This window comes from Mytilus galloprovincialis, chromosome 5 (genome assembly GCF_965363235.1).
Source record: "Mytilus galloprovincialis chromosome 5, xbMytGall1.hap1.1, whole genome shotgun sequence".
Lineage (NCBI taxonomy): Eukaryota > Metazoa > Mollusca > Bivalvia > Mytilida > Mytilidae > Mytilus > Mytilus galloprovincialis.
Genome location: NC_134842.1, coordinates 87,109,433 through 87,253,611, shown reverse-complemented (window position 1 = coordinate 87,253,611; position 144,179 = coordinate 87,109,433). Strand labels below are relative to the sequence as shown.

Genomic DNA, 144,179 nt, shown 5'->3' with positions numbered 1-144,179 from the left:
ACGATCTAGATCTTTAAACATTAAACACTAAAATACAACGTCCATCCTGACTTTTAAGGAATTTGCAGTTTCTTTTTCTTTTTAATAAACAGTAACACGAATTATTTTACCAATATCGATAAACGCAATAAATTTGATATTCATTTTCCGTTAAAATGACAAATATCATGAACCAAAAGATCGATCAAATATAAAAATGTGTTAACATTATTTGAAAAAACAAAATTCCACATCACATGTTGTAACATAAAATAAGAAATATATGTGTTAGACTCTGATGCTATGGTACTCCAAACTGACATAGTAACACTGGTGTGCGTGCGATTGTTTGACACTGGAGTGCATTTAGATAACGTTGAAGTTCGATTTTGGGTTTGTATGGCTTATAATGCTGATGGCTAAGCTGATGTTCGATGGTGGCTACACTGAAATGTGATGACAAAAACAAAAAGTTCAAAGTTTACATGATCACATGTCAATGTAGAATTAAAAAAGTTCAGTTTTTTTTCTAAATTAGATATTGAGAGCATAATCTGTTTAACCAAAATAAACAGTCATGATAAATAGTCATTACATTTCCAGTCGTAACCGTAACGGTGTAGTGTACTTTGTAAATAGCCTAATACCAATAAGCAGTAATTCATACAATCGTCAAGATATAGACCTTTATAGTCGTTAGATAGAAGATTATCTTCTTTCAAACCAGAGATTATTGCAATGACGTGATAGTTGTTTGTATCCTTAAAGGCCTTTTAGTTCCGACTATTCAGGATGGATTATGTTTATTTTCTAAAGTCCCTGGGGTTGCCTATAATTACTTACATCTGATTCATTTTTTACTCTTTACGCAGTGTTCTTATTGACCTATTCACCGTTTAAGAATCTAAAGGACTATGGGTAATCTCATTGTTCGTAAACCAAAATGAAAATAACGTTACGTCATTGGTTGAATTTTCATTGTTTAGAACGTTTTAAACCAATCACAACGTTTTGGTGTACGCTTTTGGAAATATTACCAAAGCTGCATTTGATTTTAAAACGACGAAAATAACACATCGCAATAACATGTATAATAAATGCATGTAATAATTTCTTAAATTACTTTTAGTATAGTAGTAGTTCATTTTGTATGACATTCTATTTAAGACTTCATTGATTCATAGATAGCCCCGCCCCAGTGCATTTCTCACAATCTCCCGAATTATTTGGCTCGTTCGTTATTCGATTTAACCTTATCGCATATGTGTCTGGCGTAAACAAAACACGCGTATGGTGAAACACACTTCATAGCATGAATATCTGATGAAATAAGACTTGTCTTCTATGCCTCAAAATCATTAAATCATTCCATCATTAGTAAGCTACAATGAAAGACGGAATCATGAAACCTTCAAAGGGAGAACTATTTGTATGAAATCCATTATCATTTGTTTCCCTTAACAATGATCCATTCATTTGCAAATTTTATTTTTTAATTATAGTAGCAGATTAAAAATTATCATTTGGTTATGCTACATAAGTTGCTAATGGCTACCAAAGGAAAATTCCAATTAGAAAAATTGTCAAACGTCAAACTATTTATTTATTTATATTTATTATAAAGAAAAAAGGATATCAAAAAGAACAAAAATGATAATACTTATCTTAAAAACAATTGTTTGTATTATATAGCTCCCAGAAGTATGTGAGTACTAAAAACAAATCAATTATATACATCTCGTAGTAACGTTCTATGCGGACTCCTTTAACAGTTAAACAACATACAACTGTTCCAAGGTTATGCATAAAAATATGAAAAACATGCTTAAAACCGAAACAGTAGAAGAGCTATCAAATAAAAAAACCACATAAAATATTAGTAATTAGTAATAAAGAATTACAAAGATTCTTGTTGCTATTTCATTATTTTTCTTAGTAGGTCTGTGTCTGTTTGTCTTATTCCTTTTTAGCTATGTCGTTGTCAGTTTATTTTCGATTTATGAATTTAACTGTTCCTCTGGTATTTTTCGCACCTCTTTGTGAACCATGATTATTTTTTCGTCGTTTTTCTTGGTTTTTAGGTCACTTGTGATGTCAGTTTCTCTTCGATGTATGAGTTCTGATTGTCTCCTTCCGGTTTTTCACAGATCGGATGTCTATCCTCGCATACAATCTAAGGCCACAGAATCATCTCATTTAATGATCATGTAATGATAGGTTTTCTATTACTTCTCAAAGGGAGGCTGAAGATACCAAATTGATAAAGAAAAACAACAATAAACAAAATATAACATATAAAACTCAATACAGCGCAATACGAGCCACATTCAAGACCAAGGGTCATCATTGGTGATTAAGAATGGTATTAATTTTCAATGTACAGTGAAACAATATTTAGTTAGTTGAGATGTACACGTCCAACTCACAAACGTAGTGGTATACTTAAGGTGGTACCCAACACTTTAACTAGAATTAATTTGGCTTGTTTAATTTTCTTAAAATTTTGACAAAGTATTTACTTTGACCCTTTTACAAAAATATAAAAATTTAAAAAAATTTGAACCAACCGTTTTATCAGAAAAATTACACTGGTTATATAGCAGTTTGACAAACACTTATTTTGATCATTGAGAAGCTTAATATTCCCTTAACAACACAACGTAATTAAAACGTTTAGCTGATTTTACAGAGTTATCTCCCTGTAGTGTTAGGTACCACCTTAAGAAGCCCTGGCTTCTTTCCTTTTACATGTACCACTCATAACTCATATTATTCTGAATGACTTTCGGAGGAAAGTAGATAAATGTGATCATAGTCAAAACATAGTTTCAAACACTGTCTTGCCGTCAGCCTCATATACGAATTTCAAATAAAGGCAACCGTAGTACATCGCAGTTAAATAGTCATAAATTAATTGAGAGAAAACAAGTCCGGGTTACAAACTAAACCCGAGGGAACAAAATCTTTTACCAGAAACGTCATTCTATTCAGGTGTATCCTTATATTTATCAATATCCTACTTTTAAAATCCTCATCAAAGCTTTTTTTTTAATTTCGACAAATTAACTTCACATAGACCAGGTACTTTAAGACAAAGTATGTCCTTTTTGTTAAATAAAATTTTGATTGCTAAAATTTTGTTCCTAGTCGGAAATGATAAAGGCGTGCTGTGATTGATTTTGTACCACAACGTCATGTAACAAATACATGTTAATGAATTAATCAGTGATGTTAAAATTAAGAAAGGAAGCTTTTTAAAACGTAGCTTTTAAATTAAGTTCTTCTCTTAAAACGCATTTCCACTAAAACATTGGATTCAAGTACTTGATGTTATCATCATGTTAAAATCAAGTAAGGTAGTTTTTAAAAATGAAGTTCTTATATGAAGTTCTTCTCTTAAGAGGTATTTCCACTATAATTGTTTTAATAAAAAAAAATTGTTTTAATTAAACATGTTTGCATTTCTATCAGTTTTGTAGGTCTATCTCCAAATCAAAAACTCTATAGTGACTTTTTTTAATCGGTTTCTAACATTCATGCTGAAATTGGTACGCTTTTATTTTTAAATATTTTATCTTATATATATAAAAGAAGATGATGTATGATTGTCAATGAGACCATATGACAGAGAAATTAACAACTTTAGGTCACCGCACGGCCTTCAACAATGAACAAAGGCCATACATCATGATCATCTATAAAAGACGCCGACATGACAAATACAAACAATGCAAACGAGAAAACTAACGGCTTAATTTATGTACAACTTTAACGAAAAACAAATATGTAACACATCAATAAATGACGACCACTGTATTACAGGCTTCTGATTTGGGACAATCACAAACATACAGAATGTGGCGGGGTTTATTAATGAACAGGTTTTGTTCATGGTAGACATATATTGCGCTTATAATATTTAAGGAAGAACAGCGAAAGTTATCAAAGGGATATTCAGACTCCAAAGTAAAAAACAAACTGAGATATCAGGCAAAACACCCATATCGATTTAAAAAAAAAACAGTATACAAAACACAGCATAGAAAACTAAAGACCCAACAAACTCTGACCCTACACAACCAGGGGTGAAATATTGTCGTCGTTAGATGCGCAAAGAGCATGACATGAAAGAATTATTTCGTCAATGTCAACGGAGAGCTGGTATACTGGTAAATTGTTACTTTGCTGTAATGAAAGTGATCCTTGTGTAGCAAACATAGATACATTTCTGTCATCGAATAGATGAACACAATTCCTGCATTTATGGCTTTATAATAACCTCATCATAGACACCGGGACTAAATTTTATATATACGCCAGACGCGCGTTTCGTCTACAAAAGACTCATCAGGAACGCTCGACTCCAAAAAAAATAAAAAAGCCAAATAAAGTACGAAGTTGAAGACCATTGAGGACCAAAATTCATAAAAGTTTTGCTCAATACAGCTTTTAATGTAATCTATGCCTGAGATAGAAAAGTCTTAGTATTTCAAAAATTCTAAATTTTGTAAACAGTTAATTTATAAATATAACCATGTCAATGATAATTCATGTCAGCACAAAAGTATTATTATATTATATTATTGTATAGCTTTGGCTTTATAACGAAGATGTATAAACGTTCTCTTGTTTCAGTACTTTTAACTCAAAAACAAGAAATTTTCGAAATGGAAAATGTTGATAATCATTTAAAAAATCGAAGTTACAAAAATATATTTGGTTTAAGGTTCAATTGTATTCTACGTCTATTATATCTTCCTTCGTTTTTGATTTGTATATGTGTTACAGAAAAAACAACAGAATTGGTGACTTCAAAAACTATTATTTGTCCCCTTCTAATTGAATACTGTATCTATAGGAATTAAATCATTGCAAGCTTGTCTGCTTGACCGCAGTGGTACTTGGAGTTAATCGTGTTTGTGTTCTCCTGTCTAACATGTCGGTATTCGTTGTCCATCTACAGCATGATTTCATGATAACCTTGTATTCATTCTTGAAATTTTCCTAAAAAAATATATATTAGAAAAACTTCTTATTAAGAAATAAAACCGATGATATTTCAGTCTTTCATAATTACATTGTATTCATTCTTGAAACTTTTCTAAATATATATATAAGAAAAACGAATAAAACCGATGATATAACTAAATAAAAGCTACATATTTTTTTAATGATAAATAAGATACCTCCAAGACATACAATTAATTGTGTAGACGAACTCGTATTAACTTTCGAACAATTTTTTACAGCTTACGTTCCTGTCGGCATATTTTCCCGGTTTTCGTCAGAATCATATAAGTTTAGAATAACTACAATGTAGTTTGATCCCCTAGAAAACATTCTGTTTCATTAGGAAATCAATATAACAGTATACGAAACCAAATGTGTCATAATTATTTGAATTTGTTATTACTTTGAGACATTTTGAAATAATTGACAAACTTTATTTAATTTTTGGCCTTGGTAAATAAAGGCAACAGTAGTATACCGCTGTTCAAATTTCATAAATGAATTCAGAAAATCAAATTCGGGTTACAAACTAAAACTGAGAAAAACACATAAGAGGAGAACTACGACACAACAGAAACACAACACTAAAATGTTGCACACACAGAAACTAACTATGATAAAACAATGGCCATTTTCCTGACTTGGAACAGGACATATTAAAACAAAAAGGTGGGTTTAACCTGGTTTTGCGGCCAGCCAAACCTCGCTCTTTTATGGCAATGTTAAAAATAACATTGCAATGACAACATTACATGACAGGACTACAGTAAAAGTACAAGAACATTCAGGACAAAGAAATACATATATAAACATTAGAATAGGACATTTCGACATGCTAATAGTTTTCTAAGGTAACAAGCTTATACTTTTATACACCATATGTGCGTTTCGTCTACATCACCAGTGACGCTCAGATCAAAATAGTTAAGAAAACCAAACAAGTACAAGGTTGAAGATCATTGGTGACCGAAAATTCTAAAAAGTGGTTCCAAATACGGCTAAGGTTATCTATGCCTAAATAATATTGTATAATACTAGAACACACCCGTGATATGTCGCGGGTCCGTGACTGAATTAAAGCATATAACTATGCGTAAGCCTTATTTTAGTATTGGTACTGTCATCTGAGAAAAGTAATGCCGATTATAAGATATACAGTTTACTCTGCTTTAAAACTCTTTCTTTGTGAACCCGTCGACCTGGAACGTATCAATTATTGGTAATATTAATTATTTGGAAAACAAAAGGTCCTGGAATGAAGTATTTTTTAATCAACAGCACTGTCCTTTATTATTTATAATAAAGTTGAATTATTTTATTTGCTGTCTTACGTCATGCCCGCTAACAAATTGAAAACTGTACCTATACGCCTTATTTTAAGTCTAGATTTTTAGTATTCGCATTGTTATCTTAGAAAGTATTACTGATTAAAATGCGACAAGAGGGAACAATTAGACAATGATTGAATTTAGAAGTGTCAACCCTGTGGTTATGACCCGTGTTTATAGCAAAATCATAAATACACCGTTAAACTTTGGTGGTGCGCCTATCAGATGCAGAACGTACAGATCAGATAATAGGTAATAGGTGAATATACTATTGGTATCGGTATCGGATTCGACCCGGAACTTTATTTTTTTATTGGCAATATTAATTATGTGGAAAACGAAAGGGTCTAGAGGGGTGTGATTTTTAATCTGCACCATTGTCCTATATTAGCTATATATAAAGTTGAATTCTTTGATTTGTCGTTTTTACCCGATGACGGCTGACAAATTGTACCTCGTTATTTTAGTATTATAGATAACTAAAGCAATGAATCGAAACACACTTACCGCTGCTAGAAAAAGGAGGTGGTACACCAAAGGGACACGTGCAATTCGTGTTTTGAAGAGAAATTTGACAACGCAAACACGAAACGAAAGATTACGATAAAACAAAAGTTCACAAATCAATATTTAGAAAACGTAGGCAAAAAACTCATCAACCCTAATTCATTCAAAATTTGAGACGATCTGAAATGCTCCGAATCCGTCTATTATAGTTTGCATCATTCAATTTCTATAAAAAACTGTTTTTTTAACCAAACTGCAGCATAAATTCTTTCTATGCATCCGGTCTCACTTTTTCTCTTCTTTTTAAATTTCTTAGATTTATTTTCTACTGATTTGTGTGATATAAATAGATTGATGAAATTTGAAAACTTGTACTGTTGATTTTGAATTAATCAATTTGTATGATCAAAAGCCCTAATTGTTCACATTATTGTCAAATCTGCTAGAAAAAGGGGTGTTGCACCAAGGCGACACTTTACAACTCGTGTTTTGAAAAGAATTTGATAACGCAAGAACGAAACGAAAATCAACGATAAAACAAACCAAAAGACAAGTTTAAAAAACAATATTTGGAAAACCTAGACAGAAAAAACTTAGTACCACAAACTCAATCAAAATCTCGGATTTATTCCAAGTGCTCCGAATCCATAAATGATTGTTTGCATCATTAAATTATTGATCAAAAGCAAATCTTTTTAAAAAAAAAAACTTCAGGAATTCGCCGTTTCAGAATCTAATGCATTATGGGTAATATTTCCTTATGCGTACATTAAAACGTTATGATTGGTTTAAAACGTGATAAACAATGAAAATTCAACCAATGACGTAACGTTATTTTCATTTTGATGTACGAACAATGTGATTGCCCATAGTCCTTTAGATTCTGAAAAGGCAAAATTGCTCTGTCTGTGCATCCGGTCTTGCTTACTCTCTATTAAGGAATATCTAAGATTTGTTTTCCATTGATTTGTGTGATCGAAATAGATTGGTGAAATTTGAAAAATCAACAAAAACGACTTGTACTGTTGATTTTGAATTTATCAAGTTGAATGATTGAAAGCCCTTATTGTTCACATTATAGTCAAATCTATCCACAATTGAACGTCTTTGTATCTTTACGTGCATATCTCTACTTTCTTAGAAAATATCGAACAGACATCCGTGGTTACCTGCTTAAATAAAACGATGAGAAGCTAATTTCATCCTGTGAGGTTCATGCGGCTTGACACACATACTCAAACTCATTAGTAAATCTAAAGTCGTATGTAACAGCTGATTTCCTAATGCTTGTAAAGTTAAACTTTGGGGTTGGCTTGTTTGCTTTGTTTGTATAAACGTTTTCTCAAGCTTTGTTGTTTAGATAAGCTTCTTCAAACAAAATATATAGGCAAAGTTAAACCTGTATACATAATATTTAAAATCGGTTGGACGTTATCTCAATTATAATTGTTCAATAAACAAACTAATCAAGCAAGCTACCAAAGTTCTGCTCTACATGCATAAGGAAATTAGCTGTAACGTGTTGTTGTCTTCTTGGATTATACATTTTTTAGACAGATTTTAAATAGTCTTCGGTAGTTCAAAACATATCTGTACTGGAGTCAACAAAAGCTGCGCATTTTATAAAGATACTTTAATTTTTGTAGACAATGCCTCTAAGATGTATGCTGTTTCAGATGTCAGGATTTTTGATATCTCATTGACCTATATCGCTTTGTTGTCTCATTCACCCTTATATTAGTGACAGAACAAAAGATACAACAGAGAAGGGACACCCTGTAAAATTTCACAATTGGTGACCAAAAACAAAGAATGCATGTGACAAACAGATGCACGGCTATGTCAAACATGCTTTGCAAATAATATGATATTGGATTCATTATTATTCGTCAGATACCAATTTTCGTGGATTTTGTGGTTACCTTGAAACCACAAACTTCAACGTCTAACGAATTACAAATGCTATATATAAATGTAGCAAAACCACGAAATTAAATATCCACGTAAATGAAAATTATATTCAATCCACGAAAATTGTTACCAACGAAAATAATTGTATCCACTATATATAGTATTATGCATGTTTCATGACGTTTCAAAGGACAATATCTACCAGTCTTATTTAATTGAAAATATGCTATGGTGCTCTAAACAAACATTTTAATTTTAAAATCAAATCACGTTATTATCAGCTTTAACAATGGAAAATAAAGGCAGCAGTAGTTTATCGCTGTTTGAAACTCATAAATTGATTGAGAAAAAAAAACCAAATCTGGGTTACAAACTAAAACTGCATCAAATATAAGAGGAGAACAACGACACAACAGAAACACAACATAAAATTTAACACCCATAAAAACAAATTATACTATAACAATTGAAACTTTCCTGACTTGGAACAGGACAATTTTAAGAAAATAATGGTTGGTTGAACCTGGTTTTTTTTTTTTGGCATGCCAAGCCTCCCGCTTTTATGGCAATGTTAAATATAACATTAAAATGACAACATTAGAAACATGTCAGGCACAACAACTTATTTAATATCTAAATACCAAATGCTAAAAACAAAAATCCAAACAGGAAACCTGGCAGCCCAATTTATTAGAAAAACAAGAAATAAATTGGTAAATAATACAAACTAACGGAATTAAAGCTGGTGGGTAGGAATTTATCAAGTCTAAATTATTCAAAGATACCAGGCTATCTCTTTTGTATGCCAGATGCACGTTCCGTCTACTATTTATTCATAAGTGATGCTCGAATAACATGTACTTACATTCAAAAGTCCATATATAAACGGATTATAGCATGCACTGCTCATAGCCAACCAGTAGGAACATAACCAAACGATGTTAATATACTTGAATCTAGAAAAGGAAACGAATAGTTCAATCTTAAGCAATCGAATTTCGTTACTAATACGAAATTAATGATGAGCTTTTAAAAGGCTAAATTAAATAAAGACGAATGTGCATTTAGGAATCCTAAAAAAATTATCAGCAAAATCTCCGACTAAAAATGCTATTATAACCGAAAAAAACCCCATAAATTTGAATTGTTTTTACAAAATAAAAATCGTAGTTCGTTTATAACAGTGATATTATACATTAAAGTGTGTGACAACATTTTGTGAGGTTATTCGATGTTTGCTAAACCACTGTTCATGTCAACGTTATTCATGACAATGCAACTTTATCAATCAGAATGAATTTTTTGGCAGTGTTTTACAAAAAGAAATTTACTTTGAAATCACGTATTATTTGTGAAATATTGAATATTTAAAAAGGTTGAATTTTGAGTATAAAGTCAATAATTATGTAGACTTTTGAAGCCCACACTTTTTATCGCTTAAAATACACAAATTAAAGATCCGAAAACTTTAACAATAGAAATAACATGTTTTTGAAATTATAGCAAAACTTTTGTTCCGTTATTACATAAATATTAGTTTCATTATCTTCCAATTTCTCTCTATCCAGTTTACTCCTGTTACTAATTATGATGTGGACCGAGCATTGTTATTAAATCTTATGCAATTTGATTGGTTTAAGTTTTTTTAGTTTTCCTCTCTCCTGTTTATGATTATCAAACGAGTATATTGATTTAATCAGACCGTGGTCAATGAAGCTAGAGGTATGAAAGGTAAGAATTGCCACTTCTTATATTTTCACAAAATTTTCAACATACACATTAGATAAATTATTTGATAATAGTCTATTCCCCATTTCCATTCTCAATTTTATTTCAAAGAAAAAGTTTACTAATAAGAAGTGTTATTCCATTAAATAAGTAATTTTTCGAAGATAAATGACGAAATACATTTTACGCACGGCTACGCCATTTAAAATTATTGTTTATCTTTACAAAAACCCATGTCAATCTAATTGGAATATTAAAATTAATCAAGTAATCCCAATCTACTGTAGTCAGTAAATAAGTCAAAATATGTCCGATCTGCCTATTTTTGGACAACAAAAGTCGAAAAGATCGTTTTTAGGTCAGTTTAGTCTACCACACACTATCTTGTTAGGTAAATATGTCTTCTTAAATGTTGTTAATTTTATTTGATTACAGTCATGTACGTCTCGATAGTTTACCTGTTACATATGATAATAAAATTGAGAATGGAAATGGGGAATGTACCAAAGAGACAACAACCCGACCATAGAAAAAAACAACAGCAGAAGGTCGCCAACAGGTCTTCAATGTAGCGAGAAATTCCCGCACCCGGAGGCGTCCTTCAACTGGCCCCTAAATTCAGACCAATGAACACATGCATAGTTGAGTCATTTACAATACTATAGTGCCTAACAAGATTTTGTGAGGGGAATTCGATGTTTGCTATACCACTATTTATTTCAACGCACTAAATGACAATACTTCTGTACCAATCGAAATGAAAAATTTTGCAGTGTTTTAAGAAATGATTTTCCTTTGTAGTAACGTATTGTTTTGAAACATTTTATGTTTCAAAAGGACACATTTTCTGTATAAAGTCAATAATTATGTGGACCTTTGAAGCCCAAATTTTGTATGTCCTTAAATACATAAATGAAAGATCCAAAAATGTACCAATACAGAACGACATATTTATGAAATTATAGCAAAACTTTTCGTTGACAAATTTTTATTCGTTATTGCAAAAAAATAAATTTTGGATATCTTACATTTTCTCCCTACCCAGTTTATCCCTATTACTTATTATAATGTGGACCGGTCATTGTTATTGAATATTACGCAATTTGATTGGGTTAAGTTATTATTAGTTTACCTTCAAACTGTTTATATTTTTCATACATGACTATTGATTAAACCAGAACGTGCATGAATGTTAAAGTAACTAAAATGACCTTCAAACTGGACACTGGATGAGTCCATCTTATGTTCTATCAATGAAAGTATAGGTATGAAAGGTAAGAATTGCCAAAGTCTCATAGGAACATATTAATAAGAATTAATCCCAAACTAAGGAAGTCATTAAATAAAGTCAAAATATGTCCGATCTACCTATTTTTTGAGCAAAAAAAGCAATACGATCGTATAAAGGTAAATTTCGTCTACCTCACAAAATCTTGTTAGGCACTATAATACTAAAAGTTTCTTTTTATCAACGATGAGAGAGTTATACAAACTATACATACACAGAGTTAAGCCTTCAAATTGATATTTTATAGTGTGTTTTTTTGTTGTGGTGTTATACTTTTGTTTCAGAAAAAGGAGAAGGTTTGATACAATTAAAACTTTCCATCCCATAGCAAATGTTTGCACCTATCCTAAGTTTTGAATTTGGTGTACAGTAGTTGTCGTCTGTTGGTGTTGTTCATACGTGTTTTTCGTTTCTCGTTATTATATAGATTAGACCGTTGGTTTTCCCGCTTGAATGGTTTAACACTAGTAATTTTTGGGATCCGTTACAGCTTGCTGCTCGGTGTGAGCCAATGCTCCGTGTTTAAGGCCGTACCTTGACCTTTAATGGTTTACTTTTATAAATTGTTATTTGGATGGAGAGTTGTCGCATTGGCATTCATACCACTTCTTCGTATATCTACTTGTAAACTGTATGGTTTTTTTTTCTCAATCGATTTATGAATTTTGAACAGCGGTATACTACGGTTGCCTGCATTTGTGTATTGTATGTATATTAATGCATATAGATATTGATACAATACGTACCGATTCATCGTGTCAGCCCAGAACACGTACAAAATGTTGTAAGTCTGTAAAGGCAACCAACAAAATGAAAACAGACAAACAACGATCATCAACATCTTCACAACCTAAAACAGAAAATCAATTTAACTTTCATTTCAGAAGGAAACTAATTTATATTTTATAAATTATTTTGGATAATAAATAATGCCAGTACTGTACTGGAATACTGACTGAAAGTCCCGAAACACTGACACAAGGTACCGAAACACTGACGGAAAGTACCGAAACACTGACGGAAAGTACAGAAACACTGACTCAAAGTACAGAAACACTGACAGAAAGTACCGAAACTCTGACGGAAAGTACCGAAACACTGACTGATAGTACCGAAACACTGACTTAGAATTCCTATAACACTAATGCTGATTCCCTCGTGGATTAAGTCTACATGTAAACAAATTAAACCGTATAAAGCTATAATATGGTCATAAAGCTATTCTCGTGAGTTTTGTCTTAATCATGTTCCACTTCAAAAGTTTGTTCCATGAGCGTTATCTATGATTATAGATTTACAAAAGCGCTTCAGAAACATATAATTTTTAGTTGGTTTTTTTTTATACAAGGATATAGAAAGGTATGCAAATGGTTTCAATGATATATCCACAATCGCAAAAAGTATAGTAAAAAAGTACTTAAACTCTTACATCATTAAAACTGGAAACAAAACACATTTAGTTATGACAATAAACTACCACAAAAGAGGATCTTTACATTGGAAGGATGAGAGATGCAACCTTTTAGAACTCCTTAGCCAATGCATTTGAGACTACAAAAAGGACATTCATACACATAACTCATAAACATAGATAAAGGAAGATGTTATGAGTGCCAATAAGACAACTCTCCATATAAATAACAATTTACAAAAGTAAATCATTAAACGTCAAGATACGGACTTAAACACGTTGAAGGCCGTACTTTAACCTATAATGGTTTACTTTTTAAATTGTTATTTGTATGGAGAGTTGTCTCATTGGCACTCACACCACATCTTCCTATATCTATTAAACACGGAACATTAGCTCACACCGTACAGCAAGCTATAAAGGGCTCCAAAAATTACAAGTGTAAAACCAATCAAACGGAATAATCTATATAAAAACGAGGAACGAGAAACACGTATGAACTATATAAACATACGACAACCACTGTACATAAGATATATCAGATACATACTATAAGTATTATAAATAGTTCATTGTGAAAAAAAAGAAGAAAACATCATATAACATATAGCGGGTTATTTTCGTTGGGTGCAATATTTCGCTTTTTTTCGCGAATAAATAAAATCACCAAAATAACTTCCGCCAATTTAAAACGGTTCATGCAAAAGTATTGATAAAAGTTTTGAATGCACCAAGATAATAACCGCCAAAATATTTTCAGATACTGTTCCAACATTAATGATTTATGAAAACATTAACATTCGTCCCAAGCATAACTGTTTCAACTAAACAACTGCCGGTTTAACTTTTATCAATATCTATAAAATCGTATATCGGTTCACTTTCGCGATTTCATTGAATAATGTATACGAAATATTTTGGCGGTTTTTATTTTGGCGGATTCAAAACTTTTATCAATACTTTTGCATGTGCCGTTTTAAATTGGTGGAATTTATTTGGCGATTTTGATCTGTCTGCGTAAATAAGCTAAAATTCGCACCCCGCGAAAATAACTCTCTATACGGTAAGCCAAAATAAGAATTAAAAACAACACCTTCACTGCTAACATCATTTAAATGTAATCGTAAAAGGAAGTGCTTCCATCTTTTTATATTCCTGTAGGGTGAATCATATTCATCAACAGACATTTATATTTGGGGCATTAACATATATCTAGAACTGCTGTTAAAGTTCTAAGTAATTATATATTGGAGTAAACGACATATGAAAGGTGCGTTTGTAGCAAAAGTGGAAGATATTCTTCAAACCTACTTATGCAAAAATAAAACCATGTTCCCTTTCTCATTGTTAATTGTCAATTTCTAGATTATGATTTTACATAAGATATTTTTTATGCATTGTTCATTTCTTAGTTGTATCTTTGTAATCGTGTTTGTAGTAGATTCCTATCTTTAAATTCCTACTATAAACACATCTGACATCTATTTAAAAAGTATATAATCAGCTTGTTATCATTTCAATTAAAAACAAGGTGTGAAAATTAGCTTACCTTCTTCATATTTTTGCGCCTTCTGTTATCCCTATGAAGTCCAGATTTAATTCCAGGAAATGTGCTTTGCCATAAGCGCTGTGTTATACGAATGTACGAAAATGATATGACGGATAAAGGGATAACATACTGCATCAAAAGCTGTACAATTGAGTAGGAGATATTGAACTTATGTGTAGGCCAAACTGGCAAGCAAACCTTGCCGTCTGTTAAATCTTCAAGCATAAACCGGTTTTCGATCTCATAATAAATTGCCTCTGGCAACGCAGATCCGATGGAAATTAGCCACACGCCAATTAAAATCAAAATAGCAACTTTTTTCGCAAACCTAGCCTTTAATGGCAACAAAACTGCCACGCACCTGTCAATAGCAATCAGTGTTAATGAACATACACTCACATTTACAGACACACTTTTCACAAATGGCGCCACTTTACACATAAAGTCGGCAACAAACCAACGCTGCAGCAAAGCTGACTGGAAATGAAATGGCGTCGAAAACATTCCTAGAAGTACATCGGAAAAAGCAAGGTTTGCAATAAATATATTTGTGACAGATTGCATTCGTTTCCTCGATTTGACCACAAACAAAACCATCGAATTGCCAACGACGGCAATGATTGAAACAAGTCCATATGCAACGGCGAATAAAGCAATAACTATAACTGGACATTCATAATGTTGATTGTGTTTATAATATTGCTGTATAACTCTTATCTCTGATTTAGTAATGTTATTTAATTGAACAAATGTTTTAAAACTTTCAGCGTCTTGAAAAAATGCCATTATAAAACATTTGCATTATATCTTTATGTTGAACATACTGAAAATCTTTCGATAAATGATTCAAATGCTTGCAACGCGAACTTTATTTCTTAAGAAATTGAAATCAATGCGCAATCATTGCAACGTCATAACATTTCATTATCGATAAATCTTGTTTGTTTTTGTCTTTCATCGCCAACTTTCCTGTTTCTCCTACACTTTTATCTTATTGATGACTTATTTTTCAGGCATAAATGACAATTATATATTATATGATGGTCAAATAGCAAATTAGTACGTGAGTGATATTTAAAGCTGCATACAAAAATGTAACAAATATTATTTTCTATTCGCTACATGTTTCTGTTAAGTCTTCCATTGACAGCATTCCTGTTTCTCCTACACTTTTATTTTTATTGATGACTAAATGTTCAAGCATAAAAAATGCCTTTTAATGACAAATATATATTATATTGATGGTCAAATAGCAAATTATTACTTGTAATATTTAAAGCTGCATATAAAAATGTAACAAATATTATTTTTTATTCGCTACATAAATGTTTTCCTACACCCAGATATACATTTTTATACATTTTTATTAACATGCTATTGTCACATTAGGTTATCCTGGTAGTGGGTGGTCATTAACATTTGTTCTTTATTTTGCCTTTTTAACATATTTTGATTCGAGTGTCACTGATGAATTTTTTTATAGACGAAACACGTGTCTGACGTAAATATAAAATTTCAATCCTTATATCTATGATGAGGTTATATAAAATCTCGTCTACTTGTGTCGTTGTTATAATTACTGGAAAGGATTTCTGACGTGAAAATGTCTATTGATATTTCGTTGACCTGTTCCTTACTGCAACATTGTATTGGTTTAGTTCAGATTGTCATAGCTAAGTCTCGGCAATATGGAAATGCAACATTTTTTGTTTATAATGATTTAAGTTAACGTAGGGTTTTAAAAAAAATATTTCACGAAGAAAGAAACTATTTAGAATTCATTATAGATACCTCGAATAAAAATAAATAAAAAAGAACAAATAAAGTACATCATGTATGCTTTATTTAGAATTTGTTAAAAATTTGGCAAACGAGGTATATTATTGAGAACAATATTTATCAAAACAGAAAATAACAGCCAGACATCAATTTATTTGAAAACAAAGTAGTTTTGAGAAAGACTTTGTGTGACTTTCAATCGAAAATGTTGTATTTTAAGTATGATGTGTATACTAAGAAAACAAATCTAATATACCAGATGAAAATTAAATAAAACGAAAAATTCCCAAAATGCATAGATAAACCCTGAATGATAAAATTAGCGTACCGACCCGGAATAAATGTATTTTATCAGTCCTAGCTTAATATTCTTATTACTAATCTGTCGCCAGTTTTGTGTACTTATATTGGATGTGATCTTTCAATTACGCTCTGTCTGGACTCTATCTGTTCGGATGCTGTTTAAGATTCTTCATTCGAGTAATTTGAATTGGTTATATACAATCAACACGCATGCTAGTTTCGTTAATGAAACAACAATACATTATTTCAATGCATCTAAATTTGCAGATTATGTTTTGTAGCAAGAATAATACCAGGGAAAAGAAAACAAAGGTCTCATCTGCATTGGATAGGGATCAATTGTAAAAAAATATTGAATTTACAGTGTTGTATTAAACTGCTATATTGCTGCATGTATTGCGTTGCAAAACCATTGAATTGTTTTATGTAAACGGAATGATATTTCAGATGCATAGAAAATACCTCATTTCTAAAATTGTATTTGTTGTTCAAAGACAATTCGTTGCAAATGACATTTCCTAATCTTAAGAGTAGTTTGTGTGATAAAATCTTAGTGCTATATGTTAGATGAAATTGCATCTAATAAAGAGTTTAGGGTTAATACTAGTTATCTGCCATAACAAGTAAATAAAGGAATCAGACACACAAGGGAAAACAAAAAAAGTCAAAGAATGACAGACACTATAAATAAGAAGATGTGGTATGAGTGTCAATGAGACGAACCCATTGTCATGATATGAAAGCGAACAAACAAACAAAATAGCAAAGATGAAACTATCATGGGAAACATCAAATGATTGTAGTAGTATGTAACAGATTATGTTAGAGTCCGTAAAATAATTAAAACCTTATTAGTAAGCTGAAACTCTGTATCCTTGATAACAATAATTGAACTTCATGCACTGGATTATCGTTTAAGAAAATAATTAGCCGTACTTATTTAAGATATAAATAGTCATTTCAGCGTTTAATTGTGCAACACAAAGGGAAAAAAAAACAATAAATAAATTTTCCCTCTCAATTATATCATTACTAACTATCCAGGTTTTGCAAAGTTCGGATGGATATCTAGAGTAGATGGGATTGACATTGGTCATATATAACACAGATTATGATTGGATATAGCTTTCCCGCCATTAACACTCAAGAACCTGGGTTGTGGCATGGTTCCTAGAGATCGACTCGATATCCCGAATGTTATGATGTCGATCAAATCAAATTTGAATGTTAACATATTCAGAGTAGGGGCCTTGTAATTCCGGTAATTTAGAGACCTTACTCTTCAAAATTATTTACCGTTCATATGGAACTCTAGTCAGAACTCGAGTTCCATCCGAACTTGGCCATGGGTAAGTATGGTGTTCTATAATTTCTTAAAAAGACGGATACACTTAAACCTGCGTGTAAACAAATTTATATACAAAAGGTTAAGTAAACTTATAAAGTTGAAAACTATTTATACATTATAAATGCAAATGTATTAAAACCCGATGCATTTATTTGTACCTGTCCTAAGTCAGAAACCTGATGTTCATTGGTTGTTGGTGTGGTTTATAAGTTTTTTTCCATTTCTCTTTTTTATATAGATTTGACAGTTGTATTCATGTTTGAAAGGTTTGAAACTAGTCATTTTTTTGGGGCCCTTTATAGCTTGATGTTCGTTGTGGGCCAATGGGACGTACGCGTGTTGAAGACCGTACTTTGACCTATAATGGTTTAGTAACAACATTAACAGTACCAATTTTGCTGCACCAGATGCGCATTTCGACAAATAATGTCTCTTTAGTGATGCTCGTGGCCAAAATATGTAAAATCCAAAGCTTATATAAAGTTTGTAGAGCTATAATCTAATAGTTCCCAAAAGTATAGCCAAATCCGTGAAAGGAATCAGAGCTTTGCATGAGGGAGATACATTCCTTAAGTTATGATAATTTTTAACATTTTGTAACAGCAAATTTAATAACACAAAAAAATCCGTATTTTCATGACAGTACCGGAGTACTGGCTACTGGGCTGGTGATACTCTCGGGGACTAACAGTCCACCAGCAGAGGCATCGACCCAGTGGTAGTAATAACATTAACGGTACCAATTTTGCTGCACCAGATGCGCATTTCGACAAATACTGTCTCTTCAGTGATGCTCGTGGCCAAAATATGTAAAATCCAAAGCTTATATAAATCACTCAGCTTCAGTTTCTTGTTGGTAGCAGAATTTCATACCTGCCGTGGTAATCTTACAGATTTGAGATCGCCAAGCAGAGAGTGCTGTTATTTGTTTGCCTTTTTCATTTTTAGCCATGGCGTTGTCAGTTTGTTTTAGATTGATGAGTTTGACTGTCCCTTTGTTATCTTTCGTCCCTCTTTTACAGAGACCTGTGAGAAAAAAATCTATTTTACATATTATTATTTCAAACATTGAATAAGATAACATTCTCGATAACCGTTATTACGTTTACTTTGCAGCAGAAAAAGGTTAGACGTCAATTTAATTAAAATTTAATAAAAATCGAGACACAAAATTCAGAAAAACTTGGCTATGAAATTAATTAAGTCTTTTCACTTTTTTGTGAAAAGACTTATTGTATTTCTTCTGATTATTATTATTATTATTAATATTTTTTTTTTTTTTTCCGCCAAATTTTGTTCTTGCGATAAATGTTTGTTTCGCAATATGTCGCTTAGATATTTTTCATATGGTATCGTATAGTTTATGCGCTTTTAAATTTCACCCTGCTAAGGCGAACCATTTTCTTTGTAAGAGTTATCTCCCTATTCACTGTTTACCATCAGAGTGCATCTCCTTCGTAACTAAAAAAGATATCGACAAAATTCTTTTAACAAATTGTTCGTTACATCCTCAGGAAATTTTGGCTAATTTGGATCGAAGCGATTGGATAAAATTTTATAGGAGTTATCTACCTTTACGGAATAAATTTGTCGGTATGTTTTTTTAACTCATAAACCGTTAACCGTATAACCCTGGAATGTTTTTATTTGAGTCCCCTGGGTCCAAACTTAGAAAATTAGGTCAAGGTCAAAGGTCAAGGTCAAGTTCTCAATGTTGACTTTTCCTTTTATTTGTATTTTCTCCAACACCTTTAAAGATATGCATAAAAGAAGAAGTGCAAAATGTTTGCTTAATTGTAATGTAGATTTGTTACATTTGGTCTGAAACAATCTAATGGCATCTTATAGGAGTTAGTGCCCCTGAAATGTGTAATTATCATGTTTATTGATGTTTACTTCAACTTGATTCATTATATAGCCATATGACCTATACCAAAATGTTAAGTGACATATGACCTTGAAAAATGTCAACCGGAAGTGACCTGGGAAAAACCGGAAGTAGGCATTTTTGCACATTTTTTATGAAAAAATACTCAAAATCCATATATTTTGTCATATAGATAAATAAACTGATAAATGAAGACTAAAAATGACTTCCAACAAACCGGAAGTTGCCAATCATCTCCAATTCTACATACAAAAGTATATAGAAACTATATCTTTTTGGAATCAGTGTGAAAGAAGCTATCCTATGAGACCGGAAGTGACATTCATTTCACCGGACGTAGCATATTATCTCCCTTATTTAACTCAAAATTATAATTTAACCATTATTTATCGCATCAGTATGAAGAAACTATCTTCTTATCAAAATTTCTTTGATGTGGAAAGACTTTCAATTGTTCTCTGAACAATTGGTTTTTAATTATGATTGAAATTCTTTCAATTTTACATATTTTGATTTAAATTGTAAATGAATAAATAAAATAAAATAAAAGTATGGTTAATATAAGGATATTGTTGCAGGCAAAAATAACGTTACCGATATTCAAATCTCCCAAACCAATTAAGAATACATTTGCAAGATATTGCTTAAACATGCATGCACAATAGTACATCGTAAAAATGTTGAATTTGCTAATGATTGTTTACCAATTTGACTGAGAGCACCAAACTTATCAGAAAAAATAGTAATAGTAACACAGGATGTCATGAGAGTCTTAAAATGTTAATATGTCAGTGTTAATAGTTATCAACAAGGGTACCAGGATTATAACTTAATACGCCAGACGCGCATTTCGTCTACATAAGATTCATTAGTGACGCTCAGATCAAAATAGATATAAAGCCAAACAAATACAAAGTTAAAGAGCATTGAGGACCCGAAATTCCAAAAAAGTTGTGCCAAATACAGCTAAGGTAATTTATTTCTTGGATAAGAAAATCCTTAGTCAAGATTTATAAGTACTTGTTTTGAAATAAGATAGTTTTTGCATTCCAGAAACTAAATATACGCGTAGTAGTTGTAGTTTGTAAGGGTTAATATTCTATTTTATCTAGTATGGAGTGTATTTATTCAATAATTTTTTCTAATGTAATATATCTTAAAACTTATTTTTATTCTAATTCTTATTCTTATTGTGTCAACTGAATACAAAATAGTTATCAAAGGTACCAGGCTTATAATTTAATACGCCAGACGCGCGTTTCGTCAACATAAGATTCTTCAGTGACGCGCAGATCGAAATAGTTATAAAACCAAACAAGTACAAGTTTGAAGAGCATTTAGGAACTAAAATTAAAAACAGTTGTACCAAATACGGCTTAGATAATCTATGCCTGGGATGAGAAAACTTAGTATTTCGAAAAAAACTACTTTTGTAAAGAGGAAATTTATAAAAATGACCATATAATTGATATTCATGTCTAAACCGAAGACGAAACGTGCATCAACAGTGGCATCGACCTAGTGTTTTAAATAGATATCAAGGTTATCAACTAAATACCAAAAATACATATGATCTTTTCTAATTTAGCATAAAAAATCATGAAGGTGATATGATGCAGCTACCGACCAAATTTCAAATATTAAGCGAATTAACGAGAAACGAGAAACACTGATGAACAACATCAACAAACGACAATTACTGTACATCAGATTTCTGATTTAGGACAGATGCAAACAATTGCAGTAAATTTTAACGTTTTCATAGGTACCACCATTCACCCTTCTCTGAAACAGGGATGGGGTCGATTACTTTGAAATGTAATTGATTAAATTACAATTACTTTGCTAATAAAATGTAATCGATTACATTACAATTACACCCTATTTCATAAGTAATCGATTACATTAGATTACTTTTCTTGAAAGTAATCATGATTACTTTAGATTACTTACGATTACATTGTATATTGCAATATCAAAGTCTTTTTTATAACTTTTTATCCTCACAAAAAGCTAATTTTGGTGATCTTTTTAAAAGCCTTAATTTATTTATCTTATTTAAAAGAATTTATAGACAAGTACAGTGTAACATGTGTAACTTCATAAAATAGCTATAGACAAGTGTCCTTTCTCTATGTAAAAAAATAACTTAATTTTTTCTACAAATTTTAACCAACTGCATAATTAACAAAAAAACCTGAACAAATAAGGAAAAATCAGTTAAGTATTGTTTAATTGTCTGTTGGGACATAATTGACACATCCATTAATGTTTTTACAGGTGTTAATCGCTACTTCCATTTTTTTAACAAACAATAGGTGAGCTTGGGTATTAAAATTTTATTGTCTTAATAACAATATCAATAAAGTTAAAAGTGGTTGATTGTCATTATTTGTTTGAAAATTTTTAATACTTGATCTAATTAATAATTAATAGAATAATTGTCAGGTGAAAACACAAAACAGCTTTGTAACTTAGGAAAGTATATACATTTCTTTTTAAATTAAAAAAAAACAGTTTATTGTAATAAAAGATATTTTGTATTGATGATACTTCGGACGTCACCTATTGTTTACTATGCATATTGTTTGTAATATTATGCCATATGTATACACTGTACATGTACTTGTTTATACTAATGAGCCGTAAGGCTCAAAGTTAATAAAGAATAAAAATTAGAATGCACATATTATACACAAATTTATAGACTAAAATTTATTTAATTTGTAAATAAATGAAATCTGGTTTTAACTTCCATTTTGAATTAAGTGGGCTCATATATTTTTGTCGACCGTCAAGGTCAAATTGGAACTAATTGTTTTCTGCATTTGAATTTCAATTTATTTATGTTCAAATATTTGGTAAACTTATATGAAATTAGAGTTAATATCAGAAGTTTTCAATCAAGGAAAAAAATGCTTTCAAGGCATATTCTTGTATCATGAGAGCTCAATCTCACAATGAAATATTGGAGAGTCAATTTCCTTTAGTAAACTGTTAACAAAATAAAACACACGGTTATACAAATTTGTTATGTAGATGATACAATTCATCACATTAAACAAGGTCCCATCAATGTGAATACTAGTTTCATGATTTTTCATTCAAGCTTTACATTTTCTTATTTTCATCTTGTCTCTCAAAAACTATTTATATATATATATATATATATATATAAATTTGTAATCAGCAAGTAATCATATAAATGTAATCTTAAAGTAATCTAAAAGTAATCATGATTACACCTGTTTTTGGCAATGTAATCGATTACATTACGATTACTTGTTATCAGAAATGGCATGATTACTGATTACATTGGATTACTCTGTAAAATGTAATCGATTACAGCTGATTACGATTACTGATTACGATTACCCCATGCCTGCTCTGAAACAATAATGTTACATCACAACATAGAAATACACACTATAAAATATCAATTAAAATGGCTTAAATCAATCAAAAGACATATTCAACCAAGGGAACATACATGTAACAAATAAGTTTGATATGTGAAACAATGTAAATACAGAATTAATAAAATCATGGATGAATAATCAAAGTGACAGCATAATACCGCTGTGAAATGTTAAACAAACCTTGTACAAAAATCAACCATTTACAATAATATTATACACAGGTAAATAAAAATAGTTTTGTTGTTAGGTATACAGTTTGAATGTAGAAAGGAAATATTTTTACAAAACAGATAATAAGAATAAAGAATTAATACGACTTATGCTATGTCATGTAATATAACGTTTAAAAGATTCTTTGAAGCAACAATTTATTCTTCAAATTTCTCAAATTTTTAGAGTAACGAAATATCAATTGTCAGATTTAATCATCGTATGATATTCTGATATATAATATTAATGAAATGAAATTTAGGTTATACCTCTAAACGATGCAAACCAAAAGACAAATATGACAACAGAACATCAAGGATCAGCACACAGTTTTTTTATACATTAGACAAATGTCCTATATTTCGATATATCAAAATCTAAATCGTCCCTTAATAATAATGTTAAAAATGCGGTTATGGTACATTTTTTCCCACACTTTACTTGACAAAGACAAATAAAGCGTATGAAACATAATATATAGATAATATCATTGTACGCCAATTTAATATAAAGATATAATACAATTACAACTGTGTGCCTGGCCGAATTTAAAAAATATATATATATATGTTACATTTAAAGATAATGAAGCCTTACAATTGACTCAATGATTTATATTACTATTAGATGATTAATACTATGCTAGGAAACAGACCCTTTAATTGGATTCAAAAAATATTCGTATCCTTGTTCTTATTGTGTTTGTCAACTACGTTATTGATGAAGCTTGTTATCTTTTCTAATTTAGCAGAAAAAAGTCGTGAAGCTACCCACCAGATTTCAAATAAGTGAATGATTGCAATTAAAGGTATGCGTTTAACCTTTAACAATGAGTTAAAAACCTCATACCTTATACTAGGAGTTTTATTTAACAGACTCAACATGAAAAAGGTAAAACAATTTAAACGAGAGAAATTATGGAGTAATTTATAACAAAACAATGTACAAGGTGCTATAAGAAACAAATAGTGATGCTTGTTTTTGGTAAATACGACATAGACTTCAATTCAATGCTATCACAATCGGTCATTTAAAATATTAGCCTTTTCTTAAATGCCTCCAAGGAAGACATTCAAATGCACCTAATAACAGTTTCATTGAAATAATGCATTTGTTTGCCAATGTAAAACCGTTTAAACAAAAAAAAAAAAAACCAAACGGTATTACCATATAAAAAACGAGAAAAAGAAACACGTATGAACCACACCAACAAACGACACCGACTGAATAACAGGTTCCTGACTTCACCCTTACCTGGAACAGTAATATAACATTACCACATAGAAAGACACACTTTAAAATATCAATTGAAATGGATTAACTCGATCAAAAAGAATTATTAATTAAACGTCGTCATAATTCAAAAATTCACTTAAAACCAGAGGATTTAGATGCGTTTTATGAAGGAATAACAATTTTAACAGATAATTATTATAATTTACATTGAATGAGGACAACTTTAAAGAGGCACTAGCTGTCAAATTCATGTTAACCGATTTTAATCAAATTCTCATATTTGATTTATAACAATGTAAAACTTTTATCCAAACTATTAAAAGTCTAAAATAAACTTTAAACCGGGAACTGACACGTAAATACGTCGCTTTGTTTCGTGTGTATTTTAGTCTAGAAGCCATCTAATTAACAGTCGAATTGACTTCTTACGTCATCCGATGATGACCATATAAGCAATGTAAACATAAATATAGATATAGATAGATTAAGCAAACTCGTGCTCATGGATTTCTATTATCGTTTTTACCTTATAAGAATGATTTTTTTGTGGATCGAATCAGTCAATCAAATGATTTACCTTTTTGTTTCACTTTCAATGTTGACATTCTTTTCCTTTAAATAACTTTACATATACAATTCGCGTGCTATCCATCTACATGAATACGGATTCAATGAGGTCGAATTCATAATAATTCATAATCAATGTTGTTTAGCTTATTTTGACAAATTGAACCATACTGGCTGCTAAAAGCAAATTATTATTTCACTATTTTCATTTCATTAATGATTGAGCAAAAAAAATAGTATTGAGATTTTTTGAAATATCTCGTACCTAGTGCCTCTTTAAAGAAAACAATTGTGTTAGGATACACGAAGTGAAGAAAACCTATAAAGTCGTGTCTAGCGAAAACTATTTTGAAAGTAAATATCCTAGATTCAACGTACGCAATTCTGTCCTGATAAGAGATGTATTCGAAATGAAAATGCGACACTAGTTATAAAAATCTTGTGTTGGAGTGTAAACAAGTCGTATATTATTATATACGATTGATTAACCTCGAGGGCCCCAATTTGCGACGACGTTACTTACTTTGTAGCACGAGACGTATTTTATTAATAGCTCAATTATTTAAGCCAGATGCAACAATATTACATAATAAGAAAAGGACAAGTCAGTCTAATTCCGGTCATTACAAAACTAAAAAATATAAATGACTTAATTTCCTGTTACTAATGAGCACAATTTGATATATTGTTACGACATTTTTCTATGTCAAGGTTAAAAGGGAGAGTTATATAAAAATCATTTCAAAGCAACAACATTTGTGACGTTCATTTTGATTGGATAACGTCACTAATTGGCATGGCATCAATTGACAATTGATGTTATAGAACGTACACGCAAGCGCAGACGATAAATGACAGATTTTAAATGCATGGTTTAACAGTGTTTTCTGTCAGTTTCATAAGAAAAGAGATAACAATATTGTAGTATAAGCTCCAACGGCTAACGCGTCGCCAGTAAACTTATTTTGCGTCATCAAATAACCAATTGATGCCGTCGGAGCTTAAAAGACACTACAGTTATCTCCTAAATATATCGAAATATTTCATGAACGGACATGAAAAATTAAGTCGTTTTAGCTTGATAGAAAGAAGTTCTTTATATATAAATTAATTTACACTGGATATGCACCCGAAACATCTGTAAGAAATGAAAAGCAAAAATTTCAGGTGTCATACGGTCAATTCGGGTAATGACGGTGTCATCCGGTCTTCTATGTACTGTTTTATGACTACTCTTTGATAACGTTTGTGCACTGAAATTGGTATTGTTAAGAATAAATATGACAAATGCTGTCGTATTGGCCAAAGAATTTGGAAATTTCAGTTCTTAATGCTTTTCAACTATATTTGAACTTTTTTTTCTATTCGAGCGTAACTGGTGAGTCTTTTGTAGACGAAACAGGCGTCTGACACCAATACAAAATTTCAATCCATGTATCTAGGTTTTGTTTATTCCAATGGCTGTTTGTACAAATGACATTTTAAACTCGCCAATGGCTAACAAAACTTCAATCCTGGTTTCTATGATGAATTCATTTCTACCATTGGGTCGATGAAACTGCTGGTGGTGTTTGCTTATCCCCGGGTGAAAGTTTCACCACCCTAGCGACCAACACATCTGTGTTTGGGTGTATTCCTCATATTCCCATTTTTAAAAAAATCACTCTTCCTTGTATTCCGACATGCAAATAACAATAGATGTTTTGATAAATAATTCGTTTTTTATAACAGTTAAGATTAATTAAAATTCACCTTTGATTTACCTGTATTTTTGTAAAAGAAAATGTATTGCTTTCACTGTATTTTGATAATAAAAAAATTTATAAACTGTTAATTTGAACTTTTTTTTATCTTCTTCAAAGAATTACCTTAAAATAGAGAATAAATTAGATAGATATAGGAAGATGTGATATGAGAACCAATGAGACAACTCTCAATCCAAGTTACAATTTATGAAAGTAAACCATTAAAGGTCCAGGTACGGCCTTCAACACAGAGCCTTGGCTCACACCGAACTGCAAGATATAAAGGGCACTAACATTACTAGTTTTAAACCATCCAAACGGAAAAACCAATCTATATAAAAACGAAAAACGATAAACACTTATGAACCACATAACAGACGAAAACCACTGAACATCAGATTCCTGACTTAACGTTAAACGTTTTAAGGATGTTTGTTTGTCAGGTTTTGGATTATTTTTGTCAGATTTTCGAAATTCTCTGGTTTTATCCATTTGAATGCCTCAAAATGTTTGCCCATGGACCCCCATTTTTCTTTTCATAAATCTTTTACATGTATATTTATAAGCCATTTGTAAAATTCTTATAAAATCTTATTATTTTTTTAATAGTTTTTTGCGAACTGTAACTAGTCAATGATGAAGCTATGAAAAATTAAGAGAGAATATTTTCCCGCAAAAAAATCCAATGGCTAATATCTCGAAAACAAGCACATTGACACTTTTTTTTTTTTTTTTGCTTTTTTTATTCCTCAAGTTTTCCCCTATCAATATATGCTAGTGTTATGGAAAGCTATTATTTTGAAACTGAGCAGCGAACTTCCTTAATGGTAACCTTCTCCCTTTTCTGAACAGTAGTATAACATCACACAGATTCACAGAGGTAAGATTAAAATCTCATTAAAATTGTAAACTTAAATATATGTCATCCGAACACATAAATTGATGAAAGAATAATATCAAAACAAACTTTGCCAACCAATTTCCATGTACAACAAGCGCTAGAAGATCATATCAGTTATGCCATTAAAAAAGGTTGATGGAACCATCATAGAGTTAAGGCAATTACTACCAAATTATGTTTATGTGTTTCCTTAAGGGCATACGATACAGTTTTGATCCTGTATTTACAAGTTGATGAAAATTTGCATATATGCTATTTTTTACCTGATTAAATCAAATATGTAATAAAAAATATACCTTCATGTGCTACTTTTTTAGTTAAATGAGGTCGAAATTTTGTATTTTTGCTCAAAATTCGGATTTGTGGCCGTATTTTCTCTTTCGAAAGAAAGACATAACTTTTTTGTTTTAAAAGATAAACACAAACTGTTTTTTGTGAAATAATTTGTAATTTCTGTTTTGTATACGTAGTCTAAAAAGTTATGCATTTTTTGTTAAGAAATAACTTATATTTATCAAATGGTCAAGAATTGAGAAAAAAAACGTAATTTTTTGCTGTATATTTTTCAAAATTAAAAAAATTGCCCTATTTACAGTTTTATAAAATTTGATTCACATAATCTCCCTGCAAAATGAAACAAAATGTTGTTTTAAAAAATGGGGGTCCACGCACTCGTTTTCAAATTAAATCAGTTTGAATGATAAAAATCAGTCGAAAAATGCATCTTTTCCCGATATGTCACAGTTTGACGTCGCGAAAATAACATTTTACGTTAGCAACGTCATTACCTCCCCTGTAACTGTATCGTATGCCCTTAAGTTTTAGTTTGTAACCCGGATTTGTTTTCTCTTAATCGATTAATGACTTTCGAACAGTGGTTTACTACTGATGCTTTATTTAGAGATGTATGTTAATCTTCAGAACTCAAAAGAATCACATTAGCTGCAGCATATATCATATACTATTATGGTAAAATAATATTATACTCCTGTTCAAGCCTATTTTTCAAACTTTACCCATTTCGCAATGGTTAACGGTGTAAAGTATCCACTATTATACAGGTCAATCCCAGACAAGAGCGAATTAGTATGCACAATGTTCCTGACTTTACAACAACATGTATGTCACCAACAACAACAACTTCAGATTGTCACTATTTTCCTGGACTGACTATGAAGTCGCCATCCGAAATGCAGCATATTATGTATATATTTATATCAACGCAAACCACTTTTTTTTCAATACACACAATGCATCTGGATAAAAGCACAAGGAACAGGTATTTAGGATCTACACAAGAAAGACGCCAATATTCATCGACTAGTGCACCGTGCTGCTGTCCTTCCACTTGTACCTTCTACTGAGGAAGAAGATATGTGGTTTACTGTACTAACATTAACTACAAGCCTTAACCTACATATATAAGATTGATACTAACATCTACTACAAGCCTTAACCTACATATATTAGATTGATACTCACATCAACTGCCAGCCTAATTCTACATATATTAGATTGATATTAACATCAACTACAAGCCTTACCTACATATATAAACTCATCATAGATACCCAGGACTAAATTTTGTATATACGCCAGACGCGCGTTTCGTTTACAAAAGACTCATCAGTGACGCTCGAATCCAAAAAAGTTAAAAAGGTCAAATAAAGTACGAAGTTGAAGAGCATTGAGGACCAAAATTCCTAAAAGTTTAAGCTAAGGTAATCTATGCCTGAGGTAGAAAAGCCTTGAAGGACGCCTCCGGGTGCGGGAATTTCTCGCTACATTGAAGACCTGTTGGTGACCTTCTGCTGTTGTTTTTTTCTATGGTCGGGTTGTTGTCTCTTTGGCACATTCCCCATTTCCATTCTCAATTTTACTTAGTATTTCAAAAATTCTAGTTTGTGAAAAGTTTATTTATAAATATAACCATATCAATGATAATTCATGTCAGTACAAAAAGTGCTGACTACTGGGCTGGTGATACCCTCGGGGAAATAAATCTCCACCAGCAGTATATTAGATTGACACTAACATCAACTCTAAGCCTAAACCTACATATATTAGATTGATATTAACATCGACTACAAGCCTTACCCACATATATTAGATTGATACTAACGTCAACTCTAAACCTAAACCTACATATATTAGATTGATATTAACATCAACTACAAGCCATTTACAGACTATGTGACAATCTATTGATGGTATTATTACACAACACAGGGACTGAGGACTACACATTATCTAGAGGAGGGACAAAGCAGACTAAAGAAACATGTTCAGCACCCACATCGAAACATCTTTAAACTCATTAAACTACTGAAACACGAGAAAGCTAATCCCTGCACATGATTCGGTATAAGACCGGTGGGAAGAGAATGGCCAAAAAACGAAAGTATGTCGCAATCAATAACAGATAAAAAGAGACCCAACCAGGAAGTTACAATAGTATAGTTTGGTAAAACAGCTTACTTGTGTATATTTTGGAGTTTAGTATGACGTCCATTATCACTAAACTAGCATACATTTTGTTTAAAGTACAGTCGAAGCACGCCTCGAGGTGCGGAAGTTTCTCGCTGCATTGAAGACCCAGTGGTGACCTTCGGCTGTTGTCTGCTCTTTGGTCGAGGTTTTGTCTCTTTGACATATTCCCCATTTCCATTCTCAATTTTCCACCTTCTTCACGTTGAATAATAATGATTAATAAACTTTGATAGACCAATATTCTGTGAAATAATAATGTATGTGCTACAATATGTGCTGTGTGTTACTGTTGCTAACATGTTTTGTTTGTTTAAAATTATAATGATTGCTTGAAGCTAGCTACTGTTGAGTTTGTTTTATAAGAGAAATGTAAAAAATGCAACAGTAGTATACAGCTGTTCGAAATTCATAAATCGATAGAGAAAAAACAAATCCGGGTTACAAACTCAAACTGAGGGAAACATATCAAATATATGAAAACTACGACACAACAGAAACACAACACCAAAATATAACACACACAGAAACGAACTATAATGTAACAATAGCCTTTTTACTCACTTGGTACAGGGCATTTTATGAAAACATGGTGGGTTGAACCTGGTTTTGTGTTTTCCTACCATTTTTACAAAAAGTGGGAATGGAAGGAATGAACCCTGTGTTGATATGAACTACATTGATATGTTCATGACTACAAATTAATTGTTTACAAATCTTTGGATATTTCGTAATACTTGGGATTGTTTACCAAGAGTGTATTTGATAAAACTTTACGAAATGCGAGGGCTTTTTTAACTGTTTTGATTCGATCGTCACTGATGATACTTTTTTAAAGAAAAAAAACATCTCTGGCGAAAAAAAAAAAATCCTGGGAACTTTGATGCGTTCTTTTTTCATTATGTGGTAGAAGCAAGCTGCAAATGAAATTGTTGGTAAAAGGGGAAAATATCAGGTGTATTGTGATGACAAGAAATCAATAGGTATGACCAAGATATGATAGAAATTAGTTTGACATGAAACGCAGTAATAATGGTGGAAAATATATAAATCATTAACTCGTACTCTGAGGGACATTTTGGTATGATGGTTTACAAAACTGTAAAATCACAAACATACCAAAACGCCGAGGAAAATTAAAAACGGAATGTCCCTCATCATTGGTTTGATTGTTCAAAATATTTCGTCATTTTGTCAACGAAAGGTCACCTTTAATAAACTTATCTGATTAATAAACGCAGTATAAAGCTGACCTAGAAATTGTAATATCAAACTCGGTGTGTATTGCATATTGCAGTAATGGTTTACTTTTATAAATTGTGATTTGGATAGAGAGTTGTCTCACTGGCACTTCCATCACATCTTCTTATATCTATTGCATAACATTTTTGTTGCATGCAACTGCTTTACGTTTAATTTCAAAGAATAAATCATTTAACTTTATACGGACGGAACTATAAACAAAAATAAAAACATGACCGACCGACCGACATATATAGTGAATCTGAATCATGAATAAATAAAATTTCCAAGTATTACGTAAATTGTCTTCAATCTAGGTTTAGTATTTCAAATTAATTACTACAATATTAAATTGATGTAAATACAAATTTCATGTAGAAAGGGGAAAACACAATGTGAAATAAATGTCTTCCGTTGGCCTGTAGTTTGAATACGAGTTATGTAATATCTGATAGTCAGCAACACGACAGTATGTTGATTACATTGTGTAGAGAAAGTTCGAATAACAATAATCTACTTAGTAGACAGATTTTGATTAAAAGACTTTTTAAACACCGATAAACTACTGGTGCTTAATTTTTTGAACTAAGGATGTTTCTGTCTTTTGTGTCAGTAGGACAATAATGGAGTGCTTCTAAATATTTTAAGGGCTAGTCCATTAAAATATATGTGAGAGGGGAGGAAGGGAAGTTTAATTATTGTATGTTGGTTATGGGCCTTTTTCAGTATGCGTCTATTACCTTTATTATCTAAAAAAAGGTTCTTGGTTGTAGGGATATTTTGAAGGTCCCTTCCTACCCTCACACGTAAATTTTGATTATATATTCCTAATAGACAACTGTGTGGATAAAATTTATCAAAGGTACCAGGATTATAATTAGTACGCCAGACGCGGGTTTAGTTTACTTAAGACTCATCAGTGACGTTCATATCAAAATATTTATGAAGCCAAACAAGTACAAAATTGAAGAGCATTGAGGATCCAAAATTCCTAAAAGTTGTGCCAAATACGGCTAGGGTAATCTATGCCTGGGATAAGAAAATTCAAAGTTTTATAAACAAGAAATTTATACAAATAACCACATTATTTATATTCATGTCAACACCGAAGTGTTGATTAAAGAGCTGGTGAAACCTTCGGTGACAAAACGTCCATCAGCAGTGGCATCGACCCAGTGGTGTAAATAGTTATCAAGGTACCAGGATTATAATTTAGAACGCCAGACGCGTGTTTTCGTCAACATAGGACTCATCAGTGACGGTCATATCAAAATATTTATAAAGCCAAATAAATATAAAATTGAAGAGCATTGAGGATCCAAAATTCCTAAAAGTTGTGCCAAATACGGCTACGGTAATCTATGCCTGGGATAAGAACATCCTCTATAATAGAAGTGTAAAATGATGGAAACATTGTGTTTTTCTTTTTGTTTAGTAAGTTATATCATATAGTTATATTACGGAAAACATCACTCATGCATATCTTAGTTGCACATCTTCAATTTAATAATGGATGCAGTCCTTGACAGGCAATTGGCTAAGCTAACAAAGAATGGCTTCAATATATGGTAAACTGCCTACTATATGGGCGGCGTGTACCAACTCTGGATACTAAATATTCCAATGATGTGTAAGAGTACATCTAAGTATTTTTCCTCATGTAATATAATCAAAACGTTTGCTTATCTACCCTTTACACAAATATACTCTGATACAAACTAAAAGACAAGTTTGATAGAATGGTCCTGCTTTTTTCATATGAAAGAATACCCAACGTAGAACAAGTGTCCTGTTTTAGCAACGGACAATGGGAACACTTCAAACCATTACTCTGATTCAAACAAGAATTCTCTGACACTGACATTATCAAGATGCCTGATTTCTTGATATACAACATATGTGTTACCTTTGGTGAGTGTTTTTCAACAAACTCTCGCGGGATCGCTTTTCCCATAATAATCAACTGTGATCTTCTTCTTGGCTACTTGCACATTTTACTCATACATGAGCTTCTCAGGAAGAATGACAGGAAGCAAGAATTATCCTTTAACTTCACGTTCCTATGAAGTCATCCAAATAAACATTTGCAAACTCCGGTGACTATTTCTCTCATCGAAATTGAAATCTAAGGATATAACAGATACAGTTAAGTTTTCTTAATATCTTAACTTGCATTTAGAAATTAACAATAAGGTTGATCGAGACAATTAGGGAGACGAAATATAACTAAGTGATATTCAAACTCACTAAAGACTAAGCAACATGAACTCAGGTGCTCGAGAAAGGGGAAAAGATCCTGCTTCAGATGTCATACCCTTCTTGTCTCGTGTAAGTACAAATCCGGTGATTCTGATTCTTTATGTTACATTCAATTAAAGATGACTGGATCATGATTACGATAATTGGAAAATAAAGGCAACAGTAGTATACCGCCGTTCAAAACTCGTAAATCTATGGAAAAAAACAAAATCGGGATAACAAACTAAAACTGAGGGAAACGCATTAAATATAAGAGGAGAACAACGACACAATATTAAAATGTAACACACACAGAAACGGACTAAGCATTAGACAAAATCCGATCAGAATAACAAATATAACATCAAAATCAAATACATGAATTTGGGATAGAAAAGTACCGTGACACGTCTTATAGTAATGTGAATTCACACTGAAATATAAGAGAAAACAAACGACACAACGTAAAAATGTTACACACACAGAAACGAACTATGATATAGCAATGGCCATTTTCCTGACTTGGTACAGGACATTTTTAAAGAAAAAATGGTGAGTTGAACCTGGTTTTGTGGCATGCCAAACCTCGCATTTTAATGGCAATGTTAAATATAACATTAAAATGACAACATAATATTACAGGACTACAATACAAATAAATGGGAGAACGTATTAGGCAAAGAAACACATGAATAATAGATAACAAAAGGCATCAGGTTTAAAATTCAATACGCCAAAAACGCGCCTCATCCACACAAGACTTACCAGTGAGGCTTAGATATATAAGTTCGAAAGTCAAAAAAAGTACAAAGTTGTACAGCACTGAGGATCAAAAGTTGAAAATGGTTGTGCAAAATACGGCTAGGGCTTTCTACTTGTGATAAGAACATCCTTATTATTTAGAACAATTTGGAACAAGTTCGTCATCATTTGATATATATAGATATATATATATTCTACCACTGCATCGAGTGTGATACGATATTTATTCACTCGAGACAGTTAATTTTTCAAATTTAAAACGCGAGGCTCGCCGAAAAGATGTGTTCTTTCTATGTGACGTCATCAAACATGGTCGCCTTTTTTCATGCCGTCACAATAGGAAATTCGGAGGAAAGCAAGAAAATTCGACGTCATAATCGAATTTTAACCAATGAAGAACTGAGATCAAACGAACCACACGTTGATTAAATTTTTTTATACAATGGGTGCAGAAAGGGATAAATTGACGAAGAATTAGAGCAATAGATGATGCATAACGGCCAACCAACTCGTGAGGGCGTCCAAAAAGGTGATTTCTATTTTACCATTTGGAACTAACTCATTTGCAATCTTCTATCAAGGAAATCATTATAGGAAATACAAGGTCTGAAATATCGTATCAACAGAGAAATAAACATGTTCAAAATACAGTCACTGCTGAAATGCTGCTACACAAAAATGGGAAGTTAATCATTGGAAAATTGAGATAATTTTTACACTGGGTCAATACCCCTGTTGGTGGACTTTCAGTTCCCAAGGGCCGTATAATAAGTTTATTTGTCAATACTTCGTTACTGATGGATTTATAATAAACCTTTCTTAAGGTAGCACAATACAAATATTTTTTTACTTCCAATCTTCAACCTTTAAAATGCTGTTACTCTTTTAAAAATGCATATAAATTAATAAAAGAGGTATATATAGATAGATAAAGAATTAATCTTTTAAATGAATGCAATATTTTTGTTATGCAATCATTATGTAATCGATTATTATGCAATTAATGACAAAATCTTGATCAGTCCACTTGAATGAATTTAGCTATTTCATCTCTATAGCTACATGAGAAGTTTTAACTTTATCTTAATCAACACAGCAGGAGATTCAAAAGGGTGTCTCAAATTATCGCTATCGTATTCCATTCTCTCATAAATTAGTAATTAGTGTAAGCATCCTTATCACATGAAAGTAGATAATGTATGATTAGGTATAAACTTTGATCTATACGTTCTATCCAAAATCTGAGACACCCTTTTGTAGATAATAGCTCTAGGAACAACATATCATAAAATCAACCTTCTCGGGGGGTCAACGAAGAAGAAGGTAATTTCAATTGAAAGTGAAAATTTCTTGCAAAATTGTGTAAACACTGTTATCTTTATAATTGACTACACCAGATGCTCCGCAGGGGGCAGCTTTATACGACCGCAGAGGTTGAACCCTGAACGGTTGGGGCAAGTATGGACACAACATTCAAGCTGGATTCAGCTCTAAATTTGGATTGTGATTAAATAGTTGACACAGCATAGGTTTCTGACACATAATGAATGTGGTCTAATGAACCTAAATTTTTTTTTGCCTTTGAGCAATTCACTATGCTGTTGAATATTAATCCTCTCAAAAAAATGTTTGAAGAAATTTTCTTTTTATTTATGAAATCTGAAATGAAAAAAATTGGAACCCCCCCCCCCCCCAATTTTTTTTCACACCCCCCTTTCCCTTATTCCAAAACTGATCTCAATTCAAATTTCTAACGGAGTTTGCAACAATAACTACTCATTTAAATACATATTAAAATGTAAAAAAAGTGCTTGTTATCACTGAATGGTAAAGATTGTTTTAATTTATCAGTTGGTAGTAAAAGTGAATATACATTGTATATTGTATAAAGCAATGATTTAAGTTGATTCAACTACTATTCTGGACAAAGAAAGATAACTCCAATTGAAAATATGAAAATTTCTTGCTATTGCACAATATTGTGTAATTAGATATTTCTTGCTATTGCGCAATATTGTGCATTTGAAAATATTTGCTACTGCACCATACTGTGCAATTGAAGATTTCTTGCTATTGCGCAATACTGTGCAATTGAAAATTTCTTGCTATTGCACAATACTGTGCAATTGAAGATTTCTTGCTATTGCTGAATACTGTCCAATTGAAAATTTCTTGCTATTGCACAATACTTAATATAATAATTTTGGATCCTGATTTGGACCAACTTGAAAACTAGGCCCATAATCAAAAATCTAAGTACATGTTTAGATTCAGCATATCAAAGAAGCCCAAGAATTCAATTTTGTTAAAATCAAACTTAGTTTAATTTTGGACCCTTTGGACTTTAATGTAGACCAATTTGAAAACGGGACCAAAAATTAAGAATCTACATACACAGTTAGATTTGGCATATCAAAGAACCCCAATTATTCAATTTTTGATGAAATCAAACAAAGTTTAATTTTGGACCCCGATTTGGACCAACTTGAAAACTGGGCCAATAATCAAAAATCTAAGTACATTTTTAGATTCAGCATATCAAAGAACCCCAAGGATTCAATTTTTGTTAAAATCAAACTAAGTTTAATTTTGGACCCTTTGGACCATAATGTAGACCAATTTTAAAACGGGACCAAAAATTAAGAATCTACATACACAGTTAGATTGGGCATATCAAGGAACCCCAATTATTCAATTTTTGATGAAATCAAACAAAGTTTAATTTGGACCCTTTGGGCCCCTTATACCTAAACTGTTGGGACCAAAACTCCCAAAATCAATCCCAACCTTCCTTTTATGGTCATAAACCTTGTGTTTAAATTTCATAGATTTCTATTTACTTATACTAAAGTAATGGTGCGAAAACCAAGAAAAATGCTTATTTGGGCCCCTTTTTGGCCCCTAATTCCTAAACTGTTCGGACCTCAACTCCCAAAATCAATCCCAACCTTCCTTTTGTGGTCATAAACCTTGTGTTTAAATTTCATTGATTTCTATTTACTTAAACTAAAGTTATTGTGCGAAAACCAAGAATAATGCTTATTTGGGCCCTTTTTTGGCCCCTAATTCCTAAACTGTTGAAACCAAAACTCCCAAAATCAATTCCAACCTTCCTTTTGTGGTCATGAACCTTGTGTCAAAATTTCATAGATTTCTATTTACTTAAACTAAAGTTATAGTGCGAAAACCAAGAAAATGCTTATTTGGGCCCTTTTTGGCACCTAATTCCTAAAATGTTGGGACCAAAACTTCCAAAATCAATCCCAACCTTCCTTTTGTGGTCATAAACCTTGTGTTAACATTTCATAGATTTCTATTCGTTTCATTTACATTCTTTGCTTTTGAATATCCGTCTTTTGATCGTTCCTGATGAAGGTCAATCTAGAAAATATCATGGGGCCTATGAAAGTTGTAAAGTATTGTGGTTTTAATTTTTACAGCACTGGATCGAAACTACTGCTGGTGGACTATCAGTCTCCAAAGATAGCATCAGCTCAGTAGTTAGTACTTCGATTCTGACGTGAAATTTTGACAAATCTATCTCAAATTGTCCTTTAATAAATTAATAAATTATTTCAGTTTCAACAGAATTTTGAGAAAGTCATCACAAGAATAGAGGATGGATCCCGAAAGGTCAGTACTTTAAACGGATAATTAATCTACAGAATAATAAGTTTCAATTCACAGTCTTACAAATTGTCTTTGAAAAGATTACACATACACTTGCATGCTGAGCGAATGGTTGGCGAATAAAATGATTATCAAATCAAATCAGAATCAATGAAGACGAGATCGACATTCCATCCTTTTCCTTAAAATAATGAAAAAGAAAAAAGCATAGAAAAAAACGTGTTGAAAATTTATTAGTATACCTGTCAAACCAAAGGAGTGAAATCAAATCAATTAAAACAAATATAAGAATGTAATTTCCCGAGATTAATATCCTAACGATGATGTATTTTGTTTAGGTATACAAGAACGTTTAAACTTAAACAGCAGGCTTTTGTTTAATCAGTCTTTTGTCACGATAATACAGTACAAAGAAATAGAAGATATACGAATGTCGTAACGAACAACAAATCATTACATTTTCAAATGATGATTCCAATAAGTACATGGGATTTCTTTCGTCATCAACTTCCTTTGAAACAACAATCCTATAGAAAACAAATGCTCTAGATTATTACTGCTGTAAACAGACGTATATTTACTATATAATATAAGAATATGTGGTATGAGTGCCCGAGAGAAAACTCTGTATCGAAGTCCCAATTTGTAAAAGTAAACCATAATAGGTCAAAATACGGTATTTAAAACGGGTTTTTAGCTCACCCCGGACAGTAAGCTATAAAGGGTCCCAAAAATGACAAGTGTAAAACCATTGAAACGGGAAAACCAACGGTCTAATCTATATAAAAAAACGAGGAACACTTATGAACCACATCAATAAATGACAACTACTGAACATTAGATTCCTGACTTAGGACAGATGCAAACAACAGCGGATTAAAACGTTTTATATGTACCAATATTTACCTTTATCTGTTATGTTCTTGTTCGTCAACTCAAACGAACATAAAATATTTATAAATAAAAAACCAAACACTATTTGGGATATCAGCTCGCCTGGACAGTACAGTTAAGCATATTTATTCATTTGTATTTTACAATATATGAAGCCGCTGCTTCAACATATTATTGTCCAATTATACACAATCTACAAAAAGAAATATCTTTGTTAACAATCTTTACAAGCATGTATAACTTAAAAAAAACATCCACATCAATCATAAGCATGAATACATCAATTTACAATATTGACAAAATAAAAGTGGGTGGGTGGGTGGCATCAAATGACCAGACTGACCTGTCCGAAATGCAAGCGTCGAATGACACATAACTACACATAGATCTACCGTTACAATTCTTCCCGCTTATATTAGCTCGTGAAATACTCATTACTCTAGAGTATACCATAAACCGGTATATCTAGTCATGTGACAAATGTCGCAACAAATACACGTGTTCTTTATAACATTGATAAATACATTTATGTTCTTGTTCGTCAACTCAAACGAACATAAAATATTTATCAATAAAAAACCAAACACTATTTGGGATATCAGCTCGCCTGGACAGTACAGTTAAGCATCGAATGAAAACAAAGAAAGGGAACAGATACTAGTTATATTACAACAATAATTATATCTATAAAATATATATACCCAATTTTTTAGATACTGACAATCTATTATCTATACTTTCTTTTATATAACCATCTTTAGCATTTTCGCTTTTCCATCGTCCATGCTTTTTAAATAGACGATCTTCAACTCCTGCTGCTGCTGCAGCAGTTGCTCCAACTGAACGTAAACTGTGAAGACCAAACTGTTTTTTTTTTATCTAAACCGATGGTTTCTAATGCATTCAACAACACTTCTCTAGCTCTAGTGTATGAAAGTGGTGAATTTTTCCTTAACTTGTAAGTATCACTTTTACTACAATAACTTAAAGACCTGAATACAAATTCGTCAGAATTTTCTGATATTTTAGCTAACTTCATATAATGTTGTAACATAGCCACTGGACAAGTATTATTTCCAGTTTTAGAAATAACTACATCACGACCTTCCCTGTAAACATCAGTTTTGCTCTGTTCTAAAAACAGCTTAATATGAGTAGGAAAAAAAGGTTACATTATATCTTTTCAACTTAGCGAATTCAGAAAATCGTAAAAATCCTGCATAACTTAATAAGCTCATGCATGCAATGCGTACATCTTTAAGATTATTACAATTTTGACCATATAAATGAACAATTTTTGATAAAATGTTAGCTGTAATAAGTTCCTTTTTTTAATTGTGTGCCCAATTTTTCTGTATGACCCTCCACGAACAGAAGTAACCAAGTCAGAATTGCAAGGGTTCGGAAAACCGGCCAGCATGCGTGCCCAAGAAATCGCATATACAGCCTCATCTATTTTACTTGTAGAGTTGAATGTTTCTGATATATGAACTAAGTATAATGCAATATGTACAGTAGAAGCTGGTAATGAAGAAATGCAAAGTAATTTTGACCACTTACACCATGAGTTGAATCCATATGTGTACTACTTTCTAGTGCTGTCTGCCCTCGACGATAGAACATAATCTGGAAGCTTCTGTAAAAGATTATCAGGCATACTAGGATGAATATCGCTGGACAATGATTGCCATATCCCAACGTTGAAAATGTCTGTAAAATGTGTTAACGTTATAAAAATTAATAAGCTCAAAACATAATACATGTATATATTTTTAAATTAGCATGACCATACTTCACATTAAAGTAGAAGTCTTGTCACATACATTTGACCTTGTCAACTATAATTTTTTTATACTTGACCTTGTCACCACCAATATATTATTAGTAAAATCATTAATACATGTGACCATGTCAACTATTTTCTATATGACCGTGTCACCGCTACCCAGTAGCATCTAACATAACCGCCAGAACTTGTGTTATGAATTGTTCTTGAGCAAATATAGAACTTGGGTTCGACCCTCTTATAAACATACCTTCTGTATCTATAAATTCAATTACATCTGTAACATGTACCTGGTATTTTTTATCAAAAAGCTTAGTCCAATAGGCTGCCGATTTCCATTTAGGAACAATCGAGGTTCCTTTAGCCTTACATTAAATCAAGTGTTTGATACACCGAATAACCGAATAAACAGGTGGTACCAACCAATCTTGTGTAAAAGCATCTATAGCTATTGCACACGGATTCCAAAACAGAGAATTGTATCTCCCCACTTTTGCATTCTGAGAATTAGCAAACCTGTCTATTGTGTAAGGACCCCATAAATCATTCATAAATTGAAAAAAAAAAACTCATTTGATACACCCCAGTCCTCGTAATCAACCATTCTACTGATATAATCAGCTTGAGAGTTTTGTGATCTAGGAATCCATTGAATGTCAATGGAAATGCATTTTTGAATACAGACCGAAAATATCGACAAAGCCAAAATTTGTAGTTTCTCATTCATACTACCAGCTTTTACAATTTTAACACAGTTCTGATTATCTGTGCACCATTTAAGCGTTTTGCCTTCTCAAATGCCCGAACTGCTTACAAAAGAAGCACATGTCCCACTGGCACGGTTCACGCCGTGTAGCATAGGTTTCGGCTGGTGGTGGCAATCTGGTTTTGTTGGAATACGGAGCGAGACGCCCTTTTGTCTTGTCTTTCATCGTGCATGCGCATAGTTCGACTCTCCGCTTGGCGAATTTTCTTTTCATCTTTACTGTCAGAAGCAATATCATTGGACTCATACTCACGGACGGTTGACCATCCTGCCGGTTAGGAATCAGCAATCCGTATAAGCTTATTACGGCCTTTAACTGTATCCAGCAAATCCAGAACAACACGAATACTCTGTGCCTCTGTTGACGGTATTGACTTGTAGAGCTTATTGAGATCATTCACAATTTCTTCGTTAAACTTAAATTGAATTCGGTTTCCTTCGTGCTTAAACTTGATAGAGACTTCCTCTTTTATCTTCTTTGACATCGCGTCTTGTTCACGTACCAACTTGGATTCAAGGCTGTCCATTTGACCGTCCATTTACAACTTGAATAGAGAGAACGTGTCATGTAAATCCCTATCAGAAGATTATCTGTTTGCACCATCACTGCTTTTATCAGGTAACGAGTCGTCTTGTAGAAGTAAACTTTCTTCTGTATGTTCGGTCATATTGAAGAGAATGACCAGACTGAACTGTCCGAAATGCAAGCGTCGAATGACACATAACTACCGACAGATTTACCGTTACAATTCTTCCCGCTTATATTAGCTCGTGAAATACACATTACTCTAGAGTATACCATAAACCGGTATATCTAGTCATGTGACAAATGTCACAACAAATACACGTGTTCTTTATAACATTGATAAATACATAAACAATAGTGTAACATCACAACATAGAAAGACATGCATATGCCGGTTCGTACTGCTGTAATGCATTTTTTTTCTTGTATAATAAGGTGTGCCAATTGTCAATGCCTATATAACAAAAGAAAACATAAGTGTAACGAGAACAGAGGTAACACGAAAGCATATATAGGTGTAAGGGAACCACAGGACCCCAAAGTTGATATACGAATGTTTAAGATGACCAAAATTGATATATTCTTTATGGCCAGGGTAGTACTAACCACAGTAAATATATTTGTAAGTTTACCAGAGATGATAAAAGTTAGGTGACTCGCGCATGTCGCGCTCATGTGACTAGAAAAAAGTAAATTCACAAAAAAACTGAACTCTGATGAAAATTCAATAGGAAAGTCCCTAATCACATGGAAAAATCAAATGACAATACACATCACACCAATGGACAACAAATGTCATATTCCTGACCTTGTACCGGCATTTTCAAATGTAGAAAATAGTGGATTGGACCTGGTTTTATAGCGCCACACCTCTCACTTGTACGACCTATAGGGGTAACCGTCGGAATTAAATATCTGTGTTTGGTGAACATATGTAACCATTTTCTATATATATGTGATAACCAGTGGTGGTAACAAAAGTCAATATCATCGTGTTAATGGTGACCGCAGTTAACCAAAGTAAATACCTGTGGAGGATTAACAGAGTTAACTTTTAATAATCTCTGTGTTAGGTTACCACAGAAAACGGTAATATATGTGTTTAATGACCAGAGAATACCAGAAGTTAATATTTATGTAAGGAGACCAGGGATTACCAAAGTAAATGTATGTGTATGTCGACCCTAGGTTACCAAAGTAATTATATTAGTGGGGAAATAGATTATATGATGATTATCAATCCTTGAGGGTATCAGACATGATTTATAATTATATTAGTAATGAAATAGTATATATGATGACTTTATTAGTAAGTGATCAGAGATTAACAAAAAAGATAAATGTGTATAGTGATAAGAAAACATCTTAGTCAATATATGTATATACATAGTAACAACAGAAAACCAAGGTTAATATAAAATATGTGTGTGGTGACCACAGGTAGTCATAGTACATTTTTGACCAGTTGTTACCAAAATAGATAAATGTGTAAGTTGACCATAGGTAACCAAAGTCAATATCCGCATGAACATGGTAACCACATGCAAGTTTAGTGTATATCTGTATAAGGTAATCAGGGGTAACCAAATAAAACATATGTGAAGAGTGACTCGAGTTCCCCAACAATAATATCTGTGAACAACGACCAGATATTTCCAAAGTGACGTTAAACAACCAACAATCAATCAATCAATTCAAAGTGCATATATGTATAAGGTGGGCAGATGTAGCTAAAGTAAATATTTGCATGTGTATGTTGACCATAGTTTACCCAAGTTGATACCCATGTAAGGTGTCTAAAGGTAACCAAAGTCAACATCTGGGTCATTAAGATAACCAACGCTAAATAGAGTCAGTAAAATGTGTCCGGTGACCAATGGTATCCTCAGTAAATATAAAAGTAAGGTGATCATAGATAACAAAAGTCATTGTACCAGTATGGGTATGGTGACCAGAGGTTGTAACCAAAGTCAACATCTGTATTAGGTGACATGAAGTCAATATTGTGTGTTAGCTAAATCGATAATCATATCAGGGTAAGGTGACTAGATGTAACTGAATTTGATATCTATGTATCCGTGTTAGGTGACTAGGGGTAACCAGATTAAATTTGTGGGATTCTTAAACACAATTTTATATCTAGTTTTGTTCTTATGAGTCTATTAAACAACATTTTGTACTTTCGTTGATGTGTTTTGAGCGTTTGATTTTGCAATTTGATGATGGACTTTCCGTTTTGAATTGACCTTTGGAGTTCGGTATGTTTGTTATTTTACATGTTGATATACTTGGCGTTAAAGTATCTAATGCCATGACAAGCATCAACTTCAACTTGCATATGTGTGGGTACTTTCTCGTTTTGATTATAGAAATATATAAAACGACAAATTAATGTCAAACAAACAATTTTGATTCAACAAAGTTGAACGTTTAACCAAAGATACTTTGTCTTTCATTGATGGTTATTCATATCATATTTCTCCCATCACATGAAAGCCATTCAATCATTCCATAGTTAATATTTTAAAATCTACATGTAAACGATCTTGCAACACTTGTTCAAGATGAATTTTTGTTTTGATGATATTGTTCTTAATATATCAAAGGTTTCAAAAACATCATGGAAAGTTTTCTTCCGATAGAGTTGGCTATTAGGTTTATGTTCATATAACTCTTCAATTATTTCGGTCTTTAGACATTATAAGTTTTCAAATCTCGGTATTTTGAGCCTTCCAGAGGGAATTTAATAAAGAAAAGTGCTTTGAACGTATGAAATTTATAAAGCGCTGATTGTATATTTTGTGCAATCCCATCCATCAACTGTCAATAGCAATTTTGTTTGTACAGCTTCATCAATTGTTGATTTTAAGACTTCTAAAGTTAAGTAAATATTTGAAGTCTGTATTTGGTAAATCATCATGTCAGCATATTGATACTCCATTTAGATGCATCCTCATGGCTGCACCAACTTATGCAATTTCTCTTGATTAATGTTTGAATGTCACCAAAAGGCTCAAGTTTATCTACATGTGTTTTTTGTGTGTCAATATGTACTTAGAAACAAATACAATTGCATGAATTGTTATAAGCAGTGTTTACCTTAAATATTTATTTTGTAAATTGCTTTTGTTTAGTTTTGGTTTTGTCATTTCATTTTATCAACAATGTTTTTTTTTCTCTTATTTATCATATGATTTGTAAATTTGCAAGTTTGTATCTTTCAATATGCTATAATCGTTACATTAAACATGTTAGATAAGGAGATGCAGTGTTAAAAAGGAAAAAAAAATGAGAGGATATTTTTATGCAACATTTTCAAAGAGAGCATGTCAATTTCTTGTATGCTTGTCCTTCTGTGCAATTTTCTGTGCAAGGTGTCATCTTAAACAAATGCAAGTACCCAGACGGGTATTTTGTGTACACAGGACTAGCCAGTGGCACTAAACAGTCGTAAAACCAAACGATGGAGGTAACATCTTTGTCAGATTTTAACATGTTATGAACAGTGACTACACCGAAAATGAAGTATTGATGATATTTTACGTCTGTATTTGGATGAAATAAAGAACAACTTAAACAGTTGTTAACCAGCAGGGTCATCGACCCAAGCAGTGGTTGTAAAAACTTGTCAATGGTATAAGGCTTACAAAAGTAAAATAACAATAATACCGAATTCCTATGAAAATACAAAACGGAAAGTTCGTATTCAGATGACAATATCGAAAACCCAAACACATTTTACGTATTATTATTTTAAACTTTTTTTTTAAACAGGTCCTGCATTTCTAATATAGTTTTTTTTTTTGTGGTTTATAGGCAAACACAAATACTTAGCTAGCTAAACAATTTCATTGCAACAAATCGAGACAGAGTCATCTGATTACTTTCATGCAACCAAAAAGAGGAAAATCTTGACTTTCTCCCTTTTTGATCCCTTTTAAAGATATGACAATTATATAAGTTAATTTGACCCATATGTTCTATTCTAAGCCATGGCGGTTATGTTAATTTACTAAATGCAAAACCAAACCAAAAGAATGTGTTAAAGATACCATAAGAATCATTCATCCCAAGTTTGGTAGTTTCAGAGGAGAGGATCTTTGAAGACGTATACGACTGGCATGAAAAATAGTGAAAATATCATCCTTCAACCTCACGTATCGGTCACCTTCGTTTGACGGAAATTTTGAAACAAATAATATCAAATTAATGCAAACACTCAAATGGATTTGACTTGCTATTTAGATTACATTGTATAAAACACATTACGAAATTGTGCCTACAAACAAAATTGAGTCGGATGGTTAGTTAGTTTAAATACAAAAAAATACAATACAAATATTTCCATTTGAGAGTTCTGGTAAATTTAACTATGATTTCAAGTTATTGAAATAGTCAATTGTAAGCTGGAATAAATGGTGATTAGTCACTTTCAATATATTCCCCACAAACAAAATTATGATATTGTATCAGTCATATTAACGCGTACTCTAACTGACAACAAATCATTGTTCCAAAAAACTTCAAATTTAATCCTTCACAATGTATTTTTGGATAGTCAGACGTTTTGTGGCAATTCTACCATTGAAACAACAGCAAAAAGAACATTATTTGACGTGCATGCCGTTCAAACAACAGAATTTCAGACAACAGTAGAGCAGATTTGCATTGAAAGAAAAGATGATTGGGCAACGAAAGTCAAAGGAAGAATAGAGTATGCACGGGATCTACATGCAGTTGATGCACTATACCATAGTTCCTGCAGCACAAACTTCAGAACAGGAAAAAATGTACCACATCTATTTTCACCAAAGACAGACAAGAGCCAAATAAAAAGAGGCAGACCAAATACAACTAACCAACATTTCTTAAAAGTGCTTGAATTTTTGGAAGATAACGACGATGAACAATTAACCGTCAAAAACCTGGTTGATCGAATGAAAGCTTTGTGTGGTGATGAAGCATATAGTCAACCATACATGAAGCAGAAGGTACAGGAACATTATGGGACATCAATTTTAATAACAGAGCTCAATGGAAAAGAAAATGTAGTAACATTCAGACAAACTGCGTCTACAATAATACACAACTTTTATAAAGAATCTCAGCTAAAAATATCAGACGAAGACAGCAAGCTTTTCTTATTAAAAACAGCAGCAGAACTTATTAAATCCGAAATTAGATCTATGCCAGTGGACAAGAATTATTATCCAACCAACAACGATATTTTGTCACATGAAAAACACATTCCCGAAAGTTTGGCCTTATTTTTGAAAGTTTTATTTTCGGAAAAGGACGCCTCATTGAAAATAAGTTCGATAGGACAGGCAATCATGCAAGCAACAAGACCTAGACTTGTAATTGAACCACTGCAGCTTGGACTTGCCATACAAATGCATCATATGTTTGGCTCGAGATTTTTAGTTGATACACTAAGCAACATGGGTTTTTGTTCGTCGTATTCAGAGGTTCAGAAATTCGAAACATCTGCTGTAATTTCGAAACAAGAAAACACATCCAATCATTATGATGAATCACATTGTCTCCAATACGTGGCTGACAACGTAGATCACAACCTTTGTACTGTCGACGGAAACAATACCTTTCATGGCATGGGAATAATTTCATGTATTACACCAGCAATAGAAATTATACCTATTCACATTCCTAGGTTAGATGTTACAACAGAAGAAATACTAGCATGTGGTCAGCATCGAAACGCGTGTGAACGGAACACTGTGTACAAAAAACTGTATATATATTGTGTACATACAACTGTTATTATATTCTTGATGGTGGAGGTGAATTACTACTCCTATGGAGGTTGTCCTGAAGGACGGAAGAAGATTCAGTGGTAAGGTAAGGTCAAATCAACATGTATCACTACAATGCAGATAAACACAAAGGGTTTACATCATTGAAATTTCCAGAACTTCAAAGTTTGAAAGACAGAGTGTTCAACAATTCATGGCAAATCGATGCATTAAGACATGTGACACGGCAATTAAAGTCCCCTATTCCTGAATGGTCAGGAACAATGCAGATGTTTCAGCAAGGTAGCAGTACAGGCGTCTCTGATATTACTTTTTTGCCTATGATTGACCTAAATCCAAGTGATATGAGCTGCATCTACTCGACACTTATGTTTGTATCAAAAGAGGCCTCTCGTCAAGGACGAACTCCAGTAATAACATTTGATCAACCACTTTACTGGAAATCTATTATGATCACAAGTGGGGAAGAATGCAGTAACATTGTACGACTAGGTGGTTTTCATACACAGATGAGTTTTTTGGGCAGTATTGGGCGGATTATGTCAGGCTCAGGACTGAAAGAAGTTCTTGAACTTATTTATGCACCTAATGCAGTGACACATATGTTATATGGAAAAGCCGTATCCCGTGCTGTTCGTGGTTCATGCTCGTTGACACTGCTCTTCACACTTTGATGACAAATGAAATTTTTGGGCATGACGTTTTAGAAGAACATGAAGACGAAATCAATCATTCCCCTACAAGTATTGAACATCCATTGCTAACAGAAGCTTGTGAAATAAACGAACACTTACAGGAAGAGAAAATATCTCTACAAGATGAACTTGAGAGTCAAACTTTACAAGCCATACAAGAACTACTACAAAAGAAACGGAATGAGCTAAAACAATCCAGGACATCTAAACTTTGGCTGTCATTTCTAGACATGGTGGCCATTTTAAAACGTTTCCTAATTGCAGAAAGGACAGGGGATTGGCTGCTACATTTATCAACACTGAAGGAAATACTACCATATTTGGCAGCTTCAGGCCACAATCTATACACTAAATCTGCCTATTTTTACCTCTCTCAGATGCAAAACCTAGAATCGGACCATCCAGATATCCATGCTCATTTTATGAATGGTAAACATGTTGTTCGAAGAAGTGACCGATTTTGGGCTGGCTTGTCAACAGATTTGGTGATAGAACAAGTGCTCATGAGAAGCGTAAAGCCAACCGGAGGATTAACTAGAGGCAGAGGTATGGGAGAAGTCCAAAGATCACTATGGCTCTTGTCTATACCAACTTTAGCCGAATACAATCATGCTATGCAGCAGTTAACTGGCACGGGATATAAAACTAGTGACCAGCACATTGAAAACAGCAAAAGAGCAGCACTTGAGAAGAAGCAAAGGAATACAATCAAACACAATCACATTCACAAGAGACATGCCACTACGAATTAAGAAAGAAACATTTCTCTTAAACCAATCTAACAAACAAAGATTTGTTGAAATGCTGATTAATACATTTTAAGAACATAGCATCGAGGCAATACAAGCCAAGGAAGATACAGATTTACTTATAGTTAGGACAGCTGTAGAAAAATCAAACAGACTAGAAGTTGTGATATACGGAGAAGACACTGACTTGTTGATACTACTTTGTCATCTTGCAGAAAAGAATTCTCATTGCATATTCTTTACCACGGACAAGCAAAGTGCGATGAAAAATTCAAAGGTTTGGAATATACAAAAAGCACAACAAGTTCTTGGTGAAGAGGTATGCCATCAACTTCCGTTTGTTCATGCCATTACTGGTTGTTACACGACAAGCCGATTGCATGGAATAGGTAAACCTGCCGTATTGAAGAAAATAAAATCCGACCGTCATCTTCAGACTCAAGGAGAAGTTTTTTTAATGGAGTTAATGGGAAAAGATGACGTTTGCAAAGCTGGTGAAGAAGCACTAGTAAACTTGTATGGCGGTATGCCCTTGGAAGGACTTGACATAATGCGTTGGAGAAAGTTCACCACCAAAACGATGGCACTAAACAGATCATCTATAGTGCAAGTTCAGACTCTCCCACCTACTTCTGATGCTGCAAAGTTTCATTCGATGCGAGTTTATCTTCAGTGTCAGTACTGGAGAGGAAAAACCGCAGAGGAAATGGACCCCCTGCAATGGGGTTGGACTTTGAAAAATGAAAAACTCTTTCCAATTGAAATGACAAAGCAGCCAGCACCTGAATTCCTTTTGAAGATAATTCACTGTAATTGCAAGACTGATTGTGACAACCGTAGGTGTAGCTGCCGCAAAAATGGCATGCATTGCTCCAGTGGTTGTGGGGAGTGCAGGGAAATAAATTGTTCAAATTCCAAACTCGAACTAGAGGAAATTGATGTTGAAGAAAATGAGGACACTTGACTATATAATTGTCTGTTGTTGCTAAATTTGATAAATAGTTGACTAATAATAAGACAATCACTAAACTATTCTTGGTAAAATTAAAAAACAACAATTTTTCAACAATTTTATGTTCGATTACCAAATTCATCAAATGCATTTTATTGCAGTACACAACAAACATACTTTGATAGTAGATAAAGAGATGTAATTTAATAAGCTAAATACAGTTTTAAAAGTTTAATTATGGTTAAATATGACAAATAGTAGAATTCGGCTTTCAAACAAAAAAAAAAAAAACAATCAAAATCTTAAAACTTTGATTTTTTCCCGGTTTTAGCTGTTTTTTATGATGTTTTTCAGTATAAAAATGATAATATATAAACAAATTGATTGCAGATAAATGTCTTACTATCTTTTAAAATATCATCCATTAAGGTTCTGCATTCTAGAGAAAAAAAATCAGCATCAGTTAAAAAAACACTTAATTTTAGAGTTTTCCCAATTTTCCGCAGTTTTACTTTCAAAATCTCATTTTTTACCCCAAAATTACCCTTTTCCGCAAAATATATTTTTGTATATTTTTACTATGTGATGTATATGTATATAAACTTTGGTTTTTACCATTAAAATCTTTTGTTGCAATTAGTTTGAGGTTGACCCTTATTTAGAACAGATTGACTAGACTAAATGTCTAATTTGGGAATTTCGTTTAAGAATTCGTGTTTTGTTATTTCCTATGAACATCTTAATATACTACGAAGAAAGAAACTTCGACTAAAACATGTACATTTATCAGACTGTTTATGGCATCTGTCAAAGTAACAGGATATGTAATGAATAATATTTTAGTCTGGAAAAAATGAATTATTCGATGCAACGGTCTTTAAATTAGCTTTCAGTAATTGTGATAAATCTGATAATTTACTTGAGTCTGTTTTTTGTTTCGTGTGAATGTTTGAGTCAATAATTTTCTAACATGATGTTTCAATTAGTTCGCTAACATGCCTCTGTAACTGACATGTCATATGAGTTGCATGGCTGTCCAAAGTCAGGTTATTCAGTAATATGTGTTTTTGGTGTCTGCCATGTATATTTTTCGTATATTGGTTTAGCCTTAATCAGGCCGTCAGTTTCCTGATTAAATTGATTTACTTTGTTATGCAGGGTTGAATATCTTAATATGACTCACTAGCAATCATACTACATATTTTCTCATTTCAGCTGACAAGGGATTAGGGTCACATTGACTTAAAAATTGCACTCTGTAATACGGGTTTCATTTACAAAAATCTACAATTGTGATCTTAAACATTCGAATTCAGAAAACTAAATCCCATTTTTTGGATGTTGTTCGTTTTTAACTTTAAATAAATTTGAGAAAGGAAATGGGGAATGTGTCAAAGCGACAACAATCCGACCATAGAGCAGACAACAGCCGAAGGTCACCAATGAGTCTTCAATGTAGCGAGAAACTCTCGCACCCGGAGGCGTCCTTCAGCTGGCCCCTTAAAAAATACGTATACTAGTTCAGTGATAATATCAGATTATTACATGGCATTTTTCATATCGCATGTATTATCAGCACTAGGTTCAATATCAGCCCAAGAGCCGCATGGCTCGAGGGCTGATATTGACCGAGGGCTGATAATACATGCGATATGAAAAATGACATGTTATGATCTTTTTATCATATGCTTCAACAGTAGAGAAAAATAACAGATTCATATATTGATCCTTTTACGTGGTTTCCGAAGTTTAAAGAGTAAAAAAAGTGCACGGCCGTCGGGCCCAAAATTTGATACATTCAATATGAAATCTTTCTATCATATGCCTCAACAGAGAGAGAAAAAAAAAAAACATTTTATTATGGACAAATCGGCAAAAAATAATTCAACAATATACATAATAATCATTGTTTGGAAAAGTCAACTTTTTAAAGAAACTTTCTAAATTATGTTTCAGAAAAACTTAAAAAATGCATTTATTAAATAATTTGTTTGTTTGTTTGTTTTTTATTTTTATTTCTTTATTATTTTAAACAATATACTGTCCAGTATTCAAATAATTGCTTTGTACACTACTTTGTAATGTTTTTCACTGAAAACGTAGCATTGAGGTGTGTTTTCCGGAATTGGCCGAGTATTACCGGAATGCCATGTGCTAACGTTACGGAAAGGCATGCGATAACAATCGAAGCATGTGATAAACTTTTCGTATCAGCCCGCTAAGCACCAATTCGAAAAATATGGAATTTACGTCAATTTAATGCTATTATCATACGGTAAAATTCATATGTTATTTTGTCTAAGTATATGATAATAGACTTTATACTAAACTTCGAATTATACACAAGAAACTAAAATTAACCAGATGCTCCGCAGGGTGCAGCTTTATACGACCGCAGAGGTTGAACCCTGAACGGTTGGGGCAAGTATGGACACCACATTCAAGCTGGATTCAGCTCTAAATTTGGATTGCGATTAAATAGTTGACACAGCATAGGTTTCTGACACAGAATGAATGTGGTCTAATGAACTTAAAATATTTTTTTTGCCTTTGAGCAATTCACTATGCTGTTGAATATTATTCCTCTCAAAAAAATGTTTGAAGAAATTTTCTTTCTATTTATGAAATCTGAAATGAGAAAACTTTAACCCCCACCCCCATTTTTTTCACATCCCCCTTTCCCTTTATCCAAAACTTATCTCAATTCAAATTTCTAATGGAGTTTGCAACAATAACTACTCATTTAAATACATCATAAAATATTAAAATGTAAAATAAAGTGCTTGTTATCACTGAATGGTAAAGATTGTTTTAATTTATCAGTTGGTAGTAAAAGTGAATATACATTGTATATTGTATAAAACAATGATTTAAGTTGATTCAACTACTATTCTGGACAAAAAAAGATATCTCCAATTGAAAATTTCTTGCTATTGCACAATATTGTGCAATTAGATATTTCTTGCTATTGCGCAATACTGTGCAATTGAAAATATTTGCTTTTGCACAATACTGTGCAATTGAAGATTTCTTGCTATTGCGCAATACCGTGAAATTGAAAATTTCTTGCTATTGCACAATACTGTGCAATTGAAGATTTCTTGCTATTGCTGAATACTGTGCAATTGAAAATTTCTTGCTATTGCACAATACTTAATATAATAATTTTGGATCCAGATTTGAACCAACTTGAAAACTGAGCCCATAATCAAAAATCTAAGTACATGCTTAGATTCAGCATATCATAAAAGCCCAAGAATTCAATTTTTGTTAAAATCAAACTTAGTTTAATTTTGGACCCTTTGGACTTTAATGTAGACCAATTTGAAAACGGGACAAAAATTAAGAATCTACATACCCAGTTAGATTTGGCATATCAAAGAACCCCAATTATTCAATTTTTGATGAAATCAAACAAAGTTTAATTTTGGACCCCAATTTGGACCAACTTGAAAACTGTGCCAATAATAAAAAATCTAAGTACATTTTTAGATTCAGCATATCAAAGAACCCCAAGGATTCAATTTTTGTTAAAATCAAACTTAATTTAATTTTGGACCCTTTGGACCTTAATGTAGACCAATTTGAAAACGGGACCAAAAATTAAGAATATACATACACAGTTAGATTCGGCATATCAAAGAACCCCAATTATTCAATTTTTGATGAAATCAAACAAAGTTCAATTTTGGACCCTTTGGGCCCCTTATGCCTAAACTGTTGGGACCAAAACTCCCAAAATCAAACCCAACCTTCCTTTTATGGTCATAAACCTTGTGTTTAAATTTCATAGATTTCTATTTACTTATACTAAAGTTATGGTGCGAAAACCAAGAATAATGCTTATTTGGGCCCCTTTTTGGCCCCTAATTCCTAAACTGTTGGGACCTCAACTCCCAAAATCAATCCCAACCTTCCTTTTGTGGTCATAAACCTTGTGTTTAAATTTCATTGATTTCTATTTACTTATACTAAAGTTATTGTGCGAAAACCAAGAATAATGCTTATTTGGGCCTTTTTTTGGCCCCTAATTCCTAAACTGTTGGGACCAAAACTCCAAAAATCAATCCCAACCTTCCTTTTGTGGTCATAAACCTTGTGTCAAAATTTCATAGATTTCTATTTACTTAAACTAAAGTTATAGTGCGAAAACCAAGAAAATGCTTATTTGGGCCCTTTTTGGCCCCCAATTCCTAAAATGTTGGGACCAAAACTCCCAAAATCAATCCCAACCTTCCTTTTGTGGTCATAAACCTTGTGTTAAAATTTCATAGATTTCTATTCACTTTTACTAAAGTTAGAGTGCGAAAACTAAAAGTATTCGGACGACGACGACGACGAAAATGACAACGACGCAGATGACGACGCCAACGTGATACCAATATACGACCAAAAAATTTTCAATTTTTGCGGTCGTATAAAAATTTTCAATTTTTTGCGGTAGTATAAAAATCACAAGACTAACAAAGGCCAGACAGCTTGAAAGGTATGATATGATATAGTATTTGAGCCAGAATGACAGTTTTTATGCATTTTGAAATATTCCTTTTGAACAAAAACATTGGCAACATCCTTTGGTCAAAATAAATTTGTTACACAAAAATGTCAATGGATCATACACATATCCTAACAAAATATCATGGTGGTCCCTGCTTGTACAATGTTGTTTGAAGCAAATACTATTGAAAAAAGTAAAAGCACAAAACTACCGAACGCAGAAGAAAATTCAAAACGGAAAAATCTGAATTAAATGGTAAAATCAATAGCTCAATCACATCAAACGAATGGTAAACAACTGTCATATTCTTGACTTGCTACAGGCATTTTATTATGAAGAAAATGGTTGATGAAACCTGCTTTTATAGCTAGCTAAACCTTTCACTTGGATGAAATTTAGAAACAACTTAGTCAAAGTTAACATGTTCTTCACAAGAACACACACATATGATGTCATAATAACATAATGATTGTTCTGATGCGTCCCAACTTGTTCATTATTTATTTGTCAGATATGTCTACTATTATTACTAAATTTAATTTCACGGAATTTATTGACTTTAGTGGACCTTCTAGACAGATACTAGTACTAAGGATTTCTAAGACAATTTAGAAGTATAGGACGATTGTGGAACAACGTATTTTAATAAATATAACATTTACAATGCTTTGTGTGCTATTTTTTCTTATTCTGAAAGATCATTTAGAAAGTGATTTTTCTTTACGTGAGAAAACTAAAATAGCCCTTTCACACCAACTGGTTTCATTAAATTTGGGTAGCACGAGTTAGTTAATATTTACTTAGTGGTATGACTTAGAGTAATACATAGAAGTATTTGGGTTTTTTCTAACTGTGTGCCTATATCTATATAACGTAAACTTGCAGATAAACAAGTATCTTGATTGATTGATGAATGTTAACGCTACTTTTTGGCTTTTTCGTGGCGGGCAGTTTTTATAGACGGAGATAATCACAGACCTTCAATAGAAACAGGTATTTTCTTCATGCTAAACAATGAACGTAATCTATTACCTACTATTAAATTATAAGGTCAAGAATTTCGTTACCAAAAATTACCTAAAACGTTAAGTGAATTTTTCGGTAGATACTAAAATATTGTTTGGAAGTTTGGCTGTACCTTAATAACTAATTGCAGGAAAGCACATCCTTATTACCAACCTGGTAATTTAGATATCATCCTGGTAAATGTATTCTAAAAGATTACCAATTAAATACTGTAATACGGTCATTGGATATTGTGTTTATCAGTACCTATATTGATCATGTGATCTGTAAATTAAAGCCAAACAAAATATGATTGTTATTTATAAATCATTCACAGTCCTAAAATCTATTGATAACTATATTTTGGCATTATCTGACTGTTTATGACGTCTTAAGGATACATCCTTTAAATGTTGAAAGTGTTCTGATTGATATCTAAGTCTTGGAGATGTGATTTTTCCATTAATCTTAATAAGGCTTTAATAAGCCCTACTATCTGGTATTTTGTTATTTTTTTTTTTATTTTTTTGGTAATTTTTTTTTTTTTTGTGCTTTGTTTGTTAGGCGTCTCATATCAGCAAACATGTTCAGACCCACCCACATTCTGTAAGTGCCTGTCCCAATTCAGGAGCCTCTAACTCAGTGGTTGTCATTTGTTTCTGTATGTCATATTTGTTTTTCTATTATTGTTTAGTTCACAAATGTGGATGTTACGTTTTTTCGATATTAATTGTTTTAAATCTGTCATTTCGGAACCCTTTATAGCTAACAATGTAGTATGGGATTTGCAGATTGTTTTCAAATGTTGACCTATAATTGTCGAATTCAACTTCATTTTGATCACTTGTGGAGAGTAGTCTCATTGGCATCATACCACATCTTTGCATCTTTATATAAAGATTTTATCATTGCATCAATTCTGATTAAATATATTTCTTCATTAAGAGATGGTAAACATTTTACAAAAAATTGAAACATTTTTTCAAAATATTGAAAATGTCACTATTTAAATGTGATCCCTTTCTATTTCTTAATCTCTGCTTAGCAATCTCAAATCTGTAAGATTACCATGGCAGGTAAATACCAAAACGTTCAAAAAATATCTAGAAATAATTCTTCAATTTTTTTATTGATAAATTTCATTTTTTTTGTACAAAGGACATGAATATTTACCAATTCAATAAGCAACACTAATAGTTGTAGCACTAATACATTTAACTGTACACTAGTATATACAAAACTGTACACTGTACACATAACACTAGTACACTTATAAAACACACTTACAGTGTACTAAACATACCCCCTATGAACACTATATACAAAATGATATGATATGTATATTATACACAGCGAGACATAAACAATGTTTACATAATATACAAATATCAACAAGGTAACTTTTCATAAAAACTTTCAAAACTTGAACATTAACAAAGATGTGTTGTATTACTCCAAACTGAAGATATATAAATGTAAAGATCAATAATTGCTTATAAGGACTATTCCATTATAATGGACGAGGTATGGTAGGAAGAGACTTTCAACATCCCTCCCCCTACAATTTGTTTTCCCCCCATAATTTTGCCTGCATTTAATTATTAACCCAGATCCAAAATAAAATGATTCTTCTTACCATCCCAGATTCAACTAAAAGGAATAGTCTACAATGACTTACAGAAATGAAAATTGTAAAATTTCTTAGAAAAAAACAATAACCCACACCCTAAAATGGGCTATCCCTACCTACTCTCAATGTCAATTTCAATTGAATAGCCCATACCACTTATAATTTGAAGAGGTTCACTTTCATGTTTCTAACTTATTTCTTTACAACCTGAACGATCAGATAAAATCATGAGCAATTTTTTTCTTTAAAAGACTACACATTAATCAAGAACATAGCAAAATTTCGAATACATAACCAGATAAAAATTTCATACATGATTTATATTGAACATGCAGGTTTTACATCAGGAAGTAATTTAGCAATCATATTTCATAACTATACCCATAGGAATATAAATATACATTCTATTTATAACCCTCTTGATTGAAAATAACCATATTACCTTATTGGGTTATAGATGTCCAATAAAATCAGACTGACAGGTCATTTAGTAAATTTCCAATTTAGTAAATATAATATTTCTCTTACAAGGTCGGTTTAATTGATTCACAAATTAGTACTTTTTTTTATTTTTGATTTGGACATAGCATGATTAGACATAAAAATTGAGCAGAGTATAAAAATAAAAGAAACCATTTTGTCTATATAACTATTTTACCTTAAAACAGGTACGACTTCATGATTTTATGTAATAAAAAAATACAAGATCATTTAGGAAATATTTTAATACACTGCTCTAAAAAATGAACATTAGTTACATATGTCAAAATTGTGACAATAAGGACAGAGATTATTTTAAGATTTCATACATATACCTTTGCATACAAAAAACCCACACTTTTTCAAAAAATAATTATGATGGAGAGAACACTTTCCTGTTTTCTGTATTTGTAAAAAGAGGTAACAAATGAAAAGTTTAAGATTTAGAGGAATACATAAATAATATTAACAAATTTGTGGATGTTTTGCCAAGGTAAAGTCTTTTACTAGTAAATTTTATGAAACACTTCATCTTTTAAGAATAAATCTATTTACTGTAAATTCTGAATTGCACATGCATGCATTTATTATTGCGAATTTGTCATTTTAGACTAAAATGAGATTTAATTTTTTCGATATTGAGAAAAATCCTGTTTAATTCATATAAAATATTTCAAAAAAGTTTAAATTATTGTGATTATAATTCTATAGCATTTTTTTGCAATAATAAAAACATCGTAATAAATTCTGAATTTACCTGTTGCATGGTTTTTGACATTGATTTATCATTACAAGAAAATATTGCACAGAAAAATTCATATGAATATTTTGGGAAAAATGAAAATAAAATAAATATATATATATATGTTCTTGTGAAATTGTGATGAGCACCATTTGTGCATCAAACTTTAGTACTTTTTTGTATGATTAGTCAACTGAAAATATGTTCAGATATGTAGAAAGTTTAATAAAAGAAATTGAAGCTCAGACTTAAATTTTAATTTTTTCTAAAAAGTATTTATATTTTTTAAGCGGTATCTAGTTGTTTTTATCCTACTGCACAATCACCACTCCAGGTGTTGGTTCACTTATAGAATTTCAGTCCCATTTCAAAATTCTAGAAAACTGAATCTTATTTCATTTCATACCAGTTTTTGTGTATATATTTTAGTAAATATTGTAAAGCTCCGATGTATGATATGATTCTATAATTTCAAACTAACCTTTTTTTACCATGAATGTAATTTATAACAATATATTGCACAAAGGAAATTTATAAATGTACCACAACATAATGATAATAATAATGAAAAAAATCTTTATTTTGACCTAATTGTATTAAAAGTTGATTAACATGCAAAACAACTAATGTCTTTTATACTCTTCCTAGTACAAAAATGCATTGCCTTTTGGATGGATAAGATCTTGTTTTCAATATCAAAAATGACAACAACAAAAAAGAAGAATAAACAGCAAGTAGGATATGAAATTCTTGGAGTAGAATCAAAACATGTTTAAATTTTCAGAATGCTCGGTTTCCCTTTATTATTTTTTCAGAATGCTTTTAAAAAAGTTAAATCAGCAGATTAAAACACAATTATCTGTTTATAGAGATACCAATAAAACTATTTAATTCTATATTTTGGTAATTGTTTGACTGTAATACCAATGTGAATTTCTGTATACATGTAGTAACATGTTGATCCTTAACAAACAGCATATATATCCATGTGTGGATTTATTAAATTATTATTATTACTAAAAATTTCAATTTCATCTTTTACCATCTTCTTGGACCTGTTTCATATTTATTTCGAAAACAGTGAATCAAAAGATTCAGTTAATAAAATGAGCACTTAAGTACCATAATCTGTATGGATTTCTCAAATAAATACATTTTTCAGTGTATTTTTCTTTTTTGATAAAAAAAAACCATTAGATCAACAATTCATAACTGAACATAAATAACTAATTTTCCTACTAACAAAACAGCAGACTGATAAAAAAATAAATAATATAACTAATTGAGTGTTCCTCGACAAGCTGCATCCCCACAAAGACATGGAATTTTTTCATCCTCCAACGGAAATTTATAATCGTAGGTTATTTCTTCATTAACGTCAATCTCACGTTTGGAATATATCACAATTTTCTTCTGGTTATCTACATTAATAATTTTGGCATAACAGTTTGGCTGAAAGAAAGAAAACATAATAATCATAATTTTGATTTACAGTGACTTTTGTTATTCAAGATGTCTAAATACACAATAAAAGACTAAAGTACTGTGCATACAAAGTACAAAATCCAGATCTGGCAGCATACAAATTTGCAAACCAACATTACAAATTCTTATAACTTGAAACTTTCTCCCCTCTTTTACAATAATTCATAACAAGAGGTCATCCTTCCTACTGATAAAACAGCACAATCACTAAATGGGTTTTATGGTTGTAAATATTTTTTCAGTTTATCCATTGTAATATCACTTAATTGATAGTTGTTATCCTTTCATTTTGATTTGGGATTTTCCGTTTTGAATTTTCCTGGAAGTTTAGTATTTTTGTTATTTCAGTTCAAAGTTATTAGTGATTGCTCCTGAAAATATACCTTGCCTTGCTTGAACTTGGGTTCTCACATATATATATATAAGTTGTGATAAAGACACTGGCAATGTAAAAGAATATACTGAAGCAGGAAATACAATTAATGGTGATATATGGCTACTTGGGAATTTGTTATCTAGAATAGGATTTTGCCTTGATTCTATTGCAAGATTTTGTATTTTGTTGTCCAAATTTTGCATTTAATAGCAATTCATTATAATTATGTTTATTCCAATTTCAGCAATAGATCAAACTAGATATCATTGAGATGGGAGCCATCTCTGTGGGCCCCACTGTGAATAATGTGCATTAAAAAATTGTATCTTTACCATAGGACATGGGTTTGTCAACTGAAATCAAAGTTTTTGACCTTGACCTTTGACCTAGGAAGTTGTAAATAAATTATGACACACCCTTTGGTGTTGGTTTATAAACATGTCAAGTATAAACTTTGAAATGATAACGGTTCTCAAGATATAGAGTGGACACGATCTTTACCATAGGACATGGGGTTGTCAACTGAAACCAAAGTTTTTGACTTTGACCTTTGACCTAGGAAGTTGCACATAAATTATGACATACCCTTTGGTGTTGGTTTATATACATGTCAAGTATAAACTTTGAAATGACAACGGTTCTCAAGATATAGAGCGGACACGATCTTTACCATAGGACATGGGGTTGTCAACTGAAACCAAAGTTTTTGACCTTGACCTTTGACCTAGGAAGTTGTACATAAATTATGACATACCCTCTGATATTGGTTTATATACATTTCAGGTATAAACTTCAAAATGATAACGGTTCTCAAGATATAGAGCGGACACAATCTTTACCATAGGACATGGGGTTGTCAACTGAAACCAAAGTTTTTGACCTTGAACTTTGCCCTAGGCAGTCGTTCATAAATAATGACACACCCTCTGGTGTTGGTTCATATACATGTCAAGTATAAACTTTGAAATCATAACGGTTCTCAAGATATAGAGCGGACACGATCTTCACCACAGGACACAGGGTTGTCAACTGAAACCAAAGTTTTTTGACCTTGACCTTTGACCTAGGAAGTTGCACATACATCATGACATGCCCTCTGGTGGTGGTTAATAAACATGTAAAGTATAAAGTATGAAATCATAATGGTTCTCTAGATATGGAGCGGACACAAAAGTGTTACGGACGGACGGACGGACGGACTGATCACTATAGGGTACCCGCCTAAAGGCGGGGCCCTAATTAAAATATATATATACATAAATAATTATGGTAAGATAAATTTAGTTAAACACTTACATTACAACTATGATTTATAAACCTGGCCAGATTTCCACACTTCGTTGCATCAATAATTGTATCGCTATCTACTCGGAAGAGATAACTACTGCCGATTCCTGATTTCTCATATTTCTTCTCCCGCAGGTCAGCGACAGACTGACGAATACTAGCACCTACATACTCGATGACCATTTCATCTGCTGCTATAGGTTCTAATGCAAACAAGCCCCACGCATGGATACCACTGCGAGCAAATTTCATGTTCTTCTTTCTAAACTGTTGACAGGAAAATTAACTTGGCATTACAAAATATAAATATTAGAAGAATTGAACAAAAAATTGCTTAAGATGAGATAAATACAATGGCAATGTATAGACTATACTCTACTGAAACAGGAAATAAGATTTATAGTGAAATGAAACCAAGGTACTTGTGAATGTGTACTGAAGGAATAAGATATCACCATGATTTATAAAAGTCATTTGCACAGACTAGGAAAATAGCCATTACAGATTATTTAAGATTTTTCAAACTTGAGGAAGTTTTTTCTTTTTTAAATCATGGATAATATATAAACACAATATCCATCACTTACTTTAAGTTGATTGAATTTGAGAAGATCTCCTATATCCAAATCAGCAAACGTGGTCTGTAACCGTCTGTTTTCATGTCGAGCTTCTCTCGAGTTTGAGTATGCTGTAACTTTCTTGTCCTGGAAAAATGAAAATATTAATAGATACAAAAACAAAAACCCTACCATGGCCAGTATAAACAACACAAAAACAAAAGAAAAGAAAACAAGAGGTCTTATTGGGGTCTAAGTGTGACACAGGATTGGCCTATTTTTGTAAGAATGACTTGTGAAAGTAAAATAATAATGCGTGAAAACAGGAAACGAAGTCCATAAAGACACGGGAAATTACATGCTCTATTATGGCAAGGAGAAGCGGGATAAGCGACTCTCACTGAACAATAAGCGGGATCCAGGATCAGACCCCCTTTGAAATTTCAGACCTGGCAAAAAATATGCCATTTTGATGTTTACTTTCACTTTTATTACAATCAGTTATATTTGCTGATTTGTATATCTTACATAGGTAACCATTAATGCTGTTTTCTCTCTACATGCATCTAGATGTATCATACATTGTAGTTTTCAAGACAATTTCACAAAATGCCAAAAAATGTAACATTTATTATTATTAAATAAAAGGCTTAAAAAGTTATAACTCTACAACACTGTGGATATATTCATCTTGTGGGTTCCAATTTTTCGTGGATTGAGAAAATTTGTAATATGTTGAACACTTAAATTCATGGTTACCCTGTACCCAAGAAATCCACGAAAAATTGGTATCCAACGAATTTTAAGGAATCCCCAGTACAAGAAGTCAAATGATGTTTTTGTATTTTGGATCATATTTGGCAGATCATTTTTGCTGTGTACAGTTTCTCTTTATACTATAATATGGGTGATTATAGAAAAAGTATCTATCAACCAACATATATAATAATTACAATTTATTACATCCTAACAAGCTCGACAGAATGTTACGTACTGAAAATTCAGAAGTTTTTGCTATGTTTTTCTATTGTGAAAATTAGAATGAGAGAAAATTTCTAAAAAAATTAAAACTTGTATCTTAAAAATAATCTTGCAATTCTGTCCATTGTTCTACTTTAGAAAATGATTGCCTAATATATAGATATAAGAAGATGTGGTATAAGTGCCAATGAGACATCTCTCCATTCAAGTCACAAATACAGTAAATGTAAATCATTATAGCCATCAACACAGAGCCGTGGCTCACACTGATAGGATTCTTAATGTACAGTATTTAGCATTACAAATATTTGTATACCAACCTGAGTTTTATTTGACTCCTCTAATGCACAAAATGCTGCCTGGTGAACTTTGCCCATCTTATCTTCCCTGGATAATTTGTAGAAGCCCTCTGTCCTCGCACACCCTGTAAACAAAATATAAAATAAGTCCAAGGACCATAACTCCGCTCAAAATCATCTGAGCGGATTAAAGTTTGAACTTGATCTGTAATTTGTCATGATAAAACAATATTCCAAATATTAAATGAATATCTTCAAGCATGAAGATAAAAGTGTGGAAAACTGATTTGCCAGACTGACGAATGGACAGTCAGACAGATGGAGTCTTTAGCTATATACTCTCTTAGCTATATTCATACTGCTATGCAGGCAACAATGTAGAAAAAACAGATTTTTTTTCTTAATATATTGTTAAAAGTCATATAAATTAGAAGGTATGGAATTAATACAACATACATATTTAAAGAAACTTATACTTTCTGTTATGTTTTTTTTTTTAAATACTGTGTGTTTTAATACACACCAAAACCTAACGATGAGCACCAATTAAAACTGCAAATGTTTTAGCATATGATAAGAAGGCCTTTTTTTTTGGTATAAAATTGTCTCTACTGAGCAATATAGTAAGAAATCCCCCCCCCCCCCCACCTTTTCCCCCCTTTTTTAAAATGGCTGGATGCGCCCCTGTTGAGCTTAAAACTCTTTTCGTAAGAAATTTACAGGAAAAATATAAGCCCTTTAAACAGTCCACAGGCACAACTTACATAAGTTTAGTTTTCATCGTATTATTTGAAGTGAAAAGAGTGGTCTTTTACAATACATTTGTAGCAGCATTTTACATCTTTTAACAATTTATAAACATACAAATAAAACTAATACACATTGTTAATGTGAAGCATTAATTAAAGTCATATGAAACCAAAATTAAAAAAAATTGGCCTATGTTTTTTATAACTAAATGGATAGTTTTCATTATAAAACTGATGTACATATACTTTTTTTTGAAGAAAATTCTACAATTTGTTCACATTTAGAAGAAGTTTACTTTTTTTAATTGCTTGCTTCCAGGAAGCAATTCGCCGAAATTTAATCCATATGCAAGTGACCTTAGCGTGACACTTCTCGTAAAAATCCAAAAATCGCAATATGCATGGATCTGTCATTGGAATAAACTATTATCTGATTGTACATGTTATACACATGTTCAATATCCATTTTTCTTTGTTCAATTTTTACCATAAGATGACATTGGTAAACTATGGCTTCAAAACACAGTAATTAATTAGCTGCCATATTTGTTAAATTATAACAGACAGAGAAAAAAAAAATGACAATTATACGATATTTTGGCATATGAAATGATATATTCATGCATTGGTTTAAGAATTGGAAAAACATTATTTTTCACCAGTCACTTGTTTCATATGACTTTAATACAATAGATAAACAATCAATTATAATAAAAAAAATACTAATTTTATTTATATAAAAGATACAATTAAATCTAATTAAAAATAAAATTATGTTATTAACAATATTATGAATATAGCAGGACATACAAACATTCACTCATTGCCAGTTGTTCATAAATAATAAATGCTTGAGGAAAAATTAATATGGTATATATTTAGAAAATTTTACCAGTATATGTTTTGATGAAATTCCAATGGATAAGGCTTCATAAAAATAATAAAATGTTCCAAGGGCACAGCATAATACAGCCACAGAGGTAGAACCATAAACAGTGTAGGTAAGTAGATATTGACAAAACATTCAAGCTTATTGCAGCTCTGAATTTATGATTAAATTTTGGCACAGTATAGGTTTCCTAATAAATGTGGTCTCAGAACTTAAACATTTCAAATTGGAAATAAACTTATATGGGTCTATACCCAAAGAAATGCAAAGATTTCTTTTTTTTTAATATAAAATCATAGTCTTATTTTGGAGCCTTTGGATCACAAAATGGAATAGTTTGATAATGGGGCCAAAGTTAAGAAATCTAAATACAGGGATAGATTCAGCATATCAATGATATTAGACACCCCATAAACTCAATTTTTTTCTATCGATTGTTGAAATCAAACAAAGCTAAATCTGAACCCCAATTTTGACCAACTTGAAAACTGTGCTCAAAATCAATAATCTACCTACATGTTTAGATTTAGCATATCAAAGAACCCAAATAATTCAAGGTTTGATGAAAATCAAACAGAGTTTAATTTAGGACCTCTTTGACCTCAATGTGGACCAATTGAAAAACCGGGTTAAGGAGGTATCCAACACATTCACTGAAATTTTTTTGGCTCGTTTAATTTTCATAAAATTTTGACAAATACTTTATGACAAAAATATAAAAATTTCCAAAAATTTGAACCAACCATTTTATCAGAAAAATTACACTGGTTATATAGCAGTTTGACAAACACTAATTTCATTGAATTTTGATCATTGAGAGGCTTAATATTCCTTTTACAACACAACGTAATTAAAGCGTTTAGCTGATTTCACAGAGTTATCTCCCTGTAGTGTTAGGTACCACCTTAACAATCCAAAATCTAAATACATGGTTAGATTTGGGCAAATTAAAGAACCCCTTTGTAATTTGTCAAGAAATAAGTAATTTACACAAAATTAAAAGTATTACAAAAAATTGTTGGTCCCTTTTTTCCTGTACAGTTCAAGCCACAGAACCCAAAATCAATCTCAACCTAACTTTTTGGTATGGAACCTATGGACCAATTTCATAGTGATCTTTAGACTTATACTAAATTTTTGTCCGGAAACCAGTAATCCTTATTTTTTAGCCCATAATTACTAAGCAGTTAGCACAAGAACCCCCAAAATCAATCCAAAATCTTCCTTTTGAGGTATTGAACCTTGTGGTACAATTTCATAGAGATACATGTACATACTGTTATACACAAGTTATTGTCCTAAAACAAGAAAAAAGAGCTGGGCTGTAAGCACATGATACGCCGGTTGCCCTTTTAGCTTGTCTTTATGCTTTAAATGATTTTTTTTGTACTTTAATTAGGCTGTTAGTTTTCTCATTTGAATTGTTTTACAATTGTCATTTCAGGGTCTTTTATAGCGGACTGTGTGGTATAAGCTTTGCTCATTGTTGAAGGTCATACTGTGACCTATAGTTGTTAATTTTCTTTTAATTTTTGAAAGGTAGCTTAAGTCAACAGATATAAACAATTCACCAAAGTTTCATAAAATATTGTGAAAGTGTTTATGAGTGATTGTCCGAAAACTGGCAAATCCCCCCTTTAAGCATGAAACTTCATAACATGGAAACGAAAAATCTGAAATTTATAAAAATCAAAAGGGAGCTTATGTCAATAGATATAAATAATTTGACAAAGTTTCATTAAAGTTGATGAAAGCATTTTGGAGTTGTTGTCCAAAAACTAGAAAATCACCCTTTTTTTAAGGATAAAACTTCATAACATCATGAGTTTTATTTTTTATAATATGTTGTATGGGAGATAACTCATATTTTATTAAAGCAGATGAAAAGTTCTGCAAAATTAACTGTCATATTCAGGTCCTTCCCATTTTTAAGATGAATGCAAGAATTTGAACATGGTAAAAAATCAGCAAATTGTTATTAAACCAAAGCTCTGACTGTTCTTCTTTTTTCAAGAATTGGTAAAACTAATGTATGTTGTACAACTGATGATTGGGCAAAAAACTACTTCAACAGTCACGACAGTGTCATTAAACTTAATTTTAATTACAAATGTTAAACTGTGGGAAAATGGTTTGTGAAATTGTGTTTCATTAAAAAATTAATTGTCAAATTCATTTTCACCGATTTGATCAAACTTTCCACATTCGATTAATAACTAAAATATGTATCCTTATTACAAACAGTCCAAATAAAACAACATGAACAAAAAATAATGCAAGGACTTGTAACAACACATTGATCAGCTTTTAAACATATTTCATACCAGACAATATTGTATTATACATGTTAAATATCTAGATGACCTTCAAAGACTCTTAATGATCATAGATTATATATGTTAAATAATGCAATATACATGTACATGACATAAACAAATATATAGATATAAATTGACAGAAAAGCATAGGCAATTGTAAATTTTTTTTCAGCTTATTTTGACAAGTTGAACATGTACAGTTGAACCAAATTCACTCCCAATAGCAAAATACTATTCTACTTTTAAAAAGGTTTGAAAAAATTAAATGTATTTTTCCAATGTAGTCGGTATAGTTTCGGTTTGTGCCCTTTGAATTTAAGGACGCTTAACTATGGCAACAGAATACGCATGCTCGAAAATCCTTTCTGTGATCGGACAAAATGCTGTCATGGTGGGTGATTTGGTTGTGTTTGAAAAAACGTCTGGTTAATTATATCGTGATGGAAAGCAAGTGAAAAACTATAAATATTTGAACTAGATCTTACAAAGATTTATATTTTTATTAAAATAATTGTTTCTCCAATAGCTCTTTGCATCTGTGACAGCTGTTTATTCAGGACAATTATATAATTTTTAATGTAAACTTTGTTGTACTAACGTACATGACTTTTAGAACGCACTTACGCATGTGAGATTTCCAAGGGGTTTTGGTGAATGTAAACAGAAAGATATGAGGACCGAGAATACTGAACACAAACAGAGAAAATGTTATTTAAATGGTATCTTTGTGCTTCTGAAGGTTATCGAAATGATAGTTTTAAATATATACTCAAATTTAAATACGTCGGATATCTTTTTTAAAGATAGTTCTTGTTTTAATTTTTGTCTGATTGCTAGCCAATGCCTCTTTCGTGTCTTTTAGTCCTGTAAATATGAAAAACTAATACCATGAATACTATACATATCAAATAGTTCATGAAAATGTCTTTGTGAATGTTGTTTGTCATTCATTTCTCTTTGCTACACATGAAGTCGACATTTTTTTCTCAACTTTTATATTGATCAACTATAAAGTATATATATAGATTAGCATTTATATTATAAGATAATCATGATTATAGAAATTCACAATAATGGTTTGGCTAAATATTAGATGAAACTGTGCAATTATCGTTGATAACTGTCCAAAATGAAATTCAAATTGAAAAGACTGCCGACATAAATTTTCTACCTAAATGGTTTTAGGGTTAATCAATATTTGATGATCATGACGGTGGTACTATACCATGTATACTGTATCATTACTCCCAAAACATCTGAAAAATGTGACATTTAAAGCCTTTTTGTTTGGCAATTTTTACAATTTTCAGTATGAAGGAAAATTAATGTCATGAATTTGTAGTTTTATAGTAATAATTTCAAAACAAGACCATTTTTACCATCTATAGTATATATTCTTTTTTCTTGCAGCTTACTTTGATTGACAGGTCAGGCACTATGCATTTATCATGTTTTGATTTAAAATAAAAGGTAACCAGGTCATTGACAGTATCAGCCTATATACATGTACATGATATAGTAAACTGTGTAATTATAAGTCATAACAATAATTAAACATCTACATCTATTATCACTGTATCATAACATAAAATATATGTACAACAAAAAATTACAATAAATTCTATATAATAAATTCTTTAAAAAATATTAATTTTTACAACATATTTATATATATAAATTTGTATAACAATACCATGCATACAAGCATGAAAAGATGTAAAATGCTGCTAACTTATAATAATATGTAACTATTGTATAACATATATTAGGTGGTTTATTTTTTAAATAATGAAGTATATAACTGTAGCTAGGTATTTATTAAAAAATGAAAATCCTGAAATAAAATATTCAGACTCAAAACCTGCAACATGGTGCAAGAAACAACCAACTCATATATTTCACTTTCCAATTTCAAAACACATAAACACAAGAACCATCTGAATACCAAAAACCATGATAACTGACATATACCTGTTTTGTGCTCATGGTCCTTTTTCCGTCTTTTTGATGGCACTGGGTTGGGAATATTTGTGAATGGATGGTCGACCCATAATATATCATTTATCCAATAACACATAGGTTCTTCCGACTGTAACAAATGGTCGTACGTCCGTTTTAAGTAATTCACATCCTCATTGTCTATGCCCTGATTATAGAGATCAAAGAAAATTTGTCGTTCCTCTTCCAATTTCCTTGGAGTGAATTTTTTCACCTCTTTTGGAGGTGGTAGAAGATTAATTAACTCTCTGCTGCCTTTAGACTTATTCAGTACGTCCGTAATATCCACTAAATGCATGTCTTTTTGTTTTCTTTTGCCTCTTTTTGGAGGCTCTTTTTTCTTTTTGTCCTCGGTTTTTAATAAATTTTCTATATTTTCTAAGTTCACAATTGGTTCTAAAGTCTTTGGTTTTGAAGGTTTTTTCTCCTCCAGAATGTCTTTTATTGAGGGTTTAGGAGGTAAGCAATAATTATGGTCAATAAACACTTCCATAGGAGTTGTATTGCCATCCTCATCCGCAGAATCTGTGCCGTCTGAATCAAGATCAACGTCATCAAGTCTTTCTTTTTCAGGTGGTCTTACCAGAGGAGCTGCAAAATAGTCATGTTCTGCCAAAAAGCTTGGGCGTTCTTCCCTTTCAGGTGCTTTTAATGGAACGTCTTTCACTGGTGTTAAAACTGGCGGTTTTTGCTCACTATCACGTAAACTAAGAATTTCCGAAGCCTCCAGTAAAGTTTGAAATCCTGATTTAACGGAACTGTCTGTAGAAGTAGACTGAATAGCACTTGTTTTTTCTTCAGCCTCACTTTCAGTTTGTTTACTATCAGAATCTTCTGTTACTTCACTTAATTCTCTGACAGGCGATAGCTTTCCTGGTGATTTCTTTCTCCCTTTTTCCTTAGGAGTCTCTTTTCTAAAAAAAATTAAAAAAAAGTTAAAATGCTACGAAATTTAAAAACAAAACAACTATATAAACATGATAAACTTGCTAAATGAGGTTGATTCATTTCATCTTGTGTATAAAATACAACTTTTTCATATACTCGCCAATACGTTTGTAAAAATGGAACCTGTTGGCGACTTTTATAGCTTATCATATGGCATGGGTTCTACTAATATTTTGAAGGCCATACAATGACCAATAGATGCATACATTAACACCATTTGATTTTAGATAGATAGGTGTCTCATTGGAAATCATCACGCATTTACTTATTCTAATATTGTTTTATATTGAATAACAAATTTTGACATCTAAATATCTAGTTTTATTCTGTTGTGTTTTTTGTTTGCTGTCTCTTTATAGTGAGACTCATAATTGTTTTTATTCAATTAGTTGCTTCCTATGAGCTGCTTGTTCTTTCTTTATTCTAGGTGTAATTCTCTAGTTGATGTGATACAGTAATGCCACATAATATTACACCACATGGTTATTGAACCTAGAACTTAGTGTTTTCCTATTTTCACTAAGGTAAGGTGGGTGTTTTAAAAAAATCACTTGCAACCGGGCGTTTTTTTTTAAATGTCCAACCGTTTTTTTTTATATAACTTATATAGTCTGGTATTTTCTTTATCATCATCGTAATCTGCCTTTCTTTTTCCCCCGATTGATAAATGAAAAAATTGAAATTTGACGATTTGACGCCATCTTTGTCAATGAAAACAAATCAGCGAGGCGCGATAACATGGATAAGTATTCAAATCTTAACAGTACGGAACCGAAAAAAAATATGAAATTGGAAGAAAAAAAAGCCGACCACCTCCTAAAATTGAAAGGTGGTCGGCACACCCGGCTTAAATGCCGAATGGAAAACACTGGAACTGTTATTGATTTTATATTTCTATGGTCACTCATCAACCTTTTAGCTTCATCTTTGGCCTCTTCTTCTTGAGCATCTGATGTCATACTTTCATCCTCCCTGAAAATAAATTATCAAATTATGTTTGAACAATTTACAAAGATTTTAAGGCTCTTGTGAGGAGAAAATCGTACAAAAAATAAGACAGCATCCTCTCAACATTCAGAGTGACAAGATTTAACAACTAGCTCAAAAAAATGAACAAAAAAGTTGTTTCAATTATAACAAGACTGTTCATAGATGACCCACTCATACTACCATTTGCCTCAGATAAGATTAAATTGAAGCTTTTCCAATTGGCTTATAAATGTGGTTTATAAAGCAAAATCAAAAGGTAAGTTGATGTAAGGTGGCAATAGATAAACATCTGATGAATGAATGGTTGTCTTATGTCCTGTGGAAAGTCAAATGCATATTCAGAACAGGAACATGATATGAATATTAACCCTCATTTGAAAACTAGACCAACACGCTGTGTTGGATTTTCAATGTGCTAGTTCACAAAGTAACAGTCTGCAGGAAAGACATAATACCTTTCCTGATCACATTTTTTTGCTCTAACATCTAAATGCCACATGCTTCGCAGAGAAGCAGCTATTTTCAAGTAAAAGACAAACATATGAAAGAAACAGCTTTCATACTTTTCATCTTCAGACAAAGCAGATTCAGCAGTATCTTCTGGTTGAGTTTGTAACTTTTCTTCTACTTTAGACACCGCTTTCTCCTTCTCTGTCTCCACCTCTTCCTCTGATGACTCCTCTTCATCATCACTTGACTCCTCATCGTCACTGGAGTCTTCACCCTCTCCTTCATCACTGCTCTCTGCACTTCCTGCTTCCTCATCTAAAGGAGAAAAAAAACAGATATAAAAAGATGTGGTATGAGTGCCAATGAGACAACTCTCCATCCAAATAACAATTTATAAAAGAAAACCATTATAGGTCAAAACATGGTCTTCAACACTAAGCCTTTGCTCACATCAAACAGCAAGCTATTAATGGTCCCAACAATTACTAGTGTAAAACCATTCAAACGGGAGAACCAACTGTCTAATCTATATAAAAACAAGAAACAAGAAACACTAGACTATATACAAATGATATACTATAAAATATATTCATGTTTTTGTAAAGTGGAGAGATTAACATATTTAATATCCTTTGCACTGATTTAGCAAAGACTGAATTTCTGATTCTCAATTAAAGTCTGTGATTTTTAATACACATTGTGACAGGTAATTTAACTGTCACATCCAAAGAGGGCCATATAGAGGGGTATGTGATCAAATGAAAAATTAAAGGACCATTTCATTAATTAACAAAAAGTAAAGATAGCTTACTGTACATTCAGAAATTATTGCGAAAAAAAAGGGTTATAATTTAAACTTGCGTTATGAAAATATTTCATATGAATTGAACAGGATTTTTCTCAAAAATCGCAAAAATTAAAATCACATTTTAGTCTAAAATGCCAAAACCACAATAATAGATGCATGAAATAATTTCTGAATTAATGTTACTTTTAAACAATCTTGCATGAAACACAGTGCACAGTAAGTTTCAAGAACAAATATGTGAAAAAAGAATTGTAAATGAAATTGCCCAAAAATAATCCTGTTCTCCAACTCATCTTACCATCTGACTCATCATCATCATCTCCTTCTTCGTCTTCACTTTCATCATCCCCTTCCTCCTCCTCACTTTCACTGACCACTGGCTTCCTACGAGGTCTCCTTGGGGATTCCTTGTCTACAAAAACATATATAGCATGTTATTTTCTGTATTTCGTTTAATGACTTGGCATAACTTGGAAGATAAAATTAATAGCAAAATTTGCACAAATTACTATGAAACAAGAATGTGTGCATAGTACATGAATACCCCAGTCGCACTATCATTTTCTTTATTCAGTAGACCATGAAATTGAGGTAAAAACTCTAGTTTGACATTAAACGCTGACCAACAACTTTAACTTGAAGCAGGCAAGATCATTTTCTATGTTCAGTGGATCGTGAAATTGGGGTAAAAACTCTAATTTGGTATTTAAATCAGAAAGATCATATCATAAGGAGCATGTGAATTATGTTTAAAAGTTGATTGGACTTTAACTTTATCATAAAACTACCTTAACCAAAAACTTTAACCTGAAGCAGGACAGATGGACAGAATTTGCAGGTAAAAACATTTTCCCCAAAAATCCATTAAAAATTAGCTTTCAAGAAAATAAATGAATCTACAGGATGCGATCAAACTAATTTGTTTAAGTGCAACTTGTCTTCAGTTGATAATGCAATGATCACTTAGGATCTTAAATTCATTATCCTTACCAGAAATTTCCCCTTCTTCATCCTCCTCATTAAGATCTTTAGACTTTGATTTCTCCTCTTGTTGCTGTACGTCAAACTGGGGAGGTGGAGGCTTGTGAAACGTTTTTCGCTGCAAAAATGATGGATATATATATATAGTGAGATTGGGAAAGTTCATACAGCATGAATACTGAAAAGCTTTATGGAATAGCAAGTTTGATTAATAGTTTAAGGTTGTACCCAACACCTTGACTTAAATTTATTTGGCTCGTTTAATTTTCATAAAAATTTGACAAAATATAACAAGAGGCTTCGCTCACCTTAATTTTTTTGGTTAAATCTCTCATCAATAATTATTTTGGCTTTTCAATTTATTTAAATGTTCTTTGAATCGTCCTATTTTCTTCAAAAGCAAAAAAAAAATCATTTTCTCCTTTGTTCTATTTTAGCCATAGAAGCTATGTTTCTTGTCATACAAGGAAATAAAATATAAAATTTATACTAGATACTCTGAAACTCATTTAGCCTAAGTTTGCCTGAAATTGATACAGCAGTTTCAAAGGAATTTTTTTTTTAAAGTAAGTCAACATGATGAACAAATTGTGAAAAGTCTTTAAAGGGCAATAACTCCTTAAGGGGTCAATTGACAATTTTGGTCAAATTGACTTATTTGTAGATCTTACTTTGCTTAACATTTTTGCTATTAACAGTTTATCTGTATCTATAATAATATTCAAGATAATAACCAACTAGAGGGTCCAAGGACCCTGTGTCGCTCACCTGATATTTTTATTTACAATTGTTGCATGATAAATGCAACTGTTGTACTGTTGTTTAGTTTCAGAGATATAATACTAAAAAGTGCATTTGAAACCTATGTTTAATTTCAGCCATGTGGGCAGGCAGGGTCATCATACACAGTGGTCCCTGGATATCCTAGTGGTGATTTAAACCAAGTTTGTTTAAATTCAACAGTTGTTTCAGGGGAGAATTTTTGTAAAATTTATCTAACAAGAAATGCAAAGTAATGAGAAAGTTGTGAAGTAGTTTTGTTGTTGCGCAACCCCCCCCCCCACTTTGCCAAAAAAACCAAAAAGGTAATAAAAAATTATCATATAAGGGCAATCTATCCTATTAATGATTTCTGCAAAATTCAGTTGATTGTGCAAGGGTTGTATAGCCAGCTGAGGTCGTTAAAAACTCTCTTTCTTTTGTTGTTGCAGATAGATCTTGACCTGATAAGCAATTCTACCACATGTCAGATTTGCTCTAAATGCTTTGGTTTTTGAGTGATAAGCCAAAAACTGCATTTTACCCCTATGTTCTATTTTTAGCCATGGCGGCCATCTTGATTGGTTGGCCGGGTCACCAGACACAATTTTTAAACTAGATACCCCAATGATGATTGTGGCCAAGTTTGGTTTAATTTGGTCCAGTAGTTTCAGAGGAGAAGATTTTTGTAAAAGATAACTAAGATTTACGAAAAATGGTTAAAAATTGACTATAAAGGGCAATAACTCCTAAAGGGGTCAACAGACCATTTTGGTCATGTTGACTTATTTGTAGATCTTACTTAGCTGAACATTTTTGCTGTTTACAGTTTATCTCTATCTATAATAATATTCAAGATAATAATCAAAAACAGCAAAATTTCCTTAAAATTACCAATTCAGGGGCAGCAACCTATCAACGAGTTGTCCGATTCATCTCAAAATTTCAGGGCAGATAGATCTTGACCTGATAAACAATTTTACTACACGTCAGATTTGCTCTAAATGCTTCGGTTTTTGAGTGATAAGCCAAAAACTGCATTTTACCCCTATGTTCTATTTTTAGCCATGGCGGCCATCTTGGTTGGTTGGCCGGATCACCGGACACAATTTTTAAACTAGATACCCCAATGATGATTGTGGCCAAGTTTGGTTAAATTTGGTCCAGTAGTTTCAGAGGAGAAGATTTAAGTAAAAGATAATTAAGATTTACGAAAAATGGTTAAAAATTGACTATAAAGGGCAATAACTTCTAAAGGGGTCAACAGTCCATTTTGGTCATGTTGACTTATTTGTAGATCTTACTTTGTTGAACATTTTTGTTGTTCACAGTTTATCTCTATCTATAATAATATTCAAGATAATAACCAAAAACAGCAAAATTTTCTCAAAATTACCAATTCAGGGGCAGCAACCTATCAACGGGTTGTCCGATTCATCTGAAAATTTCAGGGCAGATAGATCTTGACCTGATAAACAATTTTACCCCATGTCAGATTTGCTCTAAATGCTTTGGTTTTTGAGTTATAAGCCAAAAACTGCATTTTACCCCTATGTTCTATTTTTAGCCATGGCGGCCATCTTGGTTGGTTGGGCGGGTCACCGGACACAATTTTTAAACTAGATACCCCAATGATGATTGTGGCCAAGTTTGGTTTAATTTGGTCCAATAGTTTCAGAGGAGAAGATTTTTGTAAAAGTTAACGACGGACGACGACGACGACGACGGACGACGGACGACGGACGACGGACGCCGGACGCCAAGTGATGAGAAAAGCTCACTTGGCCCTTCGGGCCAGGTGAGCTAAAAACTGCAAAATTTCCTTAAAATTCCCAATTAAGTGGCAGCAACCCAATAATGGGTTGTTTGATTCATCTGAAAATTTCAGGGCTGATAGATCTTGACCTAATGAACATTTTTACCCCATGTCAGATTTGCTCTCAATGCTTTCATTTTTGAGATATAAGCCAAAAACTGCATTTGACCACTATGTTCTATTTTTAGCAATGGCAACCATGTTTGTTGATGGATCAAAACTTAGGATACAATTTATAAACTAGAAACCCTAAGGAACATTCAGTTAAAGTTTGGAAGTATTTGGCCTAGTAGTTTCAGAGGAGAAGATTCTTGAAATAGTTTACGACGACAGACGACGACGACAGACCATGGACGACGGATGACGGACGCCAAGTGATAGCATAAGCTCACTTGGCCCAGGTGAGCTAAAAATTTCAAAAAAAATTGAACCAACCAATTTATCAGAAAAATTACACTAGTTATAAAGCAGTTTTACAAACACTCATTTTGATCATTGAGAAGCTTAATATTTCCTTAACAATACAACAAGATTAAAACATTTAGCTGATTTTACAGAGTTATCTCCCTGTAGTGTAGGTACCACCTTAATGTAGCTGGATGATATTACTGTAGATTAACTATCTGTTAGTGTTGTTCAATCTGTAAATAAATGGAGAATGTGTCTATGGGACACGGGTGATGCCCTGCTTGCATGTATAACATATCAAAGAGACAGAACTCAAGAACGGTAAAAGTAATCCAACAAAAATGTGTACTTGATCTGAATTTTGTTGTAATAAGCATTGTATAAAAGTTTCACAACATTTGATTTGAGACAAACTAAAGCTACAGAACACTGCAAAAATTGTTAAAAAACACTATTCTAGAAAGTTACACACCAGAATTCCTTCTTGATCTGTCGTTTGTGGCAATAAGCATTGTGTATATGGACCATAATTTGGTATTCGGCCTTTGGTTTCTTTTTGTATCCTTTTTTATAAGTTCTAAAATTTTAACTTTTATTTTGTGGGTTGTGTTGGTGTTAGAATAGTATGAATGGAACAATTGAGTTTTTCGAGAAAAAATTAATACATTTTGATTCACGGTTTACGTGACATGAAACCAAACAGGAAACCAATCTTCATTTTCTTTATTTTGCACAATATAAATCAAAAGGCATAAATAAACACCATTACTAGTGTTACTTGCTTCATGTTAATATTTAAAATCTATTTTCAATGTTATATTAAAGTTTTTTTTAAACCTGACAGGAAACCATAAGAAACCGAAAGCATTTTTTTAGTTTTATTTTATTGCATAATCTGAACAGTATACTTTTTCTTAAAATCCATCTTAAATGTAACAGTATTATAAAACTCCTAAATATACTTCTCCTTTGACAAGTTTAATGCGTTTATGATAAGTGTTTGCAGAACATGAATAAAAAATATTTAATTAAAAACTGTGACAAAGATTCCAACTTTGTACATTCCAAGTGTAACGGTATATTAACATGTATTTTTTATCAAATTATATTTATTCACCTAAGGCCAGGATTTTTTAATTTGTTGGTTTACGGATCCGCCGACCCGATTTTGCCGATTTCCAGAATAAAAATAAAATTGACTTTTCATGTTTTTTTTATTCCCGTCGACCCTAAGAAATGCATTATCCCTGAAAAATAATTAAAATAATTTTTTTTTATGAAATGAAATGCATTAATCACTAACAAAATTGATAACACTTGCTGTTGTGAAAAAATAAAACTTCCAGTTTACGTTTTTAAATATAGACAAATCAATTATGATAATAACTGACCTTGAAATGTCGTTTGCACAAATAATTTTGAGGAACGAAACTTGTGTTTAAAACCAATTACACAATAAGTTCGTTTCCCTTATTTGTCATCAGTCCGTAAGATGCATCATCTCATAGAAATAGACTTGTCCAAATGTGGATAGGTTGAAGGCATCAAGTTGAAGTATTGAATATTAACAAATCATTTGGAATTTTCTTGTTTCATAGATAATAAAAAAAATTATCGTCCATTTGGATAAAAAACGGGAATGCGAGACAACAGATTGACCCGATAATCTCGTTTTTCCAATGGACGAGTCTATTAGGTTTTTGACATGTGTGTTGAAACTTATTTTCGTACGACGTTTTTACATTTTTTTTCTTTATCAGTTTTCGTGCTTGAAGATCATTATTCACCAAGTTTTCTGGAATTGATTAAGAGCTACGCGAATCTATTTTTCTTGTTTCTGAAATGACGATTTAATTTCATCTTTGTCCGTGCACCCCCCTTTTTTTACTGTAACTTATTAGACAATGTCATGCGATGTTTATAACAGCTGAGCAATAATATTTCATTGAACTAAAATTTAAGAAATGATGATAAAATGGCATAACAAACATATTGTTAGAAAGGTGAAATATATATTGATTTTGCGTATTTTTCTGTCTTCAAAGATGATTTTTTTTCTTTTTTTTCCCGACCGACCGACCCGACTTTTTCATGGGGAAAATCCGTAAACCAACAAATTAAAAAACCGTGGCCTAAAATATCCAGTAATATTTACTGCTGAAGTTAAATCAATCCAACGAACATTGGTACAATGATAAGAGACGTAATTTCGATTGATTTTTCCAAGGACTCTTCACGTCATTATCGAGAAACGAAGTGTGTTCTAACGTCTGTCAAATATGAAATCGATTTTGTCAAGTCATTGGGCATTTATTTTCACACAGGATCGTATGTAACATTATGCACATAGGAAAAATAACAGACCACCAGCGCAATCTCTTTGACAATTGTATTTTCCTCTTTTAAACAAGACGAAACAAGTCTACAGATTATGTTTGCTAACATCCCGTTGGAAACAAAAACAATGTTTAGACCTAGTATTTCGTACATCAGGCCGTAATGGCGTTATCACATGTTAGTCACATGTTTCACGTATGACCGGAAATGATTAGAACTTAAGGACAAAAACAATTTTAATAAATAACTGGACTTCTGTTTCGTGTGAAATGTAACGCATAACGATAACGTAATTTTCTTACTTAATTACTACGAAGATCAAAACAAGAATGTAAATCATCTCAGATTTACCTGTTTGAACATCTCGCGAGAGTTTATATTTGCATATTGTTTTTAAGAATTCTATTACAACAAAGCAGATTACATCATCTAAAAATTGCGTTACGAAATCGGAAACAAAAATCACGCCACTGTTCTTACATCTGCTACATAAATACTTATAGATCTCGGCATTTTCTTCTCACTATTCTTATTGGTCGATGTTCTTTGTTATTTGAAAGCAAAAGTTTACGAATTTGCCGGTGACGATTATCTTTAAATCAGTCAGCGTTATGCTCTTCGGAAGCAAAAAGTAACGCGAGAAACGACACAAAAATACGGTTGTAGAATCTTTGAAATTCGTATATTTTAATTTTTTTTCTAGGGAAGAGTAGCATACACTTGTATGTTTATAAAAATAATGGCATCTTTAGATGTAGTTGCAACTTTTCTTACAGTAATTCACATTTTATCACTTTTCTATAGTTATAGGAAACGGAGCCCAATAGCAAATTATGGTCCATATATGTTTCATAACATTTGGTTGAGGCAAACTAAAGTAAGAGAATGGAAACCAATTTTGGGATGTACAGACAAGGGTAAAACTTAATTTTATTTGAATTTGAAAGTTTATGATACATCATTTTGTACATTATGACATTAACAATTTTCAGAAAATTCATTTTTCCAATCAGGCAATAAATACAGTTTGCTTCTTACTTAATTCCGATAAAAAAAACAAATTAGTTTCAAGAAAAACTTCTAATAACAAGTCTTCAATATAGACTTTTCAATCTATAAATTTGTATAGGCACATATCTGAGTTTAAAAACAAATTGGCCTGTGGGTGATTTTACAGGTCCTACAGAAGTATTACAATCCTCTGCTGGTGGGACTGATTGGGCATGAAGACTGTTTCTACATGACCTTACCTTGAATGATGGCAACCTTGGCATTCCACCACGAATTCCGAGGAATCCACCACCCCCACCAAATCCACCAAGGTTCACCTCTCCTTCCTTGGACCATGGATGTTGTGGTTCAAACAGTGTAGCCAATGTAGACATCACCTCACTCTTACCAACTGTCACTGTAGATGGCTTTTTTGATTCTGCTGGTTTTGTTGGCAATAACCTTTGAGGCATGGACTATGAGAGAAAAAAAACCCAATCACTCATCATGTTCATTCTTATTATATAAAAATGAAGTTTTCCTAAATTATCATACATTTTTCTGGTAATATTTCAATTGCTTTTATTATGTTTGAGTTTTTTCAGTTCAATGTATTCAAGTGTTTTGCTGAGTACACATGTACAAACATTGTACAATGACTTCTAGAAGAAGCCAAAATTATAAAGTTACTTTTGTAATAATTTTTAGGTAAATTGTTTTAATACAATACTTGCATGACTATTACACTAAGTGACTTATAATTACTTATCCATAAAAGTGACTTATAATTACTTATCAGTAAAAGTGACTTATAATTCAGTCAGGGGTACTACTTGTACAAGTGTATTCTATTCTCTTGAAGAAGTGAAAAAAAATATATACATATAAGTAAATAAATAATGTTTGAATAATCTCCCATTAATTTTCTGAAAAAAATACTTGTACAAGTAAATTTTTCTTACAATCCCACAAAAATCCTCATATTTTGAGATCTATGTATAATCATGCCTTTAATTTTTTTTTCCAGGTTTGGTCAATTTTTTTCATTAAAGTTCAATGTTTCATCTCATTAATTTATCAAAGAAACTGATTGAGCAAAGATCTTGTATATTTATGCAAGGCAATCAAAAATTGCTCCTTTGGGGCTTGTTAATGAGCATTGCAGTGTTAAGAAGATAACAATCCTTGTTTTCAAAATTCCAATAGGGAACATATCTTTTATAATTGTATAAATAAACCAATTGTTCAATACTTTTCGGCCATTGGCCTTCTTCAGTTGTTTATTATTCCTCTAAACTACATGGCTGCCATTCTTTTTTAAAACATTGAAAAGCCATGTAGTTTAGAGGAATAATAAACAACTGAAGAAGGCCAATGGCCGAAAAGTATTGAACAATTGGTTTATTTATACAATTATATAAAGAAGATAACAGACAAATGGGGCTTTCATTGTCCATGAACTTACACTTGAATGATTAGTAAAGACATCCACAAAGGGTACACAATTTAAAATTCTATTAGAGCAAAGAAATCTTCAGAATTCAAGAAAAGAAGAAAGGATGATTTTTTCACCTATACAAGTAAAAAAATCTGAATGCGAAAGGGACATAAGTCAGCCAATTTTTTTTTTACCTATACAAGTAAATAAAATTCACTTGTAAAAGTATCCTACAAATTTACTTATGTATGTGTATATTTTTTTTTACTTCTTCAAGTAAATAAAATACACTTGTACAAGTAGTACCCCTGACTGTAATTACTTATCAATAAAAGTACAGTACACATGAATTGAATTGCAATTGATATATTATAATTTCTTTACCTTTTTAAGATAAAAAAATACTTTTTTAGTGCTAGATACTAAATATTTAATTGGTAGTTTCTCACAAGACCCTGAGTAAAACTTAACAACTTTTAATTTGAAATGTTGCTTTAATTGTATACTCAGATATGAATTGAACATTATAAAAAGAACATTATTTACATATATGACCCTTTATACTATATATGCTATAGTATAATCCATACATTGTAGCGCACCGCGCGAAAGAGCACTTCTCTTTCAAATCTCACCACTTCTCCCTATCAGTTTCAAAAAGAGAAGTCACTTCTCCCTATAATTCTGAAGTAGTGTGAGCCCTGGCTTTTTAAACATATTAACAATTTTATTTTGGTGTTGTTGTATACAATGTAGGTTTATATGGCTGCAGTGATTGACTTGTCTTTTCGTCATGGTTCGTTATTTGCCGTCCCATGGCATTGGAAGTTTCTCTCAAAGGTCACAATGGTATCTTCCCATCTCTTTTCATCATGGAAGAGTCGTTAATCAATTGATTGTGGTTTCAGTCTAAATTGTTCATAATCACTGTTTTAGCAGTGAATTACAGTTTTCGCAGTGAATGGTTTATTCCTCTGTTTATAGTAATAGCTGTGTAAAACATTCAAACCCACCAGCAGAACCTCAACATCATCCCAACAGTCTGTGCCAAAAGCGTCTAGCTCTGAGCTGGATGACTAGTACAAATTTGTTTGTGTTACTGTTAGTTATTTCATTCAGACGTTTTTCCATAAAATGAGCTTTTTTTATTGAAGGTATAATCATTTTTGACACAGACTGAGCTAGCTAGATACAACAATGTAAGAAAAAAGTCACTTATAATTATATTCAACATGTTTAAGCTATATAAATGTACATCATGTACATGTACCTACATCATGCTTAGTGTTCTCCCCAGGGCCTTTTAGCATCATGGTAATGTGATGCTTTAATCTTAAAGATTATGTTATGGGTGAAATGCTATGATTTTTAGAAACAAGATGGTATTTCAATTTCTCCTGTTTGCCAGGATGCTAAATGATTAAAATGAAATATCTGGGGAGAACACTGCTATTCATGACGTAAAATATTTTCTGTGTTGTTTATTTGTTGATTAATTAATATTTGCATGAGTAGAAATAGCCACATTGCAAGTTACTGTGTGCTTAAAAACAATCAATGTCACGAAATATAATTCTGTAAACTAATTCTTTAACATGTTTAAAGGCATCTATTTGTGGCTGACATTGTTAAGGTTGACTCATTCTTAGATCATGTAGATTTGAAATTACACTATTTTTTGTATATATTCCTCAGATATCATACCATATTATCGTGTAGTAATGCCCTTTACCGGCAGGCGTTCAACAGTAATTTGTGGCTACCTTTAGCATCAAATTGATTAAAATGTTATCATGATTCATTCATATATGAATGCAGAGCTTAAAAGTGCCATTTATAAGAAAAAAATGTTGTATAATAAATTTCAAAAATTCAGTGGTAGTAAGAACTGGGAGACATATAGGCGGCAACGCAACTATGTTACAAAACTAAAAAATAAATCCATTAACCAATATTTTGTAGAGAGGTGTGCTGGAGGCCCGAAGTCGAAAGATTTCTAGCCAACAGTGAAACCTTTTCTTACAAATAAGGGAAATGTACACCAAAAGGAAACTGTCCTCTCTGAAAATAATGTTTTAATTACAAAACAGGAGGAGGTGTGTGAGATATTTAATGATTATTTTGTAAATGTTGCAAAGAATATAGGAAGCAGTCAAATAAAGGTTAATGATGATCACCCGAGTATTTTGGCCATTAAAGATAATATTCCTGATCTTGATCAAAACAATTTTACCTTTTCCCCTATTGATCAAGACTTTGTTGAGAAACGTATACGTAAAATTAATGTTAAAAAAGCCACTGGTATAGATGGCATCTCACCTAAATTACTGCATTTTGCTAAACCTGCTATTGTAAAACCCCTTACTGATATTGTTAATTTGTCATTATCATCATCGACCTTCCCTGACCGTCTTAAGGAAGCTCAAGATGCACCTATTCACAAAAAGAATAGTGTTTTAGAAAAAGGAAATTATAGACCGGTAAGTGTATTACCGGCTATTTCTAAAATTTTTGAAAATGCCATAGAAGTACAATTAGTACAGTACTTTGATAAAATCTTCAGTCCATTTTTGGCAGCTTTTAGATCTGGTTTTGGATGTCAGTCAACTTTATTAAGAGTGATTGAAGATTGGAAATTAGCCTTAGATCAAAATAAATACCTTGCAGCTATCCTTATGGACTTGTCCAAAGCATTTGACTGTCTACCCCATGACTTTCTGCTACTGAAACTAAAAGCTTATGGTCTATCCAAATCCTCACTTGATATGTTATATAGTTATTTAACAAAAAGAAAACAATGTGTGAAAGTAAACCAAAATTTAAGTGGTATGCTTGACATATTTAAAGGGGTACCACAAGGCTCTATCCTTTGACCCATCCTATTTAATATTTTTATTAACGATTTGTTCTTTTTTGTAAAAAATTGTTCTTTATATAACTATGCTGATGACAATACTTTGTCAAAGTCTGGAAATTCCTTACAAGATGTAATTTCTGCTCTTGAGGAAGACAGCAATCATTTAATACAGTGGTTTTCTACCAATAAAATGCAGGCCAACCCAGAGAAATTTCAAGCTATCTCTCTTGGCAAAAAAACACATGATAAAAAGATTGTGTTTGACTTGAATGGTATTTCTATATCATGTGAGGATGAGGTGAAACTTCTTGGAGTTACAATTGATTTTAAATTAAACTTTAATTTACACATTTCAAATATTTGTAAAAAGGCTGCAAGGCAATTAAATGTTTTGAAAAGAATTGGGAAACATCTAAACAAACTGAGTAAGCTTACAATTTACTTCTCTTTTATTATGTCTAATTTCAGTTACTGCCCTTTGACTTGGCATTTCTGTGGGGAACAAAATACCAGAAAAATAGAAAAAATACAAGAACGAGCGCTTCGATTTATTTATGAAGACCATCTGAGCTCATACGAAACACTCCTACAGATTTCGAACCTTCCATCATTAAAAACTCGTAGAATGCGCTCAATTGCCTTGGAGACCTTTAAAATAATTAATAAAAAATGTCCTTTATTTATTCAAGATTTAGTTGTAATAAAAAACAATTCATATAATTTCAGGTATGTAAACACTGCTGAGGTACCTAGACCTAGAACCTCCAGTTATGGTAAAAGATCTTTTAGATTTGAGGCAGCACAAGTATGGAACTCACTTCCTAATGAGGCTAGACTCATGACTTCTTTTGACCAGTTTAGGAATTACATAAATTCCTGGTGTGGGGGTCAAAAATGCTTCTGCAGTTCATGTCGTTTCCATCCAGTGCTGTCTCAAAGCTGAAATTTCTTTCTTTCTTTTTATAATGGCCTTTTGCTCTGCTTTTTATGCATTTTTTAAATATATATCTGCCATTAAATGCTAGTGCTTATTTTTATTTATTTATTGTTTGTATGCTTTTAGTTTGTTATATTTTATGATCGTCAAGTGATTTGTTGATTCCCCCGCTTCAATGCACATAGAGGCGCTTGCCACATGAGCTTTGAAAGTTTGACTCTGGAGGCTCACAAATCAAATAGAAGTTTGCTTTCATTATATTGCATGTTTTATTTGGTAGTATTTGCATGATGCTGCATGATTTTTATTGTGATAGTCGGTTAAAGAGCTCACCAGAGCTCATGTTTTTTTCTCTGTTATAATGTATATATATGCCGACTCTAAATAAAATTTACTTACTTACTTACTTACTTACATCAAAATATCATTATAGCAATGTATAGTGAATCTTTAGAAGATGCAAATACTTATCTTTACTGTTATTTCTGGAAAAATTAAACGTGATTTGTCAAAATCATTCCATTATTTTGTCTTCTAACATGTCTAACATGTCTAAAAGAAAGTGCACATTTCATAGTCATGATAGTTATGCACCAACAATTACCATTGAGGTCATTTGGCAAGACTTTTGACCATTAGGATTCCTCATGCAGGTGCCCCCCATTACCATGTGCACCTGTATCTGATTATACTATACCTTTGTTCTTGTTTCATTGGTGGTCCACCAGCTGTCGAACGACTTAAATGCAGAGCTCTCCACCATCTTCTTACACATGTCTTTCTGCATAATCTCCTTTAATTCTTTCACAAATTTGTCCAGAACAGAAGAAAAAGTTTTATCTAATTGTTCATCATCTACCTTATTCTGAAGTGAGTTTTGGTCATTCATGATATTTTGATATTGATTGAAATAATTTTGGTTATACATTTCTGCTTGATTTGGATAACCCATATAGTTACTATATTGAGAGTATTCTGCACTGAAATTGGGATTTGTCATAAAATTAGCACTAGACTGTGGATTATTGGCCGCTAACATACTTGGATTTATTTCTATATTCTGGTTACCACTTTCTCCCGATGAAATGCTCATTTTGTCGTCTGCATCTTCGGCCTGATTGGCAACAGGTGTTGACATATAAGGCGTGTCTCCTGGTGTTTGCATGTATGGGGTCTGAACAAAATGATTTTCTCTAAAGTCTATTTCCTTCTGCTTAGGATTCATTTGAGCACTAAAATTGTCTGTAGGTGTGGAATGAAAATTGTTAAATGGAGTTTGGGAAGCACTAATACTGATGTCATTATTTGGAACATTTTCTGGCGGAGAAACTTCCTTTTTACGTGATTCACCTGCTGAATCTGATGAAGGACTTCCAAAATTGTCCACCATACCAGAACTCTGAAGCAAGCTCTGAATTCTAGAATCTAAACTCATCACTCTAGGTTCATCTTCCGACGGTTCAGGATCTGGAGTTCTTGGTTTTTGAGGCGGAGCCTGTTGGGTTGGTGGCTGCTGATTGACAGGGGGTGGGATCATTTGAGAAGGAATTATTGAAGGGGGTGGAGGTTGCATCATCATGTGATCTTGCTGCATTGGAGGGGGTTGACCTTCTTCACCTTGAGAATCGAACCTCTCTCTTGAATCTCTTTCCCAATCCCTCCCTTTGTCTCTGTCTCTATCTCTCTCATAGCTATAGCGATCCCTATCCCTACTTCCATATCTGTCACGGTCCCTATGTGAATAATCTCGATCGTTTCTATCACCTCTGCCACCATCTCTGCGCCAATCACGATTACGATCATTTCTATCACGATCATACCTGTTTCTACCACTCCCATAACCTCGGTCACCATTTCTGTTGTTCCTATCATTTCTACGGACATTACGGTCATCATTTCTGCTAAATCCACGATCATCATTACGACCATAACTTCTGTCATCACCCCTATTGAAATTTCTATCCTCCTCCCTATTAAAAGGTCTATTATCACTTCGGTCATAGTTACGATCGTCACTTCGGTCAAAACTGTTGTTTCTATCCCTGTGATTTCTGCTGTTGCGGTAGTTATTGTCAAACTGAGATCGTGGCGGTTCATTATTTTGTGGTGGCATCAATGGGGGTGGTTTGTCAATGACTGAATTGGACATGTTAGGAGGTGGCTGAGTATGATCAATGAATGGTGGTTCAGGTGGATGAAGTGGTGGCTGATGGGGTGGCTGATGAGGTGGTTGATGGTGTGGCGGTTCCAATATCAAAGGTTTTGGACCATCCATCTTATTAAATGCATGATTATTTCCTCCAAATGATGATGGTGTGCTCATTGAACCGAACGATGATTGTGACATAGGTGTAGACATATTTGGTGTATTTGGGAATGCAAAATTTGTCATATTTCCTTGAGATGAACCGTGAGGAGATGGTGTCAAACCAAACTGATTCGGAAAATTTCCTCCATGTACATTTGGCGTCATTGCTGGCGTCATTCCAGGTGTCATACCAGAATATTGAATATCAAATGCTGAATTTCTAGGATCACTAATATTATTTAAGAAACCTGTATCATTGAAGGTTGGCATAGGTGTTTGAGCTCCAAATGCATCAAAAGTGTTTTCCTCAAAGCTAGAATTTGACTTAAAACTATCGTTAAAACTTGATGATCTATTGCGTCTTGGATCTGATGGTGTTGTTGGTTCTCCTGGAATCTTTTTCGGCTTATCAGATAAAACATCATCAACTAACTTTGTTCTTTCTTTACCTACAAAAGTACATACAAAAGTCAAACACTGAACACAAATAGATACAAATTATAAATTATGCAAAGTAAAAACAAATATACATGATACAATAAAATCAAAATTAAGCATATATGCTGTTAGGTGACCTGCAGTTACTCACTTCTACATCATGTGGTTTTGGTTGGAAGAGTTGTCTCGTTGGAATCATAACACATCTTTTTATTTTCTATATATGACTTACTTTCTAAAATACTGTAACATTTAGGTTGGTAGTTCACCAAAAAGGTATGATAAGAACTGTTTTTTTAACCCTTGCATTCCCAATAAAAAAATATTATAAATCTACCAAATAACAGCCTATCAGATGTTCATAAAAAAATGTATTAGTATTTGTTGTTTTCAATTTCGTCTTACATGCACACATTTGGATTAGGGCCTCAAACTTCAAGAATTTGAATGCAAATCTGCAAAAAAGTACCGATTTATATATTAACCAAAGATAAACCTTTACCCAAATAGATATTTTGCCTCAAAATGAATAAAATTTACCAAAGATGTCAATACGTGTAAAATATATTTTGGATTTTGGACCTTCAATGGCTTGTATATATTTCGTATAAAACAAGAATATGTTCTAACTACACGGATGCCCAATCTGCACTATCATTTTCTATGTTCAGTGGACCATGAAAATGGGATTAAATCTCTAATTTGGAACATGTTTACTAAGTTTGAAGTTGATAAAACTTCAACTACATCAAAAACTACCTCGACATGCAAACATCGTGGTAATGAAACTGATAAAAATCACTTCCTCCCTCCCTCTCACATATTAAGCAATTATCAGGGTTAGTAACATCTCAGGATAAGATCTACTTATTATTGCAGAATATTGAATGAATATATATTCATCGTCTAATTGAATATATCGGGTAATCGGATATTTTTAGCTGACATTTTTGGTTATCCTATTGGCCGAAGTCTACTGTACAAGGTCATCACCTGAAATGACCTGGTCATCCTATCAACACAGATGTTGGTTCTGATAATTTTAGAAACATAATTAATCCCTGGATCATTAGTATTCTATATTTAAAGCTACAATAAAATTAAATCACTTCTTCCTAGTGATTAATTTATGCTACTTAAATAGGTGATTATTTAAGAAAGACAACTCTTACTTTCAACCTTTATGAAAGTAATGTTACTTGAATCAGTGATTTATAAAATCACTCATTTAAGTAACTCCCCTGACTGATGACCAAAAATAGTATGAGTCCATGGACTTGCTTAAACAAATCTTTAGTGACAATCCTGGATAATATATCCAGCTTACCTCCAGGATCAACATAAACTGTCATTATGTTCCCCATCTTAGAAGTCTGATTAAGTTTCTCTGCACATATCTTTGCTGACTTAGATGAAACAAACACAGCCTGAAATAGAATGTACACAATGTTATTTATTTATTCATATTCTAAATTGAGACATCATTTTCAGTCAAAGATCAGTCCAGAAACTGTTGTAGTTGCCAGTTGACTGATATGAAATTCAATTGGCAGAAATCGAATTCTTCATACCGTTCAAATAAATTTTGAAAATAAATCAACATTGTACATTTCTGACTGTACAAGTCTTTTTTTTTAATATGAAGAGTTAAAAGCAAGAAGAAACAGAAATCTCATAAAAATGTTTAGACTCTTGTTCTAACCTATGTTTTTTTCAACATATTTTCTTATTATACTTCATTAGGGAGGACATCAAAAGATCGATGTAGGATAAAAAACTTAAATCAAATAGTTTGGGGGGGGGGGGGGGGGGTTAAAATTCTGCAAGTTTTCTTTAACTAAAATGGATTTTTACATATATCCCTATTAGTAAATCAATTTTTCCCAAATTAAGTTGAGAGAGGGGGTGGGTGGTCCGTGAAAAAACTATGTGAATTAAGTTTTTTATCCTTCATTGAACTTTTGATGTCGTCCCTTAATCTGACCAAAAATATATGTGATCAATAATCTTATTTCGTGTGCATGTTGTGCTATGTGGTGCCATTTTAAAATTTCACATACAATAATTTAATTCTATGTTAAGTGTACTACATGTATCTTCACGATCATTGACAATGATGGATATGTTACATTTTATCTAATGTTATGCTTAATTTGTATACATGTGTGAGAAGACCTACTGAGTTCAAAACTTTGACAATAAAAATCTTTTAATTTTCTGTTTATTTTCTTTCTTTTGATAAGTCTATATTATCATTTAATATTTGAGCAGAATTTTATTATGCAAAAAATAGAAAGGAATTCATGAGTTATCAGGAAGTTGACGAGCGGTGGATGTGAAAAGGCATCACAGTGCATATCTTGCTCACATAAACCTAAATTTTAGGTCTATGAAATACATTTGTTAAACAAATCCTTTCTCCCACCTACCGTCCTTAAGTTCTGATACCAATCAAAGTCTACATAGATTTATATTTTTTCTTTTGCTTAATTTTCATAAACAATTTTTTTTTTATCTCATACCTTCCCAATACCAAGATGTTTTTTATTCTTTGGGTTGTAGAAAATGTTCACTTCTTCCAACATTCCAAATGATTTTAACATGTTCTCTAAAAACTTCTTGTCAATATTGTCATTTAGATTGGTAAATGTCACTTCATTGGTAGGTGGTGGTCCAACATAATAATGGTCATACTAAAAATAGAACAAATGGAAAAATTAACACAATTATAAATTAAATTTCTGGATACGCCTGCAGAGGTCCAACCATGAACATTTGGAACAAAAATGGACACAATATTCGCACTTGAAACAGGTCTGAATTTGGATTGCAATCAAAAATTTGACACATTATATACAAGGTTTCTGACACAGAATAACAGTGTTCTAGGATTTTTTTGGCACCTTGACTTACCACGGGTAAGATCAATAAAAAAATTACTTACCCACATCTAAAAGTTAAATCCGCCAACCAATGCGGACAGCGCAAAAAAACGATTTCTTACTAAATTTGACAAATATGTTATAGTTATTACTATGTCATTTATTAAGAGCTATAATAAATGCAACTGTAAGTTTATTTTCCTCCGATGACAAGAAAAAAAATCGTTTATGTCCCGATTTAAGCACCAGTTATCAATCCGGATTTTCCGATTTTACCGACACCGTGACCGACTTTTAGAATGATAGGAGAAGAATGTGGTCTCTTTTGCACTTGATTACACCTAGTAAACGACTGCTTGAATAAAAGCGCCGATAGACATCGACAAAATCTTCGATCTTTTATCAAAGTTTTTTCTCGTGATTTAATAAAAATAAAAAGCAGATATGGGAAAATTGAAGAGGACCGGGAAATTTCAAGAGTTTTTCGGCTTCCCCGAACTTGATAATTGACTTACCACCGGGTGACAAAGGCTAAAAAATGACTTACCCGTTGTCCTAATCCACTTACCCCGGGTAACGGGTAATGGGAATCCTAGAACACTGAATAACTGTAGTCAAAAAACTTAAAATTGGATATATGGTTCGAATTCATATTCAACATGTTCAATTTTTTGCTTTTGTGCAATACACTATGATGTTGCAAATTTTTTTTTTGAAGGCCCTGAAACTGAACATTGCAGCCTTCAGCCCTGGTGGAGAGTTGCCTCATTGCCATTGGCAATCATACATTGTACCACATCTTCTAATTATATAATTTATATTGGAAAGCAAAAAAGTCCTTTAAGACAAAAAATTTAAATTGGTCGTCTGTACAGATCATATTGAAACAGTTAAACATTTATTACACTTAGTAAAAATTATCATAGTTCGGGTAATGACCCATTTCTAGAGTGAACTTTGAGACACACTACATAGTTTTACCGTAAATCTTGGAACAGGTAAATCTGCAGGAATTCTTCTTGTCCACATTCGAGTTAACCTTGATCTTGGATCTCTAGTGTGGATTTGATGACTGTCCTATAACAAGGAAAGCTTAAATGATATAACTATTCTAATAGTCTTTAATACATATGATATTCAGAATTATCAAAATCTCTCATACACTAAATGTTAATCTGAACAAATCAGGATCTATGTAAATTTTTCTAGGATTATGGTTTTCTACCGATGTCTACAATGTAACATACATCTATCATGCCTATGGCAAGATTTTTTGGTGTTACAGATATGAAACAGTCTATTCAGAATTCTTTGAAATTTAAAATCAGCTACATCATCCATATCGATGTTACACAAATTTACATAATAATATTTCATTTTTAATATGTTTTTACATAAAATGCTATAAGTGCATGTACCAGTAATAGTTGAAGCTACATTTTGTACATGTACAGACAGAAAGTAAAAAAATATAATCATTTAAACATGTTAAACAAGCGGTGGGTTTCAAATTTTACAATTTGCATTTAAAATTAGACCATGTAAGAGTGTATCCAGAAATTGTGATAAAAATACATCATACATTTTGTGCATGTACTAAGACAATGCATATTTGTAAAAATGCATGAAGTAAGTATATTTCCTTTTCAGCTGCATACATGTATACATATGTGCAAGTATGAACATGAAAAGAAAGTTATAATTGACAGTCTTCTCGTTCTTTAAATCATAACATGTTACCGTTGGATCTATCCCATCAAATCTGTAGATTTTCTGGGAGCCTCCTCTTATCATAGGATCTACAAGCAGTTTGTAATTTCTTCTAAGTTTCTTGTCTCCATCCATCCCTGCCTTCATCCCATTTAAGCCTGAAAATAGAAATTAAATACATAAATTTGCCATGAACCAAAAATATATCATGATAATCACAAATTTGAATGACAATAGTATGTATTCATTGAAATTCGATTAAATTTTCAAATGTAAACATTGTATATCCTCACTGGAGCTTTCCATTCTGTCGAAATCCATGTCTTTTCACGTTGATTGACAATTCTGGCTACTCCTATGCTTCTGTACTGATTCTTGGGTTAAATAAGATACATAAAAACACATCTACAAACAAAAGTATTGTTTGTAAACGTATTTAAGTGAAATAATTTGCTCATTCTTAAAACACAAGCATCAAAGATTCCTTTCTATCCCACAATTCAATGCACCGAAAGGCAGAGTTGTAAAATCTGAAAATCGAGATATTTTCGTATAAATATTATGCTTGGAATTTGTATAGAAAAGATATTTTTATTTGTATATCATCCAATTAAACACGAATTTATTAAATATTTTGAAAAGGTTCATGTAGTTCCTTTGATATTTAGGAGAATCCTTCAAAGCTTAAGCGTTTTTATCTGATTGGTATATTTCGGAATACCCCGTTTGTCTTTTGTCCAATCAAAATTCAGATAACATCTTCACTCGGCTTATTAATGTGAAAAGTGCACGTGTATTATTTCTTAGTATACACTCATAATACAGATAAAAATGAACATCAGTAAAAAAGCCACAAAGTTCACAAAACAAACGGCTATTGAGCTGAAAGGTGAAATTATATTTTCAATACATCAAATAATCATTTCATGAACAATCAGATCACATCAAATTTGTAGTCAATTTTACCTCTCAAGGCCAGGGTCTCCAAGTTATCTTTATATAGTATAAATTTGATTTTCTTACTCAGCTCAAATATTGGATATATGTTTGCATGTATTGCCTATTGGATAAGAACCTCAGCAACAACATTATATTTTTATTGTCAAATGTGTGACTAGAAGTAGAGGATAGCTTTAACTTTATTCCCATAATATACCAATTCATACACAAATTGATATAAGAGGGGGGATAGGAGTGGTCCTGATCCCGAAATCCCGGGCTTAAAAATATGAAATCCTGAGGTCCTGAATTTACATAAATTTAAATCCCAACATCGTGAAATTCTATAAAGGAATTCCAGGATCCCGACAGGGTCAATCCTGAAATCCCAAGCTTAAAAACCGGCGTGACTTTTTACCCCAATATACCCCAATATACCCCAACATACCCCAATATACCTCAAAAAACAGTTTCAACATATTATTATTTAATAATAACATTATTTTAGGCATTTCCAAGTTATTTTAACACCAGTAATACTTTTTTTTATAAATATATTTAATTTTAAATCACTTTTTCCTAGTAACTTGGTCAATTCATGTCAGCCGCTTACGATCACAAAATGACTTTTTACCCCAATATACCCAAATATACTCGAATAAACAGTTTAAATACAATTTCAATGATAAGGAATGATATAACATTCAAATATAATAAAATTTAACACGACTGTTTACTTTTGTTGTGCATTTTGAGGCTTTTAAAACGTTATTTATTCATGTTTTGACGAAGGTTTCACTAAACACCAGAACGAACGAACATAAAAATATACCGGTAATTTTTTACAATTTCTTTTTTTCTTCTCCTTTAAAATGTGGAGATTGAAAATGCATTTTATGTTTTGTTTTCTATTTAGAGTAAAATATGATATATATATTTTTTTAAATGAAACTCGAAAATCTTTTTCTCAAATTTTGAAAAAAAATCTCAAATATTTTTTTAAGTTATAATACTTATACATGTTATGTGTTTAACATTTAAAGTTTTCTATGCATTTTGATAAAATATGTATGTATCTTTCGCTCAGTGAGGACATTGGTATTCAATGTTGGTCAGGTTTGTGTGTTCACATTTCTCGGACCAACATATTTTTGTCACGCCAAGAAATCCTTGCTCCAAACTCTGATGGACCTCCTACGGCATCCATTATTAGTCGAAGATTAAATTTTAAAAAAATATAAACCTTTCAGATGTAATGTTTATGAAATAAAAATATTCCAAGTGGGACACCCCAACCCCTCTTTTTTGCGCTCTCCATTTCCAACCCTCAAATTAAGCTTTCCAATTTAACTAAAATTAAAACCTTACTTTCTAACCAATCTTTTCATATACCGGACAGACAACACTCGTTATTTTATAAGAAAAGGCTACTATGCCGTTATACACTGACATGCATGGTATCTACTTGGAGTCTCCGCACAGACACTTGCCTCAGAATAAATTCCAAATATGAAAAGTGGAACTACTATATTCAAAACATAAAGTCCGAAGTCTCATATCTTTTTTTTTCGCAAAGGATGCCGAGGTAATTAATTTTCTGTGTTCAAAATATATACATGAAATTTCATAACCCCAAGAATACGATCTGTTACATGCCAAGAAATTCTTGCTCAAAACTGTAGTGGTCCTCCTATGGCACCCATTAGATTTTGATTTCATTAAAAAAAAATAGTTTGTCCTTCATGTACGTATAGCTTTGAACACGAACATATTACCAAATGGTCAATATGAATCATCCATGAAATTGCTCTATGGCATGTGTTTAGTTATAGCGAATATTACACTATAAAATCTTGAAATTAACAAGGCAAAGGTTTTTTTTTATACGAACATATGTCAAAAGTATTAAGCAGAAAAAATCGGCACTTTACACTCTTTAATTAAGAACATACAATTTTATTAAATAGCTTGGCTGCTAGTTATTTATCATGATTGAAAAATGCTGAAAGTCAGGCTGTAATATATCCTGATTTCTGTTTCATTGAATATTTCACATTTATTTTATTAATATTCAGAATGCTTTATAATTGTGTTTAAAATCAGCAAAAGAAACGTGAATTGTGTTTTGTGTCTTAGACTCCGTTTACACTGGCAACGAAATTGAATCGACTTAAAAGACCATATCGCGTTTACATTGCACAAGAAAGATCGATCGAGATCGATCTTATTTAATCCAGTGCGTTTACACTACAACATAAAAAGAATCGATCTGACCTTTATTTTCATATCTCAATATAACATTCACCTGACAAAAGATCGATCGCTTATATCTTTATTCTCATAAACCAAAACCCATGGTTTCAAGACATTGATTAAATAGATGATTGAATTTTTTATCCTGCACCGACTGTACAGCATGCACCACCTTTTTCATCTTTGATCTGTTACTGTAAATAGACATTCGACACCTATACTAACACACATGTATTGAATACTCTTTATTGAGGTTTTTTAACTACTATATTGAAGAAGAAGAAGAAGAAGATAGTCCCTAGTGTTGACAGTGGGTTACTTGCCATTAATTTTTATACCCCTTCCAAATTTATTTCTCCATGTTTAATGCCTCAAATTGCAAGTAGGGGATGAAATTACACTGTAAAAAAATTTGGGTCCAGAATTTTAAAGGAAAGTAGTGATTTGGTCCAGCTGAAAAAGGTTGAAAATTAGCAGTTCGGAAGCTGTCAATAGATTTCAAGACGCCCTAAACATAAAATTGTCCATATTTTGAGTTAGAGCCGATGAAGTTTTCTATAATTTTGATATAATTTGTCCCAAAAGTAGTACAACACACTGTAAAGTTTCTTTGAGAAAGCGCAGGTGGGATTTTTTTTATTTTCATTTATGTTCTAAAAGAAATGCACTACGAAATAATTGTGTTCTCGGACCTAAGAATGATCTGCAGAACTGTAGATACAATTCGGGAACATTCAGGCTTTTTTTTTTTAAAGATATACCTCCCATCTAAAATTATGTTTTTCTCAATTTCAGTCCTAACAAAAGGCTGGAATTAGACAGTAGTGAAAGTTTTAACGACCTTGACTGGCAACACAACCCTTGCCCGGTCGGTCTGGAATTAGCGATAACTTATGAAGATAAATAAATAAATGAATTTTTTTTTTAAAAATCGGAATTTCTTGTCTTGATGTCTTTTAATGTTATCATGTAGGTCCATGTTTTTTTTTTTATATCACAAACATATAATTTTTTAAAACTTTGGTTAATTTAAAATGAATAACCTCGACTTTATAATAAGAAAGACATCTATTGAATACATAATTATTAAGTTTAAATGAATTCCTACATTAGATTGGTGTCCATTCAATTCTTAATCTCCCCATTCATGCCTGAGATGTGGCATCAGAAAAATAATTTTTCGTCTAGATCATGTAGATGAATGAAATTTAATAAATTTTATTTTTACAAGTTTTTAACTTGAAGTTTATCTATTGAAACTACGAACTTTGTAATTTCTGGTCCGTCCAAGTTTACATCAGTTTTAAACATGTGATTATTAAATAAAATTGTTCAATGAAAATTTCAAAATCTTATTTCATGCAAGAGACTATTTTCAAATTTAATTTGAGACATTTATTTTAAAAATATGAGAGAAAAAAATCAAAATTAAAAAAATATTTCAAAATAAATAAAATATTTCTAATTTTATCTACATACATGTATGAAAAACGTTTCAAATTTAATAATGAAAATACAAATGTTCTTGAATAAAACTTAAATTTGAAGGAGTGAAAAAGAAATAGCGATTTAAAAACTGCCCTGTATATTTTCAGGTCCGTTCTGGTCTTTAGTGTTACCATTATCAGTTTTCGAGTTAACGATAGTTTTAAAAGCTTTTAAATACACACAAATGTGCATACGGTTGTTTTTTTTAAAATAAATATGAGTAAAATATCATTCCACAACATGAATATTGCACTGAAACGTTTTATTTGAGTATATTGGGGTATATTGGGGTAAAAAGTCATTTTGTGATCGTAAGCGGCTGACAAGAACGGAACAAGTTTCAATGCAAAAAGTGATTTAAAATTAATTATATTAATAAAATAAAGTATTATTGGTGTTAAAATAACATGAAAATGCCTAAAATAATGTAATTATTCAATACTATTATGTAAAAACTGTTTTTTGAGGTATATTGGGGTATATTGGGGTATGTTGGGGTATATTGGGGTAAAAAGTCGCACCCCTTAAAAACACCTGATCCCGTAGTCCCGATAAAGGTCCTATCCCCCCTCATATAACCATATATATAAATTATTTGTAAACATTTTTTTGTTTAACAAAAGTTAATTGCCTTGAAATGGACCACTTTGGCTGAAATGTCTGTGTTAACACTGCAAAGTTTCTTTGACCCATGCAAAACAATTTTTTTTTGGATCTTTCCTTTTTAAATCACAAAATGCAAGCTAGAACTTAAATTAAACAAGTTTAAAGTAAGACTAATTTCGTTTTAGCATACAGAGATGATTATGACAAGGAGGAATTGAAAAGAACATTTATAGAGGCAGTAAAAAGTGTATCAAAGAAAGATATTAAGACAGAAATTCTAAAGAATGTTGACAAATATGTGAAAAAGTTAGACAAGTAAGTATAAGGTTATGTTTACATAAAAAAAAAGGTTAACCAGGTGCAGAGTTTTAGGGTCTTCCAAAATAAAGTTAGTTCAAAGTTTATGGTCAATAATTTATCTTGGACATGTTGGATGTTATTTATTATAGGTGTTACATATCTATATTAGTGATAAGAAGATGTGGTATGATTGCCATTAGAGAAAAATGTCATAGAAATCAACAACTATAGGTCACCATAGGCCTTCAACAATTAGTAAAACCCATACCACATACATGACATACTCAGTTCAAAAATGCCGGGAAATGACAAATTTTAAAGAAATCAGAGGAGAAATTATTTCCCCTTTTAAAAAACTCAAAAATTTGAATCAAAAGTTATTTTATCAGAAACTTGAATTTTAAACTATGTAACTGATTTATTAAACCTCTGTATTTCTTCAGCAATTACATGTGATTATTACACATGTAAGATAGGTTATTTCGCATGATTAGTTCTCATGGTGAATGGTTAACCAAATATTTATTTATTTTTCTAATACATTTTTTATTGTCAATAGGTTTCTCAGAAAATCTCAAAACAGGCAGCATGTTAGAGAGGAGGGAGATTTGCCAGAATTGGATTATAATTTATATCAGCAAGACGGACATCAACTTCAAAACACAGAGGGTAAAACAGAAAAAGAAAGAGAAATATTGGGTAAGGTTACAAATAATGCATTGGTTAATCTTGCCATAAAATATTGGGTAAGGTTAAAAAAAAAATGCATTGTTAATCTTGCCTGAAAGTACTGAGTAAGGCTACAACAGATGCATTGTTAATTTTTCCTAAAATATTGGGTAAGGTCACAAAAAAATGCATTGTTAATCTTTCCAATAATAATTGGTGAGGTTACAACAAATTCATTGTTAATCTTGCCTAAAATATTGGGTAAGGTCACAAAAAAATGCATCGTTAATCTTTCCAATAATAATTGGTGAGGTTACAACAAATTCATTGTTAATCTTGCCTAAAATATTGGGTAAGGTTACAAAAAATGCATTGTTAAACTTTCCTACCATAATTGGTGAAGTAACAACAAATTCATTGTTAATCTTGTCTAAAATATCGAGTAAGGCTACAAAAAATGCATTGTTAATCGGGCCCTAATCTCATTGAATAGGTATCATAGTGAAAGCTTTATAATTATTAGATATATAAATGCCCTTACCATGCCTATTTCTTTTGAATACACAGATGATGTCAGATCTTCAATGCCACAATTATAGTTAAACAGTTTTCTTATAAAATCTAAATCATGATGTTTTCATACACGTTTAAATAAACAGTTTGAAATATATATGAATATACTAAATAACAGGCTATTATTTGAACTTGGAATTATTTTTAATTATGGAATTTGAATAATTTCTTGTGTTTAAATTTTTTTGATAAATTCCATGTTTATTTGGTATTATAATCTTTTGAGCGGTTAATAACACTTTCCATACAACGTATTTTGGTTAGATAGTGTTGTGCACGGCACAGTACATTCTATTGAAAATAATTCCAAGTTCAAATAATAGCCTGTTAAATGTACTTATGTGAAGAAAAGATGTTTTTTAAGCATGAATCAAGTTTAAAGATATGATAGACAGCAACTGAACAACACAATAAAACATGGGAAAAAAACAGAAAAAAACTTTCAGTAATATAAATTTTATATTTCACACTTTTTTCAAGATAAATTAAAGGCCTACATGTACTAATATATATTTTAGTTATAAAATAAATATTTAATTCAGAAATATTATTTTCTCCTACTTAGTGGTCAGTCAAAAACAATTTCACGTGGAAATGAATTCATTTTATGTATTATAATAAATATTCTGATAGTTCTGTTTAATTAATGCTCTCTATTGTAGTGAACCAAATTATAGCTGAGAGAATACACCAGGTCCCAGAGGTGTTAAATTTGTTAGATGTAAGTTCAGTTACAGTTACTTAAGGAAAGGGCGCACTATTATATTAGTTCCTCTGTGAAAATTAAGTAAGAAACTTCCAAATTTTAACTGGCGTTTCAAAATTGAGAAGAAATTACGTCTTGGAATTGTAGTAATATGTTTACATTATAAAAACATCTACATGTAATAACTACATTTATTTATGATTAAAAAAAGATGCCGTCACATTTTATTGGATTTTGACATGAAAATTTGAGTTTCTGTCTAAAATATTTTTTGCTTTTCCTTTCTTTTCCCTATATCTTTTGGTTTTCAGTTTTAGTGTTTTGTCACCTGCTTGGAATTATCATTTTTTTTTTTTTTTATTGTTTTTGATCGGCAAATCAGGAATTACCCTTATCCACCCCTGGAATCTGATCCGGTATTGTAATTGTATTCATTTCAGGTTTATGGCATCCATTGTTTTTCAATGTTGTTAGTCAGTCAGATACAATTTTACTCGGATTTACACATTACTTGTTGGCAACTTTCGGCAAAAAGCTATGGGTTAAACAAAATGAACATAGCAGTCATGAATAATAAGGATGAAAATAAATTTTGAGATCGTTTTAAAATTTTGGTCCAAAATTGGGGAAAATGTAGGGTATTTGCCATTGGGAATGGGTCTCAAATACCAAATACCAGACCCTGTGGAACAATGGAAAAATTCATGGAGGGCTATAAGATGTCAATAGTAATATGGCTTTGAAATGACCATACTTATGGTTAAAAAGATCGGCAAAGTTATATTTTCTCTTTCAAATTGAAGGTCTGTGTGGCATAGCTAGTAACCAAAAGGAAAGTCTGATTGCAATAGTGGAAGGTACCAGCTAATTTGAACCCCTGCTTAATTCATACCTGTCAACTGACCCGTATTCTGCGGGTGTGACCCGAGATTTTCACAATTCTGAGGGATCACCCGGAACACCCGCCGGGTCATTGAAATAACCCGGAAAATCCGAAAATGACCCGTTTTCACCCGTATTTCTTAGCCTTGAGATTGATTTCATAAGTAATATTCCTTTGAAATACCGGCAAATTCGTAATTCTTCCATGAACAGGAAGTTCATCTTGCTATGTAAACTGTCAAATTAAGTGACCCATTAAGTGCATGGCTTCACTTGACAGCTTTGGTGTCAAACACACTGTTAATTAACACCAATTACCTTAGCTTTAGGTCGTAAATAAATTGCACCATTGGGTTACAGACTGAACTAGAGTTACTTCCCCTTATTTGTCACCATTCAAAATTATGCCTTATATTTACGTTTTATGGGTTAAAAAGATTAAATCATAAAAATATAAAATTCAAATACATATTGAAAAATAACTTTTCATTATTATTATACCTTTATACAATTTTTTTTTTAAAAGTTGAAAATTATTTTTTACATTTATACTTCCTTTAACTGTATTACTATATTTTATCATAGTCTAATTTCCTTGTTAAAGAAAAATTTAATGGTTAAAGGCTACATAGTCATTAGTCTCAAACATTTAAGAATTACATTAAATTCTAGTGTTTGATGTTTGTAGTATTTTTTCTCAAAAAGTAAAGCACATAAGACTGAGTTACACAATTTTATAAAAATCTTTAAAAGTGCAATGAAATAATATTTAATAAGATTTAAAATGACTTAACAAAGTGAACATGCATTGATGTTTTGGTATCTTTGATATACATTATAAGAAAATGTACCATAAATACTGAAATTCAGCTCGAAAAAGTTCGTACGTGTTATGACCTGAGATTTGATTCTTCAATGCAGGTCATGACCTGCATTTTCATCGTCACAGGTTGACAGGTATGCTTAATTACAAATTGAATGAAATCAATAGGTTTGAAAAACTGAAAGGTTACACACATATTTAAAATATGCACAGATATATTTTCTCTTTCTGCTAGCTCTACATTGTCAAAATAAATTCATGTCCCTCATAAGGGAGACAACTAAAAAAGAGATCTCTAATTACAGGGTCAATTACGGGAATTGGCAAACGGAATAATATTGCAAGTAACAAATTGTTTTTTTTTCTGCCAACATTTTGTTGTACAGCAAGTGCTTACTGTAAGGTACATGTTGTACCCATAAACATTTTAATGCATGAACTATATTTGTAGGATTTCCCACCAGAGGATGAAAGTTTTCCACAGTTGTCCAGTTGTCACAAGTTATTGAAGTTGACTTCAGGATCAAAGCATGCTGAGACATTACGACAAATAATGCTTAAATATTTCAGGTAAGTGCAGTTATGATGTAATCAAAATTCAGCTATATGGGAAAATAAAATAGACTCAAATATTTTACAACTATGAAAGTTAGAATTTCATGAATTTAGTAGTAAGAAGCAGCTGTATTAAAATCTTTATGTTACCATGGTTATGCATAATTGATTGCCTTTCAAGAAAAGGAAAACCTAATCATACTAATAAACAAGCAATTATGTTAATGTGTATAAATTTTAATGGATTGAAGAATACTTGTATTTTTGGTGATTCTTGATTTATGGTTTTGCCAAAGTATGCATACAAGCCTATAGGAAATTTGTACTTTATTGCATACTTAATTTCATGGTTCAGATAAATCCACAAAATCCAAGAATCTATCAATCTTCCATAAATACAGTAACCAGACTTTTTATGGCCTATTGATCACCATGATGTTTTTCAGCCTGAATGTCTGTCCATTAATCTGTCACAGTTCAAGGCTTTTTTTTAGCTCACCTGGCCTAAAGGGCCAAGTGACCTTTTCTTATCACTTGGCGTCCATCGTCATTATCTTTTACAAAAATCTTCTCCTCTGAAACTACTGGGCCAAACTTGGCCACACATGCACAACAATCATTGGGGTATCTAGTTTTAAAAATGTGTCCGGTAACCCGGCCAACCAACCAAGATGGCCACCATGGTTAACCAGGTGCTCCGCAGGGCGCAGCTTTATACGACCCCAGTGGTCGAACCCTGAACAGTTAGGGCAAATTTGGTCACAATATTCAAGCTTGATACTGTCTGAATTTGGATTGTGATAAAAAATTTGACATAATATAGGTTTTTGTCACAATATTAATGTGGTCAATGATCTAACAAATCTATTGCACAATACTGTGCTATTGAAGATTTCTTCTTGAAACTTTTCAAAATTCGAAATTTGAAAAATTTTGAAAAAAAAGGAATCCCTTAAAAAAATGGTAAACAAAAATCCCCCCGACCACTTATTGAAACCCCCCTTGGAGCAATAACCCTTAAACTCAATTGCATGCTTTCCTTTGTAGTATTGAACCTTGTAGTACAATTTCAGAGAGATCCATACACACTTAAACAAAAGTTATTGTCATGATTGTTTGGAAACTAGAAACATGCTTCTTTTTGGCTCCCTAATTCCTTCATATTCTGGGCAATTAACCCAAAAATTAATCCCAGCCTCCCCTTTGTTATATGGTACATTGTGGTACAATTTCAGAGAGATCCATACAATTACACAAAAGTTATTGTCCAGAAACTAGAAAAATACTTGTTTTGGCCCCTTTTTGGCTCTTAATTCCTAAACCATGGCCCCTTAACCCCTAAAATTAATCCAAACCTTCTATTTGAGGTTGAAAACATTGCGATTTAATTTCGGAGCAATTGAAATACTTGTACACAAGTTATTATCCTGAAACTAGAAAAATGCTTGTTTTGGGCCCTTAATTCCTTAACAGTTGGGACCATCATCCTCAAAATCGATCCCAACTTTCCTTTTGTGGTATTGAACCTTCTGAACAAATTTCATAAAGATCTATTCACTTAAACTTAAGTTATTATCCGACAACCAATGTTCCCTATGATATGATATTTATCACATTAATGCCAAATTAGTGTTTTACCCCCAATTTCACGGTCCACTGAACATAAAAAATCATAGTGAGAGTGGGGCAGCCATGTACTATGGACACATTCTTGTTTAATTTAAGATGAATGCATCTTTTATGTCATCTTGTGAAAAACGGTATATATTTTTATTTTAATTTCAGAGTTGTACAGACTCAAGCAGAAGATTTGGTGGCTGGAGAGGAAACAGACAGGTTAGTATAGATATCAAATTAAATAATAAATTGGGAAAAATGCAACACTGTAGGTTCATTTATTTTTCATGGGTAACAATTTTTATGGATAAGAGAAAACTTTTCTTGGATATGTAATTAGGTGGTTTCGTCAAAGTCTGCATACAACCTAATAGGAATTTGTATTTTGTTGAATTTGTACCTGTCCTAAGGGAACCCACAGAAGCTGTTGTCCTCTATGGAGTTTTTTCAGTTCTGTAAATGTCTCCTTGAAAAACCAACCATTCATTGAATAATTAGGCTGTACAAAAATAATCAAAATTCCTAAAGATGAAAAAAAGTTTTCTGTTTTAATTACAAATAAATAGGCAGAAACAACTTCATTATGTTTTTCGGTCTGTGCGTCCGTTCATTTGTCTGTCTGTCTGTCTGTCTGTCCTGTTTAAGATTAAAGTTTTTGTTCAAGGTAGTTTTTGACTTGAAATCAACTTGAAACTTAGTACAAATGTTTCCTATGATATGATCTTTCTAATTTTAATGCCAGATTAGAGTTTTGACCCAAATTTCATGATCCACTGAACATAAAAAATGATAGTTAGAGTTGGGCATCCATGATCTATGAAAACATTCTTTTTTTACAATTTTATAGGGTTGTAAAAACATCTATTGTGCACACATTTCAATATGAAGCTTGAAATAAGCTTTGGTCAACACTTTCACATCCCAATAAAGTTAAACCATGATAACAAGAGGCATTAAATTTTTTGAGTGTTGTTCGTTTGGACACTAGATTGTTAGAGACAAATGTTGACTGCATTGTTACATATATATTGTTAAAAGATTCATACTTTCTCTACTTTGTAGATGTTCAGAGATGGCAACAGAAATAAGAAATTTTGTTAGTGTATGTCATCTGAGAAAACAACACTGTGATCAGGTTTGTATTGGTTGTTAGTCCTAACTCCTTGTTTGGTGTTGCCTCCCCATGCCTTGTAGGGTTGGGTAGGTAGATAGGAATTTAATTGTGGGGGCCAATAACAAGTTACTTGTTTTAGACTTGTAAGAAAGTGATGTAAGCAGAATATATTTTTTGATAGAAAAAAAAATTGAAACAATTTGTGTCTTAATTTTTTTTGAGTAGGCTGCTTTTTCATGTTTTTAGGCAGATAGGTAGTTGGGGAAGGGGGTTGGGTTGGAGGGGTCCTGATCCTGAAATCCCGGGCTTAAAAACATGAAATCCCAAGTTCTGAATTTTAAGAAATTTAAATCATGACATCCTGAAATTTCGAAAATTGTTGAAAATCACAGTTATACAGATTTTTTTTCATACGCCTGATTTTTGATATGTGAGACACCATCATGTTTGTGTCCACATGTGTTATTGAAATTGCAGATTATCAACTTTTTGAGACGGGGTCATTCGTGTCGCTTTGACACATCTAGTTTCTATATATTCAGTACTTTGTCCATGGTTAGCAAAACTTATCCAGTGGCAATTTCAGCAATATATAACTGTACTGTAGTCAAATTTCTAAAATGGTTGATTTTTCCTATATTCTTTTTTGCATTTCTAAATTGCAATTATTGATTTTGATTGTATTTTATTTCGTAGTGTGGAGATGAGAAAAAGCCCTCATATGAAGATATATTAACCTCACTTTTATCTCTGTATGTGGAATTGTTCTTACAGTCTAATAGGTATGTATTGAATCATTGATGTTTCTAAAAATAGAAAAGAAACAAGCAATATTTATCAGCAATTGTACATTTTTTCCTTTGATCTTACTGCCTAATATTATTAAAATCATGGACAGGACTTTTTTTTTGTAATTTATTTTTAGCTCACCTGGCCCAAAGGGCCAAGTGAGCTTTTCCCATCACTTTGCGTCCGTCGTCCGTCGTCCGTCGTCGTTAACTTTTACAAAAATCTTCTCCTCTGAAACTACTGGGCCAAATTAAACCAAACTTGGCCACAATCATCATTGGGGTATCTAGTTTAAAAAATGTGTGGCGTGACCCTGCCAACCAACCAAGATGGCTGCCATGGCTAAAAATAGAACATAGGGGTAAAATATAATTTTTGGCTTGTAACTCAAAAACCAAAGCATTTAGAGCAAATCTGACATGGGGTAAAATTGTTTATCAGGTCAAGATCTATCTGCCCTGAAATTTTCAGATGAATCGGACAACCCGTTGTTGGGTTGCTGCCCCTGAATTGATAATTTTAAGGAAATTTTGCTGTTTTTGGTTATTATCTTGAATATTATTATAGATAGAGATAAACTGTAAACAGCAATAATGTTCAGCAAAGTAAGATTTACAAATAAGTCAACGTGACCGAAATGGTCAGTTGACCCCTTTAGGAGTTATTGCCCTTTTTAGTCCATTTTTAACCATTTTTCGTAAATCTTAGTTATCTTTTACAAAAATCTTCTCCTCTAAAACTACTGGGACAAATTAATCCAAACTTGGCCACAATCATCATTGGGGTATCTCGTTTAAAAAATGTGTGGCATGACCTGGCCAACCAACCAAGATGGCCGCCATGGCTAAAAATAGAACATAGGGGTAAAATGCAGTTTTTGGCTTATAACTCAAAAACCAAAGCATTTAGAGCAAATCTGACATGGGGTAAAATTGTTCATCAGGTCAAGATCTATCTGCCCTGAAATTTTCAGATGAATCGAACAACCCGTTGTTGGGTTGCTGCCCCTGAATTGATAATTTTAAGGAAATTTTGCTGTTTTTGGTTATTATCTTGAATATTATTATAGAGATAAACTGTTAACAGCAATAATGTTCAGCAAAGTAAGATCTACAAATAAGTCAACATGACCAAAATGGTCAGTTGACCACTTTAGGAGTTATTGCCCTATATAGTCAATTTTTAACCATTTTTCGTAAATCTTAGTAATCTTTTAGAAAAATCTTCTCCTCTGAAACTACTGGGCCAAATTTAATCAAACTTAGCCATAATTGGGGTATCTAGTTAAAAAAATGTGTCCGGTAACTCGGCCAACAAACCAAGATGGCTGCCATGGCTAAAAATAGAACATGGGAGTAAAATGCAGTTTTTGGCTTATAACTCAAAAACCAAAGCATTAAGAGCAAATCTGACAGGAAGTAAAATTGTTGATCAGGTCACGATCTATCTGCCCTGGAATTTTCAGATGAATTGGATAATCGGTTGTTAGGTTGCTGCCCCTGAATTGGTAATTTTGAGGAAATTTTGCTGTTTTTTTTGTTATCTTGAATATTATTATAGATAGAGATAAACTGTTACAGCAATAATGTACAGCAAAGTAAGAACTAAAAATAAGTCACTATGACCAAAATAGTCAATTGACCCCCTAAGGAGTTATTGCCCTTCATAGTCAATTTTTAACAATTTTCTTAAAATTTGAAGATTTTCATTAACATTTCCCACATGAAGTACTGTTATAGATAGAGATAATTGTAAGCAGCAAGAATGTTTAGTAAAGTAAGATCTACAAACACATCACCATCACCAAAACACAATTTTGTCATGAATCCATCTGTGTCCATTGTTTAATATTCACATAGACCAAGGTGAGCGACACAGGCTCTTTAGAGCCTCTAGTTATTTTATTTGAAAAAACGCCAAGCATTGTGATACATGAAAACATAAATAATTTAAAATACATTTATTGATATTAAATTTTTCAATAACATGGATAGGACTTGATATTTGGAAATATTAGGCAATGACGTCATGAATCAGTGCAGAAACGTCACATGTTCAAGTCCATCCTAGTCAATTTACGGATAAAAGTAGTTTTACTGTAATACTATTTAAGGAATAACAGTACTGTAGTTGAAGAGTTGCCACCGTCAATTGTAAATTTGACGGACGCAAATGCAGTTTTACTGGCGACGCGTGGCGGAGGCAGTAAAACAGAGATTTACAACCGTCAAATCAAAATTGACGGTGGCAACTCTTCAACTACAGTACTGTTTTTCCGATTCTTATGCATTTCAAAAAGAAATAATACCATAAAACTTGGAAAAATGTCTAAATTTGACAAATGAAAAAAATCCGTGAAACTTCATGAATGATTTTGGCGCAAAGACGTCATGGGTAAACATGACGTCATACAAATGAAAACTTACAAACTGGAGGTTATTACGTTACCTGTACGCTTCAAGTTCGGATAAAATAACATTAAAACGGCGAATTCGAGGTTGGTGTTGTTTTATTTTCGATTATATAGTAGTTATTGAACAAATGTTGATTCAATCATTTCAAAATGATTGTTCCTCCTTAGTTACGCCTGGTCAACTGTGGATTTGACCGCAACTTTTAGCCAATGAAAAAAAAAATGTTACATACAAATTACATTAGAATTCATTTTACTTCATATTTCCAACCAAAAAAGTGCATTCTCAGGCCTATGTATATTTTTATGGAACAGCCCTTATACATCATGTGTTACTTTAAATTAAAAAGCTATATACAATATCCAAAATTTTGTATTTGCTTGATTTTAGTAATTTTTAGTCTATAAGCGTTCCAGAAATGGCAAGATCAAAGTCATTATTTTCAATAACAATCAGCATAATTGAATGAACCGGATGATTTTCTTTCTGAATATTAGTTAAAAGCCTTAGATATCCATAAAGTCTTCAATTTGAATGTGTTCTTATCCTAAAACCTACAACTTTTCTTGAATTTTTCCCTTAGTATTTTGTTTTTTCTTTAGAAGTATAAATTAAATTGTACTAGTTAAAATTGAGAAAGGAAATGGTGAATATGTCAAAGCGACAACCACCCGACCATAGAGCAAACAACAGCCGAAGGCAACCAATGGGTCTTCAATGTAGCGAGAATTCCCGCACCCGTAGGTGTCCTTCAGCTGGCCCCTAAAATATGCATAATAGTACAGTGATAATGGACGTCATACTAAACTCCGAATTATACACAAGAAACCAAAATTTAAAATCATACAAGACTAACAAAGGCCAGAGGCTCCTGACTTGGGACAGGCGCAAAATTGCGGCGGGGTTAAACATGTTTATGAGATCTCAACCCTCCCCCTATACCTCTAGCCAATGTAGAAAAGTAAAAGAATAACAATACGCACATTAAAATTCAGTTCAAGAGAAGTCCGAGTCTGATGTCAAAAGATGTAACAAAAGAAAATAAATAAAATGACAATAATACATAAATAACAACAGACTACTAGCAGTTAACTGACATGCCAGCTCCAGACCTCAATTAAACTGATTGAAAGATTATGTCTTCATCATATGAATATCAGGTACAATCCCTCCCGTTAGGGGTTTAGTATCATACTATCATAAAATATATGAGAAGAACATAACCCGTGTCATGCCAACAACTGTTTTTTTAGAAATAAATGTGTTTAGTTCCGATGCAAAGACCCTATCAGTGAATCAATGTTAAAGCCAAAATATGCAATCTTTAATGACCTGACAACAGTATCGTAACTATATCCCCTTTTAATAAGTCTATTTAAAGGTTTTGTTAGTTTCTGAGGAGAATACTGACATTTTTGTGCTTTATAAAGAATATTTCCATAAAATTTTGGATGTGAAATACCTGAACGTATAAGATGTCTGCATGTTGAGTTATATTTACGAATTATTTCCTTATACCGGTGATAAAATTTAGTAAATGTTTTGACCAGTTTGTGATATCGAAAACCCTGGTGTAATAATTTTTCAGTAATACATAAATTTCTCTCGCTAAAATCTAATACATTGTTACATACACGAGCGAATCGTACAAGTTGAGATATATAAACACCATAAGATGGTGACAAGGGAACGTCACCATCTAAAAATGGATAATTAACAATAGGAAATGAAAAATCATCTCTTTTATCATAAATTTTTGTATTAAGCTTCCCGTTTATGATATAGATATCAAGATCGAGGAAAGGGCAGTGGTCATTGTTATCATTAGCTTTATTTAAAGTAAGTTCTACAGGATAAATTTCTTTAGTATACATACTGAAGTCGTCATTATTTAGAGCCAATATATCATCCAAATATCTAAAAGTATTGTTAAATTTTTGTATCAAATGTTGTTTTGATGGGTCTTTGCTAATATTAGTCATAAATTGTAACTCATAACAATACAAAAACAGGTCCGCAATAAGTGGTGCACAGTTAGTCCCCATTGGAATTCCAATAACTTGACGATATACGGAATCTCCAAAGCGAACAAAAATGTTATCAAGTAAAAATTCAAGTGCATAAATAGTATCAAAGCATGTCCAATTGACATAGTTCTTTTGTTTATTGCTACTAAAAAATGATCTAAAAGAGTTTGAACATATGTACTCGCATTCCGACTTTTTAAATGCCCAGTTAATTAGGGATGTGAATTTTTTCTTAATAAGAATATGAGGCAAAGTGGTATATAGGGTAGAAAAATCAAAACTTTGAACAGATTCAAAATCACCAATATATGCATGCAATTTATCAAGTACTTCCAACGAGTTTTTGACACTCCAAAAGTAATTAATTCCACTATTTTCAAAGGCCTTATTTGAACAATTTATTATCAGGTTTTTTATTGTACCAAGTGTACTAGTAAGTAAAACAGACAATTTAGTAGTTGAACAATGGCTGGAAGATGAAATAAATCTATATTTGTAAGGTTTTTTGTGCAGCTTCGGAAGCCAGTACATAGTTGGGACTTTCATTGTGTTTGGTTCTGCTTGTAAAGAAGTAGCTAAAAGTTTATGTTTGTTACAGATGTCGTTTTCTGAAAATGAAGTCAGTTGGAATGTTGGTGAATTCGTGATTTCCTTTTGCAGAACCTCTATATAAAATTTACGTCAAACAATAATGATATTATTAGCAGCTTTATCAGCCGGGACAAAAACAAATTCCTTGGCTAGTTCTGTTAGTTTATTTTTGATACGCGAAATAGGGTTTTTATAGTATTTAGTTTTTTCTGTAGAAGTATAAATTAAACTACTTTTATATAACAAAGGTCAGGAAATAACAAAAACAAGACGGGGAGACAACTCTGTGGCTTTGTTAAGTATTTGTTACCATGGCAGCAACATCAGCTAGACTTACTTTTACAATTGTCATCCGTGACGGAAGAAGATGCAACAGTTATTATTCCTCTTGCAAGGTACTTAATTGATAAATTAGAATATGTCATGATATAGGTTGCATTTCTGTAAATATTGACAATGCAATTTCCCATAGGAACTCAGTCTGCACCGTTAGCCACTAGTCTGATGCCCCAGACTAGTAAATATTGTTTTTGGCTAGTGGAAATTTTCAAAATTTTATATAGGTTTATAGGTACAAGTTTTGATATTTAGTTATCGGACTAGTAGTCAAAAAAGTTTTTGGCGCAGACTGGGAACTGCTTTTACGGCTAAAACTGTACCACTTGTACTATGAAGTTTTGAAAAAAATCTTATCCTAGAATTGAATGTTCATATGCACCACAATTTTTTTCAAAGGTCAAAATATAGGGCTGTGCGGCATATTTTCAACGTTTATATGCCCTGAACTTCTCAAAGTTTAAACTAACACTAATTTTCTTAATTACCCCAACCTCATTGAAAGGTTACCACAGATTTCAATGTAAACAATATGCCAATTTTAATTACTGGTAACATTGCCAAGTTATGTCTCTGTGAGATGGAACACAGAGAGCATTACTGGGAACCAGTATGTAAACAAAATAAATTTTCTATGAATATTCAAGTTCTCCCCAAAAGAGACGTGTTTTGAGAAACAGCTGTATTTACAAAGTGCAACCTATAGATATATGAAAATGTGGTATGCGTGCCAATGAGATGACTCTCCGTCCAAGTCACAATTTTTTTTATAAAAGAAAAACCATTATAGGTCAAAGTACAGTCTTCAACATGGAGACTTGGCTCACACCGAACAGCAAGCTATAAAGGGCCCCTAAAATTACTAGTGTAAAACCATTCAAATGGGAAAACCAGCGGTCTAATCTATATAAACTACAAGAAACAAGAAACACTTATGAACCACATCAACAAAAGACAACATCAAATTCCTGACTTATGACAGGTGCAAACATTTGCAGCGGGTTTAAACTTGTTAATGGTACCAAACCTTCACCCTTATCTGAAACAATAGTGTTACATCACAACATAAAAAGACACACTATATAATATCAATTGAGATGGCTTAACTCAATCAAAAGACAGTTAACTTTGCTATAGAAACAGGTCAGACATGTCAAATATCTGTTTTAAAACGAAGAAAAGTTAAAAAAAATTGTAATTAATGAATCCTGTATTTATCAGGGCTATATTGATAAAGACAGAGGAGTATCCTGAGGAAAAGATTTATCTTAGACAGGTTTTGGCTGTAAGGTCCCTCCATAGTAAAGTAGGGGATGCAGTAGATGACATCAATGAGGTATAGTTAAAGTTATTCACGACTGTTTCAAAATTTATCAAGTAGGGGTGATGGGATGCTCTCAAATTAACTGAATATAGGTGGTCATATTTTCAGTAGAATTTTGTAAGAATTATATAAGTATTGTTTTTATTTTTGGGTGGTTCGGGTTGTTAAAAGTGCCTCTCATGCCCTCATGTATTTATACACCCGCTTTGAAAAAAAGGGGGGTATACTGTTTTACCTCTGTCTGTCCTTCCGTCAGTCCATCAGTCCGTCCGTCCCATGAATATTTTTCAACACATTTTTCCCAGGAACTACACTACCAGGATTTCTGAAATTTGGTTTCAGGCTTGATATAAGTCAGCTATACTGTGTGATGCGTTTTCAGATTCATCACTCGACAACTTCCTGTTTACCGAACACTTCATTTTTACACCTGATAGCCAAGTTGAAAATTTTTCGTCACATTTTTCTCAGGAACTGCAATACCAGGATTTCTGATATTTGGTTTCAGACTTGATATAAGTCAGCTATACCGTGTGATGCGTTTTCAGATTCATCACTCGACAACTTCCTGTTTACTGAACACTTGTATTATTTTACACATGATAACCAAGTTGAAAATTTTTGTCACATTTTTCTCAGGAACTACAATACAAGGATTTCTGAAATTTGGTTTCAGGGTTTATATAAGTCTGCAATACTGTGTGATGCGTTTTCAGATTCATCACTCGACAACTTCCTGTTTACCGAACACTTGTATGATTTTACATATGATAGCCAAGTTGAAAATTTTGTCACATTTTTCTCAGGAATTACTATACAAGGATTTCTGAAATTTGGCTTCAGGATTTATACAAGTCAGCTATACCGTTTAAAGCGTTTTCAGATTCATCACTCAACAACTTCCTGTTTACCGAACACTTGCATATTTTTACACTATTAAAATTATCAACTTGCGGCGGGGGTATCATCAGTGAGCAGTAGCTTGCAATTTCACTTGTTTATCCTGGAACAGCTCTTAAATTTGACTCACAGACTTTGATTGACATTAAAATCATTACAATGTTGATTTATTTATTTCCATTGGTATAGAATTTACAGTCTATTATATTGAGAAAATCCATTTCAGTCTGTAAACTTGACAGACCATATCAAACACCAGCACCAGACTCCTCTCAAAAAATGATGAATAAACTAAGATTGCCAATTTTATGAGTTTTGCATAAAAATTAATCATTGCATTCATACTTTTCAGACAATGAAGTCAGTGTCAGCGCCAAGAAAACTACTGTCATGGTTACGAAACCAAGATGCACCCCTAGTTGAGGAATTTCCAAATGATAAAAAATTTAAAGGGACGATTGTGACAAAGTTTTTGTTAGAAGAAGCTACAGAAGACCAGACTGAAAGACTAACAGACGTAATAATATAAGTTGTTCACCTCCTTCTTAGGAGCACAAAGAATTGTATGGTATACGTCAATGAGGCTGCAAATAAACAATACACAATGCAACAACAAAAAAAACATTTTTAAATTTTTGTATTTATACCATAGGTCAAATAGCTAGAATTAATTGTTAACTTTTCCAAATTTTGACTTGGATGGAGAGTTGTCTCATTGGCACTCATTCCACATCTTCTTATATGAGGGTAGTAATGCCCTTTACCTTTAGGCCCCAAATGGTCATTTACAGCTACCATTAGCATCAAGTTGAATGAAATTTTACCTTGATTCATCAAAATATCCTTATCATGATTCGTCAGAGGTCTCTTATAATTATCTTTACCGTTATTAAACCCCTGCTTTAAAAAAAAAGGTAGGGGTATACTGTTTTACCTCTGTCCATCCATTCATCTGTTTGTTCGTCTGTCCGTCTGTCCCATGGATATTTTAGTCGCATCTTTCTCAGGAAATACATTATAAGGATTTCTGAAATTTAGTTTTAGGGTTTATTTAAGTCAGTTATACTGTGATGGGTTTTTAGATTCATCACTCAACAACTTCATGTTAACCTTACACTTGTTATCATTTTACACATGATAGTCAAGTTGAAAATTTTAAATTAGTCACATTTTTTACAGGAACCACTATACAAGGATTTCTGAAATTTGGTTTCAGGGTTTATATAAATCAGCTAAACCCTGTGATGGGATTTCAGATTCATCACTCAACAACCTCCTGTTTACTAAATATTCCGGTGGGGTATCATCAGTGAGGAGTAGCTCACAATTTTACTTGTTATTGGAAAAAAAATTAATGTGATTTGTCAAAATTGTTTGATTTTTTTATCGTCTAATCATAGAAAGTGCACATGTTATTGGCATGCACCAAAAATAACCATAAATTTACGTCATTTGGCAAGAATTTTTACCTTTGATTGTCATAAAGGTACCCCCATTACCCCCCTCTTATGTCTATTAATTGATTAGGATAGCCAGTCTTCCTGTTGAAATGTTGGTGCTGCAGGGCTTTCCATTGAAATGGAAGTAGAAGGCTGAATTAAAATTATAGGCGGCTATAACATGCGTTCGGCGAAGCCGGACGCCCACCAAGCTGTAAGCTTGGTGCCTTACGGCAGGGGGTCTGGGGGCCGCTCAAGGCCCCCAGAATCTCTGGCATAAATAGAGCAAAATCCTGCATTCTCGCAATCTCCTGGCACTTAATTTAATCTTTCAAATGACCATTTTTTATGTATGAAATTAAAGAAAGAAAAAAAAAAAAAAAAACTCAAAAAAATTTCTTTTTTTTTTTATGTCAGTTTTTTATTTTCATTACCTTATGCTTAAAATTCATTTACTTTTAAAGGAGTTTTATTTAAATAATCCGGTTTGTTAGAAATCTTGATCGATTTATTTTGCATAACTACGTGCATTTGTAAACAAATGACCCCCCTTTTCTCTCTAAAGACTGTTACGCGTATTTAAATCATACAATTATTTCTCAAGCAATGACAGAAAATTGATATATCCTCTGATTTTCTCTTTTTTTTTTTTTTTGTAAACTGTTCAATAAGTCGGATACATAAATCATTTGGAAATGTTATTTATCTGAGGTTGAGTCGACAATATTCTACTTTCGTTTTTGACCTTGATTCTCTGAACACCACGTGGGCTTTGAAAAATGAACTTCAAAAGATACTGTTTTCCAGATTCTGAACAATATGATCTTCTACACTTTCTTTAATTTGACTAATATTATTCCATAATATAAGATTGTCATCCTATCTGATTGTCTTCACGTTTTAAAAGCCCAAAAAAGCCGACGAGTTAATGACCATCGGAACGTCTCTATTGTTATCGTTCAATGACCACCGGAACGTCTCTCTTGTTATCTTTGAAAAGAAACGATTCATTCTGACTTTAAATAGACAACCAATCAGTGACCTGAATTCATGTGAACTATATTTAGCCCAAGGTAAATATCGTGACCGCGACTTTGCGACAATATACGTCTCTCGCCGCTGCCTGTAAACATTTACAAAAGATATTTTTTTCTTTTTGAATTTATATTTTTGGCAGTGAAGTAGCCGGCACTTGAAGCCACCGTAAGCGGCGGATTTCCGCCGGCTACCGGCTTCAATGGAAAGCCCTGGTGCTGATTCCCTCTCTGATGAAAACTAGCAGTCATGATCAAAACAGTATAAAATCTACGAGATGTTGTATGATTCAAGTGCGACAACTATCCTCTAATTTACTAATAAAGTGGCAATTATAGCTAGGTCACAATACAAAAATGATGAAATTGGCTCAAAACAAACAACAATCAATCAATCTTTTGATTCTCCTTATCTTTACAAGTTGTAATAAGATAAAATATAGCTTAGGAAAGGCACATGGTCTGTCAGTGATCATGGATTTCAGAAAATACATGATCTGTCAGTAATCATAGATTTCACAAAACACATGATCTGTCAGTAATCATAGATTTCAGAGAATATATGGTCTGTCAGTAATGGATTTCAGAAAATACATGGTCTGTCAGTAATCGTAGATTTCAGAAAATACATGGTCTGTCAGTAATCATAGATTTCAGAAAATACATGGTCTGTCAGTAATCATAGATTGTGAAAGATACATAGTCTGTCAGTAATCACAGATTTTGAAAGATACATAGTCTGTTAGTATTAATAGTAACTATAGATTATAAAGATTCATGGTCTGTCAGTAGTCAGTAAATTCAATTCATAAATTAAATGAATCTACAGTTCAAATGCTTGTGATAAAATGTATGCCTTGCTTATTTATGTGTGCTTTATGTTTTTCAGATATTTTCTTATAATGAAGCAGATGATGAAGAGGAAACGCCAATGGATAAAACTCCTTCTAAAGGAGCACCACCTACTAAACAGAAAGGAGAAGATTTAGAACAGCTCAATTTCTTTATTGATACTGGTGTGAAACAAGACAAGTTGGTAGGGTTTTATAAAGTGCTCATTTCCTGTATATTGGAAGTAACTTTTTATCTACCCAAACATGCATTGCCTTCACAGAATTTCCATGGCCCGAGGAAGATATGATATGGGTTTATGTTGTGATTCTGTCACTAAGTCAGCATGACAGATATTACTTAATTGAAAAAGAATGTTTGGATTGTAAAGTAAGATTGGCCAGTAAAGGGTAACAACCAATAAATATTTTGTTGGAGAATAGATATTTAAATTAAAAGTTGTTCCATTAAAACATACATGGAACCCAAGGAAGGCATTTTGAAATCTCAATCCATAGATAGGTGTCAAATAAAGGGAAAACTAGCCCATTTATAAAGTTCCTTTCCTGGGTACCATGTATGTTAAAATGTAAAAAAAAAACAGCCCTTAGATGATTAATGTATTACACAATTTGACAGCTACTTCAATATTAACTGAACAGTGATATTAAGAAAACATGAAATTGGAATGGGGTGTGTGATGTAGAAAAGTGAAATTATGCTATACAATTTTTTCAAAGAGTTTCACCAAATAGCTGGAAATTCAATATATAATCAGTTTCAACTATCCTATGCAAAGTATAATGTTGGCATTATTTTGTGCTTATATTATTTATCACCTTTCTCAAACAAGAAATTGTAAAGTTACGTTTTATTTTATAGGAATCTGCTGCCAGTGAAGACTTGTTCTACATTGATAAGGGAGGATTAGCTTTAGGACAGAACAAAGCAGAAGACATGAAGGACCAATCAGAGGATGAAAATGAGGCTGATGTTGCCATGGATACAGATCTAAATGACAATGTAGAAAAGATGGACGTAGAAATATTTCACATTGATACCTCTTTAACAATGACAATGAAAAAAGATGAAAACAAATGTTTGGAAGAAAAAGAGAATGAAATAATTACTAGCGATGACCAAACATTGGAAGCAGATAAACATGAAAGTCTTGAGGTAAACAATGTCAATATGTTTGATGACAATGATCAAAGTCCAAAAAAATACAATAGAAAAAGTCTTGATCCAGATACACCAGGTGAAAGAGAACGTAAAAAATCACCCAAAAGGTCAAGAAAAAGTTCAGCATCCCTTGATAACCTGACTGATTCAGAAAAAAAATGTAACAGTTCCGGAATTAATTCAAGCAAAAAAAAGTCACATTTGCAAATTGATAGAGTTAATAAAGTAATGTATTTGAGAAAAAGTCCTAGAAAATCTTCCGTTAGTTCTGATATTGAGGACTTGATAGAGGTGATGGACAAAGACTCGCCTAATAAGTCTGCGAAGAAGAGTTGTAAGAAATTAGCCTCTGTAGAAGTTTATGACGGAAATTGTGTTGAAGATAATAAAAAAAGAGAAAGGAAAAGTTCTTTGACATCAAATGAGAAAGACGTGAAACAAGAAAGCTACGAACAGAAGAGCAATACATCTTTGTCAGATCTAACAGGAAATCATGGTGATAATATGGATTTTTCACTTGTAATAGAATATCAAGGTGCAGTAAAACGCTCAGATGATAGTGGAAAAGGGAATGTTAATCGTTTGAAGATAAGAGCTCAAATTGGTGAGGAAGATTCTGGAATTGAAAATATAGAAGACAAAATTGAGGAAACTTTGGGAAATCAAGATAAATTGAGGAGGTATAAATGTTTGTCAGAAAGTTCAGTGGCATCTGATTTAAGCACTAAAGGAAAACAAAGTAAAGAACAGGTGAAAACCATCGTTCAGTCTCGGAATACTAGACGATCCACACGTTTATCAGAATGTTCTGTTAGCTCAGATTTAAATGATGAAAAACCTGAAGCAGTCAAAGATATGAAAGATGGTGGTAAATTAAAAGACAGTCAAAAGAAACAAACACAAATTGAAAGTTTTATGGTACCGAGAAGAAAGATTAAAAGTTGGCAGGATAAATTTGGTGGTCAGGAGTTTCAGGCTAATGGAGCTGACGAGATGAAGGTATTTAAATCACTTTTGTTTAAGCCATACCCTATCACAAAAATGAAAGGGACCCTAAAATACTTAACTTTCATGGTTCTATCTGTTTAATTTGGGGTTTGATTTGCAGTGTTATAGAAAGATGAAAAAGTTTCAAACTGAAATTATTGATTTGTTTGATGAATTAGACAGGTGACATACAGTTGCTTAAATCCACATCATTTGGAATTGGATGATACTTGTCTCATCGGCACATCTCCTTACTTTTAAATAGCCTTAATTTCCATGATTCTGTATATTGAAATACAAGCAGTGTGGTTTTGAATCAATTTTTATTGGCAGGGGACTGGGGTTTCCTTAGATTTGTAAGTCAAATTAAGCAAATTGTCATTTGTTGTGTAAGAACCTCTGAGTTAATGAAGATGGATGCAGGGTTGGAAAAAAGGGGGAGCATAATGTTCGTAATGGTATTAATAGCATAAATATTTTTAAATATTCTATGCCAAAATGATATTGTTTCTGATCAAGGGGTGTATGGCTTCTACGACAGGACCTTAATTTACTACTGGAACCATTTACAGCATTTAAAAATTTGTAATTGCAGAGTAAGGAATTATCACCAGCAATAAGGAAAACAAGATCAGGTAGAAGAATAAGTACCAGAGTGAGTCCAGACAAAACAAGTACAATAGAAACATCAATGGACGATTCTCTTCTAAGTCTAGATATGACTGTTGCCGATGACTATGATTCAAGTTCCTCAAATAAGAGAGAAAGATGGAAAAAAGGAAAGAAACAAACAAAACATGCTGAAGATCTTGTGCCAGATTCTCATGATGAGGAATTTGAAGATTCACCAATTTTACCTAATATAACCCAATTCATGGCAAAAACTGATACAGCATTAAATTTATCAGGGGAGGTAATCAATAGTGGCAGGAAAAGGGAAAATGACCTTGGAACACCTAGATCACTTAGGAAGAGAAAAAGGTCATCTGAATCATCAACACCGATCAGTACTAAGAAGATTTCAGAAGAATCTGAGTCCATGGAGTCAATAGAGATAAATGAATCCACGAAAAAGAATCTTCCAAGAATAATAGAAACAGAAGAATACATTGTAATGTCAGAACCCAGCAGTGAGGGTCAAGAGGGAGAATCAGTAGGTTTTCAGACAGGGGTACAACTCAAAACAGTTACTTCTATAAAAACAACTGACGATATGTATTGCATTGAGTTTACATTACCATGGTTACTGGGAAAAGTTATCATAAAAGTAACCTTATTAATTTGGACTTTCAAGGGAGATAATTACTATCAAGAGATCTCAGAAAAACTTGTATTAATTTAATTTAAAATTTTAAAATCTCATCAAATGAATAATATAAAGTTTGGTCATGGGTATTTTCAGCTGAATGATAGAGATGATTCTGTCCATGGCATTTAAAAATACCAATATGCATTTCCATCATTATAGAATTAGATGTTGTATGATTGCCATTGACACAACTACTTACTAGAGTTCAAACGAGTGGATGAAAGCAATTATAGGCTAGCATGCTTACTCTTGTGAGTCTTTATTAGTCCCCTACCCACGAAGTCAAAGGGGACATCAGGTTTGCACTACGTTTGTCCATCTGTCAGTCCTGCAAATTAGTTCTCTCCTCTTTTTTATGCCCCACCTACGATAGTAGAGGGGCATTATGTTTTCTGGTCTGTGTGTCCCTTCATCTGTCCGTTCTTCCGTCCGTTCATCCAGCTTCAGGTAAAAGTTTTTGGTCAAGGTAGTTTTTGGTGAAGTTAAAGTCCAATCAACTTGAAACTCAGTATACATGTTCCCTGTGATATGATCTTTCTAATTTAACTGCCAAATTAGAGTTTATACGGTCCACTAAACACAGAAAATGATAGTGCGAGCAGGACATCCGTGTACTATTGAAACATTCTTGTTCTTCATGCCTAAAGATATTGATTCGATATTGGTGTATTGTTTGATCATGAAAAGTTACAGATCAAGTTAAAATTTTGTTCTGGTCTGATGATTTTGTGCAGATTTATGGTCCTTGAATAATTCACTCAAATAATTAGTTTTTTTAATTTTTTATCGTCATACTTGAAGATATTGGTTTTAAAAACTAATATGTAGTTTTATCATGACAAGTTGCAGATCAAGTATGAATTGTTTTCAAATTATTGCTTGCATTTATTATTGCAATTTTTGAAGAATGGACAAAAATGAGATACTTATAATATATACACTGTGTATATATATATATATAGAAACGAGTCTAAATTGAAAACTACATTCAAACCTATGATTTGCGTTGGATAAAAACCGCAATTTTTATACGTGTGCATGTAAAACAAATTACGCTGTAGAATGGTCTAAAAACAGCACAAACAACATTTTCCAAAAGATCAAAAAAGTCAAAAAGTATATTTAAACAAAACGCATTTGACTAGCAGGTCGAACAACTGATGTTCTTTAACCCTGCTGGCTGCCATTGGCGATTGCCAAATAAAATTGATCACAAGATGTAACAAAATGGATCTTAATATAGATTTTGTACTAAACAGAAAAAAAATAACTTGTGGCCACGATGTTATGCCACAAACATACAGTGTCAATATTTTTTTAGTACACCAGATCCGGATTTCGACAATAAATGTCTCTTCAGTGATGTTAGGGATAGAAACGGTATTTGGAAGTATATATATATGAGTATAATGATTTTTGGAAAAAGCAACATACAGATTTATCGATCAGATATCAGATTACTAGTACTTATTAATGTGACTCTCACCCAGTCCAATTATTTGTATTAAAATAAACCTCAAGGTAATGTCTTAATTTACAATATTATTTATTCTTTTGACAGGAATCAAATGAGAAAATTGAGAAATCAAAGCAATCTAAGAGAAGGTAAGTGTGATGAAATGGAAAAATATTTTGTTTTTGTTTAATAAAGAAATTCATCTGTTTTCGTAATGAAAAAGAGCAATATGGATTACTGTAAATTAAAAAATTATTGCATACATTTATTATTTCGATTTTGTCATTTTAAACTTAAATGCGATTTTAATTTTGAGAAAAGTCCTGCTTAATTCAGATAAAGTATTACAAGATACGAGTTTTAATTATTGTATTTACAACTCTGTCGCATTATTCGCAATAATAAAGACCTTGCAATAATTTCTGAATTTACAGTATTATACCATTCCCTATTTGTGTAAACATATTTTATCAAATATTTTGGTATGTATAGCTACAAGCATCGGAAGGGTAAATAAATACAAAATATGCAAGCAATTCAATAATTCTATAAGGAAATAAGAGCAGTGCCACAATGGCCAAGTGGTCTAAGCAGTCTAACTACCTTATCACTAGCCTGTCAACAGGTGAACTCGACTCCAGTCTTAATTAAGTCATAAAACTTTGCTCAGTGCTCGGAGCACAAAAATCATGCTCCAAACATGAAATCCAGTATTGTGATTGGTTGATTCTTGAGTCTGAGTACAAAAATCATGCTTGAAAGTTTTATGACCGTGAAGCCTGGCCTTACGGTCATAAAACTTTCGAACAAGATTTTTGTACTCAGACTCGAGAATCAACCAATCAAAATACAGGATTTGGTGTTTCGTGCATGATTTTTGTACTCCAAGCACTGAGCAAAGTTTTATGACTTCAACCCCAGGATTGTCAGCTTTCCTGCTTAAGGTAGATGGTTCGCTTTGGTCACTCCAGCTTCCTCAACCAGAAAAAACAAAAACTGACTGCGATGAAAAAGCACAATAGTGTTGAAAGTGGCATTAAATACCAATCAATCAATCAGTCCATATATTTATCCAACAGGTCATGAGAAGCCTTTTAAGTGAAAGATTTTAAATGCTTCCAAGATAGAACTTTCGAGCTTTATATAGAATTTTAATTATATGCATAACAAAGTCCTGTTGAAAAAATGGTTACCAACACATTGAACTTTTGTACAATGTATTTTGATAGAAATACCTTTATTCTTTTAATAAATAATTAACGTTAATGAGTAAAATTATATAATTGTTTTTCAGACAGTCAGAGCCATTGAGTAAGATAAATACACCAAACAAAACAAGACGGAAAAGTGAAGCATACAGTTTAAAGAAAGGCATGTACGATGACCAACTCCAAATAGATTTTATTTAATTAAACATTTTCAAAGGACAATCGTTTTATTTATTTGGTGATGTATACTAGGGTAGGTGGTTACCAACTAGTGTGTGCAATAACTTGAAAATGTTTGAATAAATCTGTTTAAATTTTGATACCATATTTTTTAATGTATAATACACAGTTGTGAAAATCTGACAGTCTCTTGTTTAATATGTTTTTAAAGATGGAAGATTTTGGCTGCATTCTCTATATATATACTGTGGATTCATTGTTAGTTTTTGGATACCAATTTTTGTGGAATTTGTGGGTACAAGTAAACCATGAAATTAAATGTTCAACGAATGACAAATTTTCTATAAGTTTGTATGCAGACCTCTGCAAAAGCACGAAATTAAATATCCTTGAATATACAAGTTTTCCTTTATCCACTAAAATTGGTACCCATGAAAAGAAATGAATCTGCAGTAATGTTTTTTACCTTTGTACCATAGAAATAACAAATACTATTTGAAATTTTCTTTCTTTCAGGTATGACATTACGTACAAGAAAAAGTAGTGCATCACATGATTAGCAGAATTGAGTTGATTGGTTCAAAACTTTTTAAACTACTCACAAGAAGAACTTTACAAAATCTGAAAGAATTTTTATTTTCAAATGAAAAGATTCTATAAATGAGTTTTAGCAGACTCTGTGCTTTGGTTGAAATTCTTAAATATCTAGTAAGGATAAATGTTATGCTTGCATTGTTAATATCAAAGAATGATAAATATATGAATTTATGTTAATGATATGTAAATTTTTATAGAAAAGATGGCATAAAAATTCATTTCCAATGACAATGTGTTATTTTGATTAACCACTGATAATTCAGAAATTATTGCGATTTTATGATTTTAAACTGAACCATAAATGCAAGTTTGAATTATTGCGTTTATAACCCTGTCACATATCATTTTTCCCAAAATAATAAAAACATCTCAATAATTTCTGAATTTACAGTATGTAATTTCTGTGCCATGCAGGGGTGGATCCAGCCATTTTAAAAGGGGGGTTCCTAACCCAGGACAAAGGGGGGGGGGGGGTCCAACCCCTGGACCCCCCCCCCCCCCTTCTGGATCCGCCACTGCCATGGATGACTAATGACATGATTCATGTATTGTTAGTGAAATGTGTTTGTCAAGGATATTTATTATGCTGGAGAATTGTATGGTAGGGTTATCAAGAAAAAGATAAATTTATCCTCCAGTTTACAAAAAAATACCAGTGAGAATGTATAAAGAAAAAAGATGGAAAATACAATCAGTATACATGGTATAGGTTGAGACACATTGGAACCATTATTAAAATATCATGCATGGGTTTGCTTTAAAATAATACAAGACTGCTATGGAATTTCTGTGCCACTGGTTACCACAAAAATTTTCTGTTTATTGTAGACACATTTTTGTTCTCTTTCTGGCGGATCCAAGGGGCAAGCCTCAACATTTTTGGGCAAAATTTGGTCGACATATAGGAAATCAGTATAGCAAGACTTGAGGGGCTGCCCTCTTGGGGCAATCAATTTAGGCCCACATATTATATTTCTGGATCTGCCTCTGAGTAGTATCAGATCAGATGCATCTATTGTATCATTAGCATGTCAATACTGAGGTTATCAGTGTTGGAACATAAGTGACAGATTTGTTCAATTCCAATATCAATTGACTAGGAGTGTCTTGTTTTCCTTTCAAAAGACCTTGGTGGTCTGAGTAGTTACTACTGTAATCACTAGCCAGTCAACACTGAGGTTGTGAGTTAGAACTTGCTCTTGCAGGTGCACCCGACTCCAATCTTAATGGACTAAGATTGTCGGTTTTCCTATCGACTGGTCGCAACAAAATAGCCTAAATGCGGTGCTTAAAAGAGGCTTTAAAACACCAAAAATCAAAACAAAAGTTGGTTGATAGTTCACTCTGGCTTGCTCCACCTATCAAAAATTGACAACCATCAAATTGCTACTGGTGCTGAAATGGGAATTTAACACTAACTGTCAATAAATCAATCAACTTTTCCATAATTATGATATCAAAAGTTTGCTTGCAATCAGTTTTGGAAAACAAAGAGAAATGTCTACCCCTCCAGAGCACCCGAGTTCACCCCTGGTTAAGCCCCATTTATGAGCAATTTACATTATGTTTTCTGGTCTGTCCGTCCATTCGTTCGTCTGTCCCACTTCAGCGGGTTAAAAGTTTTTGGTCTAGGTAGTTTTTGATGAAGTCCAATCAACTTGAAACTTAGTACACATGTTTCCTATGACATCATCTTCCTAATTTTAGAGGTTTTACACCATTTTCACGGTCCACTGAACATAGAAAATGATAGTGCGAATGGGGCATCCGTGTACTGGAGACACATTCTTGTTTCAAGTCGTGTTGCTCAATCAGTAATGTTGATTTGTGGACTTGTTGGACATTTCTGTGTCTTTTTATATAGCCATGTTTTGTCTTTTTTTATTGGACTATTTAATTGTCTCTATTTGATGATTTTAGAGGATCTGGATTATGGGGTTGAGAATTATGGGCCAATACTACTGAGAAACGGTCTATAAAATGAAAATAAGATGCACATATGATAGGTGCAAGAAATAAAGAATCTTGAATAATGCGCAAACATAAATTATACAGAATAGAGAAAAACTGATTAAAAAAAAGAAAAAAAACTTTCTCCATCCAGACCCTTATTTAAAAAATAGTATCTTCTCACTATTTCTTTCTGATTCTTCAAAGGAATAATTGATACATTCGCATGGAGTCGGTTTCCCAAAAGAATTAGGACTGAGATCGGTGATATATAAGAATATTGTAATTGTTCATGACTTAAGATCAATCTTAGTCGTAAGTTTTTTTTGTGAAATTGACTCCTGTCTCAAATATTTAATTTCTAAAAATTAGAGATGAGGTATGAATGCCAGTGAGACAACTGTCCCTCCTTAAACAAACAAAAAAATAAGGATACAAACGGCTACATTTACCACACATCCTTTGCCGAAGTGCAAATCCCATACCCACTTACTGTATAAATAGGTATAAGCGACAAAAGAAAATCAGTGAAACAATTCAAACAATACAACTCATGATGAATAATCTGTACTAGAAGATTGATTGAGAATTGTTGGTTGCTTAACGTCCAGTGGCAAATATTGCATGCATATTTAGAACGAGAACAAGCTCATTATAAATACTCTCTTAACACGAGACATCGGATTTGACGTCCCCATTCTGACCGGACGTGACTGCGAACTTAATACATCCCGCACAGCCAAACGGACGCCCAACTTCGGCAAGCGTTTTACTGCCGGTCGGGAGAAGACCAAGTATCAATTTTTCTATTCCCCAGTCACCGTTGTACAAGACGAAGTACATCAAATGGTCATCTCGATATATATATAATAATAAAAATCTTAGTATTTCTCGATTTGAGGAGGTTGCACATCCAATTCCTAAATACTTGAAAACTAACATGTTTTGCTTCTTTTTCAAGCATATGGCATTGGAAACTGGTATGCTCATAGTAAGGAATAATTTGTCAAAGTAAGGTGAAAGAATTAAAAATCCACATCTCCTCACCAGTATTGGTCTAGATCAAAGCAGTTCGTATCATATAAACATGTTCTTGTCCAAATTTACATGTAATATTTGCCACTGGATGATTATCACCAGTTAATCAATAAAATCAATTTCAAAAGTAAAAAAAAACATTTCTTCTATAATTACATGTTATGTTTTATATAATACAGATGTGATGCAGCAATATCAAATATAAACATGATAAACCAGTAAAATGTCAAATGAGACTGCAGGAGCATCGATAAATTAACTGAAAACTTTTCAGTTAATTTATATTAAACAAGTTTAAAATATTATGTAATCATATCACTATGAACATTTCAACAACTGCTGTCTTTTAAAAAGATAATAATGTCAATTTAAAAATTTCGAAACTGAAAAAAAAAAACGTGGGAAAACTGAAACCATCGCGTACAATTTACTAACGATTCCAAGAATCCGATTTATGAAATAACGAAATGGGGGTATATATAGCAGATGTTTATTTGTCTAGACATTCACCAGAACTCAGATTTTTTTGTTTTTGATTGTTTTTTTTCTATATATCGACATATTCATATCTAGCCCTGTACAGGTAGTTGTCAAGTTGACTTCTCTCGTCAGGCAGTACATCCCTCGTCAAAGTTCGGCGTCCTTTTGACAATGCGGGGTGTATAAATACCTAGCCACGTCTAGTCTGAAAAGGTACGCTAAATCTAGTGTCCTTAGGGTCTTTTTACGAAAATGAACTCTTACAATAACTCTCGTAGTTTTATACGTAGGTGGCCTGTTACAGAACGAGATTTCTGCATCTATCGAACATACCCTCAGATTCATGTGGTAATACATGTTTCCCACCCTTCATTTGAAAAATTGCTTAAACAACAAACTAAAGGGATTGGAACCGTCATTAATTTTGTTACTTTTAAAGTGTTTCAATCTTCACTTTGATATATTCGGATTATCACGGTCCAATGTGTTTTCTTTATATTTAAACAAAACTATTGTTTATTTCTAAACAGTTCAATATTTATCCTACCAAAAGGTAGAATTAAACCGAAAATTTGACGAATTTCGGGAAATTTAAAGTTTTTATCTTAAAAAATACATTAGCCAGGTTTTGAACAAGCCCTTGGCCCCTCTCATATCGGTATGAAACGGTATGTGCGTTTCGTCGTTTTATTGTATTAGTTGGGTTTTTAATGTTAGTGCATCGTTTCGAATGATGAGTAAAGCAATTCCCATATGCTTGTTCTTATGTATGTACTAATATACCACCGTCGACGATTATGGAAAGGCTGAGAGCTAACGTTGGGATTACTATTTATCATTGTTTTCTTATCCTATACATGCATGAACCATTCGTTGCTGAAAAAAAAATGCAAACAATAACTTATTCCAAGAAAATATCCGCATCTTCTATGGGTCTTCTATGTACCGCGTTGCTCGGATCTTGTCTGTTGGCTAATACGCTATGCCTGATGGTTGTCCAATCAATATTGTGTTCCTATATATCAAGTTGAGACTATGAATAAAAACATTTAATTGTAAACTAATAGTTAATATCACAGCAAACGCAAACTTTTATTACAGAAAAATAGGAAACTTTATAAAACCCAGTCTGTAACTACAAATACACATTCTATAAAGTTAGCCAGGAAATATAAATTTGTCATTTTATGATATTCTAGTCCTATGCAGTTCTAAAAAATAAACAATAAAGTAGAACTAATAATTTAAATTCAAAGATCACCAGCTACGGGAAAGAAGGAATCAACAATTGTATTGCTTCCAACATTTCAAAATTGTTCATGCTAATTCAACTGTTTAGTTTGCACTTCATTGTCATGGCTTTTTGGGTTCAATATATGTCATTTATTAATGTCACTGATTATTCAAGCTAAAGATTTTCACCATATTCTTCTCTACATCGATTAGTGTGGCTTGATGTTGTGTTACGAGGATGTTTTCTCCGTTCGGGTGAACTACTATTTTGGTTGGATAGCTAATGCCTTCCGAAATGATGTCTCCAAGAATATCCCCATCTATATTGAGCTGGACGATGGTGTGGGATCGACATCCGGCTACAAAAACTTTACTTCCGTAAACGGCTATCCCACGTGGTACTTTCAAGTTGTCGTAACGAATCTCCCACCGTTTTTCGCCTAGTGCAGTTATACAAGAAATGCTTTTTCTATACCGGTCTGTCACGTAGATGTTCCTTGTATTTTTGTCCATGGCTACATAGTCTGGAAAATTGAAATAGTCATTTCCGGCCATATCTCGTGCAATGGTTTTTAGCTCTCGACCATCCCGAGACATTAGTTTGACGGAGGGCGGGGCCGAGAAACAGCATACTGCAAATTTCTTTTGAGCATATGCAATCCCATAACACTTCGCACCGGTCTGGATATTTGCAATGCATATGAAATCGCTATCTCTAACGGTATACAGTTGTATTTTCTTCTCAGTTGGAAGAGTAACCGCAATGTCAGAACCTCCTATACAACAAACATCGTACGGTTTAGCCGACAACACCTTTTCCCCACACCACTGGTAGTTGTGATTAAACACTTTCACTTTTCTATGGGTTTGGTCGCATAGAATAATTCTGCCGTCCTGAATTATATCCGCTCCAGTAAAACAGCAGTTTTCACGATCATTGCTAGTTCGACCCTTGAAAAATGTTTCTAATGTTGCTGGCCTCGGTATTATCCGATTGTATGGAAATGGTGAAACCGATTTCGGAAGCATTAATGGTGGTAGTGGGCTTGGACTTCGTTTCCTAAGCTTACGGGGTGTTACTACTGGTGATCTTGCAATTTCATAAGGAGGTGTTAATGCCTTTCTCTGATGTGCTGCTGGTGGCATAGCAACAGGTGATTTTCGTGCAGTACTGATTGGAGACAACGGCAGGCTACGAACAGATTCAATCTCTATTTCTCTGCGTTTATCATCACGGTGTGTATGGGTATTCCGAGTTTCGTGATGCTGATGGTCACGATGTGTGCGGTCATGGTGGTCGTGTTCCCGGTGTGTGTGTTCGTGGTGAATGTGATCTCGATGTGTGTGTTCGTGGTGAATATGATCCCGATGTGTGTGATCGCTGCGATAAGTCATTGGTTCTACGTTGTATGGTGCGGTAAGATTGACGTTTGCTTGAGTTGTGGTCAACCTACCTAGATCATCTAATCCGTTAACGACTGCTTGCAAGGTGCTATCTGCGCTGAAATTGATGAACAGATCTTTTAATCTGGTTGTTAAGTCTGCTAATTTGTTCTCGCAGGACTGAGATTCATTTTTGACATTATCTATGGCAAGAATGACATCCGTATCGGAACCATGGCGCATTGAATTTTGAATTAAAGCGATCGCGTTTTCCGTCGTGCTCACCAGACCATCACATGTTTCTATAACTTTGTCGTATTGTTCTTTTTCTTCAGCGTGAGCAGTTTTCAGTTCCTCTAGTATTTTTACCTCTTTTTGGACGAGTAGGTCATTTATTTGTTGTCGTATGCTTGTTATCTGGTGCCGAATTTGATTGGTTGAATCCTCGAGAACACGTGCGCTGTGTCTTCTGTTCTCAGCAATACGACGTGACCAATCACGCTGAAGCTTCAACTTTTCTGACAAAGTTTCTGCATCTACGTATTGCTTTTCGGCTGCTTCTGCAGTTGTCGTGACGTGTTTGCATTTTCGATGATCAATAGTTACGCATGACGAGCAGACAACCTGGTTATGATCTTCACAAAAGAAACCAAGAAGTGTTCCCTCGTGATCTGGACATGGTGGTCTTGATACGGTGTTTTTGATTGGTTGAGTTTTTAATTCCTCCATACTAACCAAATGGTGGTGCTGTGAATATTTCATTGACCTATGGAACCCTTCGCATTGCTGACATAATGCCTCGCCGCATTCTTTGCACCACCTAATAGCAATGACCTTCTCGTTTCTCCTTGAACATGGATCGCATTTTTGAGAATCGCTTCTTATTTTTACACCCTCCATTAAACTTAGTACAAAATGGTTCGGTGGAAATAAATCGGCCCATGAATGCGGCGGCTGATGTGGATCTGGTGAATCTACATGTCGTTTGCATTTCGGACAGGTAAAGGCTTTCGGATTCTTCTGAGCTTTCGTTGTCGACAATATATGTTTAGTCAGACATTCTTTGCAAAAGGAATGAAGACATGGAAGTCCAACGGGGTTCTTAAATGGTTCTTCACAAACTGAACATGTCAGAAACGTATCTGCCACATCCGGGTCTATAACATCAGCAGCAATCGAAGACATTATCTGAAAAATAAAAATCTATTTATAAGCATGCGACTTATTATAAAGTGTCTGATATATTTTTTAATTCCCATAAAATATAGGAAAGTTACTTTGTATACAATACACACCTCTACCACAGTTTTGTTTGTGGAGTCATTCGCAACATTGTTTATAGATCGAAAGCTAGGGTAAGACTCTTTTTTGAAAATTTCTTTAATTTTTTTAAAAAATTGGCTAAAACGAGAATGGAACCCTCCATCCCCCAGTTTTCTAAGAAGAACACGAGATATTGTTGACCAGAACCTATATACAAACGTTAAAATGTGAAGTGCACATTGATTTTGTTCGTTCACTAATCGAGATAGTTGTAGTTTGAATACCCAGTGAAACTTGTTTAAGCCAGCCACTTAGTTTAGTGTGTGTCGTAAGTCAGGAACTTGTGTAAATTCGAGGCGATATATACAGCTATCCATGCGTAAGCGTTTGAAATAACAGTATACCTGCACCGCATTTTCATATGTACATGCGTTCGTCCAGACGGAACTTGGAAGTCCTATTTCTTTTTTTTTCTTCTTCTTTTTTTTCGTCGTTTTGTCGTTTTGGAGTATTTGGTTTAACTTTAAAACATACCTTTAGATATTTTAACGAATTAGAGCTTGACAAATTGCAGAGCCAACTTACAATTTTTAAAGACTATCTTGCCCCCTAGCTTGAAGTATTAGAGTTATTTTATGTTAGATTGCTGTATTGGTGACGCATATCCCACACCTTCTTTCCATCATATAGAAATATACCGTCTAGTGACATATATATAGGTGTCTATTTTTGGTTATCTTTTGTTGTTTTCTTGCTTTCTAATTGACGCATACATAATTTGCACTTTCCACATGAAACATTAAAATCTACCAAAAACGTTTTTCAACAATGTGCCTAAATTCAATTCAAGTTCTACTTCTTCCTACTGATCGACCAAAACAGAGAGAGAAACAGATGGCACCACACTCTAGTGATACCAATGTTTTGAATAGTTAGGCCACAGACATACATTCATTATTTTAGATTCCATTGTTGATTTTAGATTGTGTTTGTTCGATATATTTGCATGTGTGTTATGTTTGAAATATACAGAAAAATATATAGTAAAATTGTTATTGTTTAAATTAATTATTCTTACTTACCTGATATAAATATTAGCTGTATACTTGCTAAATTAAAGTTGAAATAAGAATTGGTTTGTTGTCCATTTTAAGGTGCCATGACGTCGAGTTCGAATTAAAACAATAGAAATTCAATTTTAAATGATTGTGTATTGTCAATTTAATTTCGTTTTATTCTGACAAAGTTTTTACCTAACGTATAGTGTTTCCATATCTTTTGTAAATTTATTAAATGGAACACTTATTTTCAATTTTTAGCTTTTATAATAAGACTTGTACTAGTGTTAGGTTTCAATTGTAAATAGATTTATTTATTGTTTATTTTAGAAATAAAAATAACGCTTTCAAAATTTGGTGCGTGCTATATATACACACCTTTTCGGATTTACGTTTTCCAAACAACACTATTGAACATCAGAGAAGGGTGTATAGATACTTGAGGATTCTGTATTCAATGAATAGCCAAAAAAACACCTTAAGGTATAGAACCACTAATTCAGGCCCGGTCGGAAAGAACATACAAGAAAGTAGTACATATTTTAAACAAAATAGTTCCTACGCATAGCTGTATCTTTGTCAATAGTGGGAATATTTTGGCAGTTTTTATATCAAATGAAAGCTTGGGCACTTGGGATCACTGCAGAACCCTTGTTAAAAGTTTTACTTGAATAATAAAGGAGTATTTGAAATTTTAATAGGAGGTCACATTTGGCCTGTTGTTCAGATCAGAAGTTCCTGTTTTTGTACTATCAATCTTTGGGGAACCAGTGCGCTCTAATATGCAATTAAAGGTATGTTGATTCTTTCAGCACAAGTCAGGATAAGGTACAGTTTTGACATGAAATAACTGCTACTTTATTTGAACTTAAGACAAAGTAGCCATAAATGCTTGAAATTGCAGAATTTAACATAGAAAGCAATGGGGCTATGAATTAGTGGTTTTATACCTCAAGTCAATTTTGTCTGAGATAATTGACATCTCAAATTTGAATATTTAAAAAAAGATAAATATTTCAGCTTTATAAATCTAAGTCAAACGACGACTGGGCTTGTGTTACCCTCGATCACTAACCGTGGTTTAGAAGAGTTTAATTGTTACTGATATAGGAAGGAAAAGGAGGAGAGGTCATATCGAATTCTACAAGTGGCTTAACTATTAGGAATACAGTTCATCTAGTATATATATCGATGTCCTATGTCTCTTTATATGAAAATAAGAAGATGTGGAATGATTGTCACTGTGACAACTTCCCATCAGAGACCGAAATGACATGGAGATTAGCAACTATATATATATATAGGTCACCGTACGGTGTGCGGCAATGAACAAAACCCATACCGCATAGCGAGATATACGGTTTGAGTTATTTCTGCAACCAAAGTTAAAAAATGACCCCGCCTGCCAACCAAAATGACCGAAATGGCTCAAAATATAATACAGGGATAACATTTTATGTGTTTTAAAAGCCACAATAGATGGAGAGAAATTTCAAATGCAAAATGCATCATCAAGACAAGATCTTACTACAAATAAGTCATCACGGCCTTTTCTTATAGTTTGCGTTTATGCCTATTATCTTGAAAATTATAAAATATAAACACTTTTTAAAAATGATATGCAAAAGACAAGACCTAAAAATAAGTAATTACAGTGGCGGATCCAAAAGGGGGGGGGGGGTTCCGGGGGATGGAACCCCCCTTTTTTCAACGATTAATGCATTTGAATGGGGACATGTGGTTGGAACCCCCCCCCCCCTTTTTGTGCTGGGTTTGAATCCTCCCTCTTTAAATGGCTGTATCCGCCCCTGAATTATTCGACGAAATCGTTAGAAGATATATATAGAAGTGATTCCGCTTGAATGACGGTTATTTTGCCTTTTTTGTGTGTTTTTGGCAAATACTTTAAAAGACTTAAGAAATTGCACGTAATTAATCATCAAAACAAGATCAACAAAAAATAAAAACGCCGGAGAGTGCCCATTGTTGCAGATACACATATACTCAGGCGAGCGACTCATGCTCTGTAGAGCCAATAGTTAACTCAACATTGCATTTACTTGTTTCCAATTCATTTAGTTATATACTATTTGTTTTCTTCGTTAATTACTAGTAATTTTTTTATCAATTTTGTTGAACCTGATGTTCACTTCTTAAATATGGTTAATTATTTTCCACTTGGAAATCAAGCATCTAATGAAATCTATGAATAAATGATGCACAAATCAACAGATTAACCATGTGAGACCACCTTCTAAATATATTTGCTGACTTCCACATGTATGATGCCAATGTTTCACCAACTGAACGAGTCTTTATTTTTCTAAAACAAAAATTATGTTGGTTTGACATCGGCGTAGCTTCATCTTTATGTATACAAAGACTTAAGACAATGACTTACTGGTGTTGAGACAATGACTTCCTGGTGTTGAGACAATGACTTCCTGGTGTTGAGACAATGACTTACTGGTGTTGAGACAATGACTTCCTGGTGTTGAGACAATGACTTACTGGTGTTGAGACAATGACTTACTGATGTTGAGACAATGACTTACTGGTGTTGAGACAATGACTTCCTGGTGTTGAGACAATGACTTACTGGTGTTGAGACAATGACTTACTGGTGTTGAGACAATGACTTTACTGGTGTTGAGACAATGACTTCCTGGTGTTGAGACAATGACTTACTGGTGTTGAGACAATGACTTACTGGTGTTGAGACAATGACTTACTGGTGTTGAGACAATGACTTTACTGGTGTTGAGACAATGACTTTCCTGGTGTTGAGACAATGACTTTACTGGTGTTGAAACAATGACTTCCTGGTGTTGAGACTTACTGGTGTTGAGACAATGACTTACTGGTGTTGAGACAATGACTTTACTGGTGTTGAGACAATGACTTCCTGGTGTTGAGACAATGACTTACTGGTGTTGAGACAATGACTTACTGGTGTTGTTCATAGACTGTAGTGTGTCTTGGTAATAGATGGTTCAATTTCCTAATTGTTCTGGGGCGAAACCGGCATCGCTAACGGGATTTCTTCACTGTGGTTTTCTTATTAAAATAAAGTCGTAATTTTATACAGGATTGATAGATTGATTAATTGCATCGAAGTCATGGTATTTTGTACCTCAGTGAACTATGTTTATTAAGAACCATCATGAATATTACTGTTACTTACAAATCAATAATAAATCAATTAATCATGCATACAGAAACTAGATCCGGAATGACGGCCGGACGGAAAAGTTTGACGGCCGCTTGAAAAGAGGGTATTTTTGATAAGAAATAAAAAGGCTGCCCTGCAATAAATCCACGTACGACCATCAAAAGGTTTTTGCAATCATTCATTAATATAACATACAGAAAATGTGTAAATCCCTCCACACCTGCATAGGATGTATTGTTTCCATTCTGACCGGACGTGTCTGTGTATAGAATACGGACATCTGGCATAGACCAACGAACGCCATCGTCGTGCATGTGTTTTACTGCCAGAGGCATGATATATATAATATCCAAATTATAAGATATTAGATGGTATGATTGCCAATGAGACAAATGACACAGAAATTAACAACTAAATTCAGTTGGTCATATATATCTGTACCCAAGTCCATACTTTGGTTATTTTTTGCATGCAGGATAAAAAAGTTAGTAGGTATTCATAATCATGAAAGATTACATTTTGTGTAGTCATTATTTATTTACATGAGGAGTTTTATGACATTGACATAAATTTCAATATTTGTAGTTGAAATAATGGTTTCCTTTTTAAATATTAAATGCTGTGTCGTTTCTCTCTCTCTCAATCTCTCGCTCTTGTTGCCCGTTGGCATCTTTTCTCTTGTTTTCCCCCCAGCGAATATAGAGCACCGTTGGCTCCCATTTGCATTTCCGTACTGCATACAATTGAACGTTGTATAATTTAACCCTCTTTATCCTTCTCTGATTTTTAATTGGTCATAAAATTGGTAAGATTATTGCCTCGTTGCTCAATGAAAGCCATACCACTTCAGCTGCGTATAACAGGCTTCACAAGAATTGCTGGCACTTGATCTTTACGCATAATGACTTTCGTAAAGTCCCCTTCAGGATTTACACACGTGGGAACGGAACCATGTAATTGCAAATTTGACCTTCCGCTTGCTCCATAGTAACCATGTGACCCCTGAACTTTCAAAATGATAGTATGCTTGTAACCCTTGTCAATTTTAGGAGCAGCGTGAAACGTAACGTTAATTAATGACGATTTGTTGCGGACATCAATTCTTCTTTTAGTTCTTGCCATTTCTTTATTGTTTACATCAAATAATGCGAGATCTGCGTCGTAAAATTCATCCTCAAAAATACTGCAGTCTACGCGAACACCTTCAACTAATATTTCAATGGACGATGAAAATGATATTGCAGTTTCTTCGTTGTGTATGCAACTGACCGGTCCAAAACGCCAGTGAAGAACTAAGTTTTCGCCTGTTACTCGTTTTGTGGTCATGAAATGTTTTGAATGTATTTCCTTTCCTGTAAAGAAATTTCGAAGATGTATTATTTCATCCCTTGTTAATAAGTCTGAATGTATAACTGTTTTATTGAAAAACGCTTCGTTCATAAGTGGGAATCGAACTTGATACAGTATTCTACCAAGAACTTTCCTTTGGTTTTTAGATGAATTCAACATTTCCTGACGTAAGCATTCGATTTCAGACCACCGCATTACCGCTTCGAATATTGCATCTTCTGCAGCATCAAGTTCGTTTGAACTAATGATTTCTAACACACATTGGTGTGCAAGATCACAGAAGCTTGATGATTTGAGGACTATCTTTGGTTGGTGGAAAATGAAATCCAGGCATTTCTTTTTTAGTTCGTCATTGTCAAATTTGTAAGCTTGGTCTAAAATAAAACAAACATTGTCACCAAGGATACCATGCTCAAGTGCTCTTGTACACTTATCTTCTAAACCATTCAAACCGTACTTCCTTGCTGCATATAAAAGAGAAGCTGCTGTCTTTGTGTCGATCTTTACATCATCGCTATATATAAACCTGAAAGAAAAAAAAAATCACAATCTTGAGAACAAAAGTAGATTTGTATGTTAAAAATACTACGTGTAACTTTTACGGTCACCTTCAAGTAGTGGTTGCTTGATACTGTGTGTTGGTTTCTCGACTCACTGGGGACATGAATAGTCGTCTGATTTTTTCAATTGTATATCATTTGTTTCCCTTGCTATGAAAAGTATCTTCTATATCTTTTTTGCCCCAGTGAATTGAGAGGGGGCACAGTTGACTGCCATTTGCATCCCCATACTATACAATGGAACATTGCATACTTTGACCCTCGTGTATCCTTATCTAATTTTCAATATGCAGTGCTTTTAAAACAGTTTGTGTATTATAATTAACTTACGAAAATTGTTTTAACGAATGTTTCACAAGAGATGTGAAAGATGCCAAATGGATATTCAAAGTCATAAATCGAAAATAAATTGACAACGCAAATGAAAATAAAACTGAGGCCAAAAGACAAACAACAGTTTAAAAAAAACATCGCCGAGAACTAAACTTTCATCTTATATGATAAATTGGTACATGTCTCTTTCATATGTTCTTCCTTTTCGTGCGCATTATAAAAGGGTTTTGTTCACAGAATAATACACATTATCAATATTGCCATTTTTTTTTAAAACACGTGACCAAACTTACTCTAACATTTGTTTAAATGTCTCCTTGTCGATGTCTGGGATAGATATGTATTCGTCTGCATTTTCAGCCATTAATCCGTGAAGCATGGCATAAAATACGCAACTTCGGCTTATCATGACATACTTGTGCGCCATTACAAGTTCTTGCTCGTCCCCAACTAGAAATCCAACATCACAGGCAATTTGATTGGCTAACATATGCTTGTTGCATTCTGCGAGGCATTTGGTCGCCTGCCAGTCATATGGAGGAGACATGGTCTCTACAATGAAAAAAAGATTTATCAAACTTATGAATGATTATGAAAAATGTATTGACTTTATAGAAAACCTATTGACTTAAATGGAATACTGAAATATAAGCTAGTTCATTCAATAAAAAAGTAAGAATATGAATTATTTAGCAACAACCTCCTACTTAAAATAATCGATCAAGAAAAACTTTTTAGAACTAGATACCTTTAGTATATATATATACAGATAACAATGATATCGATACGGATACGTTCACCACAAATGTTGTATGTAGTATCACAGTCCTGGGACAATAAAATGCAAAATCGAAAACTAACTGACATTATACACACATATAATTTAATTTTGGATGTAACGCGTCTTCTGATTGACGTTATTTTGTTGTCAACCCATAGACATAATTTAGTCATGTGGCCGTGACGTCATCAACGTTTTACATGGTTTTCTACTATTTAAAATGGAATTTATAATTAAATTATAAGAAATGACTGTAATATTTTTTCTGCCTATTCGAAATAACATAAAAAATGTGGTGCACACTGTAAATAACCCGCTACGTGCGTTATTCAGTGTGCACCACATTTTTTATGTTATTTCTTCATAGACAGAAAAAATATTACAGTCATTCCTTAAATAAAGTTTAAGATATTATAAAAATAATAATAAAAAAGTAACTTAAGAAATGAGTCAACATCCAGAATCGAGAACAAACTAGTTGTTGCTTGCACAAACAACATCACTTTTTTTGTTATCAAATGAAGGAGGGTGAAAATGCCCTTTACCGTCAGGCGTCAAACGGTCATTTTCGGCTACCGTTAGCGTCAAATTGGTAAAAATTTTACCGTCATTCGTCAAAATATCGTTATCGTGATTCGTCAGATGTCTCAAATAATTACCGTCATTTTTAGGGAAACAAACAACAAACAAAAACAATTAAGCTAAAAAGATTAAACAACCAAATTACAGGCTAATGACTAGGAACAGATCCACATAGATTCTTTGGTGGTGTTTAACATATTTTAGAGCGCTCAATTGCCCTCTAATTGAGGACAGTGGTGTAACAATACACCGTAAAACAGTTTGAAATGGCTCGACTCATCAGTTCGGCATATTATTATAATTGTTTTTTTATTTAGACTTTTTATTTATAATATCCCATTTCAAGTAGGTTGTAATAACTGTCGGATTTTGAAAATGTAACGGAAAGAAATTTATTGGAGACAAAGCTAAACGAAATATTCATTGAACTTTTAATAATGGTAATAAAAAATCCAACGGTGAACCCTTCGTCAACAACATCGCCCCTCTTCATATACATAAGTTGTCTCTAATTTTGTTAAGGAGCAATTCAATTATTTCTTACCGTTATATTTTTCTAACACAAAGAAATATGTCCACACTTACGCAGTGTATGTAGTCGAAGTTAAAGAGTTCAGAACGGTATGATGTATTTATATATACTAAATTTGTATCTCAATTGTTTTAATTTGTTCAACAAATATACAACCTATTGACTTATACCCATATAAGTACTTATTTCAGATATTATCGATGTATTACGAACGGACTGTTGTATGCGCTCCGAGTCCTAAATACAAAACGTCAGATCTGTCTCTTGATGAACAAAACAATACGCATGACCCGACACTTCTTGAGACAAAAGACTAGTCAATGGAGCGAACCTATAGGAACAACATGTACAAACGGTATACAGTTTTTATCTTCAAAGTCGGATTTTAAAAATAATGTCTATCGTGTGGATCAAAAGTAAACAAACAAGACGCAAGCCAATACACATGAATTATATCGAAATCATCTTCTTTTAAGTTTACAAAAATACCCGAATCTGTTTAAGTTCTATCTATAGGAGCATTCGCGTGTATGTGTACAAGAAATCATTTCATCATGTTTTTTTCTTTGAGCTATTCAAAAAATATGTATACTGGAACAAGGGATTGTCTACATGTTGTTGTTCGTGATGCTAAAAGAATAGTCCACTCCAGGGAAATCCGAGAACAAATGCACAGTTTTGTTTCCTTTTCAGGATTTGGCATTTCATTTTGGTTCTTTCTGGTTTTATCACACGGGGGAAAAGGGGGGGGGGGGGTAGGGTGTTGTCCAAACATGTCTTTTTTGGGTACAGATGTGCAGCTGGGATTTCAAAAACACCCTCATTCTTATATCAATTGTAGTCTTGTGAAATCCTGACCCAAATTGTAAACATGTTTTTTCATGGCAAAATCATATATTCCTCAGTTATCACATATTGATTTTTTTACATCTTGACTTGATTTTAAACGATAAAACAGCATTTATATAAAAATCTAATCGAAAGATGAAAATTATTGTCCCATTGGCATAGTACCTTGGTGAAATTGCAACCCATTGATATATTTGATGTGTCAACAAGAATGTGTCCCAGTACACGGATGCCCCATCCGCACTATCATTTCCTATGTTCAGTGGACCGTGAAAATGGGGGGAAATCTCTAATTTTGCATTAAAATTAGAAAGATCATATCATAGGGAACATGTGTACTAAGTTTCAAGTTGATTGGACTTCAACTTCATCTAAAACTACCTCGACCAAAAACTTTAACCTGAAGCGGGACAGCAGGACAAACGGACGGACAGACGGACGAACGAGCGGACGCACAGACCAGAAAATGGGACATAAAAAAGGGAAACATTCCTGCGGCACATCTGTATATACCTTAAGAAGAGACCAAACGTGTTTTATCAGCTCTTCAAAGCTTGTATTAAGTTTTGGATTTTCAAATATTTTGGCTTCTTTCGTCACTGAAGAGACTTATTTAGTTTGGTGCAGAAATACAATTACAAAAAGCAACTGATTAAAAACCTTAATGTAAATACTCCATCATTAAAACAAAAAGAAAACAAAAAAGAGAGAAAAAAAAGCGCAGAAGTTCAAACTGAACGCAGTACGCCATATTTCCATCTTTATTCAATATTTTCCTGTCACACTCTCTCTTTTTTTTTATTTTACAAATCATTGCAGATCGAGTATCCATAATTTGAACTTATAAGAGCACAACTGACAATTAATGATACAGATTTTTAACTTCATTTATTTTAATCTAATACTATAATCTAATATGCGCCTATATATATAAGTTTCTTACTAATTTTATTTATTTAGATTTTATGGAAAAAAAAAGGGGGCGATTATCGACGGAAACAAAACAGGCGGAAAATTAATCAATATACTTGTTATATAAGTCTACAAAGAACCTATTTACTTGCATTATCAATGAAAGAATAGACTTTATGATAAAAATATCAATAAATCGAACAAAAACTAAATTCAAAAGCCCTTTACTTTCAGGGCCGTAACTACCTATGAGGCAGGGGAGGCAACTGCCTCCCCTGAATTTTCTACACCAAATTTTTTTTTTTTGAAGTAATAAAATAAAATATTGACAATATGTACACGAAGAACTTGAATTTATATTATAAACAACACAAGTTTACAGTTATAACAGGGGGGGGGTCAGTATTCGTACGAGAACACATATGAAACTTTGCTTTCGGCAATTTTGAATCCAAACTTAACTATTCACATTTATGTGGGGGTTCAATTAAGCAGAGGAGTTCCTTTTGTATTGTGAATCTTTTAAGATATCGGAAATTCGTTATCGGCTGAATCAGCTGTTAGATCGTTTTTTTAACGTCTCCCGATCATACGAGAACATTATGGTCAATGCCTTAGTAGGTAAACACTCCCATTCATGGTAGCAGGGACTTTCTCTTCTAAGCATATACTAGACTAGATATAGGGAGATGTGGTGTGAGTGCCAATGAGACAACTCTACATCCAAATAACAATCTATAAAAGTAAACCATTATAGGTCAATGTACGGCCTTCAACATGGAGCCTTGACTCACACTGAACAAAAAGCTATAAAGGGTCCCAAAATTACAAGTGTAAAACCATTCGAACGGGAAAACTATATATAAAAAAGTATAGAAAGTCCCTGATTGTAGTTATATAGTTATATACATGTCTGTTCAGCTTTCAAAAATATTGGAATTCAAGGTCCTCGATAAAAAAAAATTTTGCGGTCTATAATCTTGCTTTATATATTTTTTTGAACTTACCAGTTTCTATAAAAAATATCTTTAAATACAGATAATAATTGCTTGCATGGAAATTGCTCCCAGGATCCAGCAAAACTGATCTTTCTTAAAGTAATCGAAGGAAAACGGGTCATTTTTAGCCATATCATTTGAGAAAAAATTATTTAATGTTAACAATATAGGTCAAAGTACGGCCTTCAAGACGGAGCCTTGGCTCGACCCGAACAGCAATCTCAGCTTGTTTTGCATAAAAGTTGCTTCCAGGTTCAAGCAATACTGATGTTTCCGTAAAGTAAGGAAATCGAAGGGAAACAGGTCATTTTTAGCCAATGACTGAGAGAAAAAAATATGCTCAATCGGCGGCCCCAAACCCTGCCTCCCCTGAATTCGAACCCTAGTTACGGCCCTGACTTTAATAAACAGACGACAACTGTCATATCTACATTTGTATATGCAGGTCACGTTCTTAAAGCATCTTATTGTTGTCACATTTACGCATTCAAAATATTCCATTCTCATTTTTATTTTATTGATTCTAAACAAGTTGATGTAAGTCATTATACTCTTTTCCTGCTTTACTAGTTATTATTATACCTTATAACATACATGTATCTCAAAAGCTAACTCAAATTATGAAAGTTTAAAACACTAAATTTAAAATTAATCTGACGAAAAGTGGAATAGGCTTACATTATTCATACTAAGCTTTAAGGTCCTATAACCTCATCGCCTGACATATATTGCTAATGTATGTTGCATCTACGTATACATAACAAGTAGCCTTCTTAAATACAACATTTTTGCTTTGTAGATATATTGTACTATGTTAAATCCTTTTCAATAATTTTTTTTCAGATTGATTTTTTTCGGATCGGGGGGGGGGGGGGGGGGGGGGTTAACTAGTTTGACTCAGCTAGATACGAGGGTCTCAATGGGAGTACTTAATTTTTCTGTAATCTTTTTAATCCATTTTCCTCTGTTCTTTATATGAGTACTAAAGGGGTCTCAATTCTTTATTATGTTCAACTTGGCCTATGTTTCTCAAATTGTCGTTTCTTGACACATTTTTGTTCTCTTGGTACCTTATTCTCTATTCTGTAAAACCCATCATGACCCTCACGTGTGCATTTTAAGTCGGGGACCTCGTCGGTTTTTATTATATCGGTATGAAGAATTTGATGTTGATGGCAGGATTTTGTCATTGATATTTTATTCATATCTTTTATTATTTGATCGATTTAGACCATAAGAGCTTTTCTATATTGATTGGAAATTGTTGTCCACTAGATGGTTTTTTTTTTTGTCGTTGGGGCGCTGTCTCGATGATGCATATCTCCCCCTTTTATGTGCTGGACTGAAAATCGTACAAACGTGTGCGTGCTTTTTCTTTTAATTTCTTTAGCTTAATTGTGTATAATTCTAGGTTAAAACCTAACGTTAATCTATCTAATAATCTAACTTATTCGTATTTTAAATAGGTCCCCAAAGGGGGTCCTTACCTTCTTTTTTGGGGGAATCTGTCGCCATTATAAACTCCTAAGCCATGAGTTCTCAGTGTATTTATATGATAAAGTAACATGTTGCTCTAACATCGAGGTCAACTTTTTATACAAGGTAGATATTATAAAT

The 144,179-nt window shown here is 32.6% G+C and overlaps 3 protein-coding genes, 1 long non-coding RNA gene and 1 pseudogene across 6 annotated transcripts in view; 1 reads left to right on the top strand and 4 right to left on the bottom strand.

Annotated features, from left to right (window-relative positions):
* Positions 1-39,761: 39,761 nt before the first annotated feature.
* Positions 39,762-40,598, bottom strand: LOC143074814 (uncharacterized; annotated as a pseudogene).
* Positions 40,599-57,221: 16,623 nt separating this feature from the next.
* On the bottom strand, positions 57,222-93,463 carry LOC143076622 (uncharacterized). Its single transcript, XM_076252444.1, has 16 exons — positions 93,253-93,463; positions 92,990-93,117; positions 92,231-92,326; positions 90,890-91,060; positions 89,695-89,794; positions 86,319-88,378; positions 80,650-80,865; positions 74,089-74,197; positions 73,397-73,510; positions 72,404-72,605; positions 71,763-71,822; positions 69,876-70,816; positions 63,970-64,073; positions 62,699-62,815; positions 62,121-62,378; positions 57,222-60,415 (listed from the first exon to the last, which is right to left on the bottom strand). Exons 1-16 carry the CDS (start codon positions 93,278-93,280, stop codon positions 60,242-60,244), a joined length of 4,878 nt encoding a protein of 1,625 aa, XP_076108559.1. The 5' UTR covers positions 93,281-93,463; the 3' UTR covers positions 57,222-60,241.
* A 254-nt stretch (positions 93,464-93,717) lies between these two features.
* On the top strand, positions 93,718-124,319 carry LOC143076620 (uncharacterized). Of its 2 annotated transcripts, XM_076252440.1 has the most exons (17): positions 93,718-93,848; positions 98,431-98,560; positions 99,105-99,244; positions 100,450-100,508; positions 102,650-102,768; positions 104,539-104,589; positions 105,433-105,505; positions 106,181-106,266; positions 111,554-111,700; positions 112,863-112,977; positions 114,218-114,382; positions 117,228-117,374; positions 118,052-119,350; positions 119,934-120,491; positions 122,209-122,252; positions 123,398-123,474; positions 124,008-124,319. In XM_076252440.1, exons 1-17 carry the CDS (start codon positions 93,791-93,793, stop codon positions 124,049-124,051), a joined length of 3,312 nt encoding a protein of 1,103 aa, XP_076108555.1. In that variant the 5' UTR covers positions 93,718-93,790; the 3' UTR covers positions 124,052-124,319. The 2 variants fall into 2 exon arrangements, with proteins under 2 accessions (XP_076108555.1, XP_076108556.1); XM_076252441.1 differs by lacking the exon at positions 119,934-120,491 and having other exon boundaries at positions 118,052-118,345.
* A 4,279-nt stretch (positions 124,320-128,598) lies between these two features.
* LOC143076619 (uncharacterized) lies at positions 128,599-132,675 on the bottom strand. Its single transcript, XM_076252439.1, has 2 exons — positions 132,518-132,675; positions 128,599-131,360 (listed from the first exon to the last, which is right to left on the bottom strand). The coding sequence occupies exon 2, from the start codon at positions 131,355-131,357 to the stop codon at positions 128,949-128,951; it is 2,409 nt and encodes an 802-aa protein (XP_076108554.1). The 5' UTR covers positions 131,358-131,360; positions 132,518-132,675; the 3' UTR covers positions 128,599-128,948.
* Positions 132,676-136,353: 3,678 nt separating this feature from the next.
* LOC143076618 (uncharacterized) overlaps positions 136,354-144,179 on the bottom strand; it is a 7,830-nt gene continuing 4 nt past the window's right edge. Inside the window, exons 1-3 of one of the 2 annotated variants that reach the window (XR_012978727.1) lie at positions 144,050-144,179; positions 138,202-138,460; positions 136,354-137,541 (exon numbers count right to left, since the gene is read on the bottom strand). The exon at positions 144,050-144,179 is cut by the window's right edge and continues 4 nt beyond it. This is a non-coding gene — a long non-coding RNA (uncharacterized LOC143076618). Of the gene's footprint in view, positions 137,542-138,201; positions 138,461-139,815; positions 139,948-144,049 lie in introns of those variants that run through there. The other variant, XR_012978726.1, reaches the window with a different exon arrangement.

Excerpts from the sequence above, each read along its gene's own strand:
- LOC143076622 (XM_076252444.1), bottom strand. The coding sequence starts at position 93,280 with ATGGATTTCGACAGAATGGAAAGCTCCA. Across the intron at positions 91,061-92,230 it reads TACCTGTTCCAAGATTTACG|TATGACCATTATTATGTTGG; the intron begins GTAAAACTATGT and ends TTCTATTTTTAG. Across the intron at positions 64,074-69,875 it reads GGACCATGAGCACAAAACAG|GGTGTGCGAGGACAGAGGGC; the intron begins GTATATGTCAGT and ends TTTTGTTTACAG.
- LOC143076620 (XM_076252440.1), top strand. The coding sequence starts at position 93,791 with ATGAACATCAGTAAAAAAGCCACAAAGTTCACAAAACAAACGGCTATT. Across the intron at positions 114,383-117,227 it reads AGACTGAAAGACTAACAGAC|ATATTTTCTTATAATGAAGC; the intron begins GTAATAATATAA and ends TATGTTTTTCAG. Across the intron at positions 119,351-119,933 it reads ATGGAGCTGACGAGATGAAG|AGTAAGGAATTATCACCAGC; the intron begins GTATTTAAATCA and ends TTGTAATTGCAG.
- LOC143076619 (XM_076252439.1), bottom strand. The coding sequence starts at position 131,357 with ATGTCTTCGATTGCTGCTGATGTTATAGACCCGGATGTGGCAGATACG.